Source organism: Amblyraja radiata, chromosome 25 (genome assembly GCF_010909765.2).
Source record: "Amblyraja radiata isolate CabotCenter1 chromosome 25, sAmbRad1.1.pri, whole genome shotgun sequence".
NCBI classification, from domain to species: domain Eukaryota; kingdom Metazoa; phylum Chordata; class Chondrichthyes; order Rajiformes; family Rajidae; genus Amblyraja; species Amblyraja radiata.
Genome location: NC_045980.1, coordinates 33,757,732 through 33,900,857, shown reverse-complemented (window position 1 = coordinate 33,900,857; position 143,126 = coordinate 33,757,732). Strand labels below are relative to the sequence as shown.

Sequence of the window (143,126 nt, the reverse complement as noted above, 5' to 3'; positions counted from 1 at the left end):
GTAAAAATCAAAGTTCTTTGGTAAAAATCTTCTCCTCGTTTTCAGAATTATAATTTATTAACACAAACTGTTCCCCCGCAACGTTGATTACACTGCGAGTCATAGAAACATAGAAACATAAAAAATAGGTGCAGGAGTAGGCCATTCGGCCCTTCGAGCCTGCACCGCCATTCAATATGATCATGGCTGATCATCCAACTCAGTATCCCGTACCTGCCTTCTCTCCATACCCTCTGATCCCTTTAGCCACAAGGGCCACATCTAACTCCCTCTTAAATATAGCCAATGAACTGTGGCCTCAACTACCTTCTGTGGCAGAGAGTTCCACAGATTCACCACTCTCTGTGTGAAAAATGTTTTTCTCATCTCGGTCCTAAAAGATTTCCCCCTTATCCTTAAACTGTGACCCCCTTGTTCTGGACTTCCCCAACATCGGGAACAATCTTCCTGCATCTAGCCTGTCCAGAGAGTTCCAGAGATTTACCACTCTCTGTGTGAAAAAAGTCGGGTCGGGTCGGGTCGGGTCGGGTTACTGAAATGGATGAAAAAAAGGCCCAGGTTCCGTTCCGTTGCGTACTACACGTCAGCCCATTGCATTTAGCAGGAGTGGTCTATCTTGCTCCGCTATAGGATCTTTGCTGTAAACTGGAGTGCTCCCAGCAGAGCCAGTCGTGGGGAAAGGTTTCATCTCCGACAGCAATTATGAATGAAGACAAGAGCGTTCGCTCGACTGGTCGTAGTCGCGCTTCAAGCCAGCGGATATTAAAACTGCCGCTGCCGAGACAGCTCTGGAGATCACACATCATCTCTTGTTCAAAAAAAAAAACAAGCGACATATTCCTCATAAGAGCTCGAGCTTGTCCCAGAGACATGTACCAGAGAATCACTTGTCCCAATTAAACTTGAAGCGTTGCAGGCGAGACTGAAATTTATGCCAACTACGCCTGTCGACATTACAAAAGGCAAAATTGCTTCCTCAGTCTCAGCGCTCACTGGGTTTTACACCCTGGCTGCGCTCTCCTTGTTACAACTTCTGCTGACTAATTCAAAACTGAGAAACTGGCCTGTGAAACAGAACAGACCATTATACACTAAGTTTTGTTCCCTCGCTGAGAGGCCAGTGTGATATTCTGCACCAATGCCCTTTTAGTTTTAATATGTTGCAGGGAACTGCAGATGCTGGTTTAAACCGAAGATAGGCGCAAAATGCTGGAGTAACTCAGCGAGACAGGCAGCAGCTCTGGAGAGAAGGAATGGGTGACGTTTCGAAGAAGGGTCTCGTCCCAGAACGTCACCCATTCATAGAAACATAGAAAATAGGTGCAGGAGGAGGCCTTTCGACTCTTCGAGCCAGCACAGCCATTCATTGTGATCGTGGCTGATCGTCCCCAATCAATAACCCGTGCCTGCCTTCTCCCCATATCCCTTGATTCCACTAGACCCTAGAGCTCTATCTAACTCTCTCTTAAATCCATCCATTGACTTGGCCTCCACTGCCCTCTGTGGCAGGGAATTCCACAAATTCACAACTCTCTGGGTGAAAACATTTTTTTTTTTTCTCACCTCAGTCTTAAATGGCCTCCCCTTTATTCTAAGACTGTGGCCCCTGGTTCTGGACCTTCCTGCCCTCCAGAGACGCTGCCTGGCCCGCTGAGTTACTCCAGCTCCTTTTAACTTTAGTTTAGCTTTGAGATACAGCGCAGAAACAGGCCCTTCGGACCACCCAGTCCGCGCCGACCAGCGATGCCCGCACATTAACACTGTCCTACGCACACACACGCACACACTAGGGACAATTTACATTTACACCAAGCCAAATCTGTGCGTCTTTGGAGCGTGGGGAGGAAACTAAAGATCTCGGAGAAAGCCCACGCAGGTCACGGGGAGAGCGTGCAAACTCCGTACAGACAGCACCCGTGGTCGGGGTCGAACCCGGGTCTCTGGCGCTGAGAGGCAGCAACTCTACCGCTGCAGGACAAAGGCCAGAGATAAAAGCAGAAGGCATGAGACAGGCTTGATTGATTTAAATGGAAATGAGGTGAGTCTTACCGTTAATATTCCCAAGGGCCCTTCAATCCTAAATTTCGGATCCTCTCGAAAATCAATAAGCAATTATACTGGACTAGAGCAAAGGAACTCGTTAGCGTTGATCAGCCTTCCTGCTAAATTGTAACGTTGGGTAACGACATCTCATAGCTTAATACCAAAGTGGGAAGGAACTGCAGACCAAAGAGGGGCACAAAACGCTGGAGTAACTCAGCGGGACGGGCGGCATCTCTGGAGAGAAGGAATGGGTGAGGTTTCGGGGGCCGAGACCCTTCATCAGACTGAGTGTCAGGGGAGAGGGGGGAATTAGAGGAGGTACAGAACAAAGCAGGGCCTGCATCGATGACTCAGGATAAGTCAGAGCCCACAATGCTCCATTGTTGGCTGGGGACCGGGTGATAGTGAAGGGATACAGTTGGTGAAATTAGCAAAATGGCGTGTGTATGGGAGGGGCGGAGAGAGAGGGGACGCAAGGGTTCCTGCGGGTGGCGCCGCGCGATGGAATCCTCGCCTACAGTCTGTCTCATCCTTTTCTTCTCTTGTTGATTAGGGTTTGTGGTTAAATGTATGTTTTAGTTAACTGTAGTTTTGCATTATGCATGGGGGGAGGGGGGGGGGAGGGGGGGGGAGAGAGGGAAACTTTTAAAATCTATTTCCTCTACGGAATCGCGACTTTTTTCCGTGTCGTATCTCCGTCCGCACTGCGGCCTAACGTCGTGGAGCTGGCGGCCTCTTGCTGGGGATCGGGATGGGCCTCGGGATCTCCAAGCCGCTGGAGCTTCGACACCCCCCCCCCCCCCCCCCCCCCCCCCCCCCCCCTCTGCGGAAGGCCCGACTGCCCCGAGGAAAGGAGAGACGAAGATAATTGATTAGCAGGACTGGATGTTACAATCCCTAAGGTTCTTCACTACAGTTGACATTTGATATTCTTGGGGGTGACCACTGGGTGATTTTGCTACCAATCAGACACATCTTCAGTTGTGTACCTCAACATCACTGGATGTTTCAGCCTATGATCACAAGACACCCACCCTCAGTCGCGGCAGGTCCACCGCAGGGTGATCAGACCTGGGTGTGTGTCTCATGGTTAGCCTCTAGATCAGTGGTTCCCAACCTTTTTTACCTCATGGCCTCCTTGGGATCTTTTAATTTTTCTGTGCCCCCCCCCCCCTGACATTATTAGCGGGGAAAAAAGTACTTCAATATTATAATACCTTCCATAATATCAGTGTCTATTAATTGCACACATATTCTCTTTTATTCTATTCCACAAACATCAAAAATATTTCAGCTACATAGATTTAAATTTATTAGAACTGAAATTTAGGAGGTGACAGGGTGCTAGCTCTGTGCCCCCCTTCATTGAACCTGTGGCCCCCTAAATCCCAACATTTTTCTTTGGCCCCCCTGAAATTTGCCATATGGCCCCAGGTTGGGAATCACTGCTCTAGATGTCCAAAGACAGGCAGCTCGATTTGTTACTAACACCTATGAGAGAGAAGCGAGTGTCACCAAACTTCTGAATTCTCTGGGGTGGAACCCTCTCCAAGACAGACACACGTGAAGCTCACCGTTTGACCTGTTTTTACAAAATGTTAAATGGTCAGCTCGACATAGACGACAAGACCTACACCAAACCCAAACCAATTAGGAGCAGACGAGGGCATTCGATCCAATTTGTGATCCCAGCTACAAAGACAGATGTGTACAGCAATTCGTTCTTCCCCTGCACAATTAAAGCATGGAATAATCTCCACCCAACTATAGTTACCCAACCAGATGCAACTACATTTAAAGTAGCACTTTCTTCCCAATAACCCTTTCTGGCTTAAGCCCTCCCTTCACCACCTCCAGTTTAAATTCCATTTGGAATATTTTGGAGGACCAAGAAACCAAGAACCAAGAACCAAGATGGTCTCGTGGCAGCCCAGACTGCATCGTTTCACTTCAGCCACAGCCAGTGACTGCTCCATTCGGCTTTTTTCCTTCCATCTTCCTCTCTATCGCTGTCTGTGGCTGGTTGGGCTCTGGACTCGTGTCCGTTGGTGGGACAGTACTTGGTTGAACTTCGCCTGGGGTGCTGATTCCCTGTGGACTGTGTGGTGGTTAGACTTTATTGCTTTCCATCACAGTGAGGAATGTGCTGGATGCTCATGTCAAACTTTATATAGCTTATATATAGTTTATATATATTTTATATATATTTTTATAAACTCGCTAGAATTTGGAAGATTGAGAGGGGATCTTATAGAAACTTACAAAATTCTTAAGGGGTTGGACAGGCTAGATGCAGGAAGATTGTTCCCGATGTTGGGGAAGTCCAGGATAAGGGGTCACAGCTTAATGATAAGAGAGGAAATCCTTTAGGACCGAGATGAGAAAAACATTTTTCACACAGAGAGTGGTGAATCTCTGGAACTCTCTGCCACAGAAGGTAATAATATTAATAATAAATTTTATTTATGGGCGCCTTTCAAGAGTCTCAAGGACACCTTACAAAAATTTAGCAGGTAGAGGAAAAACATGTAAGGGGAATGAAATAAATAGTAGAGACATGACTAGTACACAAAGTAAAGACAGAATTCAATACAAAACACAATATGAGGCAATTAATGCACAGATGAAAAGGGAGGGGGACGTGGGGCTAAGGATAGGCAGAGTTGAAGAGATGGGTCTTGAGGCGGGACTGGAAGATGGTGAGGAACACGGAATTGCGGATCAGTTGGGGGAGGGAGTTCCAGAGCCTGTGAGCTGCCCTGGAGAAGGCTCTGTCCCCAAAACTGCGGAGGTTGGACTTGTGGATGGAGAGGAGACCGGCTGATGTGGATCTGAGGGACCGTGAGGGTTGGTAGGGGGAGAGGAGGTCAGTGAGATATGGGGGGGGGGGGGGCAGATGGTGGAGGGCTTTGTAGGTGAGTTGAGGCCAGTTCATTGGCTATATTTAAGAGAGAGTTAGATGTGGCCCTTGTGGCTAAAGGGATCAGGGGGTATAGAGAGAAGGCAGGTACGGGCTACTGAGTTGGATGATCAGCCATGATCATACTGAATGGCGGTGCAGGCTGGAAGGGCCGAATGGCCTACTCCTGCACCTATTTGCTATGTTTCTATGTTTCTATGTTCTTGGTGCTTTTTTCTTGGTACAACTGTAAATGGCAAATCAAATTCTTTGTACGTCCTTCTTATATACTTGGCTAACGAATTTCCTTGTAATCCTGTAATCTTTGAAGTTAGAGAAATGAATACTCATACCGCTGGATTGTAAACTGCCCAAGCGAAATATCAGACGATCCATCGTCGCCCAAGACGAGCGGAGAGCACAGGAGACCGATACCAGGCACCCCCTGCACCTCCACCCCGACTGGAATCCAGAGCCAGTTTCTTGCAGACAGTCCCACCTCTCCAGACAACCAAAGAAACAGCAAGGACCAACATCTGGAAAGATGAATGGAACCAGCTCAACACACGAGCCCACGACTGGATGGAGAGAGGAATCACTCCGACTGAAAGCCTCGCCAGCGGGCACGACCTCCCATGGCCAACCTGGAAGACCCTCAACAGATTACGAGTGGAGCAGGGGAGGTGCAAAGCACTTACGAAAGCATGGAACTACCAGGCAGAAGACACATGCAGCTGTGGAGCAGTACAGACAATGTCCCACCTACTGGAGTGTGACGTCGCCCCCCAGTGCAGCCCCCAGGACCTGGCTGAACCGACCCGACCCGACCAGCTGTGACCTGCGCCAGATACTGGCAGAACGACATCTGAGATTGCAACGGACTCGAAGAAGGAAGCGAAATACGAAGATAGACAAAAAATGCTGGAGCAACTCAGCGGGACGGGCAGGCAGCGTCTCTGGAGAGAAGGAATGGGTGACGTTTCGGGTCGAGACCCTTCCTCAGACTTTTTGAGTCTATCAAGTCCAACCTCCGCAGTTTTGGGGACAGAGCCTTCTCCAGGGCAGCTCCCAGGCTCTGGAACTCCCTCCCCCAACTGATCCGCAATTCCGTGTCCCTCACCATCTTCCAGTCCCGCCTCAAGACCCATCTCTTCACCTCTGCCTATCCTTAGCCCCACGTCCCCGTCCCTTTTCATCTGTGCATTAATTGCCTCATACTGTGTTTTGTATTGAATTCTGTCTTTACTTTGTGTACTAGTCATGTCTCTACTATTTATTTCATTCCCCTTACATGTTTTTCCTCTACATGCTCAATTTTTGTAAGGTGTCCTTGAGACTCTTGAAAGGCGCCCATAAATAAAATTTATTATTATTATTATTAAACCAGCATCTGCCGTTCCAAGCAAAATATGAGGTGCTGTTCCTCCAATTTGTGCTGGGTCTCACTCTGAGGAGGCCCAGGACAGAAAGTTCAGCGTCCTGACCCGAAATGTCACCCATCCCTTCTCTCCAGAGATGCTGCCTGTCCGTCCCGCTGAGTTACTCCAGCACTTTGTGTTTATCTCCGGTTGTAAACCGGCATCTGCAGTTCCTTCTTCCAGCGACATCTGAGCCCACATTGGGGAAGCACTGCCCTCTGGTGGTGGGTTAGCAACGCCACAGACTTATGTCCCTGTCCCACTTAGGAAACCTGAACGGAAACCTCTGGAGACTTTGCCGCCCCGCCCAAGGTTTCCGTGCGGTTCCCGGAGGTTTTTGTCAGTCTCCCTACCTGCTTCCACTACCTGCAACCTCCGGCAACCACCTGCAACTCCGGCAACCACCTGCAACTTCAGGAACTGTAGATGCAGTGAACAGGACCAAGTTGGTGAGGAGCGCTGTGAGTCAGGCAGCATCTGTGGGCGTATATTATCCCTGCAACACAGTACTGGGAGAATACAGCAGGTGTAGTTCACTATAAAACATGTGACGATATTGAGTGAAGCCCTTCCGAAGCTTAAAGCCCCACCTGTCCCACTTTCACGACCTAATTGACCGAGTTTGCCCTCAACTCATACTCGCAACATGGTCGCCACGAGGTCGTAGGAGGTCTTCGTAACTCTTCCTCATGCTCTCGAGTGGTCTCCGCGCACTCGTGGCCTCAAGTAGGTTGCGGCGTTTTTTTCCAGCCTGATAAGAAAATGTCCACGAGTTTAAAAAAAGGTCGGCATGGAAAAATGTGATATTCTTGCTCGTAGGAAGGTGACTGGCCCGAGGAAAAAATGCGAACATGACATCATTTTATCGTGTGATCATTTTCCACTCGTAGCTGGTTGTAGTTGGTCTTAGGTGTGGAAGACTGAGGTCGATGGGGGTCAATAGACAATAGACAATAGGTGCAGGAGGAGGCCATTCGGCCCTTCGAGCCAGCACCGTCATTCAATGTGATCATGGCTGATCATCCCCAATCAGTACCCCGTTCCTGCCTTCTCCCCATATCCCCTGACTCCGCTATCCTTAAGAGCCCTATCTAGCTCTCTCTTGAAAGCATCCAGAGAACCTGCCTCTGAGGCAGAGAATTCCACAGACTCACCGCTCACTGTGAGAAAAAGTGTTTCCTCGTCTCCGTTCTAAATGGCTTACTCCTTATTCTTAAACTGTGGCCCCTGGTTCTGGGTCGTAGGAGGTCTTTTGCTTCGGCGAGTCAACATGACCTTGATATTTTTTTCAACTCTTCTAAACACATGGATTAGGTTGTCCAAGTGGGACAAGCCCTCACGTTAAGCCTATTTGTTATTTGTTATAAGTATCTACAAGTACCTTCATTTCAGGAGGATTATACGGCACCAATCTATATTTCAAACTCTCGTTTAGTTCACCACCACCGTGGTCCCTTTTCTGAATGGATTTAGCTGCCGATAGTCACGGTTTTCAACAACGTGCGCCCTTACCCACCAAGTTTAGTTTATTGTGTAAGGAAGAACTGCAGATGCTGGATTAAATCAAAGGTGGACACAAAATGCTGGAGTGACTCAGCGGGACAGGCAGCATCTCTGGAGAGAAGGAATGGGTGACGTTTCGGGTCGGCACCCTTCTTCAGTCGGGTTCAGAGATACAGCGCGGAAACAGGCTCTCCGGCCCACCGAGTCCGCGCCGACCAGCGATCCCCGCACATTAAAGGGGCCTGTCCCACCTAGGCGACTCATTAGGCGCCTGCCAGGACTGGTTTGAATGTAATTCACCTACCGTACCTGGCGACGGTCTACGACGAACCTACAACAGCAGAAATTGTCGCCACTGCCGCCGAAAAAGTTTTCAACTTGTTGAACAGTTTGCAGCAGTCGCCCAAAAAATCTCCTAGGTGGGACGGGCCCACAACACTCTCCTACACACACTCGGGACAAGGTGTGGGAGGAAACCGAAGATCTCGGTGAAAACCCCACGCAAGTCACGGGGAGAAGGAACAGACTCCGTACAGACAGCGCCCGTAGCCGGGATCGAACCCGGTCCCTGGCGTTGTAAGCGCTGTAGGGCGCCAACTCCACCGGCTGCGCCACCGTGCCGCCCTTTCGTAAACGTTTCGAGTAACACATATTGGCCGATCGCTCCAGGGTTTATTTATTCCATCGCTTTGATACAGATGAGCGGTTTGTGTAACAGGCCATGAAGGGGAAGTGAATCAGGTTTACTACGAACAAGGCCAGCAGCATAATCAAGGACCAGTCTCACCCCCGGTCATTCCCTCTTCTCCCCTCTCCCATCAGGCAAGAGGTACAGAAGTGTGAACACGCACACACCTCCAGATTCAGCGACAGTTTCTTCCCGGCTGTTATCAGGCAACTGAACCATCCTACCACAACCAGAGAGCGGTCCTGAACTACTATCTACCTCATTGGAGACCCTCGGGCTATCAATAGACAATAGACAATAGGTGCAGGAATAGGCCATTCGGCCCTTCATGCCAGCACCGCCTTTCAATGTGATCATGGTTGATCATCCACAATCAGGGTTTCGGCCCGAAACGTTGCCTATTTCCTTCACTCCATAGATGCTGCTGCACCCGCTGAGTTTCTCCAGCATGTTTGTGTACTCCCGTTCCTGTCTTCTCCCCGTATCCCTTAACTCCGCTATCCCGGTTCTCTGGATACTTTCAAGAGAGAGCTAGATAGGGTTCTTAAAGATAGTGGTCAGGAGAAGGCAGGAACGGGGTACTGATTGTGGATGATCAGCCATGGCCACATTGAATGGCAGTGCTGGTTCAAAGGGGCCGAATGGTCTACTCCTGCACCTATTGTCTATTGTCTATTGTCACCCGTAGTCAGGATTGAACCCGGGTCTCTGGCTCTGTGAGGCAGGTTGGGAGTTTGCACGTTCTCCCCGTGACCTGCGTGGGTTTTCTCCGGGCGCTCCGGTTTCCTCCCACACTCCAAAGAGGTGCCGGTTTGTAGGTTAATCGGCCCGCTGTAAATTGTCCCAAGTGTGTGGGATAGAACTAGTGTACGGGCGATCGCTGGTCAGCCCGGACCCGGTGGGCCGAAGGGCCAGATTCCGCGCTGTACCTATAAAATAAACATTGCTGCCATGAAGATAGAAAGCAGTTCTTCATTCCCAAGGTCTGTTGATGAGGTACGCTGAGAATTTCTTTGTTAAATTATTAATAATAGGAATCAAAGATACAATCAATATTTCAGGCTCCAGAACCAAACTGTTTAGCAGTGCTGTGTTAATTCTTATTTTGTTGGTAGCTCACAGCACATTGAGTCAATGTATTGATGTTTCCGAGTCCACCATCAATAATTCAGTACATTCTTCGCCAGAGAGAAACAAGACCACTCACTACATGTGTAGGAAGGAACTGCAGACGCTGGTTTAAATCGAAGGTAGACACGAAATGCTGGAGTAACTCAGCGGGTCAGGCAGCGCCTCTGGGGAGAAGGAATGGGCGACGTTTCGGGTATGAGGAAGGGTCTCGACCCGAAACGTCGCACATTCCTTGATGCTGCCTCACACAAACCACCCCCTTCCCGGATACTTTCCTCTGCAACCGCTGTACTGAGGGATAACAAAGTCTATCTTTCTTGGCTAACAACCTAACCTTCGGCCTCCAAGATGCAGGTACATTTTCGTGCCTTATTTTTGGGTAAAAAATAGCGTCTTCATTGCTGGGAAATACGGTATTTAACATCGAAACCTAGAAACATAGAAAATAGGTGCAGGAGTAGGCCATTCGGCCCTTCGAGCCTGCACCGCCATTCAATATGATCATGGCTGACCATCCAACTCAGTATCCTGTACCTGCCTTCTCTCCATACCCCCTGATCCCTTTAGCCACAAGGGCCACATCAAACTCCCTCTTAAATATAGCCAATGAACTGTGGCCTCAACTACCTTCTGTGGCAGAGAATTCCACAGATTCACCACTCTCTGTGTGAAAAATGTTTTTCTCATCTTGGTCCTAAAAGATTTCCCCCTTATCCTTAAACTGTGAGTTAAAAACATATAGTTCAAAGAAATCTACTAACCACATTATTGGTGCACAAACTCCATTCTTCTCTGTTCAAAAAGGAACTGCAGATGCTGGAAGATCGAAGGTACACAAAATTGCTGGAGAAACTCAGCGGGTGCAGCAGCATCTATGGAGCGAAGGAAATAGGCGACGTTTCGGGCCGAAACCTTTCTTCAGACTGATGGGGGGTGGGTCTGAAGAAGGGTTTCGGCCCGAAACGTCGCCTATTTCCTTCGCTCCATAGATGCTGCTGCACCCGCTGAGTTTCTCCAGCAATTTTGTGTACCTCCATTCTTCTCCCTTTGTTTCTGAAGATACTCGTAAGATAATGGCAATCCATGTTTGAAAAGCCCGCCAAGAAACAGGCGCTGCACATGCGCAGTACGCAGGGCACGGTGCAAAGGCAGAATTTCAGCTGCCTTCAGCTGCCCTTGTCTTTGCCGGCGTGAAGCAGCGTCTACGGCACGTGAGCTGGAGAGACTTTCATGTATTACACGTACTGCGGATGAAAGGCACGGAGAATCGATCTCTCAGGTAGGCATGATTCTCCCGTGCCTTTACCATTTATATTTAATAATTACCATTTTATAATTTTAGTCAGGGTCGGCAGTGCCTACCTTGCCTACGTGCCTGAGCCTCTTGCCCAGAGTAGGGGAATCGAGGGACCAGAGGACATCGGTTCAAGGTGAAGGGGAAAAGATTTAATAAGAATCTGAGAGGTAACATGTTCCCGATGTTGGGGGAGTCCAGAACCAGGGGCCACACACAGTTTAAGAATAAGGGGTAAGCCATTTAGAACGGAGACGAAGAAACACTTTTTCTCACAGAGAGTGGTGAGTCTGTGAAATTCTCTGCCTCAGAGGGCGGTGGAGGCAGGTTCTCTGGATACTTTCAAGAGAGAGCTAGATAGGGCCAGGGGGTACGGGGAGAAGGCAGGAACGGGGTACTGATTGGGGATGATCAGCCATGATCACATTGAAATGGCGGTGCTGGCTTGAAGGGCCGAATGGACTACTCCTGCGCCTACTGTCTATTGTAATTTTTTCACACAGAGGGTGTATGGAACTAGTTGTATGGAACTAGCTGCCAGAGGAGGTAGTTGAGGCTGGGACTATCCCTCCAAACCGATCCTATCCATGTACATGTCCAACTGTTTCTTAAACGTTGGGATAGTCCTGGGACTATCCCAACGTTTAAGAAACAGTTGGACAGGTACATGGATAGGACCGGTTTGGAGGGATGTGGACCAAGCGCAGGCAAGTGGGACTAGGGTAGCTGGGACATTGTTGGCCGGTGTGGGTGAGTTGGGACGAAGGGCCTGTTTACACAGTGTATTAATCCAATCTACGACTTAGATATACAGCGTGGGAACGGGCCCTTCGGCCCAACGGGTCCGCGCCGACCAGCGATCCCCGCTCACGAAGACTATCCGACACACAATTTTTTGTTACATTTACACCAAGCCAATTAACCTACAAACCTGCACGTCTTTGGAGTGCGGGAGGAAACCGAAGATCTCAGAGGAGACCCACGCAGGTCACGGGGAGAACCTGCGCACAGACTCCGTACGGACAGCAGATCCGCGGCGCTGCCAGCGAGCAACTCTACCGCTGCGCCACCGCGCACCTCGACAGTTGTACCAAGCGTGGAGAGAGAGCTGACAGTGATTTATGGGCCGCGGCACGGCAAAGGCACCGAAGGAGATGACCTCCCTCTAATGTCAACGCCTCTGGAGGGCCAACGGACCGAGGCAGCAGATGTTTTAAAAATAAGATTTCTTAAAGCAACACGACCGGTCTCTATAAAGCAAGACAGATTTGTGCTTAGTACGGGTGTCAGGGCTTATGGGGCGGATGTGGAGAGGATGTGTCCACTCGTGGGAGAGTCTAGGACTAGAGGTCACAGCCTCAGAATTAAAGGACGTTCCTTTAGGAAGGAGATGAGGAGGAATTTCTTTAGTCAGAAGGTGGTGAATCTGTGGAATTATTTGCCACAAAAGACTGTGGAGGCCACAAGTCAGTGGATATTTTTAAGTCAGAGATAGATAGATTCTTGTTCAAGAAGGAACTGCAGATGCTGGAAAATCGAAGGTAGACAAAAATGCTGGAGAAACTCAGCGGGTGCGGCAGCATCTATGGAGCGAAGGAAATAGGCAACGTTTCGGGCCGAAACCCTTCTTCAGACTTCAGTCTACCTTAGATAGATTCTTGATTCGTACGGGTGTCAGTGGTTATGGGGAGCAGGCAGGAGAATGGGGTTAGGGGGGAGAGATAGATCAACCAATGATTGAATGGCGGAGGAGGCTTGATGGGCCGAATGGCCCCATCCTGCTCCTACCACATATGAACATGAATTAAGAATGTCCCCCAACTAAGGATAGTTCAGCTGCAGACCCTTCGACCCGAAACCTCACCTGTGGATTTCCTGCTGCCTGGCCCGCTGAGTTACTCCAGCTTTTTGTGTTTGTGTCTATCTTCAGTTTAAACCAGAGTCTGCAGTTCCTTCGAGACCCGGGTTCGATCCCGACTACGGGCGCCGTCTGTCCGGAGTCTGTACGTTCTCCCCGTGACCTGCGTGGGTTTTCTCCGAGATCTTCGGTTTCCTCCCACACACTCCAAAGGCGAAGGGGTTTGTAGGTTAATTGGCTTAGTGGAAATGTAAATTGGCTCTGGTGCTGGGGTTCCCAACCTGTTTCGTCCCGTTTACCCCCGGCAACTTTAATAACACATAACGATGTTATCTCACTTATTGATGAACAACTATTGATGAACCAGATACCGGTATACCAGAACCAAACACAGTCAGTCAATGAGAACAGAAATATGTGAAAATCCAGAATCAACAAATGTACCCCCTGGGGAGGCGAAATTTACCCCCCAGGTTGGGAACCCTTGCTCTAGTGTGCGGTGATCGCTGGGCGGCGCGGACTTGGTGGGCCAAAGGGCCTTTTTACGCTCTGTATCTCGATAAACCTTCTCCGTGGATTGTCACCTTGTCGTGGTGGAGAAGCTTGTGTGGACCTGAGATCCTGAGAGCGATGCCGTCTGGAGCTATGCTCCTGGTAGGGCCACCCATGGCGGTAAGGTCGAGGGGGAGGTCTCTGACAAAGAACCAACCCAACCAAGACCTCAACGGTGGAACAGGCGGAGGACGATGGCTGACCTTAGTGGAGCGTCACAACGGGCTGGGAAGGCGGATGAAGGCTGCAGCAGAAAAGGGTCTCCGGTCGTCTTGGACTCCATGCCACTGGATCCCGACCCAGATCTGTCAAGGACCGTGGGGTGGCTGTCTGTGCACCAGTCTCCCCACGTTAAACAAAGTCCCGCACAGGCGTCCTCCATGAGGGAACAGTCATACTGCAGGAAAAATGTTCCCAATGTCGGGCGAGTCCAGAACCAGGGGCCACAATCTTAGAATAAATGGGAAGGCCATTTAAGACTGAGGTGAGAAAAAAAACGTTTTCACCCAGAGAGTTGTGAATTTGTGGAATTCCCTGCCACAGAGGGCAGTGGAGGCCAAGTCACTGGGTGGATTTAAGAGAGAGTTAGATAGAGCTCTAGGGGCTAGTGGAGTCAAGGGATATGGGGAGAAGGCAGGCAAGGGTTACTGATAGGGGAAGATCAGCCATGATCACAATGAATGGCGGTGCTGGCTCAAATGGGCCGAATGGACTCCTCCTGCACCTATTTTCTATGTTTCTATGTCACTCGTTTCCAGTGCCCGCCAATGATGACAATCTCTAAAACTAAAACTAAACTGAAAAAACCCAGGCAGAATCTATCTCTCCTTCTGCTGTTGGATTTGCTATTGGATCTTTGCCTACAAGTGTCTGATTTGTGCAAATGAGCCTTGATAAGACAGTTGGTTAGCAGCTGGTGTTTATGAATAGTGTTTGCAATCTATCGATTTGTTAAGGACTTTTTGTCTATTATTGTTTCACAGGGCTTATTATGTACTAATCCGCTTGTACATCTCTTATATGTTAAAGCTTCGATAACATTTCAATTAAAACTAATAAGGTGTCCCAGTTGAATTAATAACAGCAGCTTCAGTTGCGACAACTATAATGAAACTGGGTTGACGTAATCACTTCATAAAACTGCCTTACAGTTCCAGAGTCGCGGGTTCGATCCTGACTACGGGTGCTGTCTCTGCGGAGTTTTACGTTCTCCCCGTGACCTGCGCGGGTTTTCTCCGAGAACTTTGATTTCCTCCCGCACTTCAAAGGTGTGGAGATTTGTAGGTTAATTGGCTTGGAAAAGTGCAAATTGTCCCGATACTGTGTGTGTGTGTGTGTGTGTGTAGGATAGTGTTAGTGTGCGGGGATCGCTGGTCGGTGCGGACTCGGTGGGCCGAAGGGCCTGTTTCCGTGCTGTATCTCTAAATTTAAAAAAAAAATCTGTGATAAGTTAGGGGGGGATCAGGGTCATAAATTGACGGTCAGAGACTTCTACGCACCAGAGAGTTTTCACCCAGAGAGTTGTGAATCTGTGGAATTCTCTGCCACAGAAGGCAGTGGAGGCCAATTCACTGGGTGTTTTCAAGAGAGTTGGATATTGCTCTTGGGGCTAACGGAATCAAGGGATATGGGGAGAAGGCAGGAACGGGGTACTGATTGTGGATGATCAGCCGCGATCATATTGAATGGCAGGTGCTGGCTCGAAGGGCCGAATGGCCTGCTCCTGCACCTATTTTCGATGTTTCTCCACACATTACCACGGTATTATGCTGTATCAGTAATATTATCTAGCGAGATGATCAGTGCACAATGCATTCTTCTCCCTAGCCCCTCTGTTCATCACAAGCTGATGTGACATTACTGCAATGCTTTGATAGACACAGAATGCTGGAGTAACTCAGCGGGACAGGCAGCATCTCTGGAGAAAAGGAATGGGTGACGTTTCGGGTCGAGACCCTTCTTCAGACCTTCTCTCCAGAGACGCTGCCTGGCCCGCTGAGTTACTCCAGCTTTTTGTGTCTATCTTCGGTTTAAACCAGCATCTGCAGTTCCTTCCTCAATGCAGCGTCCAGTTCAGTTTAGTTTAGTTTAGAGATACAGCGTGGAAACAGGCCCATCAGCCCACCGAATCCGCGCTGACCAGCGATCTCCACACACTAACACAACCCTACACACACTAGGGACAATTTATATTTATACCAAGCCAATTAACCTACAACACATAATCCTCCGCCATTTCCGCCACCTCCAACGTGACCCCACCACTCGCCACATCTTCCCATCTCCCCCCATGGCTGCCTCCGCAAAGACCGCTCCCTCCGCAACTCCCTCGTCAATTCTTCCCTTCCCTCCCGCACCACCCCCTCCCCGGGCACTTTCCGTTGCAACCGCAAGAAATGCAACACCTGTCCCTTCACCTCCCCCCTCGACTCCATTCAAGGTCCCAAGCAGTCGTTCCAGGTGCGACAAAGGTTCACCTGTATCTCCTCCAACCTCATCCACTGCATCCGCTGCTCTAGATGTCAGCTGATTTACATCGGTGAGACCAAGCGTAGGTTGGGCGATCGTTTCGCTGAACACCTCCGCTCAGTCCGCAATAACCTACCTGACCTCCCGGTGGCTCAGCACTTCAACTCCCCCTCCCATTCCCAATCCGACCTCTCTGTCCTGGGTCTCCTCCATTGCCAGAGTGAGCAACAGCGGAAATTGGAGGAACAGCACCTCATATTCCGTCTGGGGTCCTTGCGTCCTTATGGCATCAACATTGAATTCCCCCAATTTGGCTAGCCTGTGCTGTCCCCTCCCCTTCCTTAACCCTCTAGCTGTCTCCTCCCACCCTCCCATCCGCCCGCCCTCAGGCTCCTCCTCCTCCCTTTCTCCTTCTTTCTTTCCCCACCCCCCATCAGTCTGAAGAAGGGTTTCGGCCCGAAACGTCGCCTATTTCCTTCGCTCCATAGATGCTGCTGCACCCGCTGAGTTTCTCCAGCAATTTTGTGAACCTACAAACCTGTACGCCTTTGGAGTGTGGGAGGAAACTGGAGCACCGGGAGAACGTACAAACACCGTACAGACAGCACCCGAGGTCGGGATCGAACCCGGGTCTCTGGCGCTGTGAGGCAGCAACTCTACCGCTGCGCCACCTCTGGAGAAAAGGGGCAGGTAACGTTTTGGGTCGGAACACTTCTTAAGACAATGCATCTCCTTGTATTGCACAACGCTAGTGTGAAGGTTTTTGCAAAGCAATAGACAACAGGTGCAGGAGTAGGCCATTCGGCCCTTTGAGCCAGCACCGCCATTCAATGTGATCATGGCTGATCATCCCCAATCAGTACCTCGTTCTTGCCTTCTCCCCATATCCCCTGACTCCGCTATCTTTAAGAGCCTTATCTAGCTCTCACTTGAAAGCATCCAGAGAACCGGCCTCCACCGCCCTCTGAGGCAGAGAATTCCACAGATTCACAACTCTCTGGGTGAAAAAGTTCTTCGGAGGGGGGGAGGGGGAGCTGACAATCCTGCAACACCTTCACCTCATTAGCAGTCAGACAATCTCATTCCTCCACCCAGTACCGTTGGCTGCAGCATCTAATAAGATGCTCTAATGTTGTCTGAGCTCCAGCCAGCCTTCACGAAACATTAGATAGCTCAGAGATAATGAGATCACATTGTCTAATGAGACCACACCTGGAGTATTATGTGCAGTTTTGGTCCCCTAATTTGAGGAAGGACATTCTTGCTATTGAGGGAGTGCAGCGTAGGTTTACAAGGTTAATTCCCGGGATGGCGGGACTGTCATATGCTGAGAGAGTGGAGCGGCTGGGCTTGTACACTCTGGAGTTTAGAAGGATGAGATGAGATCTTATTGAAACATATAAGATTATTCAGGGTTTGGACACGCTAGAGGCAGGAAACATGTTCCCGATGTTGGGGGAGTCCAGAACCAGGGGCCACACAGTTTAAGAATGAGTGGAAAGCCATTTAGAATGGAGATGAGGAAACACTTTTTCACACAGAGAGTTGTGAGCCTGTGGAATTCTCTGCCTCAGAGGGCGGTGGAGGCCGGTTCTCTGGATACTTTCAAGAGAGAGCTTGAAGATAGCGGAGTCAGGGGATATGGGAACCAAGCCAATTAACCTACAAACCTGCACGTCTTTGGAGTGTGGGAGGAAACCGGAGCACCCGGGAAAAACCCACGCAGTCACGGGGAGAACGTAGACACTCCGTACAGACAGCACGGTAGTCAGGATCGAACCCGGGTTTCTGGCCTAACTTGAAGGGCTGAATGGCCAATTCCTGCATCTATTTTCTATGTTTGTTTCTATGTCTCCTGGCCCGTAGTAGGGCAGAGGTTAAAACAGGCAGTTCATCGCCCCCACCCTCTCAAAGGGGCAACAGTGATGGCCCCAAATAAATGAAGTGTGTCCACATTTGTGTTCTCATTACTCCAATCGGCAAAGGGCCTGTCCCACATGGGTGTCATTTGCGCGTAATTTAAGTGACATAATTTACGCGTCACGATGCACGCGGTGACGTAGGCAGTGACACACGGTCGCGCGCGCCACCCCAGGATTTTGGGATGTACAAATCTTCACTCGCCATCTGCGTGACTCGCAAATGACGCCCAAGTGGAACAGGCCCGTAAAGAGCGGTGAGCCGCCATAATAAACAGGGGACCATAATGCGCACTTGCACTGTTAAATAATCTTGCATGACTGCTTTAGAATAGCATTGGAAGAATCTTAGACAGGGCCTAGTTGGGACTCGAGGTAATGAAAGCAATTTAAATCCCCAGTGTCAGGTTAACAGCCCTGGTAATGTTACCCTGACTCCATTGATCATTTTCTTTCAACTTCATTTGCAACAGAGGAACTCACTTGAACCCTGCACAAGGGATGAGAGCCAGATTTTTCCATTGAGTTAACACCCTGTAAAGACGCTGTGTGCATCTGAAATCATCCGTCTCAACTCAAGGAGATGATCTGCTTTATTTATGTCTCAGGTGTAGCATAATGAATTCTTCAGTGTCGTTCAGTTTTGGAGGGACGGAGCGGAGACAGGCCCCATAGGGCCCACCGGGTCCGCGCCGACCGGCCCTGTCCCACGCACACTGCGGGGCAAGTTACAATCTTTACCGAAGCCGATTAAGCAACAAACCGACACGACTTTGGAGTGTGGGAGGAAACCGGAGCACCCGGAGAAAACCCACGCAGGTCACGGGGAGAACATAGAAACTCCGTACAGATAGCACCCGTAGTCAGGATCGAACCCCCGGCCTCTGGCGCTGTGAGGCAACAACTCTACCGCTGCGCCACCGTGCCACCCCTAAAACTCTCCAAGTTACTGATCTATCTTATTATTAACTATCTCTATGAAGAAAGACTGGATAGACTCGGCTTGCACTCGCTAGAATTTAGAAGATTGAGGGGGGATCTTATAGAAACTTACAAAATTCTTAAGGGGTTGGACAGGCTAGATGCAGGAAGATTGTTCCCGATGTTGGGGAAGTCCAGAACTAGGGGTCACAGTTTAAGGATAAGAGGGAAGTCTTTTAGGACCGAGATGAGGAAATCATTTTTCACACAGAGAGTGGTGAATCTGTGGAATTCTCTGCCACAGAAGGTAGTCGAGGCCAGTTCATTGGCTATATTTAAGAGGGAGTTAGATGTGGCCCTTGTGGCTAAAGGGATCAGGGGGTATGGAGAGAAGGAAGGGATGGGATACTGAGTTGGATGATCAGCCATGATCATATTGAATGGCGGTGCAGGCTCGAAGGGCCGAATGGCCTACTCCTGCACCTATTTTCTATGTTTCTCTCTAATTGGAGAACTAAGACACAAAGTGCTGGAGTAACTCAGCGGGCCAGGCAGCATCTCTGGAGAGAAGGAATGGGTGACGTTTTTGGGTCGAGACCCTTCTTCAGACAGGTAGACCTGCTGTCCCACAGTGCCAGAGACCCGGTTCCGATCACTGTCTGTGTGGAGTTTGTACGTTCTCACCGTGACCTGCGTGGGTTTTCTCCGGGTGCTCTGGTTTCCTCCCACACTCCAAAGTCAGGAGGTGCAGGTTTGTAGGCCAATTGGCTTAGTTAAAATTGTAAATTGTCCCTAGTGTGTAGGATGGTGCTAACGTACGGGGCGATCGCTGGACGGCGCGGACTCGATGGGCCGAAGGGCCTGTTCCCATGCAGTATCTCTAAAGTCTAAAGTCCATGCCAACCACTGTTCACTCCAGTTCCATGTTATCCTGAACCACCCTCCCACAACCAAAGATGAAGTGCTGAACTACTATCTACCTCATTGGTGACCCTCAGGTTACCCTTGTTTAAGAAGGAACTGCAGATGCTGGAAAATCGAAGGTAGACAATAATGCTGGAGGAACTCAGCGGGTGCAGCTATTTCCTATTTCCTTCGCTCCATAGATGCTGTTGCACCCGCTGAGTTTCTCCAGCATTTTTGTCTACCTCAGACTATCCTTGATCGGACTTTGCTGGCTTTACCTTGCACTAAACGTTATTCCCTTATCATGTACCCTGTATCTGTAATAATAATAATAATGGATGGGATTTATATAGCGCCTTTCTAATACTCAAGGCGCTTTACATCGCATTATTCATTCACTCCTCAGTCACAATCGGTGGTGGTAAGCTACTTCTGTAGCCACAGCTGCCCTGAGGCAGACTGACGGAAGCGTGGCTGCCAATCTGCGCCTACGGCCCCTCCGACCACCACCAATCACTCACACACATTCACACACATTCACACACGGGCAAAGGTGAGTGAAGTGGCTTGCCCAAGGACACAACGACAGTATGCACTCCAAGCGGGATTCGAACCGGCTACCTTCCGGTTGCCAGCCGAACACTTAGCCCATTGTGCCATCTGTCGTCCCAAACCTTAGCCCATTGTCCCATCTGTACACTGTGAATGGCTCGATTGTAATCATGTATTGTCTTTGCGCTGACTGGACAGCACGCAACAAAAAGCTTAGTACACGTGACAATAAACTAAACTGACATGGTCTTAAGAAGGGTCCCGACCCGAAACCTACCCATTCCTTCTCTCCAGAGATCTTGCCTGAGTTACTCCAACATTTTGTGTCTGCCGCCTTCAAGATGCTACCTGACCCGTTGAGTTACAGCAGCATCTATGGAGCGAAGGAATTAGGCAACGTTTCGGGACGAAACCCGGAAGGGTTTCGTCCCGAAACGTTGCCTATTTCCAGAAGTGTTTCGTCCCGAAACATTGCCTATTTCCTTCGCTCCATAGATGCTGCTGCACCCGCTGAGTTTCTCCAGCATTTTTGTCCACCTTCGATTTTCCAGCATCTGCAGTTCCTTCTTAAACAGAAAGAAAACTGATGGTAGACAAAAATGCTGGAGAATCTCAGCGGGTCTATGGAGCGAAGGAGATAGGCGACGTTTCGGGCCGAAACCCTTAGAAACATAGAAACATAGAAAATAGGTGCAGGAGTAGAGGCCATTCGGCCCTTCGAGCCTGCACCGCCATTCAATATGATCATGGCTGATCATCCAACTCAGTATCCTGTACCTGCCTTCTCTCCATACCCCCTGATCCCTTTAGCCACAAGGGCCACATCTAACTCCCTCTTAAATATAGCCAATGAACTGTGGCCTCAACTACCTTCTGTGGCAGAGAATTCCAGAGATTCACCACTCTCTGTGTGTGAAAAATGTTTTTCTCATCTCGGTCCTAAAAGACTTCCCCCTTATCCTTAAACTGTGACCCCTTGTTCTGGACTTCCCCAACATCGGGAACAATCTTCCTGCATCTAGCCTGTCCAGCCCCTTAAGAATTTTGTAAGTAAACTGATGAGGTTTTTCATCTGACTGCTATTACTTTAATGAGATCTCACTCCAAGCCCAAATGTTGCGTGTCATGATAATGGAAATAGCTCCCTCTCTCTCCCTCTCTCCCTCTCTCTCTCCCTCTCTCTCTCTCTCTCTCTCTTGTGATTTATGGATCGTCGCGAGCCGCAGAGAACAGAGGGGGAGGGAAAAAAATGTGCGCAGATAATTAGATGGCATTTATTTTTAAATCGCATCCATTTATTCATCACGCAGGAATAAAGAATAGTTCTATCGCCTAACCCCCTCCTAACATACAGAGAGATGACAAATTCCCAATCAATTATCCTGGAAGATAGACACAGCTCAGTAAATCACAGATCTGGAACGGTTCTTTCTTATTAAATATTGCAAATCGGCCAATTTATAACGCCTAGGCTCGAATCCTGGGATCACAGACTGTCTTCAGAGATTACTGCTGAGAATTCATAAGGCGTCGGGATTTTGAGAGAGGCAGAGATGGGAGGAAAACATTTTTTTTTCCATAAGTGATAGGAGCAGAATTAGGCCATTTGGCCCATCGAATCTACCCCACTGTTCAATCGTGGTTGATCTACCTCTCCCTCCTGACCCCATTTTCCCGGTCGCGAGGGGGGTCCCTCCATGCAGGGATTCTCCCCCTCTACATCGGGGACCAGGGGTGGAGGGTCCTGCACGAGGAGTTCCCTGCAGCCTGTTTCTCTCGCGGTTCACAGACTCGCCAGCCGGCTGCCATTTTAGCGGGCTGGGAGAGTCTGTGTACCACCTGTACATGGAGTGTATGAGGCTGCAGCCCCCTGTTCCAATATCTAAAGGGGCTGCTCCTTGCCTTCTGGCTGCACTTCACACCCACCACCCTCATCTTTGGACACCCCTGTGCGTAGGGGAGAGGGGTTTGGGGCTGAGGATGTCCTGGTCGGGTTGCCCGTGGGCCTGGCCAAGCTGGCCATCCGCGAGTCACGGCGCCGGGCGGAATAGGGCTCTGCCCGCGCCGGCTGCCCGCCCCTTTTCCGGGGTTACGTCCGCGCGCGGGTGGTGTTAGAGACGGGACTACGCGCTGTCCACGGGCTCCCTGGGGGAGTTGCGGGACCGCTGGGCACCGCGGAGGGTGGAACGTATCCTCAATAAGGATTGTAACATAGCTGTATAGTAGATTATTATCGATATATGTGTGTATTGTATTATGGTGGTGGGTTCTGGCTTGTTTTATTGTAGTGTATATATTATTTTTTAATAATTGAATACATTTTTTTATTCAAAAAACCCCATTCTCCTGCCTTCTCCCCATTAACCCCTGACACCAATCATACGTTAGAACGTAGAACGTGGGGGTGGTTCAATGGCGCATAGTTAGAGTCGCTGCCTCACAGCGCCAGAGACCCTGGCTTCCACCCTGACCACGGGTACTGTCTGTGCGGAGTTCGCAAGTTCTCCCCCGTTTCTCCGAGATCTACAGGTTTTCCTCCCGCGCTCCAAAGACGTGCAGGTTTGCCAGGTTAATTGGCTTGGTGTAAATGTAAATTGTCCCTGGTGTGTGTGTAGGGGTGGTGCTAGTGTGCGGGGGTCGCTGGTCAGCGCGGACGGACCCGGTGGGGCCGAAGGGCCTGTTTCTACACTGTGTCTGAACTAAACTAATCTATAAACTAAACAGGACAAAACTAAACCAAACTGGTTTAGTGTTTAAGAAGGAACTGCAGATGCTGGAAAATCGAAGGTAGACAAAAATGCTGGAGAAACTCAGTGGGTGCAGCAGCATCTATGGAGCGAAGGAAATAGGCAACGTTTCGGCCCGAAACGTTGCCCATTTCCTTCGCTCCATAGATGCTGCTGCACCCGCTGAGTTTCTCCAGCATTTTTGTGTACCTTTGGGTAGCTTTATTGTCACATATTCCGAGGTACAGTGAAAAGCTGTTTGCTGCCTGCTAACCAGTCAGCGGAAAGACAACACCGTTCAAACCAAGCAGCGTTGTACCATACTAAACAAATAAAACAGCATCTGCAGTTCCTTTCTGCAGGACCAGGAGGGTGGATGATGTTCTCTCAAAGATGTTACAGACACCCGGCGATTCAAGCATGCAGGACAAGTGGTAATGATTCATTCACCCGAGGGCTTCAAACAGCTGCCTACTGACACCGTCGAATCTCCGAGATGATTTATCCTCTCTCATATTGCGTTTTTTGTTTTCATCAGACCCGTTATGTGTTGATTCACTGCGGTTATCAGGCAACTGAACCGTCCTCTCACCAACTAGAGAGCGGTCCTGACCTCCCATCGACCACATTGGAGACCCTCGGACTATCTTTACTGGGCTTTATCTTGTACTAAACGTTATTCCCTTTATCCTGTATCTGTACACTGTGGACGGCTCGATTGTGATCACGTGTAGTCTTTTCACCTCTGGATAGCACGCAACTAAAAAGGTTTTTAACAGTACCTCGTGACACGTTTAACAGTGACAATAATAAACAGAATTGAGCTTCATGGATGTAGGGAGACAAAAAAATGCTGGAGAAACTCAGCGGGTGAGGCAGCATCTATGGAGAGGAGAAATAGTCGGCGTTTCGGGTCGAGACCCTTCTTCAGACTGATCAAGGATAAGCTGATACGAGAGATATAGACGGTGATGAGGAGAGATAAAGAACAATGAATGAAAGATGTGCAAAAATGCCGCGATGAGAAAGGAAACAGGCCATTGTCGGCTGTTTGTTGGGTGAGAACGAGAAGCTGGTGTGACTTGGGTGGGGGAGGGATGGAGAGAGAGAGGGAATGCCGGGGCTACCTGAAGTGAGAGAAATCAATATTCATACCACTGGGCTGTAAGCTGCCCAAGCGAAATATGAGATGCTGTTCCTCCAATTTGCGTTTAGCCTCACTCTGACAATGGAGGAGGCCCAGGACAGGAAGGTCGGTGTGGGAATGGGAAGGGGAATTAAAGTGTTTGGCAACCGGGAGATCAGGTTGGTTCAGGCGGGCTGAGCGAAGGTGTCCGCGAAACGATCTCGCCGATGTATAATGCCCCTGTCCCGCTTAGGAAACCTGAACGGAAACCTCTGGGGACTTTGCGCCCCACCCAAGGTTTCCGTGCGGTTCCCGGAGGTTGCAGGTGGTTGCCGGAGGTTGCAGGTAGTGGAAGCAGGTAGGGAGACTGACAAAAACCTCCGGGAACCGCACGGAAACCTTGGGTGGGGCGCAAAGTCCCCAGAGGTTTCCGTTCAGGTTTCCTAAGTGGGACAGGGGCATAAGAGTCCAAAGCGAATCTACCCTGGGGCTAGGGCTCTGTGAGGCACAGTACAGCTACTGCACTGCAGACACAGCATAACGAATGAAAAATGATCTACTGTGTGGTACAGTGCTGGCTATTACCTTTATTACCTTCAGTCGGAATAAAGAATTAAAAATGATTTAATGAACTTTAATGCCAAATATAGTACATTCATTAGAAATAAGGAAGTAAAATGAGTTCAGAAAATTGTATAGTAATGGCAATTACATTAATGTCATCCGAGCTTGCTACGTGGTGTTTGAAGTGTTGAGGATAATGAACTTGTTACTGTGGGAGGTTTAGCCAGAACGGTGGCGCAGCGGTAGAGTTGCTGCCTCACGCTCGCCAGAGACCCGGGTTCGATCCTGACTACGGGTGCTGCCTGCACCAAGTTTGTACCTTCTCCCCGTGAACTGCGTGGGTTTTCTCCTGGTGCTCCGGTTTCCTCCCACGCTCCAGGTTTGTAGGTTAGATTGTAAATTGCCCCCAGTGCGTGTGTAGGACAGTGTTAGCCTGCGGGGATCGCTGGTCGGCGCGGACTCGGTGGGCTGAAGGGCCTGTTGCCGTGCTGTACCTCTAAACTAAACCGGTCCGTGAGAACAACCGATTAGCTTGCGGGGAAACAGCCGCGTACGACGTCAGTCGCGCATTGCTGCCGTAACGCAACTTTACGCGCAATTTAGGAATTCAGCGGTAAGTATTGTGCAAGTTTCTGTAAGTTCCATATTGCGTAATGGAAGAGTGTCTGTACTTCATGAACATCAACATGAACAGCAGCCTGCACCCCAGCGGTATGAACATTGACCTCTCACTTCAAGTAGCCCTTGCTTTCCCTCTCTCTCCATCCCAGTTCTCCCACCAATCTTAAGGGCCTGTCCCACATGGCGACTTTTTCGGCAACTGTCGGCATCATTGACTGACGTATCAGGTCACCGAAAAAGTTGCGGCGTGACGCGGCGTGATAACGTATTCACGCGCGGAGTTTTTTCAAGAGTCGCGACATTTTTTTGTCGCCGCTGGATTTTGAAACGTTCAAAATCTTGAGGCGACGCTGATATGATGCCAGCAGTCGCCGAAAAAATTATTTATTGTCTCAGACTACATTTCATCTCTGTCCCGCCCCTGACATCTGTCTCCTCACTCACCACCCACCCCCCCCCGCCCACACAGCCCTCCCCCCCACAAGCCCCCCTGCCGACACACACCCCCAGCCCCCACAACCCTCCCCCTCACCCCACCCACCCACACAGCCCTCCCCCCCACAAGCCCCCCTGCCGACACACACCCCCAGCCCCCACAACCCTCCCCCACCCCCACAATTGCTATCTACTCCGGGTCTTTGCAGAGGAGTTTTCTGGAATTGGACGACTAATGTTTGTAATAACGTGTTTAAACCCCTGTCTCACGGTGCGAGTCGACCCACGAGAGACCCCGAGCTTAAAACAAACGAAACTCGTGGTAATCACGCACAATTGACGTCGCGGGAACGTCGGAACTCGTGGACGCAACTTAGCGACTCGTGGCGCTAACGGCGGGCACCCGTGAAACTTGTTAACTCTTGAAAAAATGTCAAACATGTTTAAAGTTTTCCACGAGTCAAATTTACTCTTGAAGTTAAAAAATTGAAACATTTACAGAATCAAGCTCCAATCTGCGGTGATATTAATGGTCACAGCACAGACCAAAGGAAAATCCAGTCGATGCTTGGCCCAGTGTCTTGGACAGAACTTCAGACACTCCTATTCTCTCAACCCATCTGTCTCGGATCACAAAGGCTTGATAGAGAACACTTGCTCCTAAGAGGAACTCATCTCCCTTCCAACTAAGCTGGAAACGGGCCACATTGGATCGTACATAATGCAAACAGAAGGCCTCACAATGAGGGGGGTGGGTGTATCAAACAAACTGTCAGAGGAGGTAGTTCAGCCAAGTTCTAAAACAGCACTTAAAAGACAGAGAGATTAAGGAAAAGGAACTGCAGCTGCTGTTTTTCTTTTAAAGGCACAAAGTGCTGGAGTAACTCAGGGGGTCAACGAGCCACACACCGTGTTTACAGGCCCCTTCGGCCCAACTTGTCCATGCCGACCAATAGACAATAGACAATAGGTGCAGGAGTAGGCCATTCGGCCCCTTGAGCCAGCACCGCCATTCAATGTGATCATGGCTGATCATCCACAATAGACAATAGACAATAGGTGCAGGAGTAGAGGCCATTCGGCCCTTCGAGCCAGCACCGCCATTCAATGTGATCATGGCTGATCATCCCCAATCAGTACCCCGTTCCTGCCTTCTCCCCATATCCCCTGACTCTGCTATCTTTAAGAGCCCTATCTAGCTCTCTCTTGAAAGCATCCAGAGAACCGGCCTCCACCGCCCTCTGACTAACAAGCCCCTTCTACAACAGTCCCACCTGCCCGCGTTTGGCCCGTATCCCTCAAGACCTGTCCTATCCATGTACCTGTCCAAATGTTTCTTAAACATTGTGACAGTAGGTTTAAACTAAAGATAGGCACAAAAAGCTGGAGTAATTCAGCAGGTCAGACGACATCTCTGGAGAAAAGGATTAGGTAGGTGACCACTCTGTCTGAAGAAGGATCTCGACCCAAAATGTCTTCTATTCCTTTTCTCCAGAGATGCTGCCTGACCTGCTGAGTTACTCCAGCTTTTTGTATCTAGCTTAGAACCTCGTAGTTCCTTGTTCCTGCAGCTTCCCTTCTTTGAGGTGACTTCACTTAATTTGTGTGATATCTTTTGGTTCCTGTTCACCATATCATTAGAGTCACAGAGTGATCCAGCGTGGAAACAGGCCCTTCGGCCCAACTTGCCCAACTTGTCCCAGCTACACCAGTCCTACCTGCCTGCGCTAGGTCCATATCCCTCTAAACCTCTCCTATCCATGTACCTGTCTAACTGTTTCATAAACGTTGGGATAGTACCAGCCTCAACTACCTCCTCCGGCAGCTCGTTCCATACACCCACCACCCTTTGTGTGAAAAAGTTACCCCTCGGATTCCTATTAAATCTTTTCCCCTTCACCTTGAACCTATGTCCTCTGGTCCTCGATTCCCCTACTCTGGGCAAGGGACTCTGAGATCTATTCCTCTCATGATTTTAAACACCTCTATAAGATCACCCCTCATCCTGTGGCACTCCAGGGAATAGAGTCCCAGCCTGCTCAACCTCTCCCTGTAGCTCACACCCTCTAGTCCTGGCAACATCCATCGTAAACCTTCCCCTGTACCCGTTCCAGCTTGACAACATCTTTCCTGTAACATGGTGCCCAGAATCCGAACACAATAAGGTGATTAAGGTCATAAGGAATAGGAGGAGAATTAGGCCATTCGGCCCATCATGTCTACTCCGACATTCAATCAACAGCTAGGAAAGAACTGCAGATGCTGGAAAAAAATCCATGGTAGACAAAATGCTGGAGAAACTCAGCAGGTGAGGCAGCATCTATGGAGCGAAGGAATAGGTGACGTTCGGGTCTCGACCCGAAACGTCACCTATTCCTTCGTTCCATAGATGCTGCCTCACTCGCTGAGTTTCTCCAGCATTTTTGTCTATCTTCAATCAATGGCTGATCTGTCTCTCAGGGAGTCATAGTCATAGAGTGATACAGTGTGGAAACAGGTCCTTTGGCCCAACTTGCCCACACCGGCCAACCATGTCCCAGCTACACTAGTCCCACCTGCCTGTGCTTGGTCCATATCCCTCCAAACCTGTCCTATCCATGTGCCTGTCTAACTGTTGAGTCTGAAGAAGGGTTTCGGCCCGAAACGTCGCCTATTCCCTTCGCTCCATAGATGCTGCCGCACCCGCTGAGTTTCTCCTCCATTGCAACCCCATTCTCCTGCCCTCTCCCCATAACCCCCGTGACACCCGTATTAATAGACAATCGACAATAGGGTGCAGGGGTAGGCCGGCCATTCAGCCCTTCGAGCCAGCATCGCCATTCAACGATCAAGAAATGCGGACTCTTAAAATGCGGCCTCGCCGACATCGTCCACAACGGCAACATGACCTCCCGCCTTCTGTACTCGCTGTGGGGGCGAGCGGAAAATCCTCCGCGCGCGCGCTCGCGGGCGAAACGAATCGAGTCGATTTTCAACTAATTATCGCAGCACGCCAAACGCATTCATTAGCACTAATGTGTTATGACACTTGCATGCTTTCTGGTGTGACAAGTGTTTTTCTAACATGACGTTCACCTCTGCAATCTGCGATGATTGATCCCCGCTAATGCCTCCGCGTTCCCGCCGCACCTCCTGAATATTCATAAACCCACAATCGTCTGACGAAGAGAATTATCGTAATGGACTGGTGTTGGTGAAGAGTAAATCAGTATATTTATGCAATCATTTCCGAAAATAATTTCAAAGTGACTGTTGGAGCTGCCGTGAGATTAGACTGCAATTTGCTGTCCTTACAGCAGCTTATTAATAATTTTGAGTTTTCCGAAAATAATGACTCGAGCAATTCGAGGCAGGATATTAATCAGCGCGGTGTGGTTGTGAGAAGGAGCTTTTCATTAGCGCGATCTCCACACTTTCAGAGGCAATACAACACAATAATACTTTATTAGCCTTCTTTAAGAAGGAACTGCAGATGCTGGAATTGCTACACTTGTCGCTTTACCTCCCCCCCTTGACTCCAAGGACCTAAACAGTCTTTCCAGGTGAGGCAGAGGTTCACCTGCACCTCCCCCAACCTCATCTATTGCATGCGCTGCTCCAGGTGTCAGCTGATCAACATCGCTTCGCCCAACACCTCCGCTCAGTTCGCAAAAACCAACCTGATCTCCCAGCACTTCAACTCCCCCTCCCATTCCCAATCCAACCTTTCTGTCCTGGGCCTCCTCCATGGCCAGAGTGAGTCCCACCGCAAATTGGAGGAGCAGCACCTTATATTTCGCTTGGATAGTTTACACCCCAGCGGTATGAACATTGACTTCTCCAATTTCAGGTAGTCCCTGCTTTCTCCCTTTCCCCCTCCCCTCTCCCACAGCCCACTGTCTCCGCATCTTCCTTTCATTTCCCGCCCCCCCCCACCCCCCCACATCAGTCTGAAGACCTGAAACGTCACCTATTCCTTCGCTCCATAGATGCTGCCTCACCCGCTGAGTTTCTCCAGCATTTTTGTCTACCATATTTTATGAGCCAAGTATGTTTTGCAACCTACGAGGAATTTGATTTTGCCGTACAGTCATACCAATAAAACGCAACCAAAACACAACAAAATATAATTTTAACATAAACATCCACCACAGTTGACCTCTCACAGTCCTCACTAGATTCCTTCTTTGTTCTCCCAAGGTCGGGGGGCCTCGAGCCTTCTGTTGACGGGACGATCTTACTCCCGGAGCCGGCGGCGTTCGTGCCCTCTGCGTCGGGGCGATCAAGCTCCTGCATCGGGGGGGGTGGGGGGGGGGGGGAATCTCAGCTCACCCGCGCCGAGCGATCGGACCCCGGATCAGGGCCGGACGAACCTTCCGCATTGTTGGAGCTCCCGACGTCGCTCTCTCCCGAGACAGCGAGCCCTCGACGGTGAAATCCGCAGGCCGCGGTTGGAGTGTCGATCCCAGGCAAGGGATCGCAGGCTCGGATGGTAAGTCCACGTTCCCGCGTTGGGGTTCAAAGTCAGTCTCGAGCGAGGCCTCCAGCTCCACGATGCTAGGCCGCAGAGCGACCGGAGATACGACCCGGAAAACATTCCCATCTCCGGAATCAATTCCCCGCCTTCGACGTGAAATCAATTCCGTGTTTAATAATAATAATGGATGGGATTTATATAGCGCCTTTCTAATACTCAAGGCGCTTTACATCGCATTATTCATTCACTCCTCAGTCACACTCGGTGGTGGTAAGCTACTTCTGTAGCCACAGCTGCCCTGGGGCAGACTGACGGAAGCGTGGCTGCCAATCTGCGCCTACGGCCCCTCCGACCACCACCAATCACTCACAAACATTTACACACATGCAAAGGTGGTTGAAGTGTCTTGCCCAAGGACACAACGACAGTATGCACTCCAAGCGGGATTCGAACCGGCTACCTTCCGGTTGCCAGCCGAACACTTAGCCCATTGTGCCATCTGTCGTCCCGGCAACAACCTGCGGCTCATGAGTAGAGACAAGGAACTGCAGATGCTGCTTCACGGACACACAAAGTGCTGGAGTGACTCAGCGGGTCAGGCGGCACCTCTGGGGAGAAGTAGGACTGGTGACTTGAAGGGCGGCACGGTGGCGTAGCGACAGAGTTGCTGCCTCACAGCGCCAGAGGGCCCGGGTTTGATCCTGACTACGGGTGCTGTCTGTACGGAGTTTGCACGTTCTCCCCGTGACCTGCGTGGGTTTTCTCCGGGATCTCCGGTTTCCTCCCACACTCCAAAGACGTGCAGGTTTGTGGGTTCATTAGCTTGGTGTGAATGTAAATTGTACCTTGTGTCATAAGGAGAGAAGGAATGGGTGATGTTTCGGGTCAAGACCCTTCTTCAGACCGTGACCCACCGAGTTACTCCAGCGTTTTGTGTGGTCTGACGAAGGACCTCGACCTGAAATGTCACGTATTGAGGTCAGACTGAGAGTCAGGGGAGAGGGGAAGGAATGGGTGGCGGTTCTCGTCGAGACCCTCCTTTACAGTGAGAGGTCATAAGGACATAAGGGATAGGAGTAAAATTAGGCCATTCTGCCCATCAAGTCTACTCCGCCATTCAATCATGGCTGATCCATCTCTCCCTCCTAACCCCATTCTCCTGACTTCTCCCCATAACCTCTGACACCCGCACTAATCAAAAATCTATCCATCACCGCCATAAAAATATCCACTGACTTGGCCTCCACAGCCTTCCGTGGCAAGGAATTCCACAGATTCACCACCCTCTGACTAGTGTGTGTAGGATGTTGTAAGTGTGTGGGGATCGCTGGTCGGCACGGACTCGGTGGGCCGAAGGGCCTGTTTCCGCGCTGTGTCTCCAAGCTAAACTAAACTAAACGGATTCTATATCAAGAGTCATAATTGTCGCAGGAACCTACGACGAAGCAATTAAATTATTCCTGTGTCTCTAAACGAAACTAAACTAAACTAAACCCACTCACCGAAGTTAGACACAAAAAGCTGGAGTAACTCAGCGGGACAGGCAGCGTCTCTGGAGAGAAGGAATGGGTGACGTTTCGGCTCGAGACCCGAATAACTTAAACCAAATCACATGAAAGTAGAAACCTGCCATTTGCTTCCACCGCCCTGGTTTGGCAAGGGTGAGCCGTGGGTAAGGGCCTGTCCCACTTTCCCGAATTATTCACGAATTCTCCCGAGTTTTTAAACTCGCAGAATATTCGTAACGAGTCTGTAGGAGGCTGTGGATATATCGTAGCGGCTCGTTATGGCAGCCGTAGGTACTCCCTGCCTCAGAGGGCGGTGGAGGCAGGTTCTCTGGATGCTTTCAAGAGAGAGCTAGATAGAAACATAGAAAATAGGTGCAGGAGTAGGCCATTCGGCCCTTCGAGCCTGCACCGCCATTCAATATGATCATGGCTGATCATCCAACTCAGTATCCTGTACCTGCCTTCTCTCCATACCCCCTGATCCCCTTTAGCCACAAGGGCCACATCTAACTCCCTCTTAAATATAGCCAATGAACTGTGGCCTCAACTACCTTCTGTAGCAGAGAATTCCAGAGATTCACCACTCTCTGTGTGAAAAATGTTTTTCTCATCTCGGTCCTAAAAGATTTCCCCCTTATTCTTAAACTGTGACCCCTTGTCCTGCAACTGTGACCCCTTGTTCTGGAACAGATTGGGGATGATCAGCCATGATCACATTGAATGGCGGTGCTGGCTCGAAGGGCCGAATGGCCTACCCCTGCACCTATTGTCTATTGTCTATTGTAGGAGGCCGTACGAGTCCGTGGATATATCGTAGCGGCGCGTTATGCCAGCCGTGGGTACTCGGGGCTTCAGGTAAGTCGGGACGTTTTTTCAACATGATGAAAAATGTCCACGAGTAAAGAAATAGCCCCCAATTACCTATGGCAGGCGTAACGAGCCGCTACGATATCTCCACAGAGTCGTTACGAACATTCTGCGAGTTTGAAAACTCGGGAGGATTCGTGAATAACTTGTGGAAGTGGGACAGGTCCTTTACTGAGCAGGCTCAAAGCTGACATAAACATGGCATCTGGTGTTCAGTCACAGCTGAGCAATGCATGAACACAGGGCCTCGACGAGCGTCGAGCTGCGCCAGTTATCCGCAGACTGTCAGCGCTCAGCTATAATTAACTCAATAAAATGAATCATTTGGGCAGGTAATGTGGCGTGAAGAATCTGGAGTCGCGAGGGAGGGAGGATAATACTGTTGCAATCTTGAGGGCGAGCCTTTAAACGAGAGGCTTGGTCGCTGGTCCTACCATCGGTCACCCTGAAGGCTTGGGAACCATTTCAGAGCTGCCAGCAAGATCCCTCAGCTGCGTTGATCCATTATCGTTCAACTAGAGGAACCGAACACAGGAGCAAAGAGGTCCTTCTGCAGTTGTACAGGGCCCTAGTGAGACCACACCTGGAGTATTGTGTGCAGTTTTGGTCCCCTAATTTGAGGAAGGACATTCTTGCTATTGAGGGAGTGCAGCGTAGGTTTACAAGGTTAATTCCCGGGATGGCGGGACTGTCATATGGTGAGAGAATGGAGCGGCTGGGCTTGTATAATCTGGAGTTTAGAAGGATGAGAGGAGATCTCATTGAAACATATAAGATTGTTAAGGGTTTGGACACGCTGGAGGCAGGAAACATGTTCCCGATGTTGGGTCGAGTCCAGAACCAGGTGCCACAGTTTAAGAATAAGGAGTAAGCCATTTAGAACGGAGACGAGGAAACACTTTTTCTCACAGAGAGTGGTGAGTCTGTGGAATTCTCTGCCTCAGAGGGCGGTGGAGGCCGGTTCTCTGGATGCTTTCAAGAGAGAGCTAGATAGGGCTCTTAAAAATAGCGGAGTCAGGGGATATGGGGAGAAGGCAGGAACGGGATACTGATTGGGGATGATCAGCCATGATCACATTGAATGGCAGTGCTGGCTTGAAGGGCCGAATGGCCTACTCCTGCTCCTATTGTCTATTGTCTATTGTCTCTGTGTTATGATGCCTGCAATCCAATGTGCAAGAGAAGAAGGGTCTCGACCCGAAACGTCACCTATTCCTTTTCTCTAGAGATGCTGCTGCCTGTCCCGCTGAGTTACTCCAGCTTTTTGTGTCTCTCATCAGAAGTTCAGTTTCACTTAGTTTAAAGATACAGCAGTGGAAACAGGCCCTTCGGCCCATCGAGTCTGCGCCGACCAGCGATCACCCATTCACACTAGTTCTTTGTTATCCCACTTACTCATCCACTCCCTACACACGAGTTTAATTTTTAGTTTTAAGATACAGCAGCGGAAATAGGCCATTTCGGCCCACCGAGTCCACGTCAACCATCGATCAGCTCACACCAGTTCACACCCATTCACACCAGTTCTATTCACACTTAAGACAATTTGTAGAGTGGCCCAATTAACCTGCAAACCCGCACGTCTTTGGGATGTGGGAGGAAACCGGAGCACCTGGACTAGGAAACCCACGAGGGTCATAGAAAGATAGAAACATAGAAAATAGGTGCAGGAGGAGGCCATTCGGCCCTTCGAGCCAGCACCGCCATTCATTGTGATCGTGGCTGATGGTCCCCTATCAATAACCCGTGCCTGCCTTCTCCCCACATCCCTTGTATCCACTAGCCCCTAGAGCTCTATCTAATTCTCTCTTAAATCGCAGGGTCGCAGGGAGAACGTGCAAACTCCACGCGCGGGCAGACCCGAGGTGGGGATCGAACCGGGGTCCTCTGGCGCGGTGAGGCAGCGGCTCTACCAGCTGCGCCACGCTGCGGCGGTAAGAATTGAGCAAGTGTGGCTGAATGAATACACTTCCCACTTTCCTATTAAGATCGCTACCGATTGCCAGCCAAGGCAGAACTAACATCGAGCCTTTCCCTTCAACTAACAGAGACCCAGAATTAATTGGAAAACTCGGTTGGCTTGAGAATAAAGAACTCGTCATCTATTTCTCTTCCAAACCTGGCATCCATTCAACTCAAAGAGGCAGAACTTGGCAGAGAAAATACAACCCAGCCCCCGATCCTCTCATCGACCATCGTCAATGAAGTATGTCGGGATAATCAATTAATAGGCACTAATTATCATCAATTAATCTCCTCTCCAATTTCCAAATCAGTTCATTGAAAAGCTTTACATTTTTTGCTCCATTTCACTCATCTGATACATCTGATAGGTAGTGTCGTCTGGTCACACAAGGAACTGCAGACGCTGGTTAATAAATAAAAGAGACAGAGTGCTGGAGGGACTCAGCGGGTCAGGCAGCATCTCGGGAGGACAGGGATAGGTGGTATTTCGGATCGGGACGCTTCGTCAGACTGAAGAACGGTCCCAAACCAGCCTCCCTTCCATTGACTCCATCTACACCTCACGCTGCCTCGGCAAGGCCAGCAGCATCATCAAGGACCAGTCTCACCCCCGGCCACTCCCTCTTCTCCCCCCTCCCGTCGGGCAAGAGGTACAGAAGTGTGAAAATGCACACTTAGGTGGGAGAGGGATGGGGAGAGAGAGAGAGGGGGGGATGCGAGGGTTACTTGAAGTTAGAGAAATCAATAATCTTGGGGACCTTGCGTCCGGATGGCATTAACATTGAATTCTCCCAATTTTGCTAGCCCTTGCTGTCTCCTCCCCTTCCTTAACCCTCTAGCTGTCTCCTCCCACCCTCCCATCCGCCCGCCCTCGGGCTCCTCCTCCTCCTCCCCTTTTCCTTCCTTCTCCCCCCCCCCCCCCCCATCAGTCTGAAGAAGGGTTTCGGCCCGAAACGTCGCCTATTTCCTTCACTCCATAGATGCTGCTGCACCCGCTGAGTTTCTCCAGCAATTTTGTGTACCTTCAATAATCTTACCGCTGGGTTCTAAGCTGCCTAAGCAAACTTTTTCACACAGAAAGTGGTGAGTCTGTGGAATTCTCTGCCTCAGAGGGCGGTGGAGGCCGGTTCTCTGGATGCTTTCAAGAGAGAGCTAGATAGGGCTCTTAAAAATAGTGGAGTCAGGGGATATGGGGAGAAGGCAGGAACGGGGTACTGATTGGAGATGATCAGCCATGATCACATTGAATGGCGTTGCTGGCTCGAAGGGCCGAATGGCCTCCTCCTGCACCTATTGTCTATTGTCTAAAATATAAGCTGCTGTTCCAATTTATTTATTTATTTGGTCAGTTAATTAGACTAATTAATTATTTGTTTTGGGCCCAGCCATTTCACTTCTCTCCCTACTCACCATCTGACAGTGGCAGCCAAAGACAAACTCAACAAGATCGGTATTCTCATCGGAGACACAAAACGCTGGAATCTGAAGCAAGAAATGGGGCGGTCACGGAGGCGCAGCGGTAGAGTTGCTGCCTCACAGCGCCGGGGACCCGGGTTCGATCCTGACTACGGGTGCTGTCTGTACGGAGTTTGCACGTTCTCCAACGTGACCAACTTGGGTTTTCCCCGGGTGATCAAGTTTCCTCCCGCACTCCGAAGAAGTGCAGGTTTAATTGGTCAAAAGGGGCATGAGGTTATAAGGGATAGGAGTAGAATTAGGCCATTCGGCCCATCAGGTGTACTCTGCCATTCAATCATGGCTGATCTATCTCTCCCTCCTGACCCCATTCTCCTGCCTCTCCCCATAACCTCTGACACCCGTACTAATCAAAAATCTATCTATCTGCCTTAAAAATATCCTCCGACTTGGCCTCCACAACCTTCTGTGGCAAAGAATCCTACAGATTCACCACCTTCTGACTAAACCTTACTGGTGTGTGTGTGTGGGAAAGTGTAAGTGTGCAGAGATCGCTGGTTGGAGCGGACTCGGTGGGCCGAAGGGCCTGTTTCTGCGCTGTGTCTCTAGACTAAACTAAACTACCAAAATGGGAGGTAGAATCGGACTGCCAAAGCGAATGGCAATTTTAACAACTGACTAAGGTGGTTTGAGGGTGAATCTAACACAAAATTCCAGATCCGAGTATCCATTTTACTGAATGTTGTCAAGCTGGAAAGGGTACGGAGAAGATTTACGAGGATGTTGCCGGGACTTGAGGGCATGAGCTATACGGAGAGGTTGAGCAGGCTGGGACTCTATTCCTTGGAGCGCAGGAGGATGAGGGGCGATCTTATAGAGGTGTCCCAAATCATGAGAGGAATAGATCGGGTAGATGCACAGAGACTCTTGCCCAGAGTAGGGGAATCGAGGACCAGGGGACATAGGTTTAAGATGAGGGGAGGAGAAAGATTTGATAGGAACCAGAAGGGGTAACTTTTTCACACAAAAGGCGGTGAATGTATGGAACGAGCTGTGTGTGTGTGTGTGTGTGTGTGTGTGTGTGTGTGTGTGTGTGTGTGTGTGTGTGTGTGTGTGTGTGTGTGTGTGTGTGCGTGTAGGATACTGCTAGTGTACGGGGGGGGGCATCGCTGGTCGGCGCGGACTCGGTGGGTCGAAGGGGCCTGTTTCTTCGCTGTATCTCTAAAGTCCAAAGGTCCCTTTGAAAACCAACAGCATCTAATCATCCCCTCCATCAATGGCGATCAGGAACAACGCTGACAAATATTGAACTGGCTAATCATTTATTTTAGGTGGATTTCACAGCAAGAGTTAATGATTGCTAAGGGACTTCTGTACTCTTGAAGCTAACCCCGATCAATATCAGAGCTCATATCAACATCAATATCAACACCGATTAATATCTGCTTGCTTTTGGATTATTGTAATTTCTCAGTACAAACTATTTCGCTTGGGTAGTTTACACCCCAGCGGTACGAACATTGATATCTCTAATTTCAGGTAGTCCCTGCTTTCTCCCTCTTTCCCCTCCCCTTCCCAGCTCCCCCACAGCCCACTGTCTCCGACTCTTCCTTTCTACTTCCCCACTCCCTCATTAATCTGAAGTCGTGTCTCGACCCGAAAGGTCACCTATTCCTTCGCTCCATAGATGCAGCCTCACCCGCTGAGTTTCCCCAGCATTTTTGTCTACCCTCGATTGTTCCAGCATTTGCAGTTCCTTCTCAAAAAATACAAACTATTTAGTGTATTTTTTTTTAATTCTCAGCCGGTGTGGGGAGTCTTTGGCATTTTTACACGATGAACAAGAGGCAGTATAGTTTAGTTTCGAGACACAGCGTGGAAACAGTCCCTTCGGCCCCCCCGAGTCCGCACCGACCAGCGATCCCCGCACACTAACCCTATCCTACATACGGCTGGGGACAATTTTGTTTTCACATTTATACCAATCACCTACAAACCCGCACGCACGCACGCCTTTGGAGTGTGGGAGGAAACCGAAGATCTCGGAGACAGGTTATGGGGAGAACGTGCAAACTCCGCACAGACAGCACCCGTGGTCGGGATCGAACCGCGAGTCTCTGGCGCTGTGAGGCAGCAACTCTACCGCTGCGCCACCCTGCCGCCCGAGCATCTGCCCAAGGTAGCTGGCATTCAAATGCCACACAGACTACAGATGCCCATGGAGGCTGTGGGCTGCCCATTGCATCCTCATGGGCAATTAGGGAGAGGCGAAGCATGGAGATTGAGCCAGCGTTACTGAAGTAAATACAGGTTTATAACGACAGGAAGAGAAAGATCAAAACGCCACAGTTTCCTGCCCGTCTCCCATTATCTCGCCAATTGTTTGCTCGGCAAGGCTGCTGTCCGGTTGCCATGGAGACAGCGTCAGAGTGAACAAGCATTTCTTTCCCCAAAGACGGACACAAGAAGCCGGAGTATCTCAGCGGGACGGGCAGCATCTCTGGAGAGAAGGAATGGGTGATGAGCTAGATAGGGCTCTTAAAGATAGCGGAGTCGGGGGATATGGGGAGAAGGCAGGAACGGGGTACTGATTGGGGATGATCAGCCATGATCACATTGAATGGCTCGACGGGCCGAATGGCCTACTCCTGCACCTATTGTCTATTGTCTATTGATTCCAATCGAGCCGTCCACACTGATGAAGGGAATAGGGGCTAAAAACATATGTTTCGCTCAGAACTGCTGTTTGAAAAGCACTGGAACATAAAAGGCTTCATATTACCCAAGTGTTTCACACATAAATCACAATTATTTTTTATAAAACAGGTTGCATTTAATGAGGTGATCTGCAACCAAGTTCTGACACTAATTGTATCGATGAGGCATGTTCCTCAAACCTTTGCACTGGAAAGAAATTGTTAATATGATTAGAACATTAGTCCAAGCTCAGCTGTACACATTCAGCGTGTTATTCAAGTAACCTTCATGTTAAGTCTATAAATGTTTAATGTTTTATGTGTCATTCCGAACTGTCACTGTATGTCACGTTGTGGGCGGAGCAGCAAGGCAAATTCCTTGTATGTGAATACTTGTTCATTCATTCATTCAAGTGGAGTTTAATAGGTGCAGGAGTAGGCCATTCGGCCCTTCGAGCCAGCACTGCCATTCAATGTGATCATGGCTGATCATCCACAATCAGTACCCCATTCCTGCCTTCTCCACATATCTTCTGACTCCGCTATCTTTAAGAGCCCTATCTAGCTCTCTCTTGAAAGTATCCAGAGAACCGGCCTCCACCGCCCTCTGAGGCAGGGAATTCCACAGACTCACAACTCTCTGTGTGAAAAAGTGTTTCCTCGTCTCCGTTCTAAATGGCTTACCCCTTATTCTTAATCTGTCTGTACGGAGTTTGTGCGTTCTCCCCGTGACCTGCGTGGGTTTTCTCCGGGTGCGATGGTTTCCTCCCGCGCTCCAGAGACGCCCAGGTTTCTCAGCTAATTGGCTTCAGTAAACATTGTAAATTGTCCCTAGAGTGTGTAGGATAGTGTTAGTGTGCGGGGGGGGGGGGGTCACTGGTCGGCACGAACACGGTGGGCCGAAGGGCCTTTTTCCACGTGGAACCCCTAAACCAAACTGCTCTGCAGACAGGCTAGATGCAGGAAGATGTTGGGGAAGTCCAGAACAAGGGGTCACAGTTTAAGGATAAGGGGGAAGTCTTTTAGGACCGAGATGAGAAAAACATTTTCCACACAGAGAGTGGAATTCTCTGCCACAGAAAGTAGTTGAGGCCACAGTTCATTGGTTATATTTAAGAGGGAGTTAGATGTGGCCCTTGTGGCTAAAGGGATCAGGGGGTATGGAGAGAAGGCAGGTACAGGATACTGAGTTGGATGATCAGCCATGATCATATTGAATGGCGGTGCAGGCTCGAAGGGCCGAATGGCCTACTCCTGCACCTATTTTCTATGTTTCTATGTAACTCGGCTGGTCAGGCAGCGTCTCCAGAGACTAGGAATAGATGGTGAAGTGTGGGCTCGAGTCCCTTCTATCCCGCTGAGTTACTCCAGCTTTTTGTGGCTGTCTAAAGCAGCATCTGCAGTTCCTTCCAACACGACTCTGCAAGTCACGCACACTTCTCCAGACCACCCGCCCGACCTGACGGCATATTTTTCCACCGTTGATTTTTCCTTTCCCACATTTTTATTTATCTCCTCCACACGCCACAGACCCCTCGCTGTGAACGCCACATGCAGAGACTAACGATCAAACACAAACCTAACGGTCCTTTCCGTGCATTCTGCAGGTGGATACACTCGCTCGGAATGGACACCATTTATCACCATGGATTCATTTTCAGGAGCAGCACAGCAGTAGGAATGTGCCCCCTCGCTCACAAGGGCCACTGAACTCCCTATATATGTTTCTGCATCGCAGTTGAAGAAGGTCGGTACGTTGGGATGTCAGGACTTTCATCTGAAGAAAGACTGGATAGACTCGGCTTGTACTCGCTAGAATTTAGGCGATTGAGGGGGGATCTTATAGAAGCTTACAAAATTCTTAATGGGTTGGACAGGCTAGATGCAGGAAGATTGTTCCCGATGTTGGGGAAGTCCAGGACAAGGGGTCATAGCTTAAGGATAAGGGGGAAATCCTTTTGGACCGAGATGAGAAAAACATTTTTCACACAGAGAGTGGTGAATCTCTGGAACTCTCTGCCACAGAGGGTAGTTGAGGCCACAGTTCATTGGCTATATTTAAGAGGGAGTTAGATGTGACCCTTGTGGCTGGGGGGGATCAGGGTAGGTACGTACCTGGAGAGAAGGCAGGTACGGGATACTGAGTTGGACGATCAGCCATGATCATATTGAATGGCGGTGCAGGCTCGAAGGGCCGAATGGCCTACTCCTGCACCTATTTCTATGTTTCTATGTTTCTATGTTGGCGCAGCGGTAGAGTTGCTGCCTCACAGCGCCAGAGACTCCAGGTTCGATCCCGACTACGGGCGCTGTCTGTATGGAGTTTGCACCTTCTCCCCGTGACCCGCCTGGGTTTGCTCTGGTTACCACCCACACCCCAAAGACGTACAGGTTTGTAGGTTAGTTGATTTCGATAAACATTGTAAATAGTCCCTAGTGTGTGTAGGATAGACAATAAAATATAATGTTGTATGTGTCATTCCTAACTGTCATTGTATGTCGTGTTGTTACTTGCGGGCGGAGCACCAAGGCAAATTCCTTGTATGTGAATACTTGGCCAATAAACGAATTCATTCATTCATAGACAATAGACAGCAGGTTCAGGAGTAGGCCATTCGGCCCTCTGAACCAGCACCGCCATTCACTGTGACCATGGCTGATCATCCCCAATCAGTACCCCGTTCCTGCCTTCTCCCCATATCCCCTGACTCCGCTATCTTTACGAGCCCTATCTAGCTCTCTCTTGAAAGCATCCAGAAAATTGGCCTACACTGCCCTCTGAGGCAGAGAATTCCACAGATTCACAACTCTCTGGGTGAAAACGTTTTTCCTCATCTCAGTCCTAAATGGCTTACCCCTTATTCTTAAACTGTTGGACCCCTGGTTCTCGACTCCCCCAACATGGGGAACATTGTTCATGCATCTAGCCTGTCCAATCCCTTAAGAATTTTATATTTTTTCTATAAGATACCCTCTCATCCTTCTAAATTCCAGTGTATACAAGCCCAGTCGACCCATTCTTTCATCATATGTCAAGCCCGCCATCCCGGGAACTAACCTGGTGAACCTACGCTGCACTTCCCTCAATAGCAAGAACGTCCTTCCTCAAATTAGGAGACCAAAACTGCACACAATACTCTAGGTGCGTTCTCACCAGAGCCCTGTACAACTGCAGTGGTACCTCCTTGCTCCTAAACTCAAATTATCAAAGAGGAGGGTAAATAACAGAGGCTGTAGGAGAATGGTGTACACGCAGGGATTGGTTCAGAATGGGTTTAGGATTTTTTCCGTATTTTAGTTTTTGGAGATACAACGCAGGAACAGGCCCATCGGCCCACCGAGTCCGCACCCCATATATAATCCAAGAACAATACAGCGAATGCAGCGCCGGAGACCCGGGTTCCATAGAAACATAGAAACATAGACAATAGGTGCAGGAGTAGGCCATTCGGCCCTTCGAGCCTGCACCGCCATTCAATATGATCATGGCTGATCATCCAACTCAGTATCCTGTACCTGCCTTCTCTCCATACCCTCTGATCCCCTTAGCTACAAGGGCCACATCTAACTCCCTCTTAAATATAGCCAATTAACTGGCCTCAACTACCTTCTGTGGCAGAGAGTTCCAGAGATTCACCACTCTCTGTGTGAAAAATGTTTTTCTCATCTCGGTCCTAAAAGACTTTCCCCTTATCCTTAAACTGTGACCCCTAGTCCTGGACTTCCCCAACATCGGGAACAATCTTCCTGCATCTAGCCTGTCCAACTCCTTGAGAATTTTGTAAGTTTCTATAAGATCCCCCCTCAATCTTCGATCCCGACCACGAGTGCCGTCTGCACGGAGTTTGCACGTTCTGCCCGCGACCAGCGCGGGTTTTCTCCGAGGTCTTCGGGTTCCTCCCGCACCCCAAAGACGTGCAGGTTTGTGGGTTAACTGGCTAGGTAAATGTAAAAATTATCCCTAGTGGGTGTTAGTGTTGCGGGGATCGCTGGTCGGCGCGGACCAGGTGGTCCGAAGGGCCTGTTTCTGCGCTGTATCTCTCAGCTAAACTGAACTAAACTTATACCGATGGAAGATCACTGCGTTAGCTACGAGTGCACTCATAGACAGACGCTTAACGCAGCACGATTGGCTTGTTCATTATATATTAATCCGATTTCTTTTTTTTTTTTTTTTTTTTTTTCTTTCAAATTTAATCCGATTCATTGTCACCATTTGCAAAATTCTCTCTCCCTTTCACCCTCTCTGTTTCTTAGCTCTGCACAGCTCCCCGCCCAATTAAGTGAACTCAGGAATAGAGACAAGAAGTGGGTAAATAATGACATGGTATTAACAAGAGCACAAGAACTAGTCCATGTGTAGATATAATTATCATTAGGAAGAAGGCAGGTTTGACAAGATGAGGGTTGTTAGCGCTCTGGTGTGAAAATGCCAACGCAGCCTTCGACAAGAGTCATCCTTTGATATTGTCTTTAAATACCATGGAGATTTATGTGTTTAAGAAGGAACTGCAGATGCTGGAAAATCGAAGGTAGACAAAAAAGCTGGAGAAACTCAGCGGGTGCAGCAGCATCTATGGGAAACTCGCTGAGTTTCCCATAGATGCTGCTGCACCCGCTGAGTTTCTCCAGCTTTTTTGTGTACCTATGGAGATTTAGGTGTTGGTTTCATTAGGTGAACTGCGTGGGTTTTCTCCGGGTGCTCCGGTTTCCTCCCACGCGCCAAAGACGTGCAGGTTTGTAGGTTAATTGGCTTCGGTAAAAATTGTAAATGGTCCTCAGTGTACGGGGATCGCTGGCCGGCACGGACTCGGTGGGCCGAAGGGCCTGTTTCCACACTGTATCTCTAGGTTAATTGGTCCCTGTAAAATGCAAAAGTGGATGCAAAAGTGGGATAATGTAGGATAGAACCAGTGTATGGGGTCATCGCTGGTCAGCATGGACTCGGTGGGCCGAAGGGCCTGTGTCCACACTGTATCTCTAAACCAAACTATACAGAGGTTAGTTTAACCTGGCATAGGGTTGCCAACTGTCCCGTATTAGCCGGGACATCCCGTATATTGGGCTAAATTGGTTTGCCCCGTACGGGACCGCCCTTGTCCCGTATTTGACTGCTGCTACTCGGGTCGAGGGGACTGTCGGGTCGTCCAGCCCCCGCCTCACCCGTCCCGACGTAGTGCAGCCCATGGAGTGCAGCAGCAGCACCTCGCCTGTGGCCCCGTGGGTCGACCGGCTCTATCTCTCTCTCTCTATCTCTCTCCCCCTCCCATCTCTCTCTTCCCCCCCCCTCTCTCCCTCTCTCCCTCGTTCCCTCTGGGAAGTTGAATGCAAACCATTTCTTCCCCCAGGTTTAATGTCCTTTGTTGGCAGGCAGCTTGGGTCTGATTTATCTGGAGTAAAGGCTGCAGACAGCGTTGGCTTTTCAGCGAGAGGCCATTCTCAGCGGGAGATGTGGCTGCGAATGATCAAATTCACTGGTTTAATGGGCAGAGAAGGACAATTATCCTGCCCTCAGGCTTGTCAACGCACGTGCGTCTGGGGATCCGGTGGCGCAGCGGTAGAGTTGCTGCCTCACAGCGCCAGAGACCCGGGTTCGATCCCGACTACGGGTGCTGTCTGTGCGGAGTTTGTACCTTCTCCCCGTGGCCCGCGTGGGATTTCTCCGGGTGCTCCGGTTTCCTCCCACACTCCAAAGACGTGCGGGCTATAAGACTGATAAACGGACTTTGCCCCCTGCCAAAGTATCGCGCACCAACCACCAACCTGGACACACTGCAGCAGCTGTCGATCGGAACGCCTGTTGATGTTCAGTAGAGAGTAGAGCGTTTAATTTGTTCATGATATATGTATTTTTATTTCTATTTATTTTTTTACTGCACACTGAATGGACACTGGTTGAGCAAGGTTTTTTTGTTCCCTCTGGGTATGTGAGTACTCAGGAAAATGACAATAAAGATATACTATACCATACTATACCTGTAATGAGAATGTGTAGAGAGGAACTGCAGATGCTGGTTTAAACCAAAGGTAGACGCAAACTGCTGGAGTAACTCAGCGGGACGGGCAGCGTCTCTGGAGGTGAGGTTTCGGGTCGAGACCCTTCTTCAGACTGATGTCAGGGGAGTGGGGAGTGCAGAGAAAGTCGGAGACAGTGAGACTGGTGGGAGAACTGGGAAGGGGGAGGGGATGGAGAGAGAGGGAGAGCAAGGGCTATTTGAAGTTAGGGAAGTCAATGTTCATACCGCTGGGGTGTAAGCGGCCCATGATGAGAAGGGGTCCATCTGAAGTGGGTGGCACGGTGGCGCAGCGGTAGAGTTGCTGCCTTACAGCGCCGGGGACCCGGGTTCGATCCCGACTACAGTCTCTGTCTGCATGGTTTTTCTCCGAGATCTTCCGTCTCCTCCCACACTCCAAAGACGTACAGGTTTATAGGTTGATTGACTGGATATGAGTGTAAATTGTCCCCAGTGTGTGTGGGATAGCATTAGTGTGTGCGGGGTGATCGCTGGTCGGCACGGGCTCGGTGGGCCGAAGGGCCTGTTTCCGCGCTGTATCTCTACAGTTTAATGCCTAAACGCAAACCTTTCGAACAGCATGGAAATGGAATTGTAACACTCTACAGACTCTACAGAGTTTTAATGAAGAGTTAAACACAAAGTGATGGGGTAACTCTGTGGGTCAGGCAGCATCTCTGGAGAACATAGATAGGCCACGTTACCAGTTGGGACCTTTCTTCATACATAGAAACATAGAAACATAGAAACATAGAAATTAGGTGCAGGAGTAGGCCATTCGGCCCTTCGAGCCTGCACCGCCATTCAATATGATCATGGCTGATCATCCAACTCAGTATCCTGTACCTGCTTTCTCTCCATACCCCCTGATCCCTTTAGCCACAAGGGCCACATCTAACTCCCTCTTAAATATAGCCAATGAACTGTGGCCTCAACTACATTCTGTGGCAGAGAATTCCAGAGATTCACCACTCTCTGTGTAAAAAATGTTTTTCTCATCTCAGTCCTAAAAGATTTCCCCTTTATCCTTAAACTGTGACCCCTTGTCCTGGACTTCCCCAACATCGGGAACAATCTTCCTGTATCTAGCCTGTCCAACCCCTTAAGAATTTTGTAAGTTTCTATAAGATCCCCCCCTCAATCTTCTAAATTCTAGCGAGTACAAGCCGAGTCTATCCAGTCTTTCTTCATATGAAAGTCCTGACATCCCAGGAATCAGTCTGGTGAACCTTCTCTGTACTCCCTCTACGGCAAGAATGTCTTTCTTCAGATAAGGAGACCAAAACTGTACGCAATACTCCAGGTGTGGTCTCACCAAGACCCTGTACAACTGCAGTAGAACCCAAAATGTCACCCATCTAATATCCACCAAAAATGTTGCCTGAACCGCTGAGTTACTCCAGCACTTTGTATCTCTCTTTGAGATAAACCAGCATCTGCATTTTCTTCTTATCACATTTAAAAACACAGAACACTGAAACATTGGGATTATCTGCATTGTTTGCTTGAACCTAACCCTGGCTGCTAAATTGGTTTCCCAATAAGACATCGCCATCTCATGGAGAAACAAGGAACCGCAGATGCTAGATAATTCAGCAGAGGACACAAATGCCCCTGTCCCACTTAGGAAACCTGAACGGAAACCTCTGGAGACTTTGCTCCCCACCCAAGGTTTCCATGCGGTTCCCGGAGGTTTTTGTCAGTCTCCCTACCTGCTACCACTACCTGCAACCTCCGGCAACCACCTGCAACCTCCGGTTGAAAGGGTCAAGAACTTCAAATTCCTGGGCGTGCACATCTCTGAAGATCTCTCCTGGTCCGAGAACACTAACGCAATTATCAAAAAAGCTCATCAGCGCCTCTACTTCCTGAGAAGATTGCGGAGAGTCGGTTTGTCAAGGAAGACTCTCTCTAACTTCTACAGGTGCACAGTAGAGAGCATGCTGACCGGTTGCATCGTGGCTTGGTTCGGCAATTTGAGCGCCCTGGAGAGGAAAAGACTACAAAAAGTAGTAAACACTGCCCAATCCATCATCGGCTCTGACCTTCCTTCCATCGAGGGGATTTATCGCAGTCGCTGCCTCAAAAAGGTTGGCAGTATCATCAAAGACCCACACCATCCTGGCCACACACTGATCTCCCTGCTACCTTCAGGTAGAAGGTACAGGAGCCTGAAGACTGCAACAACCAGGTTCAGGAATAGCTACTTCCCCTCAGCCATCAGGCTATTAAACCTGGCTCGGACAAAACTCTGATTATTAATAACCACTTTCTGCTATTTGCACTTTATCAGTTTATTTATTCATGTGTGTATATATTTATATCATGGTATATGGACACATTTATCTGTTTTGTAGTCAATGCCTACTATGTTCTGTGTGCTTAAGCAAAGCAAGAATTTCATTGTCTTATACAGGGACACATGACAATAAACTCACTTGAACTTGAACTTGAACTTGGAACCGCACGGAAACCTTGGGTGGGGCGCAAAGTCTCCAGAGGTTTCCATTCAGGTTTCCTAAGTGGGACAAGGGCAAAACTCAGCGGGTCAGGCAGCATCTCTGGAGAACGTGTCTAGTGTCTGTGGACAAAAGTGCTGGGTTTAAACCGAAGATCGACACAAAATGCTGGCGTAACTCAGCGGGTGAGGCAGCAACTACGGAGCGAAGGAACTAGGCAACGTTTCAGGCCGAAACACTTCTTCAGACTGATGTGAGGGTGGGGGGGGGGGGGGGGGGGGGGGGGGGGGCGGGCGGGAAGAAGAAGAAAGGAAGAGGTGGAGTATTGTGTCTAATGGGCCTGTTCCACTTGGCGATTCTGCCTGCATCATATCAGGGTCGGTAAAAGGTTTTTGACCATTTCAAAATACTGTCGTTGTGTCCTTGGGCAAGACACTTCACCCACCTTTGCCTGTGTGTGAATGTGTGTGAGTGATTGGTGGTGGTCGGAGGGGCCGTAGGCGCAGATTGGCAGCCACGCTTCCGTCAGTCTGCCCCAGGGCAGTTGTGGCTACAGATGTAGCTTACCACCACCGAGTGTGACTGAGGAGTGAATGAATAATGCGATGTAAAGCGCCTTGAGTATTAGAAAGGCGCTATATAAATCCCATCCATTATTATTAAAATCCAGCTGCGATACAAAAAAAATGTTGCCACACTCGATAAAAAACCTCGCCGCGCCATACGTCATCACGCCGCATCACGCCGCGTATTTTTCGGTGACCTGATACGTCAGTTCAAAATTTCAGCGACACTAATAATTAGTCTCGCTGAAATAATCGCCAAGTGGGACAGGCCCTTTAGTTTGCGGGATCGCTGGTCGGCGCGGACTCGTTGGGCCGAAGGGCCTGTTTCCGCGCTGTATCTCGAAACTAAACTAAACTAAGCTCGAACTAAGGCCCCGATGACCCAATCTGGGTTTTTGCGGAGTGATTCAATGGCAGTGCGTTCAGAGGGGGGAAGATTAGAGTGAGACAGGGGAGTGGAGAAGTTGAGGCGGTCGACGTCGCGGCGGCAGTTCTGGATAAAGAGTTCCAGAGCCGGGACTTTATGAGAGGGGTTCCACGAGGAGGGGGTGCGTTGGAGACGGGAAAAGGGGTCATCATTGGGGGGCGAGGACTCCTTCCCATGGAAGTGCGCTGTGAGGCGGAGGCGACGGTAGAAGCGCTCCAAGTCATGGTGGGCGCGGAACTCATTGAGATGGGGACGGAGGGGGACAAAGGTAAGACCTCTGCTGAGGACAGACCGTTGGGTGAAGAAGGGTTTCGGCCCGAGACCAGTCTGACGAAGGGTTTCGGCCCGAAACGTCGCCTATTTCCTTCGCTCCATAGATGCTGCTGCACCCGCTGAGTTTCTCCAGCATTTTTGTGTACCTAAGCTCGAACTAATTTTGTTTTTGAAAAAGAATGGAAATCGAGGCTCAAGCACCTCCTCACGGCTTCAAAGGACTAATCCATTTGATGCAATTATTCAAGTTTTCACACTTCACTGTACAGTGCAGAATTTAAATTGTTCCCTAAACTCACTGTACTTTGTACAAACGGTTATCGGCATCCCCAATGCTGCATTCAGTCAGTGTATCCTGTTACACTCCTGTCTGTGATGGATGAGAATAATACTTCTTTGTAGCAGCCTGCCATGAATTTGCATTGGACTGGAATAGAACACAGGACACGGAACATGACTGAATACTGAGTAGGTTATTACCACATGTGACAAGCCGCAGTGGTGTTTTTTGTTTCACACACGCAAGGTATGCAAAGAGTGGCCACAGAAAGGGCGCCGACACAAAGTTACATAGCGAGCGCAGGAAGGAACGGCAGATGCTGGGTTTAAACCGAAGATGGACACAAAATGCTGGCGTAACTCAGCGGGACAGGCAGCATCTCTGGAGAGAAGGAATGGGTGATGTTTCGGGTCGAGACCCTTCTTCAGACTGAGAGTCTGGGGAGAGGGAAACAAGAAATATAGAAACATAGAAAATAGGTGCAGGAGTAGGCCATTTGGCCTTTCGAGCCAGCACCGCCATTCAATATGATCATGGCTGATCATCCACAATCAGTACCCCGTTCCTACTTTCTCCCCATATCCCTTGATTCCATTAGCCCTAAGAGCTAAATCTAACTTGAAAACATCCAGTGAATAGGCCTCCACTGCCTTCTGTGGCAGAGAATTCCACAGATTCACAACTCACAACATTTTTTTTTTCTCATCTCAGTCCTAAATGGCCTACCCATCATTCTTAAACTGTGACCCCCCTGGTTCTGGACTCCCCCAACATGGGGAACTTTATTCCTACATCTAGCCTGTCCAATCCCTTTAGAATTTTAAGGTCCATTGTCGAAACTAGTTCAAGATGTAGACTCTTGTACATCAGCGAGATCAAACGCAGACTGGGCGATCGTTTTGAGGAACGCCTTCGCTCAGCCCACCCTGAACCAACCTGATCTCCCGGTTGCCAAACACTTTAATTCTCCTTCCCATTCCTACACAGACCTTCCTGTCCTGGGTCTCCTCCATTGTCAGTGAGGCTAAACGCAAATTGGAGGAACAGCATCTCATATTTCGCTTGGGCAGCTTACAGCCCAGTGGTATGAATATTGATTTCTCTAACATCAGGTAGCCCCGGCATTCCCTCTCTCTCCATCCCTCCCCCACCCAAGTCGCACCAGCTTCTCGTTCTCACCCAACAAACAGCCAACAATGGCCTGTTTCATTTATCATTGTTACTATTTTGCATATCTTTCATTCATTATTCTTTATCTCTCCACATCACCGTCCATATCTCTCGTTTCCCTTCAGACCAGTCTCGACCCGAAACGTCACCCATTCCTTCTCTCTAGAGATGCTGCTTGACGGGTGAGTTATAGCCCTATCAGGGCAAACTCAGGAGAACTCCTGGAATGAACTCGTACAGTGGGACAGGGGTTTTACTCCAGCTTTTTGTGCCTATCTTCGGTTTAAAGCAGCATCTGCAGTTCCTTCTTACACAGCGAAACTGGCATAACGATTAAGGTGGGGGGGGGGGGGGGGATGGAGAGAGAAAGAGAAGGTGGGGGTGGGGGAGGGAATGCAAGGATTACTTGGAGTTAGATAATTCCATATTCATACGCTGGTCTGTGTAACAACATTGAGGCTGTGGGAGTGTCAGGAACACTAGACACTACCAATAGAGACGGATAAACCGAGCCACAGTGCCAACAAGAACTTGTCCAGTTCTGTGATAGAGGCAAAAAGAAAATGTTTTTTTACACTTCATTGTTGACTCCTGCAGGCTAGAACCTGCCCAGATGGAAGATAAGGTATCCTGCCACAACCTTACATTGACCCACGCTCTATGACTCGTGGAGGAAGACTGACGCTGGTGCCTTCCAACACAGTGGGAAACTTTGATTCTGCTGTTGGGGATGTTTTATGTTAAATTCTATAGTGTGTTGTGTTCTTTCTTTTTATTGTATGGCTGTATGGGAATTTCATTTCACAGTGCCCATCTGGCACATGTGACAATTAAATGTATCTTGAATTTTGAATCTTGACTAAATAAATGCAAAATTGCCAGAATATTTCTTACTTACAATGGCCCGTTTCCTTTATCATTACTACTTTTCTACACATCTTTCATTCATTTGTTCCACATCTCTCCACATCATCGTCTCTATCGCTCGTTTCCCTCTACCCTGTAAGAGCCACATCCAACTCTCTGTGGCAGAGAATTCCACAGAAGGGTCGGGACCCTTCTTCAGAGTTTTTAGCCGGTCGCTGAGAATGTTAGCTTTTTAGACAGCGTGTGGAAAGGAACTGCAGGTGCTGGTTTAAAAGCTGGAGTAACTCAGCGGGTCAGCGCTCTTTTGGGTCTCTCCAGAGATGCTGCCTGTCCCGCTGAGTTTAGACGAGGAAACACTTTTTCACACGGAGAGTTGTGAGTCTGTGGAATTCTCTGCCTCAGAGGCCGGTTCTCTGGATACTTTCAAGAGAGAGCTAGATAGGGCTCTTGAAGATAGCGGAGTCAGGGGATATGGGGAGAAGGCAGAAACGGGGTACTGATTGGGGATGATCAACCCCATGATCACATTGAATGGCGGTGCTGGCTCGAAGGGCCGAATGGCCTACTCCTGCACCTATTGTCTATTGAGTTACTCCAGCTATTTTGTGCCCATCCTCCCTCCACCACCTCCAGTTTAAATTCCATTTGGAATATTTTGGAGGACCAAGAACCAAGAATCCAGCGTTTGATAGTGTTTAAGAAGGAACTGCAGATGCTGGAAAATCGAAGGTAGACAAAAAATGCTGGAGAAACTCAGCGGGTGCAGCAGCATCTATGGAGCGAAGGAAATAGGCAACGTTTCGGGACGAAACCCGGAAGGGTTTCGGCCCGAAACGTTGCCTATTTCCAGAAGGGTTTCGTCCCGAAACGTTGCCTATTTCCAGAAGGGTTTCATCCTGAAACGTTGCCTATTTCCAGAAGGGTTTCATCCTGAAACGTTGCCTATTTCCAGAAGGGGTTTCATCCTGAAACGTTGCCTATCCCCTTCGCTCCATAGATGCTGCTGCACCCGCTGCAGTTTCTCCAGCACTTCTGTCTACCAGCGTTTGATAGTGTCTGCTCTCCGCGGCGTGGTCTATGTGTGTGTGTGTGTGTGTTAGTTTCAGCGACGCGCTACAACCTTTGATACATTTCAGCTGATACATTACATGTTGCAAGTTGCGCGGCGGCCCTGGGGAGCGGAGTGGGTCTGTCGCCGAGAGACTATCTTCCCCCCCTGACCCATGGCTTCTCGGCTCCCTCTGCGGGTCTACTACGACCTTCTATCCCAGCCCTGCAGGGCCGTCCTTCTGTTCCTGAAATGCACCGGCATCCCTCACGTCGAGAAGTCGGTCGCTCTGCGGAATGGTGAGCAATTTTTACCGGGCCCCTTGTTTGCCCCGGTGCTATTACTAATTCGCAGTTTGACACCTTGCACTTTCTTCCCCCTTTAGTGTAGAGAGAGAGAGAGACACAGCGCGGAAACAGGCCCTTCGGCCCACCGATCACCCCGCACACTTACACTATCCTACACACACACACTAGGGACAGTTTTACAGGAGAAACTCAGCGGGTGCAGCAGCATCTCTGGAGCGAAGGGTGTGGGGATCCCTGGTCGGTGCGGACTCGGTGGGCCGAAGGGCCTGTTTTTCTTCGCCCCATAGATGCTGCTGCACCCGCTGAGTTTCTCCAGCATTTTTGTCTACCTTGGATTTTCCAGCATCTGCAGTTCCTTCTTAAACACAGGGGCCAGTTTTACATTTGCGCCAAGTCAATGAACCTACAAACCTGTACGTCTTGTGGGAGAAAAGCGGAAATCTCGGAGATAACTCAAGCAGGTCAACCTTACAAACTCCATACGGGCAGCACCCGTGGTCAGGATCGAACCTGGGCCTCCGGCGCTGTGAGGCAGCAACTCCACCGTGCCGCCCCCTAAATCTTTGCTTGTTCTTTTGCACTCTTCAGAAGGAGGGGGTGGAGAGGGAGGAGGGAGAGAGAGGGGGGGGGGGGGGGGGGGGGGGGGGGAGGGGAGTGCAAGTGAAGAGTGACCAGGACTATGAGAGTTGCAGAGAGGGGAAAGGGGAGGAGAACGAGAGAACAGAGCGAGACAACATGGAAATATGTAGGAAGGAACTGCAGATGCTGGTTTAAACCGAAGATGCTGCCCGTCCCACTGAGTTACTCCAGATTTTTATGTCTATCTACTGCATGGAAATAGGCCCTTCAGCCCATATCGTCTGTCTTCAGCAGAAAGACTATACGTGAGGCGTAGACAGAGTGGATGTGGAGAGGATGTTTCCACTGGTGGGAGAGTCTAGGACCAGAGGTCACAGCCTCACAATTAAAGGGCGCTCTTTTAGAAAGGAGGTGAGGAGGAACTTCTTTAGCCAGAGGGTGGTGAATCTGTGGAATTCATTGCCACAGAGGGCTGTGGAGGCCAAGTCAGTGGATATTTTTAAGGCCGAGTTTGACAAATTCTTGATTAGAACGGGTGTCAAGGGTTATGAGGAGAATGGGATTTCAGAGATCATCCATGATTGATTGGCGGAGTAGACTCGATGGGCCGAAGGACCTAATTCTACTATAACTTGTGAGTGAGGCATCCGATCTCTGACTTCATCGGGCCGATCAGCAGGTCGAATTTGCCCCCTGCAGCCGGGGCTGTGGAACTCCGGCCTGGCCAGAGCAGGTAGATCCGCTCCCATAGCTGACTTCCGTGGCCGGTTTTTCGGGTCTCCACAGATGCTGCCTGACCCGCTGAGCTCTTAGGGTCACAGAGTGATACAGGGCCCAAACTTGTCCACACCGGCCAACATGTCCCAGCTACACTAGTCCCGTCCCGTCCCACCCTCACACCCCCCCCCCCCCCCCCTCACCATAAACCTAAGCCCTCTGGTTCTCGATTCCCCTACTCTGGGCAAAAGACTCTGTGAATTTACCTTCATGTTTTTGTTTAACTTGACCAGGTGAGCAAACTAGTGTGGAGTTTACCAAACTGAATCCGATGCAGAAAGTGCCGGTGATTGTGGACAATGGGTTTGTTCTGACAGAGAGGTGAGTTGCCATTTGCATCTTTCATTCATTTGTAGTCAAAGTCAAGTCTCGTTGGTGTTCCCAATTGCCGGTTCCATGGAGCCTTGACCTGGGGTGCTGTCTGTGCGGAGTTTGCACGTTATGCTTGTGACCTCGTGGGTCTTTCTCCCCCTTCATCTTTCTCCCCCCTCACCTTAAATCAATGTCCTCTGGTTCTCGATACCCCCCTTACTCTGGGCAAGGGTCTCGGGGTGCCGGTCTCATAAATGATAGATAGGCCATTCGGCCCATCAAGTCTACTCTGCTGTTCAATCGCGGCCGATCTATCTTTCCCTACCACGACCCGAAGACGCGCGGGTTTGGAGGTTAATTGGCCCTCTGTAAAAATGACCCCTAATGTGGGATAAGATGGAACTAGTGTGAACGGGCCATCGCTGGTCGGCATGGACTGGTCTGTTTTCACGCTGGGTCACTCTAAGCGAAACGTGAAAATGTAGGACAGGCACAACATGCAGTGAGAATAAGGAGGCGACACAGTGGGGCAGCGGTAGAGTTGCTGCCTCACAGCACCAGAGACCTGGGTTCAATCCTGACTACGGGTGCCGTTCTCCCAGTGACCGCATGGGTTTTCTCCGGGTGCTCCGGTTTTCTCCCGCACTCCACAGGTTTGTAGGTTAATTGACTTTGGTATTAAAAAAATTGCAAATTGTCCCTAGTGTGTAGGATAGTGTTAGTGGACAAGTTGATCGCTGGTCGGCACAGAGTCGGTGGGCCGAAGGGCCTCGTTTCCACGCTGCGTCTCCAAACTAAACTATATATTCAATAAAAGACAAAGTCTTCCAGCGTGGAAACAGGCCCTTCGGCCCAACTCACCCCATCACTGGCCAACATGTCCCATCTACACCAGTCCCACCTGCCTGCTTCTGGCCCATGTCCCACCAATCCGAGTCCTATCCCTGTACCTGTCGAAATGTTTCTTAAGTGTTGCGATGGTCCCTACCCCAACTACCTCCTCTGGCAACTGGTTCCATACACCCACCACCCTTTGCGTGGAAAAAGTCACCCCTCGGGTTCCCTGTTAAATCTTTCGCCACTTCACCTTAAACCCATGCCCTCTGGTTCTCGAGTCCCTTCCTCTGGGCGTCTCCCCGATCTATTCCTCCCGTGATTTGTACACGATACGAAAGTAAAATTACACGGTATATTTACATGGACATCGGAGTAGTTGTGGTCTTGTTAATAGGGTCGAGTTTAAATGCAGTAAGAAACCTCTCTTTCCTTCACTGGACATAAGGTCATAGGTGATAGGTAGAATTAGGCCATTAGGCCCATCAAGTGTACTCCGCCATTCAATCATGGCAGATCTATCACTCCCTCCTAACCCCATTATCCTGCTTTCTCCCCATAACCCGACAACCATTCTAATCAACAATCTATCTCTGCCATTAAAATATCCATTGACTTGGCCTCCACGGCCTTCTGCAGCAATAAATTCCACACATTTTCCACCCTCCGACCAAATAAATCTCACCTCATAGCCTTCGGAAAAGAATGTCCTTTAATTCTGAGGCTATGACCTCTAGTCCTAGACTCTCCCACTGGTGGAAACACCCTCTACACATCCACTCTATCCGAGCCTTTCACTATTCTGTACGTTTCAATGAGGTTCTTCTAAACTCCAGCGAGTACAGGCCCAGTGCCGACAAACGCTCATCATAGGTTAACTCACTCATTCCTGGGATCATTTCCTTCCACGGATATGGTGCTCACAATGTTCCAAATGCAGCCTTTACCAGTGCCTTATTCTCTGCCTCCGAGGGCGGTGGAGGCCGGTTCTCTGGATGCGTTCAAGAGAGAGCTAGATAGGGCTCTTAAAGATAGCGGAGTCAGGGGATATGGGGAGAAGACCACCCGGTGAGAACGGCCAGGGACATCGGGCCTCCGTAGAGGCAACTGCGGTGGCCTCAATAGGCCTGACTTTGGGGTGAACATGGGGTGGGGACTGGACATTGTGCCTTCCTCCAGAGTGCTATCCATTGTGGGGGGATGATTTTTTTTGTCTAATTGTAGTCCTGTAGGTCTGTGTCCAAGATGGCTGCCGTGAAGTGAGAGTGAACGCTGGCGCGCTTTGGCTGCCGCTGCTCTCTCTTCACACTGTGTTTTTGATTTTCTGTTTTTGGATTGAATTCTGTTTTTAATTTGTGTCTCTGTGATGTCTTTATTACTTGTTATATTCCGATTATATGTTATTCCGATTACTATGTAAGGTGTCCTTGAGATGTCTGAAAGGCGCCCATTAAATAAAATTTATTATTATTATTATTAAGGCAGGAACGGGGTACTGATTGGGGATGATCAGCCATGATCACATTGAATGGCGGTGCTGGCTCGAAGGGCCGAATGGCCTACTCCTGCACCTATTGTCTAGTGTCTTATAGAGCCTCGGCAATACATCCCTGTGTTTTTGTGTACACAAGCCCTCTTGAAATAAATGCTGGCAGTGAGTGAGGATTTCTGTTTGCAGTGTGGCCATCTTGAAGTACCTGGCGACTAAGTACGATGTCCCTCAATTCTGGTACCCGCCTGACCTACATCATCGGGCAAAGGTTGACGAGTACATGGCCTGGCAGCATGCCAACGTGAGATTCCACACAGCCAAAGTCTTCATCCTGGAGGTCTGTATTAAAATAGCAAGATGGCTTTCATTTGTAAGGCAACCTTTCCTTCATTCATATGACCAGCGGGCACACCAAGGTGAGGGCACTTTTATTTTTTTAAAGAGAGAAATCCATTGCGGAAACAGGCCCTTCGGCCCACCGCGCGCGCGCGCACACACACACACACACACACACACAGACAGACAGACAGACAGACAGACAGACACACACACACACAGTACAAATTCCGTACAGACAGCACCCGTAGTGTCCAGCGCTGTCAGGCAGCAACTGTACTGTTGCGCCGGATCTTATTGAAACATATGACATTATTAAGGGTTTGGACACGCTAGAGGCAGGAAACATGTTCCCGATGTTGGGGGAGTCCAGAACCAGGGGCCACACACAGTTTAAGAATAAGGGGTCAGCCATTTAGAACGGAGATGAGGAAACACTTTTTCACACAGACAGTGGTGAGTCTGTGGAATTCTCTGCCTCAGAGGGCGGTGGAGGCCGGTTCCCTGGATGCTTTCAAGAGAGAGCTAGATAGGGGTCTTAAAGATAGCGGAGTCAGGGGATATAGGGAGAAGGCAGGAACGGGGTACTGATTGGGGATGATCAGCCATGATCACATTGAATGGCGGTGCTGGCTCGAAGGGCCGAATGGCACCTTCCTGCACCTATTGTCTATTGTCTCTCTCCATCGCCATCTATTTCTCCAGTTTCCCTTCCCTGCGACTCTGTCTGGTGAAAGGGTCTCGACCCGAAACGTCGCCCATTCCCTCTCTCCGGAGATGCTGCCTGTCCCGCTGAGTTACTCCAGCGTTTTCTGTCTTATCCCCGGTTTAAACCAGCACCTGCAGTTCCTTCCTGTACATGGAACTGGGACTCGATGGGGTCAAGGGGCCAACAAAAATAATCGCAGTGACTTTCGTAACTTTTTGCGTAACATTGTCGTGCAGGTTCTGATACCCAACATGTCCGGACAGCCGGTGGATACGGACAAGTTGGACAAAGCCCTGCGGGAACTAAGCGTCACCCTGGATAAATTGGAATGCATGTACCTGAAGAACCAGCCCTTCCTTTGCGGTGAGGAGATCACACTGGGGGATATATTGGCCATCTGCGAACTGATGCAGGTATGGTGTTTAAATACAGATGCATAAATGTTCGATCAACGTACGACATACTCTCATCCAATTCAAAACATTACATAGACTATATTATTCAAAAACTAAAATAAATAAACTCTTCCCTAATGTTTCACCCATCTGTGATAAATGTCTGTGTCAAGAAGCTACCATAGCGCATTCTTTCGTTTTTTGTACAAAAATACAAAAATTCTGGAATGAAATATTTGACATCTTTACAAAATTAATTAAAATAAAACTGGTACCAAAACCAGAATGGATTATTTTTGGAATATCGGAAGGTAACCCTGAACTAAACGTGTTTCAGAAGAATTTACTCAATTACGGGCTAATAATGGGGAAAAAAGCTTATTCTTAAATTCTGGAAAAATGCGCCCACACCAACAATAAAAATGTGGATATCAGATATGTTTGAAACACTACATCTGGAAGAGATGAGATTCCTCTTAGCAGGCAAAGTAGACCATTTCCAAAAGGCGTGGTCTACGTTTTTGGAACTATTACAAGCATGAGGTGCAATAGCAATCTAAAAAATAAATAAATAAATAAATAAATGGTGCCAGGATCTTGTAAAACAACAAAAACAGACTTGGTTGGTAGTCCCCTTTCTGCGGAGTTTAATGTTATAATAGAGCGATTGTTTCTCCTTTCTTTTTCCTTCTTTTCTAGGGTCTACTTTCTTTCTTTACTTCCTTCTCTAACTTCTTTTCTAAGGGGCTTTCTTTTCTCAACACTCTCTTGCACCTTCACGACACTTGCGCACTTTCCTTACTTCCTTTACTTCTATCTTTTTCTTAAAGCTTAAAAAATGAAGCGGTACAAAAAATGTATTAAGACATACGTGTTGTGTATTATTGTAACTTACCGTACTTCTAATAAAAATAATTCTTTTTAAAAAAAAATAATAAATAAATAAATAAATAAAAAATTTTAAAAATAAAAATAAATAAATACAGGTCATCGAGTGATAACACCATTGAAACAGGCTCCCCTCTGGCCCAGCTTGCCCACACCGGCCAACACGTCCCACCTACTCTAGAAACATGAAAACATAGACAATAGGTGCAGGAGTAGGCCATTCGGCCCTTCGAGCCTGCACCGCCATTCAATATGATCATGGCTGATCATCCAACTCAGTATCCCATACCTGCCTTCTCTCCATACCCCTGATCCCTTTAGCCACAAGGGCCACATCTAACTCCCTCTTAAATATAGCCAATGAACTGTGGCCTCAACTACCTTCTGTGGCAGAGAATTCCAGAGATTCACCACTCTGTGTAAAAAATGATTTTCTCATCTCGGTCCTAAAAGACTTCCCTCTTATCCTTAAACTGTGACCTCTAGTTCTGGACTTCCCCAACATCGGGAATAATCTTCCTGCATCTAGCCTGTCCAACCCCTTAAGAATTTTGTAAGTTTCTATAAGATCCCCCCTCAATCTTCTAAATTCCAGCGTGTACAAGCCGAGTCCATCCAGTCTTTCTTCATATGAAAGTCCTGACATCCCAGCAATCAGTCTAGTCTAGTCCCACCTGCCTGCGTTTGGTCCATATCCCTCCAAACTTGTCCCATCCATTTGTTTAAGAAGGAACTGCAGATGCTGGAAAATCGAAGGTTGACAAAAAAACTCCACCATTCAATCATGGCTGATCTATCTCTCCCTCCTAACCCAATTCTCCTGCCTTCTCCCCATAACCCCTGATGCCCGTACTAATCAAGATAGGCTTCCGTAAATTGTAGATTGTCCCTAGTGTGTGTGTGTGTGTGTGTGTGTGTGCGTGTGTGTGCGTGTGTGTGTGTGTGCGTGTAGGATACTGCTAGTGTACGGGAGGCATCGCTGGTCGGCGCGGGTTCGGTGGGTCGAAGGGGCCTGTTTCTTCGCTGTATATCTAAAGTCCAAAGGTCCCTTTGAAAACCAACAGCATCTAATCATCCCCTCCATCAATGGCGATCAGGAACAACGCTGACAAATATTGAACTCGCTAATTATTTATTTAAGGTGGATTTCACAGCAAGAGTTAATGATTGCTAAGGGACTTCTGTACTCTTGAAGCTAACCCCGATCAATATCAGAGCTCATATCAACATCAATATCAACACCAATTAATATCTGCTTGCTTTTGGGTTACTGTAATTTCTCAGTACAAACTATTTCGCTTGGGTAGTTTACACCCCAGCGGTACGAACATTGACTTCTCCAATTTCAGGTAGTCCCTGCTTTCTCCCTCTTTCCCCTCCCCTTCCCAGCTCCCCCACAGCCCACTGTCTCCGCCTCTTCCTTTGTTCTTTCCGCCCCACCCCCCCTTAATCCCTCCCTTCACCAGCTCCAGTTTAAATTCCATTTGGAATATTTTAGAGGACCAAGAAACCCCCCCCACCCCCTCATCAGTCTGAAGAAGGGTCTCGACCCGAAACGTCGCCCATTCCTTCACTCCATAGATGCTGCCTCACCCGTTGAGTTTCTCCAGCATTTTTGTCCTATCCATGTGCCTGTCTTAACTGTTTCTTAAATGTTGGGATAGTCCCAGCCTCAACTACCTCCTCTGGCAGCTCGTTCCATACACCCAGCACCCTTTGTGTGAAAAATGTTACCCCTCAGGTTCCTAGTAAATCTTTTCCCTTTCACCTTGAACCAATGTCCTCTTGTCCTCGATTCCCCTACTCTGGGCAAGAGACTCTGTGCATCTACCGGTCCACCACCGATTTGCCAGCACCCTTGGATCTTGTAGGTTAATTGGCATGGTATCATTGTAAATTGTACCTGGTGTCATAAGGTCATGTGATAGGAGAAGAAATAGGCCATTCGGCCCATCGACTACACCATTCAATCATGTCTAACTCTGATCCTTCTCTCTCTCCTAACCCCATTCTTCTGCCTTCTCCCCATAACCTCTGTCACCCGCACTAATCAAAAATCTATCCATCTCTGCCTTAAAAATATCCACCGACTTGGCCTCCACAGCATTCTGTGGCAAAGAATTCCACAGATTCACCACCCTCTGACTAAAGAAATTCCTCCTCATCTCCTCACCTCGGACTCCGTTTCGGGTCGAGACCCTTCAATCTCAATTCCGGAAGGGTCTCGACCCCAGAAACGTCACCTGTTCCTTCGCTCCGTAGATGCTGCCTCACCCGCTGAGTTTCTCCAGCATTTTTGTCTACCTTGGCTAATAAAGTAAGCATGAGTAAAGTTGTATTGTATCGCAAAAAGCACCGTCGACTGAAGACTTGACACTTTTAACAATTTGTGCGCATTGTGCTTTAATTCCAGCCTCTGGGAGCAAATCGTGACATCCTGAAAGACCGGCCAAAGCTGGTCGCCTGGAAGGACAGAGTGAAGACATTTGTCGGCCAGCCCTTTGACGAGGTGCATTCTTTCGTTTACAAACTGAGGGATAAAGCCAAACTTTAAAACCAAATTACCTCGAAAACCCAGCCAATTTTGTCTGGACTCCTGTGCTACTAATCCTTTGTTTTGAAAATACGTGCCTTATTAAAATCAGTTAAATGAGTCAAATGTACCAGCATATTATTATTTAGTAGCGTTAAGCAGCCTGTTTCAGCAAACTTGGTGCGCTGGTCACCCAGTTACCCAGGTAGAATTAACTCTTAATGCCCCTGTCCCACTTAGGAAACCTGAAAGGAAACCTCTGGAGACTTTGCGCCCCACCCAAGGTTTCCGTGCGGTTCCCGGAGGTTGCAGGTATTGGGAGATCCGGTTTCTTCCCAAATCCCAAGGACGTGCGGGTTTGTCAGTCAATTAGCCTCTAAAATGGCCCCTAGTGTGTAGCAGGTGGATGAGAAAGTGGGGTAACATAGAACTAGATCGATAGATAGCATGGTCTCAGTGGGCCAAAGGGCCTGTTTCCATCATGTGTCTTTAGATGTCAACTTAAAAGGCCAGAGCAGAACAGATTCCCCCCCGCATCAGCTTAGCTCCCAACCTGTACGACTGATTTGTTGCATCTGAGTATTAAGGCAAGCATACCATGCATTGAGTCACTGTGTTAGAAGCAATAGCAATATTTGCAATTGAATTGAGAGACAATGAATCCCCCACCATTGTGCCCAGAGGGAATTACCAGGAGGCAACAATAAAACCTTCGACACTTTAACAAAAAATTTATTTTGCCCAAAGACAATACAATTTCTTGATTTGTACAAAATTTGCAATAGCTTTGCATTATAAAACAACCTTTCAGGTAAGCAATCTTCTGCAAGAATGCTCCAAGTGCAACCTAAAAGGCATAAAACACCAACGGTAGTTAGAAGCACTCCTTACTTGTCAATTAGGATTCGACAAAGCAAGGTCGTGAGGTTGTGGTGGCTGGAATTACTTTCATTCAAATGATTCACTGCAGCTTGGAACACAATGTACTGGGAGTCGGCATGTCATTTTAAGCAACTCTTGGATCCAAATCATCCAATACCTTCTGCCATGAGGTGCTTGTGTAAATGGGGCCACGGACAATCCTTATACAATTACGCTAAAAGTTGACTTGCTTCACCCAATTTGGTTTCAGTGTATCAATCTTGTTGGTTGTATCCCTGTTACCGCAGCTCACTTCTACAGTTTAAGCAATTTAGGCACATCTTCTTCAACACTGATTGTGGATAGTACCGATTGGAAAAAGGAACGTGTAGGAAGGAACTGCAGATGCTGGTTTAAACCGAAGATGGACACAAAAAGCTGGAGTAACTCAGCAGGTACGGGCAGCATCGCTGGAGAAAAGGAATAGGTGACGTTTCGGGTCAGGACCCTTCCTCAGACTCTGGAAGGAATCTCCGTACCACATCTCAGACTCTGAGGAAGGGTCTCGACTCAAAACGTCACCCATTCCTTTTCTCCAGAGGTGCTACCTGACCCACTGAGTTACTCCAGATTTTTGTGTCCATCTTCAGAGAAAGGAATGGTGACCTTCGAGGATAATGAATCTCTTCTTTATCCATCCGTGACTGTGGCAGCTGGAAGGCCAGCGAGCAGTTATCAGCTTTTAAATCAGAGTAAAACTGGAAAGGCAGCAAGGTTTGAGGGGATACATTAAACGTTTTTCCAAAATGGAGGACAAAAATGCAAGAAGTTTACATTTTCAGTTCACGTTAACTCGCTCCGGATTTGCCACCTTGATTCATCATTACGCTGGGATGACAAGGAAACAAATAATAGCACAAGCCAAACTACCCCGACTTTAAAAAAAAAAAACATAAACCAACACTCAGTTCATCACCAAAACCACACAGCAAAACGAAAAGTCACATTAATGGTTCCAAAAAACAATAAAATGCCCAAATTAAATGGAACGCAAAAAAACGGCAAGTTTGAACTTCCAAAAGTAGTTTAACTGCAACAGAAAGAGGAATCACAAAACTGAATAACAAAAAAAAAACAAAGCTCAAAAATGCATAGTGCTTGGAATGTATAGGTGCAGATATTAAATATCCCTGATAACGTCCACAGTATTACTTAGTCGGCACCAAAGCAAACGAGAACATTATGGACACAGACACGGTATCCAAACAAAAAGAGTGCCACGCACGATAACACAGCAGGTGGAAATCCCAACGGCACAATCTCAGATATGTACAGTGAATATTCGCAAAGCTGCCCCTGAGATTAGGTTTCAGTCATACTGCATGTGCGTCATTTTCAAAAATCAACTTTTAACATAGATTGTCCTTGGTTCTCTGCCAGCTTACAAAGCAGATTTACGGGTAAAGCCATCAAATAACACACGCCACTTAAATCAGAAGGAACAGCAAACCAAAAAAAAAGGATGTTCAAAAATCATTGCCGATTAATACAATCTTGAACAGAAAGCTTTGCAACCAACCTAACAGGATGCATTACCATCAGTTACAGTCAAAGGGTGAGTGAACGAACACACACACACACAAAGCTATGGGTATACATCATGGATACAAAAAAGGTATGAGAATCAAAAGCTTTGAGGAGATCTGCTATTCCATTTGGAAGGTCCTAGTGCAAGGGGAGTTTTGCTTTTTTCCGAGAAGCAGACCCTTCGGCCCACTGAGTCCGTGCTGGCCAGGGATCCCCTGCACATTAACACTATCCTGCACGCACCAGGGACAATTCACATTTATACCAACCCAGTTAACCTACCAACGTGTACGTCTTTTGGAGTGTGGGAGGAAACCGGAGATAACCCACGCAGGTCACGGGGGGAGAACGTACAAACTCCGTACAGACAGCACCCGGGACTCTGGCGCTGTAAAGCAGCAACTCTACCACTGTGCCACACATTCAATCAATCTGTCGCAGCGCCTACAATGATTGCACAAGTTTATCTCGTTTGGCACACGCGCGCTTGATACAACACACGTTGCCACAGGGTTAAAATGATTATTAACAGAAGTATCGAAGGAAGCGAATGGCTTTCGTGAACACGTGGCCTCAGAATGGTCCACAGCTTAAAGTGACAGACATTTGCATGATTAAACACCGGGATATGCCTCCGACATAAAAGCAAATAAGTCAAACAAAATGCCTCCAGCAGCGTCATTTTGGCACAAGCAATAGAATCTACAACGTCGAATGTAATTTGCAAATATTGCATTGAAATTTCCAAACAAATGGATTCATAATTTCTCTCTCCATACCCACTTTTGCCTTCCCCTGCCGATCTATCGATACTTCAGCAAGCACTGTAGGCTCGCATCCGCAGCAGCACAGCACGTGCCAGGCCGGTGGAGAAGAGAGCAGGATGCTTCGAGCATGGCCAAAGCTGCACTTACACACTCCGGCAGAAGTTAATCCTTAAGCATTCGGTGGCCCAAGGCAAGAGTTGTGTGGAGCCGCAGGTGATGGCTAATACACAAGAGGGCTGGAGTAACCCAGTCGGACAGGCAGCATCTCTGGGGAACGTGGACAGGTGACATTTCAGGTCGTGGGACCTTCGTTCAGACTGATTGAAAGGAAGGGGGGAGATGGGAAGAGAATAAGGAAGGTGGAAAGGAGAAGTGTAGCAGATAATAGGTCAACACAGGGGAGGGGGGGGGGTGGGGTGGGGGTGGGGGGGGGGGGGGGTTGATGTGTAGAAACAAAGCATGAAGAAGGGTCCCGACCCGAAACATCACCTATCCTTGTACTCCCGGCCTGCTCAGTTACTCCAGCCCTTGGCGCCCATCCTTCTGCTGCCAACCTTCCTGAACTGTTGAACATGGACCGAGGGATTTCACATTGGGACCCCTCATGTTTTATACAGCTCGGAACAATAAATGGTGGGGGCGCCTTTTCCAAAACACTGGGGTGCCAGCAGAAGAAAAAAAAAAACTCTCATTACATGGGCAACCTCTCGCTTACAAAAATGGCAATAGAGTTAAAATGGCAGTTCAGTCGGACAAAGAAAAGCTGAAGGAAGCCTCCAGCTCTCGCCCTATTATAAAGTGCCTCAGCCTTCACCACGTCGGGCCAAAGGCATTGTTTGAACATCGCGGGATCCAGCCCACGCGGTCAAATGACAGCTCAAACGTCAACTATTACCAGCAGCAGTGATTAAAGTGGTCACTTTACCCTAACGTCACAAAATCTCATTGGCTTTCTCACCTCTACCTGTGAGCAGTGGTGTGAAAGTGAGCATTATGTTTAAATCTCACAGATTCTCTCTCCCCCCCCCCACCACCTATTCAGAATCACAACTTTTCATCAGTGTAAGGGTAGCACTTTTTTTTTAGAATGTGGTCATTGCACCAAATTTGATCCCACCCGACAATTTTTTTTAAATTTTTTTTTTAGCACATAAAACATTCTTCTCGGTTAGGCCTGTAATTTATCATCTTCCATTACAGGGTCCAGAGAGCATGGTGATGAAACCAGCTGGAGATACTTTAATCTCAAACATGACTGTTATGTGTATAGATTTCTATTATACTTGATGCAATAAACCAATATTTTCCAAAGCAAAAAAGAAAAAGAAAAAAAAGTTCACTTAAATGGACTTGAGACGTCCCCAGAGTCGGTCGTGCAGAATCAGTTGCTTGGTCCCATACACCAGCGCTAGGTAAACGGTATGCTGCACCCACTGTCGTTTACCTACTCGCGGGCCACCTTGTTGTTCGGAGCAGGGTAGGTGGGCCGTTTAGCAGTTGAGGGCCAGTCTTCTTCATGTGATCTCTTTCTGCTGGTTGACGGCTGAAAAATAAAAAAAAGATCCTTGGTTAATCAAGCCCCTCCTGTCCTGGACCTCCTCCACTGTCAGAGTGAGGCCCAGCGCAAATTGGAGGAACAGCACCTCGTATTTCACTTGGGCTGCTTACAGCCCAGCGATACGAACACCGACTTCTCTAACTTGTAACCCCCGCTCTCTCTCCCCACATCCCTCCCTCTTCCCAGTTCTCCGACAGGTCTGACTGTTCGATTACATTTTATTTCTGTTTGCTTTGTTGTCACCTTCCCGTCGCGAACAGTGATCTATTCTATATTTTCCTTGATCTCCACCCCCTTTGATCTCTCGTTCTCACAATAGACAATAGGTGCAGGAGGAGGCCATTCGGCCCTTCGAGCCAGCACCGCCATTCAATGTGATCATGGCTGATCACCCCCAATCAGTACCCCATTCCTGCCTTCTCCCCATATCCCCTGACTCCACTATCTTTAAGAGCCCTATCCAGCTCTCTCTTGAAAGCATCCAGAGAACCTGCCTCCACCACCCTCTGAGGCAGAGAATTCCAGACTCACCACTCTCTGTGAGTTTCCTCGTCTCCGTCTAAATGGCTTACCCCTTATTCTTAAACTGTGGCCCCTGGTTCTGGACTCCCTTATCTCTGTATCTCCCCCCTCCCGACTCTCAGTCTGAAGAAGGGTCTCGACCCAAAACGTCGATTTGTGAAGGGAATTGTTGGTGCAAATGAAAGCATTTCCTACCTGTTCACCTGCGCCAGGTGGCAACATCAATTCACTTTGTGGATACATCAACTGCTTCACTTTTCTCTTCATGTCTTCATCCTGGATTGAAACATTATTGGAAAGCATTTGCCACAAGTTTCCAAAGCCCACTCACAAAATTCATACAGTAGACACAGGGCGGCACAGTAGGGCGTCGGTACAGTTGCTGCCTCACAGCGCCAGCGACCTGGGTTCGATCCTGACCTCGGGTGCTGTCTGTGTGGAGTTTCTACGTTCATTCCCCCCCCCCCCACCCCCATGGGTTTTCTCTAGGTGCTCCGGTTTCCTCCCACACTCCAAAGACGTGCAGGTTAATTCTGTAAATTGTCCCTGGTGTATAGGATAATGCTAGTGTATGGGGTGATCGCTGGTTGGCGCAGGCTCGGAGGGCCTGAAGGGCCTGTTTCCACGCCGTATCTCTGAAGGCTACAAATTATCTAAAATGGTCTTTGAGGTTGAGGCAGCAGCACCACCCGCTGAGCCGCAGTGTGACCCCCCCCCCCCCCCCCCCCCCTCCTCCCACCGTGAACGAGGCAGCTTCTACCTGCATCCACGGGTGATTAAGTGCATCTTCTGTCGAGAGCCTTTTCACTGGGTCCACAATAAGTAACTTCTTCACCAAGTCCTTGGCTGAAATAAAAGAAGGGACATTCAGCTAGGCTTTGGTGGGAGCAAACGGAAGAAATACAACTGGCTTTAAGACAGGAAATAGACAAAAATGTTGGAGAAACTCAGCGGGTGCGGCAGCATCTATGGAGCGAAGGAAATAGGCAACGTTTCGGGTCGAGACCCTTCTTCAGACTCCGTTTCGGGTCGAGACCAAAGGGTCTCGACCTGAAACTGAGTCTGAAGAAGGGTCTCGACCTGAAACTGAGTCTGAAGAAGAGTTGCCTATTTCTTTCGCTCCATAGATGCTGCCGCACCCGCTGAGTTTCTCCAGCACTTTTGTCTACCTTCGATTTTCCAGCATCTGCAGTTCCTTCTCAAACATGGCTTTAAGACAGCATGGTTCAAATCACGTGGCCATAAGGAACAGTCGATGGTAGTTCACCAAAAAAAGACACAATGTGCTGGAGTAACTCAACAGGTCAGGCAGTATCAATGGAGAACGTGGATAGGTGATGTAAATTGGCCCATGTGTTGAGGATGCAAAAGTGGGATAACATGGAATTAAGTGTATGGGTGATCGCTGGCCGGCATGGACTCGAAGGGCCCGTTCCCACGCTGTATTTTTAAAACTACAAACTACCAGAAGACTAAATTCTCACAGGGAAAAGGCAACGCCTGAAGGACTGAAATAAAATTAAATTAAAATTAAATTTCTTTATTTATATAGCACATTTTTAGTCAACTTGCATTGACCCCAAAGTGCTTCACATAATTACATTCACACACACAGGCAAAGATGGGTGAAGTGTCTTGCCCAAGGACACACACAGGCAAAGGTGGGTGAAGTGTCTTGCCCAAGGACACAACGACAGTATGCACTCCAAGCGGGATTCGAACCAGCTACCTTCCGGTTGCCAGCCGAACACTTAGCCCATTGTGCCATCTGTCGTCCCAGATTAAAAACTTAAATCATACCCAATTTGTTGAATTTGCCACATCTATTAGGCAAAACACCAACTACTTTTTAAGATAGTGGTTCAACGTTGCCTTTCAAAACTGCTAGCTCTTCAGGAGCACTCATTTGCCGTAAAGGATTTAAAAAGAAAGACTTTGGAAAATTTGCCCTTACCCGTTTCAGAGACATTCACCCAGTAGTCACGGATGAATCTGTAGTGGCCTTTAATGATTTGATCCCTCAGTGCCATTTCCTTGTTTTGGTCACTGAAAGGTGGATACCCAGCCAAGCTAGAGGGGGAAAAAAGAAAAAAAAAGTCATAGAGTTTGGCTTTTACCGAGATATCAACTTTCCTAATTCTTAAAAAGTGCTGCAAGTCAAGTCAAGTCACTTTTATTTCTATAGCACATTTAAAAACAACGTTGACCAAAGTTGGTGGAGGTTGGTGGAGGTACTAACGTTGGTGGAGGTACTAACGTTATACAACAGTGGTTCATAGTTTAAGTACATACATAAATACATACATATAGCCCTCACTCAGAGGATTGCTGGGGGCTGCAGCGTTCATCAGCAGCCTGCATGTGTGTGTGGAGCAGACCAGCAAACAGCACAGCAGCAGCACGGCATTTTCGACTGCGCTGTCCTCCGCCCCCCCCCCCCCCCCGGTGGAGGGGTAGACCTCACGGCCCTCGACAACAGCACATTGAACTGGCTACAGCGCCTGGAGGCCGTTACATAACTGCTGCTGCCTCAAACGCAAGAAGAAGTTTAGACTGAAGAAGGGTCACGACATGAAACGTCACCCAATCCTTCTCTCCAGAGATGCTGCCTCTCCTGCCGAGTTACTCCAGCATTTTGTGTCCAGCTCGGTCTAAATACTACAGTCACACAGCATGGGAAAAGGTCCTCATGCCCACACCGACCAACATGCCCCATCTACACTGGTCCCACCTGCATTCGGCACATATCCCTGCAAACCTAACCAAGTACTTGTCAAAAAGTGTCTCTTTTGTTAAATTACATTTTCAATCTAAAAAGTTGTAAATTGCTTGACAATTCAGAACACAATCTTTCATCGTGCTTGGATGCAGAGCAAGATATTGTCAAGGAAAATTGAATTAAAAATTAAGCATCAAATATTTTAAAACATACTGTACCTACTTGGCTGAGATTTTCTCAAAGGTTCAATATAAATAACACGCAACAGAAAATGTTCTATGGGTTAATAAAATACCATGTAATAGAGTCAGGTCCTGATAATGATTTTGAACAAAAAAGAAACTGCTGACACAGGATGAATAGATTGGCACTGTAGTTAAAAGATACTAATTTTTAACAATCCAATCTAAAATTTTATGGACTCTCAATTATCCACCAAATTCCACGATCCATTTGGGAAGAAGGTGGTGGTAGATTGCTCCAATATGATGAATGTGAAGAGTTATATATTACTTCACAATGCCAATTATATCCTGAAAGTCGTTTTAGTTTAGATTAGAGATCCAGCGTGGAAACAGGCCCTTCGACCTACCGAACCCATGCTCGCATAAGTAAGTAAGTTTATTGGCCAAGTATTCACATACAAGGAATTTGCCTTGGTGCTCCGCCCACAAGTAACACTATCCTACACACACTAGGGACAATTTGACCAAGCCAATTAACCTACAAACCTGTACGTCTTTGGAGTGTGGGAGGAAATTGAAACTCCCGGGGAAAATCCATACTGGTCACGGGGAGAACGTACAGACGGCACTCGCAGTCAGGATCGAACCCGGGTCCCCTGGCGCTGCAAGGCAGCGGTTCTACTGCTGCGCCACCGAGCCGCCCCATTTTATGCTGATAAATCGTTATAAAAGTTAAGCGACCTTCCATGCAGATAGTTATGAACGTTAAGTAGCGTACCAAATGAAGAGTATTACACCAAGGCTCCAGCAGTCCACTGCTTTAGAATAGGACCCTGCTCCAGCCCCCAACAACACCTCTGGAGCTAGATAGGTGGGCGTCCCGCACAAAGTCTTCATCAGTGAGGCTTCTCCTACAATCTTCGACAGACCAAAGTCTGTAATCTTAAAAAGGGAGAGAGAGAGAAAAAATGTCATTCTAAAAATTAAACTCAATGTAGCAACAAGAGTAAAAGTCTCCCAAACATTTGTTTCGTTTAGTTTAGAGATACAGCGCAGGAACAGGCCCTTCGGCCCACCGTGTCCATGCCGACCAGCGATTAACCCGTACACTAGCGCCATCCTACATACACACATGGGACAATTTACAATCTTTACCGCGGCCAAATTAACCTACAAACGCGTGTGTATGGAGGAAACTGGACCAACCGGAGAAAACCCACGCAGGTCACGTTAACCACGTACAAACTCTGTGCAGACAGCGCCCGTTGTCAGGATCGAACCCAGGTCTCTGGCGCTGTGAGGCAGCAACTCTGCCGCTGCTCCACTGAGCCTATCCGCGCCACCTTCCACAAACTTCAATGCAACCTCTTAAAATAAGATGATCTCTTAATATTCATAACCTTGGTTGAACCAGCAGTTGATAAAATACATCCCAATCCTTACCTTAAGAAGGCAGTTCTCCTCGTTGCTTTGGAGCAACACGTTTTCAGGTTTGAGATCTCGGTGCGTGATATTGTTGTCATGAAGATACTGCAAGAAGAGACATCCACAAATGAAAATACTTTCCACCACCCCAATTTGCTTTATAAAAAATAAATTAAAAAAAATCACTCAATCCCTCCTCCACAGCACTCTTATTCCCTTCACCCCATATCTTTGCTTTGCACTTGAAAGAAGGACGAGCCCTTGTAGAATTATAAACCATGACCACGTGGGTTTTCTCCAGGTGCTCCGGTTTCCTCCGACATTCCAAAGACGTGCAGGTTTGTCAGTTAATTGGCTTTGGTAAGAATCGCAAATTGTCCCTCACGTGTGTAGGATAGTGTTAGTGTACGGGGATGGCTGGTTGGCGTGGACCAGGTGGGCCAAAGGGCTCGTTTCCCTGCTGTATCTCTAAACTGAACAAAAACTAAATATGACTGCACTGGAGCGTATTAGGAAAAGCTGATTGAGGAAGTTGGCATCATCTTCGGCAAGGATATGGTGGGCCGAAGGGCCTGCTCCTGTGCTGTGCCTTTACACGGTAGAGGGAGTTTACTTGGATGCAAGGTTAACCTCGATTGTAGTTCTCTTTTCTTTGGAACAGAAGCAACTAAGGGGAAATCCATGGTGTAGAAAAGACGAATAGGGCCTATTTGCGTGCTGTATCTCTAAACTAAACTAAACTTGATCACCCCGTTCATATCTTCTAATGCAATGGGAGTGGATGGAGGAAAACATGGCCAGCTTTCAACAAAACAAAAAAAAAAAAAAAAAACTGCATCCAAACTCAGCAACTAGTGTGGTTAAAAAGCAATTAAAATAGAAATTATTGTTGCATACCTGGACTGCGAGAAGCATCTGATAGAACAGCAGCTTGGCCGTTTGTTCTTTCAGTCCTTTTGAGCAAGCCACTCGATCAAAAAGCTCCCCACCTTCCATCCTTAAAGAAGAAAGCATCTTGCTTAGGAAAGAACTGCCAATGCTGGTTTAAAATCGAAGGCAGACATAAAAAGCTGGAGTAACTCAGCGGGACAGGCAGCATCTCTGGAGGGAAAGAATGGGTGACGTGTCGAGACCCTTCTTCCGCATCTTGTTTAGTTTAGTTTAGACAATAGGTGCAGGAGTAGGCCATTCGGCCCTTCGAGCCAGCACCACCATTCAATGTGACCATGGCTGATCATCCCCAATCAGTACCCCGTTCCTGCCTTCTATCTTTAAGAGCCATCAAGCTCTCTCTTGAAAGTATCCAGAGAACCGGCCTCCACCACCCTCTGAGGCAGAGAATTCCACAGACTCACAACTCTGTGTGAAAAAGTGTTCCCTCGTCTCCGTTCTAAATGGCTTACCCCTTATTCTTAAGCTGTGGCCCCTGGTTCTGGACTCCCCCAGTTTAGTTAAGTGATGCACCGCGGAAACAGGCCCTTTGGCCCATCGAGTCCGCGCCGACCAGCGATCACCCCGCACATTAACACTACCCGACACACACAAGGGACAATTTTACATTTTTACACCAAGCCAATTAACCTGCAAACCTGGACGTCTTTGGAGTGTGGGAGGAAACCGAAGATCTCGGAGTAAACCCACGCAGGTCACGGGGAGAACGTGCAAACTCCATACAGACAAGCATCGAGGTCAGGATCGAACCCGGGTCGCTGGCGCTGTGAGGCAGTAACTCTACTACTGCGCCAACGTGGCTCCCTAACTCAAATCGTGCTCCCTTGTTTTTGACAGGACTTGATAACCCACTACTCACAATGTAATCACCTCACTGCAGTAACAGTGCTTGGAATGCAAAAGCAGTTGAAAATATAATGATGGTTTTGCGATTTAACTACTGTTGTTATGACATACTGTTGTCAAACTCAACTGAGCTGTAAATGGGAATACATTTATTTTTAACCATGTGCATTTCAAATCCAGAAGTGGCTGACCAAAATAACTCAAACAAAGGAGCAGTCGGGCAACAAGAGTGGCTACCTTACCGCGCCAGAGACCCGGGTTCGATCCCAACCTCGGGTGTGTCAGAGCGGTGACTCTTTGCACACCTCGGGTGTGTACAACAAATAACCCTACTGTGACATGTCACATGTGATTGTAAAGGGTTTGGACACGCTAGAGGCAGGAAACATGTTCCCGATGTTGGCGGAGTCCAGAACCAGGTGCCACAGTTTAAGAATAAGGGGTAAGCCATTTAGAAGGGAGACGAGGAAACACTTTTTCTCACAGAGAGTGGCGAGTCTGTGGAGTTCTCTGCCTCAGAGGGCGGTGGAGGCAGGTTCTCTGGATGCTTTCAAGAGAGAGCTAGATAGGGCTCTTAAAAATAGCGGAGTCAGGGGATATGGGGAGAAGGCAGGAACGGGGTACTGATTGTGGATGATCAGCCATGATCACATTGAATGGCTGTGCTGGCTCGAAGGGCCGAATGGCCTACTCCTGCACCTATTGTCTATTGTGATAATAAAATATCATTCATTCATATCATGTCATTCTCGGACCGTCAAAGCCGCCACAGCCGGACATAAAAACAGCTAACCAAAAGTCTGTAGCCTCCTTTTGCTCTGGTATTTTATTTCATTCACATATTTAAACGATAAATGTTTTATTCTTAATGTTTTATTCTTAATTATTACTGCGTGCCGTATTGTTACTTGCGAGCGGAGCACCAAGGCAAATTCCTTGTATGTGTACGTACTTGGCCAATAAACTTATCCATTCATTCATTCCCTCGGCAAAGAAGTGAAATAAAAGCACTTACAAATCCAACACAATGTAGAAAGAGTCGTCAAAATCAAACACCTCCTCAATCCTGATGATGCAAGGCTTCAATAAGAACAAGAAAAATCATTAGCCAGCCAGCAGCATCTTTCAGCGGCGGTATTAGTACAAGTGTCAGGGGTTACGGAGAGAAGTCAGTAGAATGGGGTTAGGAGGGGGATAGCTCAGGCATGATTAAGTGGCCTACATCTACTCCTACTCCTTATGACCTTACAACAACAAAAATGGGCTGGCTTTAAAACTTACATGGTCCAATTTCTTTAGAATTTCAATTTCCGTGGCAACATTTGAAGCACTGCATTTGGAAGATGGATCCTGCAGGAAACAAGATTAAGAAGCTGCAATAAAAACAGCTCATGGCGGATAAATCTGGTCGGCGTGCGGTTTAATAGGATTTGTGTAGCTGGGCAGCTGCGAACTTGAGGCGAGATGCCGAGCACAAACCAGATTCAATGGCAGGGAGCAAAAAATAAAGAGAGAACTGCTGGAAAACATCAGTGGGTCAGGTAGCACCTTGGTTTAGGTTAGTTTAGAGATACAGTGCGGAAACAGGCCCTTCGGCCCACAGTGTCCGCACCCTCTTGGGAATCCCCGCATCCGTGGGGGGAGGGGAAATAGATAGTCAACGTTTTGGCTCTGCACACTCACAATGATGGATCTCTCCCCTAAATATAGATTTTTTCCCCCCTTCCACACAGATGCTGCCTGACCTGCCGATTTTATTAGTTCCAGGCTTCAGCATCTGCAAGCCTCGTGCTTCTTCAAAGTAAAGCCCTCACTAAAATCAAGAACCTGCCAATATCCGCTTTAAAAATATCCAATGGCAGCCTCCACAGCCATCTGCGGCAATAGATTCCACGTATTCACCACCCACGGGCTAAAGACATTCCTCCTCATCTCTAGTCTAAAGTAGTGGTAGTGTCCTTCTCTTCTGAGGCTGTGTGTGCTCTCTGGTCCCAGACTCTCCCACTAATGGAAACATCCTCTCCACATCCACTCGATCCAGGCCTTTTCACTAATCAGTAAGTTTTAGTGAGACCCCCCCCCCCCTCGTCCTTCGGGACGTGACCGATTGCACTTACTCGCTCAGTGACAAGCTTCGCAAATTTTGGTTTATACACGATCTTCACGGCCACCTTCTTGCAGTTTGCCTTTTCAAACGCCAGTTTAACTTCCCCGCACACACCGCTGCAGAGTAACAAATGTGTTAGAAATTAACCAACAAGATAAAAATACCAATCACACTCGGGTAGAACATACGCAAGGGAATTGATTTACACAGACTGTGAAGGAAATATCTGTCGTCGTAGAATTATACAGCGTGGAAACAGGCCCTTCGGCCCATCTCGCCCACACCGGCCAACACCTCCCAGCTACACTAGTCCCACCTGCCTGCATTTGGTCCACATCCCTCCAAACCTGTCCTATCCACGTACCTGTCTAACTATTTCTTAAACGCTGGAATAGTCCCAGCCTCAACTACCTCCTCTAGCAGCTCGTTCCATACACCCACCGCCCTTTGTATGAAAAAGTTACCCCTCAGATTCCTATTAAATCTTTTCCCCTTCACCTTATACCCATGTCCTCTGGTCCTCGATTCGCTTACTCTGGGCAAGAGACTCTGTGCACCTACCCGATCTATTCCTCTCCTGATTTTATACAGGATACAGTAATTACAGTACAGTAATTCACTTGGACAAATTCTGATTTGGGCATTTTAAAAATCGGCAGCAGTGGTAGAGCTACTGCCACACAGCGCCAGGGACCCTTGTTTGATCTCGACTGCGGGTGCTTGTCCGCATAGAGTTTGTACATTCTCCCTATGACCTGCGTGGGTTTTCTCCCAGATCTTCCATTTCCTCCCACACTCCAAAGGCGTACAGGTTTGTAGGTTAATTGGCTTGGTATAAATGTAAAATTGCCCCTCGTGTGTGTAGGGTAGTGTTAGTGTGTGGGGAGTCACGGGTCGGTGCGGACTCGGTGGGCCCAAGGGCCTGTTTACGCGCTGTGTCTCTGAACTACACTGAAATGGAGGTTTACAATTGGGAAATGCTGCACTTTCACACACGGATAACTAAACTGGAGCAAGAACGGACACAAAGTGCTGGAGTAACTCGGCAGGTCAGGCAGCGTTTCTGGAGAACACGAAGAGGTGACGTTTCCAGTCTGAAGAAGGGTCTTGGTCCAAAACGTCACCTACCTTAGAAGCTAATTGCAGTTTGTACTTACGAGCCAAGAGCTTTTGAGATGATGTATTTCTCTCGAAACGCTTTCGGTAAGTTCAGCTGGTCATCCGTCATGAGATCAGAGAAAACAAAAACTGGAAAACAGCAAGGTAGGTGAACAATCTCAGTCACATGTGGAGGGAGGAACTGCAGATGCTGCTTTAAACCCAAGATAAGACACAAAATGCTGGAGTAACTCAGCGGGACAGGCAGCATCCCCAGAGATGTCAGTTGCATCATCTATAAAGCTAGAACGACAGTAATATTGCTCAACTTTTGCACGGTAGACCAACAGCAATGTTTATGGTTAACAAAGATAGACACAGAGTGCTGGAGTAACTCAGCGGGCCAGGCGGCATCTCTGGAGAAAAAGGATGGGTGACGTTTCGGGTCGGCCCGGACGCTTCTTCAGACCCAGTGGGTCAAGCAGCATCTCTGGAGAAAAAGGATAGGTGACGTTTCGGGTCGGGACCCTTCTTCAGACTGATGAAGGGTATAAACCAACATCTGGAATTCCTTTCTACACAATGTATATGATTAGTTTGGGGAGGGCACAATACTATCAATACAGTGATGCAGCGGTAGAGTTACTGCCTCACAGCGCAACAGACCCTGGTTCGATCCTGACTATGGGTGCTGTCTGTATGTTCTCCCCGTGACCACGTGGGCTTTCTCCGGGTGCTCCGGTTTCTTCCCACACTCCAAAGACGAGCAGGTTTGTAGGTTAATTAGCTTCCGTAATCTGTCCCAGCGTATAGGATAGCGCTACCGCACAGGGTGATCGGAATGGGCGACGTTTCAGGTCGAGACCCTTCTTCAGTCTGAAGAAGGGTCTCAACCCAAAACGTCGCCCATTCCTTCTCTCCAGAGATGCTGCCTCACCCGCTGAGTTACTCCAGCATTTTGTGTCTACCTTCGAGGGGAAAGGGCTACTTGAAGTTAGAGTTCATGTGATAGGAGCAGAATTAGGCCATTCAGCCCATCGACTGCGCCATTCAATCATGACTGATCTATGTTTCCCTCTTAGCCCCATCTAACTTCATCTAAATAGACAAACTGTCTTAAATTTGATGCATTCAATTGCAGTTTCTTGCTGTTTGAGTCAATTAGGTACATAGGTTACATGCTTCGAATGTTACAAAACACCCACACAACTGAAAATTCAGAAAGTGCAGAATAAGTTAACCCACATTGTTCATTCACTAGTTAACATAAGCATTTAGTTGTCTATTCAGCTGGATTCACTCAGCTAGCCTGAAGACTGGCAAGCCTCACACTAGTTCAAAAGCAAGATGATAAAACCAGAGTTTAAATACATATTAATAAGTAAAAACAACATTAAACATTTACAAGGATGTTGCCAGGACTGGAAGGCCTGAGATAAGGGGAGAGGGTGAGCAAGCTAGGACTCTATTCATCATAGCGCTGGAGGATGAGGGGTGATCTTATAGAGGGGTATAAAATCATGAGGAATCGATCAGGTAGACTCACACTGTAGGGGAATTGAGAACCAGAGGACACAGGTTTAAGGTGGGGGGGGGGGAGATTTAATAAGAGTCAGGGGTAACTTTTCCAGGCAGAGGGTGTATGGAATGAGCTGCTAGAGGAGGTAGTCGAGGCAGGTACCATTGCAACATTTATGAAACATTTAGACGGGTACATGGATAGGACAGGTTTAGAGGGATATGGGCCAAATGCAGGTAGGTGGGACTAGTATAGATGGGACACGTTGGCCGTTGTGGGCTAGTTGGGCCGACGGGCCTATTTCCATGCTACAAGACTCCATGACTAATTCAAATCTTTATCGAAGAAGTAGTAGAGATAGACACCTTACAAATTTCCAAATTAGATCTTAAAAGCCCTGTCCCACGGTACGAGTTCATTCCAAGAGCTCTCCCGAGTTTGCCCTGATTCGAACTCGGAGATTTACGGTAATGGCCGCTCGTCGGTACTCGGGGCTCTTGTGGACATTTTTCAACATGTTGAAAAATCTTCACGAGTCTTCCCGTGCTTACCTGCCGTTAACGAGTCTTCCCCGAGTATCTGCCGTTAGCGTTACGAGCCGCTAAGAGACGTCCCCGAGCTCCGACGTACCCGCTACGTTCATTCTCCGTGCTTACCACGAGTTTGATTTTTTTTTAAACTCGGGAGAGCTCTTGGAATGAACCCGTACCGTGGGACAGGGCTATTAATCTGTACTACCAGAGAGCTGAACTATACTGGATCAACCAAAGTGTTCAAGAATACATTCTTACCTTTGTGCAATTCATGATTAATTGCTATTTCTGCATTATTGTACAATGGTAATCTCCGATCCTTTCCTATTATCTGCCCGTTCAGGAAGGTCCCATTCGAACTGTGATCTTCAATGAAGACTACAAATGAATTTCCAGGGCCCTGCTCCTGTTTGAGGCAAAACATTAAAACAAAACTGAGTTGTGCATCTTATTCAACATTGTAGGAAAACAGAATTGCCCAGGTTCACAAGTGATAGGAGAAGAATTAGGCCACTCGGCCCATCAAGTCTACTCTGCCATTCAATCATGGCTGGTCTATCTCTCCTTCCCAACCCCGTTCTCCTGCCTTCTTCCCATAACCCCCCCCGACACCCATACTATTCAAGAATCACACAGTCTCCATCTTATAACAATCCAATGACATGGCCTCCACAGCCGTCTGTGGCAATGAATGATCTGTGGCAGATTCACCAACCTCATCTCTAAAGACTAAAGAAATTCCTCCTCATCTCCTCTCTAAATTTCTTAATCTCAAAGAAATATCTACTGAAATTCATTCAAGAACAACATTCTTGTAAGCCTGTGTAGCCCATAACACAACAGTATGAGCATGGAATTTTCCATTAGGTCACCTCTAACAAACACCCCTCCCCCTCCACTTTCTCCCCCCCACACCCCACCCCCCTTCGACCTGTACCTCACCTGGACTCGCACCCCTGCCCCCTCCATTCCCTCCTCTGGCTTTACATCACCATACATGCTTTTTCAGATACACGACTCCTACACATTTTATGAGGATATGGAGAAAACCTGTACCAGTTAATAATTTTTATGTAGACACGAAATGCTGGAGTAACTCAGCGGGTGAGGCAGCATCTCTGGAGAGAAGGAATGGGCAACGTTTCGGGTCTCTCGACCCGAAACATCGCCCATTTCTTCTCTCCAGAGATGCTGCCACACCCGCTGAGTTACTCCAGCATTTTGTGTCTACCTTCGATTCTAATCAGCATCTGCAGTTCTTTCTTACACACTTAATAACTAGTATGTATTTAGTTTAGTTTAGAGGTAGAGGGTGGAAACAGGCCCTTCGGTCCAGCGAGTCCACATTGACCAACAATCATCCTTACGCTGGTTCGATCGTACAAACTCGGGACAATTTACCGAAGCCAATTAACCTGCAAGCCTGCTTGTCTTTGGAATGCGGGAGAAAACCGGAGCTCCCGATGAAACGTCAGACAGAGGGAGAAAGTGCAACCTGGGTAACATACAGACAGGATCTGTAGTCAGGATCGAACCTGGGTCTCTGGCGCTGTAAGGCAGCAACTCTACTGCTACACCACTGTGTCAGTCCCATGCAGCTAGATTGCACGTAACGACTACTACACAGGACAGGGCAGAACACAATCAGACTTTTCTTTTCAGCAGTGTGCTCACTTGAAAAATTCTAGTCCATTTTTCTAACATTTTCCCCTTTCGTGGCTGATGACAAATGGTGGATTACGTGGGCACAACTGGCAAAACCCAAGGACATCATGATCTTGAGACGCAAAGTGCTGGAGTAGCTCAACCGGTCAGCCAGCATCTGTGGAGAACTTGGGATAGGTGACGTTTCGGGTCAAGACCTTTCTTCAGTCTGAAGAAGGGTCCCGATCCAAAACATCACCTATCCACGTTCTCCCGAGATGCTGCCTAACACGTTGAGTTACTCCAGCACTTTGTGTTCGAACTCAAGATTCCAGCATCTGCATGCGTATGAAGGAACTGCAGATGCTGGCTTAAACCAAAGATAGACACAACATGCTGGAGTTACTCAGCAGGACAGGCAGCATGTCTGGAGAGGAGTGGATGACATTTCAGGTCAAGACCCTTCTCCAGTCTGAAGAAGGGTCTTGACCGAAAACGTAACCCATTCCTTCTCTCCAGACATGCTGCCAGAGACTGAGTTACTCTAGCGGGTAAGATTTTGTTTCCAGCATCTGCAGTTCCTGGAGTCTCCACCATGATCTTAACACAGACTACTACTCACTCTGACTATCCTGAAATGCTTCTTACTGTAGGACTTGAAATGTTCCTTCTTCTTCAACATTGGATGATCAAAACTATAGTGGCAGGATTTATCCCTCCCAAACCAATATTCATTATGAATGCAATCTGTGACCAAAGAGAAAAAAAAGAGACATTGTTAGATGTCTTAAAATACATCTAATGATATTTTAGTTTAAATGTGTTATCTCTTTCACTGGTATCTACCACATCAGAAAATACTATTATTACATGTTTAAGAAGGAACTGCAGATGCTGGAAAATCGAAGGTAGACAAAAATGCTGGAGAAACTCAGCGGGTGCAGCAGCATCTATGGAGCGAAGGAAATAGGCAACGTTTTGGGCCAAAACTCTTCTTTAGGTCTGAGGAAGTGTTTCGGCCCGAAACGTTGCCCATTTCCTTCGCTCCATAGATGCTGCTGCACCCGCTGAGTTTCTCCAGCATTTTTGTCTAATACTATTATCACCCCTTCAGCAAGTCAGAAAGAATCAATGGAAAGAGAAATGATCAACACATTTTCATCCTGTTTATTAAAAAGGGAAGAATATGCTATTATTATACAACTGCTGAGTGCTCCAAAGTGCCCAAAGCCGATCAAATACCTTCAATTGGTTGTGAATATCGTAATGTTTTACAGAGCAGCACGGTGGCGCAGCAGTAGAGTTGCTGCCTCACAGCATCACAGACCCGGGTTCGATCCAGACTACGTGGGTGCTGTCTGTAAGGAGTTTGTACGTTCTCCCTGTGACCTTGTGGGGTTTCTCCGGGTGCTCCGGGTTCCTCCCACATTCAAGGCGTGCAGGTTTGCAGGTTAATTGGCTCCTGCAAATCGCCCCTAGTGTGTAGGATGCAAAAGTGGTTGAACATACATCTAGTGTACGGGTGATCGGTGGTCAGTGTGGACTCAGTGGGCCGAAGGATCTGTTTCCATGCTGTGTCTCTAAACTAAAACTAAAGATTTGATTAAGGTAGATACAAATCAAGGATCTTAAGAGGAAGGAAATTTAAAAAAATAGCTGAGATTCTAAAATTAAAGAGGACAGATTATAAAATAATTCCTAAATTTAATCCACAGGAATTCAGTGAAACCTTGACAGCTGGAGTAGGGTTGAGATTGAACTGGGTAGGTGGTAGGAGGTTAGATGCAGAACTAACTTTAGGCGGCACAGCGGTGAAGTTGCTGCCTTACAGCAAATGCCGCACCAGAGACCCGGGTTCGATCCTGACTACGGGTGCTGTCTATACGGAGTTTGTACGCTCTCCCCGTGACCTGCGTGGGTTTTCTTCGAGATCTTCAGTTACCTCCCACACTCCAAAGGCGTACAAGGTTGTAGGTTAATTGGCTTGGTAAATGGATAAATTGGCCCTAATGGGTGTAGGATAGTGTTAACGTGCGGGGATCGCTGGTCGGCCGAAGGGCCTGTTTTCCGCGCTGTATCTCTAAACTAAACTAAACACAAGAGATAATATCTCCACTGAGCATTGACTTGAAGACACGATCGCACTAAAACCATAACGCGCACACAGCCTCTGTTAGAAACAGAAGGAAGTAACTGTGAGACTTTCTATTTTTAGGCTGCCCTTTAATGGCAGATGGCCATCAAATAAGTGCACAAGAAATTAAAACGGAAACGGCTTCATAAAATCATGATTTCTCTGGTTATGGCATAAAGAAATCAATGTTTTTAATCTAAAGAGTCCATTTATGAAAAAAGTCACTAGGTTTATAAACATTAACTTGAGAAAGCTTTCGCTGTCTATTGGGACCACATAGAATAGTACAGAAGAGGTGTAAGAAGAAACTGCAGATGCTAGTTTACACCGAAGATAGATAAAATGCCAGAGTAAAGGGCCTGTCCCACTATACGAGGTAATTCAAGAGTTCTCCCGAGTTCTCCCCTGATTCGAGCTCGTGTAATGTACGTAGCGGGTGTGCAGGAGCTCGTGGATTTCACGTAGCGGCTCGTACGAGTAACGGTAGGTACTCGGGAAATCCGGTAAACTCGTGACGTTTTTTCAACACTGTGAAAAATGTCCGCGAGTAAAAAAATACTCGCGATGAAAAACTTTTTTACTTTTTACTCGTACGAGCCGCTACGTACATTACACGAGCTCGAATCAGGGGAGAACTCGGGAGAACTCTTGAACTACCTCGAACAGCGGGACAGGCCCTTAACTCAGCGGGTGAGGCAGCATCTCTGGAGCAAAGGAATAGGTGACGTTTCGGGTCGAGACCCTTCAGACTTCGTCGGTCTGATGAAGGGTCTCGATCAGAAACATCACCTACTCCATTTCTCCAGAGATGCTGCCTCATCCGCTGAGTTACTCGGGCATTGTGTGTCTATCTTTAGAGTACAGAAGAGCACAGGAACAGGCCATACAGCGCACAATACCCGTGCCGAACGTGATGCCATGATAAACTAATCTTGTGTGCCTGCGCACAATCCGTATGCCCCCATATCCATGCGCTATCTAAATGCTTCTTAAACACAACTATCGTATCTATGGAGATAGGAAATGAATTCAGTTCCTAACAAACTATTTATCCCAGGTAGACAAAAGTGCTGGAGAAACTCAGCGGGTGCAGCAGCATCTATGGAGCGAAGGAAATAGGCAACATTTCGGGCCGAAACGTTGCCTATTTCCTTCGCTCCATAGATGCTGCTGCATCCGCTGAGTTTCTCCAGCACTTTTGTCTACCTTCGATTTTCCAGCATCTGCAGTTCCTTCTTGAACAACTATCTATCCCAGGTACTTACTAGGCACTCGATACATCTTTTCCCTTTCCTCCCTCTTTAGCAGTTTGGCAATCCAACCGCAAGTTCTATTTGATGAGAGCATTAGGCAAACAAAAACATTGTGGAAAGTTTACATGCCTTTGCTGACCTGATAGCTCTACAAACAACCAAAGATTTAAAGGATCAATCATTTGGAATTCAGAATCCATCTTTTAAAATCAGAAACATACATGCAACAAAAGTTTCAAGTGCAGGGCGACATAGTGACACAGTGGTAAAGCTGCTGCCCTACAGCACCAGTGTATAGACACTCGATCCCGACTGCGAGTGCTGTCTCTGCAGAGTTTGTACGTTATTCCCGGTACCTGCGTGGGTTTTCTCCGGGATCTCCGGTTTCCTCCCACACTCCAAAGACGTGCAGGTTTGTAGGGTTAATTGGCTTCTGCAAATTGTAAATTGTCCTTAGTGTGTAGGATAGTGCTAGTGTGCGGGGTGAATGCTGGTCGCTGGGCTGAATGGCCAGTTTCCACACTGTATCTCTCTCTCTCTTGTCTAAAGTTTGAAGAAGGGTCCCGAATTGAAATGTCACCTATCCATGTTCTCCAGAGATGCTGTCTGACCCGCTGAGTTACTGCAGCACATCGAGTCCTGTTTTTGTAAACCAGCATCTGCAGTTACTTGTTGCTACCATGTACGGTTTGATTACTTCTCCAGTTTCCTAATCTGAAATCAATATAGTATGTTTTTCTTCCTCCGCCCATGTTCAATACGAAGCACATTGTGCAGGTCTATTCTATTTCTGACCCCTGGCAGCCATTCAAAGATAACTGCAAACCAAAACTACCATTTCATACCATGATGCCTATAAGAAAGATAGACACAAACTGCTGGAGTAACTCAGCGGGTCAGAAGTAGCATCTCTGGAGAAAATGGACAGGTGACGTTTCGGGTTGGGACCTTTCTTCAGACTGATTGAGGGGGTGAACTGGAAGCAAGAAGAGACAGGGAAAAATCAGGGCTGGCAGCAGATTATTTCAGGCAGGGTGGTAGAAACCCGAGGTGCAAATTTTACCACCAAGGGTGGGGGGTGTACGAGCTGCCAGAGGGGGGAGTTGAATCAGGTACTATAACAACATTCAAAAGACATTTGGACAGGTACGTGTATAGGAAAGGTTTAGATGGCTATGTGCCAAACTTGGGCAAGTGAGAAAAGTGTAGATGGGGCATGTTGGTCGGCATGGACAAATTGGACTGAACCACCCGTTTCCTTCCTGAATTACTAAAATTTTACGACAAGCTATTACTAAAGGTACTGGCTCACTTATCATCATTGATGATACAACTGCTGATGGTAGTAGCATAATGAATTTTAAAAACTAATTGATTGAATTTTAAAAAAAACTAGTTGAATTCTGAAGTGTATAGACACATCCTATCTGCTCAAGTTCAAAAAATGCCTCAAAACTCATTGGCCGGCAGTTCATTCCACAGCAAGACAATGCTCCCAAACATACTGCTAAAGCAACAAAGGAGTTTTTCAAAGCTAAAAAATGGACAATTCTTGAGTGGCCAAGTCAATTGAGCATGCCTTTTATATGCTGAAGAGAACACTGAAGGGGACTAGCCCCCAAAACAAGCAGAAGCTAAAGATGGCTGCAATACAGGCCTGGCAAAGCATCATCAGAGAAGACACCCAGCAACTGGTGACGTCCATGAATCGCAGACTTCAAGCAGTCATTGTATGCAAAGGATATGCAACAAAATACTAAACATGACTACTTTCATTTACATGACATTGCTCTGTCCCAAACATTATGGATCAATTCAAACTCAAGTACGATAGAGCAATGGGGAAGATACAGAGTGCAGCTATATTTGTTGGTAGAAGAGGTACAGATGAGTGCATGCTCAAACATGCTGAATATTATAGGAGTTTGAAATGCTTCAAATTTCCCTAGTTAATGTAAGAGAGTATTCCCTTTATCCTGAATCTATACACTGTGGACGGCTTGATTGTAATCATGTAGTCTTTCAGCTGACTGGATAGCACGCAACAAAAAATCTTTTTGCTCGACCTTGGTACACTTGACAATAAGTTAAACTACAATTAGGAGCAGGCACAAAATGCTGGAGTAACTCAGCGAGACAGGCAGCATCTCAGGGGAGATGGAATGGGTGACTTTTCAGGTCGAGTGTCTCGACCCAAAACGTCACCCATTCCTTCTCGCCAGAGATGCTGCCTGTCCCGCTGAGTTACTCCAGCATTTTCAAGAGTCAAAATAGTGTTTTATTGTCAAGAGTCAAGAGTGTTTTTGTGTCTACCTTCGATTTAAACCAGCATCTGCAGCTCTTTCCTGCACAAACTATAAATAGGAGGAATCACCTTAGCAAATTGCAGATCCAGAACGAGAAATTGTTAAATTAAATGGTTTACCCAGATTCCAAAAGCCCCTTTCCAGGGCCCAGAGCCGTCCCCAAGGCTTCGGTGGTTCCTCCTCGGGGATGGGAGCGAGATCCTGGGAAGGCGCTGAATCCAAAATGACAGTGGCGCTGCCTGCCGAGGAGAGGCAGCTGGATCCAGTGGCACTGGAAGACGAGGCGCTCTGGGACTGTGATTGGGACTGCGATTGGGACTGGGACGTCACGGTAACGCTCTCTTTCGACATTCTTGGCTGATAATCGATCCCTAAAACACATACATATAGATATTATATATATAAAACCAGTGCTGACTCCAAGTGGGGTGGTATCCCAGCCCCTAGTCAGCCTTGGAGGGGAGAGGCAGTAAAACTCAACCACTGAACTCCTACCCAATGTTAAACCAATGCCCATACCACTTACTTTTATCAAACCAGCACACTTTAACCATTATACAGAGGCGGGTAGAGAGAGATGACAGAAAGGCAGAGAGAGGCCAAAGGCGGGTAGAGGGAGAACAGAAAGGCAGACAGAGTGAGGACAGAGATAAGAGAGAAAGATGGACAGAGAGACAATCGGGTCTCGACCCTAAACGTCACCCATTCCTTCTCTCCAGGGATGCTGCCTGTCCCGCTGAGTTACTCCATCCAGCATTCTGTGTCTCCCTTCAATAGATAGATGGACTGAGATGGTGATAGAGAGATAAAGATGAAGGAAGTTACTAGAAAAACAGGAAACTGCAGCCCACTAAACCAAGTATTAAAAAAAGACACCCACTTTAAAAAAAAGAAATCCCTGCTTTGCAAGCAAAGAACAAATTCTCACCCTTCACTCTTTTGGCGAGTCTTTTTTTTCTTCTTCCCCTCACTTTAGGCAGAGGTCGGTGGGGTCAGTGTGGACTCAACCCATTGCTGGCTGTGGCAGGAGATGGAGGGGGGTTGTGGAGGGGCTAGGGAAGGAGGGAGAGCAACTCTGAGCCGAGACCCCGCTGAAGGAGAAAGGGGAGCAACATGTAGGAGCCCTGGGGAGGGGAGGGAAGGGAAGAGACAGACTCTGTGTGTGTGTGTGTGTGTATGTATGTGTGTGTGTATGTATGTGTGTGTGTGTGTGTGTGTGTGTGTGTGTATATGTGTGTGTGTGTGTATGTGTATGTGTGTGTGTGTATGTATGTATGTGTGTGTGTATGTGTGTGTATATGTATGTGTGTGTGTGTGTGGGCCAGGGGACTAACTTGACTCTAAGCTACAAGGCGGCTCTCTGCCCCTTGTGCGGGCCTTGGCAGCGAACCTCCACAAGCCCGACCCCCGCCCAACGCCGAATCCACGCCAACACCGTCCACTTTGGTCAAAACAAACGCGCTTTGGCCCGGGGATTCCGCCATGAACCCATTTAATCCCCGCACATGGCGCCACCTCTTCACCCTCGACCTCTCCCCTCTCCCTCCCTCGCTGCAAATGATTTTACAAATTTGTTGTTGTTTTTTTTTTCACAATAGCGCACAGAACCGACGTCAGTCTGACTCCAGAGTCCTAAATATGCGCTTTAAAAAATAATGAACGTGTTTGTTGTTAGCCCGCCTTGTGGCAGTGAGTGTGGGCAGGTGGACTAGGCCTCAGCCCTCCCTGCACGCTTTTGTCGGCCTTTTCCTCGAATAACTTGCCATTTGAAGGGGGTTTTCGGGGGGGGCATACGCTTCTGGGCAGGTGGGACCGCTTTGTTCGTGGCCAGGTGTGAACTAAAGTGTGAGTTTGAGCGGGTTTTTGGCGGCGGTGGGAGCCGCGGCCGTGGGTTATTTGCTCGGTTGCCATGGCGACGGGGTCAACCTAACCTGCTGGGCGGGCGGGGACACGCCCCCCGCGCTCTCCCATTGGCGGAGAGGCTCCCGGGGCCGCCCATCACAGCCCGGCTATTGGTCGGTTCCAGTGTCCGTCAGCGGAGGTAGTCGCGGTAGGTTGAGGCGCGGGTAAGGAGGCTGTTGAAGCAACACCTCTCCCTCTTCATCCTTATATCTCCTTTTACATCCTATATCTCCTTATACATCCTATATCTTCTTATACATCCCTATATCTTATACATCCTAATATCTCCTTATACATCCTATATCTTATACATCCTAATATCTCCTTATACATCCTATATCTCCTTATACATCCTATATCTTCTTATACATCCCTATATCTTATACATCCTAATATCTCCTTATACATCCTATATCTTATACATCCTAATATCTCCTTATACATCCTATATCTCCTTATACATCCTATATCTTCTTATACATCCCTATATCTGCCTTTCTATCCTTGTGGGGGGACGTTTGTGTCGAACTCTATAATGTGTTGTGTCCATTTTATTCTTTTTTTTTTAACCTTTTTCTATGGTTTATAATGGAACTTATTATTTAATTTATGTAAAGCACTTTGGTGTCAAAATGCGAGTTGAATTAAAACGTGCTATATAAATAAAACTTACTTACTTACTTACTTACTTACTTACTTACTTACTTACTTACTTACTTACTTACTTGAAGAAGAAGAGTCTCGACCTGAAACGTTGCCTATTTCCTTCGCTCCATAGATGCTGCCTCACCCGCTGAGTTTCTCCAGCATTTTTGTCTACCTTCGATTTTCCAGCATCTGCAGTTCTTTCTTAAACAAACTTTCTATCCTTATACATCCCTATATCTCCTTATATATCCTTATTGACCACCGGGTGGCGCTTTGTTGGCAGCCTCGCCTACAGTCTGTCCTTTTCGTCTATTTTTTGGTTATTTTTAGTGTGTTAGCACACAAAAGAAGGTGTTACTGTTCTCTGGTTTGTTTTATGTGGAGGGGTCGGGTGGGAACTTTTTTTCAATCTCTTACCTTGCCGGAGATGCGAATGTTTTGCTGATCGTATCTCCAGTCGCTCTGCGGCCTAACATCATGGAGCTGGAGGCCTCGATCGGGACTGACTTTGAGCCCCACCATGGGAACTTACCATCGGAGCCGATTCCTTGCCTGGGATCGACGCTCCAACCTTTAACATCAAGGAGTTCGCAGTCTCGTGTTGAGACCGACGTCGGGAGGCTCCAAAACCGCACGACGTTCGACTAGCCCCGACCCGGGTTAGATCGCCTGGCGCGGGGGAGCTGAGATTCCCCCCCAATGTAGGAGCTTGATCGCCCCGACGAGGGGGCCCACCGCCAGCTATGGGAGTAAGATCGTCCCGTCAACGGAAGGTTAGAGGCCCCCGATCGCTTGAGGACAAAGAAGGGAGAGATTGAACTTTCTATCGCCTTCCATCACAGTGAGGAATGCGGAGGGGTCACAGTGGTGGATGTTTATGTTAAAATGTGTTTTGTGTGTTCTGTTGCTTTTTATTGGGATGACTATGGCAAATCAAATTCCTCGTATGTTGCAAAACATACTTGGCTAATAAAGTATGATTATTATGGTTATGATACACCCTTATACATCCCAATATCTCCGTATACATAACTATATCTCCTTTTACATCCCTATATCTCCTTTAACATCCCTATATCTCCGTTATACATCCTTATACATCCCTTTATCTCCTTATACACCCCAAAATATTTTAATCCCACCTTGTCCCTCTTTTTACCTCCGTATACCTTCTTATGCATCCCTATACCTTTCCCTCCCTATACCCCCTGCTGCCATAGAGCAGTGCTGAACTACTATCTACCTCTTTAGACTATCCTTGATCGGATTTTGCTGGCTTTACCTTGCACTAAACGTTATTCCCTTATCATGTATCTATACACTAAATGGATCGATTGTAATCAGTTGTAAGTCTTTCTTGTGACTGGTTAGCACACAACAAAAGCTTTTCACTGTACCTCGGTACACGTGACAATAAACTAAACTATACCTCTTTATCCCTCCTTATATCTCCTTATGCCTCATTAAAATTCCTCGTATATTGCAAAACTTACTTGGCGAATAAAACCTGATTCTGATTATACCTTACATTCCCTCTCTCTCCGTCCCTCCCCCACCCTAGTTCTCCGATCAGTTTCACTGTCATCCTGATTAATTTTACTGTTTGTACGCCTCGTTGTCAACTTCCCCTCGGCTAACAGTGATCCATTCTTCATTCCCTTTCTCATTGTCTGCTTTGATCTGTCGTTTTCACACCTTGCCCATCCAAATATCTCCAGTTTCCCTCTCCCCTGACTCTCAGTCTGAAGAAGGTTCTTGACCCGAAACATCACCCGTTCCTTCTCTCCAGAGATGCTGCCTGTCCGCTGAGTTACTCTCGCATTTTGTGTTTATCTTTGGTATAAACCAGTATCAGCAGTTCCTTCCTACACTTTCTTTAAATTACTTTCACTGTACTGTAAATACCTCCGTTAACTCAAACAGGAGGAAAGCAATTAAATCAACATGTTTCTCGAGGACTGTTAATGCTCCTAATTTTGCCATAACTCACTTATCATTAGTTTAATTATCTCAAAATTGTGGCAAATTCCTTCTCTATTGCTGTGCATAATAAAGGCTCTTGAAACATAGAAACATAGAAAATAGGTGCAGGAGTAGGCCATTCGGCCCTTCGAGCCTGCACGCCATTCAATATGATCATGGCTGAACCGAAACGTCGCCCATTCCTTCTCTCCAGAGATGCCGCCTGTCCCGCTGAGTTACTCCAGCATTTTGCGTCTATTTTCGGTTTAAACCAGCATCTGCAGTTCCTTCCCACACAAGTTACTTACTCCGGAGTTTTGTGTCCACCCAGGCATCCCCCCTCGCCGATCACCGTCGCCATGGCGCTGAGCAAGGAGCAGCGGCAGACGGGGAGCGCGTCAGGGACTGTGACCACGACTGCGACCGCTGCCTCGTCCGTTCTGGCCCAGGAGACGATCCTGTCTACCGTGGATTCGGAAGCCATGGGCGATTTGAGTCTCGGTGGCGTCGGCAGCCGCATGCCCAACAGGCCGGGCAACCCCCGCAGCAGAGGCAGCGTGGACGACAGAGTGAGTCCAGCACCAACACTACCATGTCGTCTTCTTCTTGCGTATGGCGTGCACAGCCTAAAGTTGTAGGACAACTTGTTCTATTTGATCTTACTTGATTGTGCACACCAGGTTGATTGCATTCGTCGAAACAGGGTGGACCACATGAAGGTTGCAATCTCCCACCCCTGCCATATAGTCATAAGGTCATAAGGAATAGGAGTAGAGCAACTGGTACGGACTTGTTGGGCAGTAGGGCCTGTTTTCGTGCTGTATGGCTCTGAAACTATCTGCTCCTCTTGCTCTATCTCTTGCTCTCTCTCTTCTCTCTCTCTCTCTTGCTCTCTATCTATTTCTCTCTCTCTCTCTCTCTCTCTCTCTCTCTCTGGAAGAAGCTGTTCCTGAACCTAGACATAGTTTTCAGGCTCCTATACCTAATTAAGTTACAAACTACCAGAGGAATTCAGTGGGTCAGGCAAGCTCTCCTGCACCCAAGGAATGAAGTCCTGGTGGCAAACCTGTTGCTTGTACTGCGAGTCCTGGCAAAATTCTTATCCATCTTCCCTGAATTGCTTCCAGATTAATGGCATCTGTCCTATAGCAGGATGGCCAAAACTGAACACAATGCTCCAAGTGCCATCTTGCCAACTGCAACATGAAACTCCACTATCAATGTGGATGCAAGGAACTGCAGACGCTGCTTTGCAAAAAATAGACACAGTGCTGGAGTTAGGGAATAGCTCAGGCAGCATCTCTGGAGAACATAGAAACATAGAAAATAGGTGCAGGAGTAGGCCATTCGAGCCATTCAATATGATCATGGCTGATCATCCAACTCAGTATCCTGTACCTGCCTTCTCTCCATACCCCCTGATCCCTTTAGCCACAAGGGCCACATCTAACTCCCTCTTAAATATAGCCAATGAACTGGCCTCAACTACCTTCTGGGCAGAGAATTCCACAGATTCACCACTCTCTGTGTGAAAAATGTTTTTCTCATCTCGGTCCTAAAAGACTTCCCCCCCCTTATCCTTAAACTGTGACCCCTTGTTCTGGACTTCCCCAACATCCGTAACAATCTTCCTGCATCTAGTTGTCCAACCCCTTGGATAGGTGACGTTTCATGCCAGGACCCTTTTTCAGATGGATGAAGAAGTGTCCTGACCTGAAACGTCACCTATCCATGTCTTCCAGCGACGCTGCCTGACCTGCTGGGCTACTCCACGACTTGGTGTCCTTTTGTCCCAACATCTGCACTCAGTTGTGTAGGAAGGAACTGAAGATGCTGCTTTACACCAAAGATAGACACAAAATGCTGGAGAAAACAGCCCGACGAAGGGTCTCGGCCCAAAACCTCATCTATTCTTTCTCTCCAGAAATGCTGCCTGTCCCGCTGAGTTACTCCAGCATTTTGTGTCCATCCTCTATGCACAGTTCACTGACTGGTGAAAGTCAACAAGCCAAAGGTCTTGTTGACCACCCTAACCATTTGTGACGCCACGTCCAGGAAACTATCACCCTGTACTCGTAGATCCCTCTTTGCACAAACACTCTCCAGGGCCCTGTGAAGATGAAAGTCAACATTCAAGAGAGAGTTAGGTTTAGCTCTTAGGGCTAAAGGAATCAAGGGATATGGGGGGAAAAGCAGGAACAGTGTGCTGATTTTCTCCGGTGGGGAGGCACTGATTCAGGACTTACCTGGACTTACCTTGTCTGTACATTGGGACGCCCGCAGCGGCGACTGCGGAGGGTTGAGGACCCGACCACGGGGGGAATTGGAGGAGAACTGACCAAATTTTGTGCCTTCCACCGCAGTGATGAATGCTGTGGTGGATGTTTGTGTTAAATTTTTATTGTGTATTGTGTGTTCTTTTTTATTGTACCGCTGCTGGCAAATTCATTTCACTGCACTTTATGTGCAAGTGATGAATAAAACTTGATTGATTGATTGATTGATTTTAGATGATCAGCCGTGATCAAATTGAATGGCTCAAAGGGCCAAATGGCCTACTCCTCCACCTATTTTTCTATGTTTCTAAGATCCTGCCCTGGCATTGACTATCCAAAATGCAACACTTCACATTTATTCTTATTTTAAACTATCCAGTTAATATCTCGAAAACTAGCCATGGAAATTCCATGGATGGGTCAACGAGAAGTCTGCAAAATGTTGCGATCTTCAAGCAGTTCCTCTGAGGAGTCGAGTGAAGAAATTTCTGATGATGATATGCAGGCTGAGCAACGAGAGGCAGATCTGATTGGTAAGTCAAACATACTATGTCATTAGATAGACACAAAAAACTGGAGTACCTCAGCGGGATAGTCGGCATCTCTGGAGAGAAGGAATGGGTGACGTTTTGGGTCGAGACCTTTCTTCATACTGCGTCAGTCTGACAGTTTGAAGAAGGGTCTCGACCCGAAACGTCACTCATTCCTTGTGTCCTGCTAAGTTACTCCAGTTTTCTGTGTCTATCTTGTGTTTAAACCAGCATCCGCAGTTCCTTCCTACACATTATGCCATGTCATTAGATTCCTTTGGCTTCCAACCTCCATTTGATTTTTATTTACTGCAATAAATCCCTGAAACAAAGCAACCAACTCTTTAGAGTTTAGAGATAGAGGAAACGGGCCATTCGGCCCACCGAGTCTGCTCCAACCAGCGACCCCTGCTTTTACCAAGAAAATTAGCCTACAAACCTACACGTCTTTGGAGTGGGAGGAAACCAAAGATCTTGGAGAAAATCCACGTAGGTCACAGGGAGAACACACAAACTCCGTACAGACATGCACCAGTAGTCAGGATCGTACACGTGCGTGGCGCTGTAAAGCAGCGTCGTTTATATAAGATCGGAACACACTTCAATGTGTAGGAAGGAACTGCAGATGCTGGTTTACACCGAAGGTAGACACAACATGCTGACTCTTCAGCGGTCAGAAGAGGCTGAAGAAAGGTCCTGATCCACAACGTCGCCTATTCCTTTTCTCCAGAGATGCTGCCTGACCCGCTGGGTTACTCCAGCATTTTGTGTCATTCAGTGTTGTTTATCAAAGTTGCTAATCTGATATTGTTTTCTTCCAGCAACTGCAAATGTCTATGATTCTACAGGAAAGGCTACCTATAAACAGGCATGTGAAATGTATGGAGTGGTACCAATCTCCTATTTTGTACGAAACATGGCCAATCCAGAACTGTCTTTAATGCATTATGGACTTGGACCTCAGGTTAGAACAACATCTACTCAGTACTTTTATTTGAAGGACCTTTTCTCGCTGTTCTTATTGGCAATGAAGAAGTTTACCACTTAATTTTGTTGTTGTTGTCATTGTTGTTTTCAGGGGGCCAAAGCTATTGCCGTGTCTCTGATAACCAACACCACTGTCCTGAAGATGAATCTGAAGGATAACTGGATGGAGGCAGGGGGAGCCAAAGCAATTGCCGAGATGCTGAAGGAAAACTGTTACATTACAGGTTTAACCACCTTTACATTTTGCCTTCAATCTGCAGGGTGGCGTGGTGGCGCAGCGGGTAGAGTCGCTGCCTCACAGCGCAAGGGACCCGGGTTCGATCCTGTCTACGGGCGCTGTCTGTACGGAATTTGAACGTTCCCCCCGTAACCTGCGTGGGTTTCCTCCCACACTCCAAAGTCGTACATTTGTAGGTTAATTGCCTTGGTAAAAAATGTGAAATTGTCCCCTAGTGTTTGTAGGATGGTGTTAATGTGCGGGGATCGCTGGTCGGCGCGGACTCGGTGGGCCGAAGGGCCTGTTTCCGCGCTGTATCTCTAAACTAAATTAAACTAAACTAAATTTATAACTGGGACTTGAAAATGGTGCCAAATTGGCGACTCCGTTTTCTGTCTCAGTGTACTACTGTTATGCACTTATACTGTATCTGAGATGCTTATCTAAGATGTATCTAAGTGCTTATGTATAGTGATGCTTGTACTGAACTGTATACAGAAGTGAATTTCACTGTACCTCGGTACAGGTGCCAAATAAAGTACCATACCGCACAAATGAACCATACCGTACAATAGCGTTGGTGTCTTTCGTCGCCAGAGACCCGGCTATCTCGTGACCTTTACTGAGAGGTTTAGGTTTACTATTGTCACCTGTACCGAGGTACAGTGAAAAGCTTTGTTTTGCATGCAATCCAATGATCACATGATCAAACCAAACTCAAGCACAATAGGTAGAGCAAAGGGGAAAGGTATCAAAGGTACTTTATTAGTCACATACACACTAGGTGTAGTGAAATGCTTATTGCCATTTTGCAGCACATAAAAAAAGAACAGACATAACATTAATAAGAGTTTTAGAACATAAAAAACATCCCCCCACAATGGTTCCCATTATGAGGGAAGGCACAAAGTCCAGTCCCCAACCCCAGTTCACCCATAGTCGGGCCTATTGAGGCCTCCACAGTTGCCTCTACGGAGGCCCGATGTTCCAGGCCGTTCTCGCCGGGTGATGGTGCTCCGGCGTCGGGAGAGTCCTCTCCGCGGCTTGGGACACCTGGAACGGCCGCTTCTGTACTGGAAGATACAGAGTGCAGAATATAGTTCTCAGCATTGTGGTGCACCGGTTCCTTAGACAAAGTCCAATGTCCGCGATGGGTTAGAGGTGAATTGGACACCTCGAGCTTATGGATAATCTGTTCCAAAGCCTAATAACAGAGGGGAAGAAACAGTTCCTGAGTTTGGTGGTGCACGCTTACAAGCTTCTGCGTCTTCTGCCCAATGGAATGAATGAATGAATAAGTTTATTGGCCAAATATATTCACAAACAAGGAATTTGCCTTGGTGCACCGCCCGCAAGTGACAACATGACATACAGTGACGTTTAGGAATGACACATAAAACATTAAATATTAATAATAAAACATTATCGATTAAACATGTGAATTAAATAAAATACCAGAGCAAAAGGAGTCTACAGAATTTTGGTTATTGAGTAGAGCTACTGCTCGTGGGGAAAAAAAGCTGTTTTTATGTCTGGCTGTGGCAGCTTTGACAGTCTGGAGTCGCCTTCCAGAGGGAAGCGATTCAAAGAGTTTGTGGCCAGGGTGAGAGGGGTCAGAGATGATCTTACCCGAAGCGGGAAGAAGGAATGACCGAGGTGGGACAAGTCTTTGATTGTAGACGGGAGTAACCTATAGGGTCGGGCAGTATCTCTGGAGAAAAGGAGCAGGTGATGTTTCGGGTCGAGACCCTTCTTATGCCGGCTGCTTTCCCGAGGCAGCATTAAGTACTCTTGCACAGGTGTCTCTGGATGGGAGATGGACACAAAATGCTGGAGTAACTCAGCGTGATGGGCAGCGTCTCTGGAGGGAAGGAATGTGTGGCGTTTCGGGTCGAGACCCTTTGTCTGAAGAAGTGTCTCGACCCGAAACATCACCCAACTTCTCTCCAGCGATGCTGCCTGTCCCGGTTAGTTACTCTAACATTTTGTGTCAAATTCCAGTGTAAATCAGCATCTGCAGTTCCTTCCTACACATTTATCCAGATGGGGCAAGATTTACATCTCTAAACTTAGCAGGATTGTGCTAAATGCATTTCGTTGTCTCTGTACTGTACACTGACAATGACAATTAAAATTGAATCGGAATCGGAATCGTTTGTCGTATGCACTGGATATGAACCGATTACGAAGGTTTTGCCTTTTAAATATTAAAACATAAAATACATTATTAACACAGAAAGATTATTAATAGTTGAGTCGATTATATAATAATCGAGTCTGAAGAAGGGTCTTGACCGGAAACGTCACCCATTCTTCTCTCCAGGGATGCTGCTCGTCCCGCTGAGTTACTCCAACTTTTTGTGTCTATTTAAGATTATTAATTCACCATCGAGCCTTTTTTTGAGCAAATCAAATAACAAAATGCCTTTCTTTCTATTAATGTAGAAGTTGACTTATCCGACAATCAACTGGGAACTGATGGGGCTCGAGCAATCAGCACCATGCTCATAGAGAACACAATTCTGGTCAGGATTGCCCTCTCTGGAAATAATTTTGATGACCATGCTGCTGCATACCTGGCTGAAGCTATAAGCAACTCGCTCAAGTTGCAGTTCTTAGACCTGAGCCACAACAAAATCAGCAATACTCTAGGTAGGGCTGTGCGACATATGCCTAACAGCTTTTATTTTCAGCAATCCTGTCTTCTTGTTCATACGATCTAGGAGCAGAATAAGGCCATTCGGCCCATCAAGCCCACTCCGCCATTCAATCATGGTTGATCTATCTTTCCCTCTCAACCCCGTTCTCTGGCCATTGCCGACCAGCGATCCCCGTACACTAGCGCTATCCTGAACACTAGGGACAATTTACAATCTTTTATCGAAGCCAATGAACCTACAAACAGGTATGTCATCGGAGTCTGGGAGGAACCCGGAGACCCGGAGAAAACCCACGCTGTAAAACTGGTAACAAATAAATAGACAATAATAGTGCAAAGTCAAGAATATTGCCCCCAAGATCGAAAACTCTTCCCTTTGTTTCTGTGCATTGCATGACTTCTCGGCCCATACTAATGTATAGTTCATAAGCTCATGAGTTTTAGGAGCAGAATTAGGCCCATCAAGTCTACTCCGCCATTCAATCATGGCTGATCAATCTTTCCCTCTCAATTCCATTCTCCTGCCTTCGCCCCATAACCCCAGACACCCTTGCTAATCAAGAATCTGTCAATCTCCACCTTAAAAATATCTATTAATAATAATAATAATAAATTTTATTTAATGGGCGCCTTTCAGACGTCTCAAGGACACCTTACATAGTAATCGGAATAACATATGATCGGAATATAACAAGTAATAAAGACATCACAGAGACACAAATTAAAAACAGAATTCAATCCAAAAACAGAAAATCAAAAACACAATGTGAAGAGAGAGCAGCGGCAGCCAAAGCGCGCCAGCGTCCACTCTCTCTTCACGGCAGCCATCTTGGACACAGACTTACAGGACTACAATTAAACAAAAAAATCATCCCCCCACAGTGGATAGCACTGTGGAGGAAGGCACAATGTCCAGTCCCCATATCTATTGACTTGGCCTCCACAGTCTTCTGTGGCAGTGGAACTCCATAGATTCACACCCTCTGTCTAAATAAATTCCTTCTTATCTCCTTTCTAAAGGTACGTCCTATTATTCTGTGGCTGTGCCCTCTGGTCCCAGACTCTCCCACTTGTCTTCATTAAACTGGACTTCTTCTTCCCTATGGCGTGCACAGCCTAAAGTTGTAGGACAACTTTTTTCTATTTGATTGTGCACGCCGGATTGATTGCATTCTCCGAAACAGGGCGAACCACGTGAAGATTGCAATCTTCCACCCGAAACTGGACTAAAAGAACTAAGACAGACACAAAGTGCTGGAGTTACTCAGCGGGTCGGGCAGCATCTCTGGGGGAAAAGAATGCGAGACCTTTTGGGTCGGAATCCTTATTCAGACCTGAGAACTAAGAACGTAAAGGGGCGGCACAGTGGCGCGGCGGTAGAGTTGCTGCCTCACAGCGCCAGAGTCCTACGTTTGATCCTGACTACGGGTGCTGCCCCTACGGAGTTTGCACGTTCTCCCTGTGACCACGTGGGTTGCCTCCGGGTGCTCCGGTTTCTTCCCACACCCCGAAGCCGTACAGGTTTGTAGGTTAATTGGCTGCTGTTAATTGTAAATTGTCGCTGGTGTGTGTAGGATAGTGCTAGTGTACAGGGTGACCGCTGGTCGGCGTGGACTTGGTGGGACGGAGGGGTCTGTTTCCACGCTGTATCTCTAAAGTCTAAACACACTTCAGGGAGGACCATCCTCTTCAATCTCTTCTTAATCATCCAAAGCCTCTGGAAACTAATGAAGAGGGACAAGAATGGCTCCAGCATTATATGTACGTACATATCCCAGAGAAGCAGTTTATTAGGTTTTATTAAGTTGTTTTGGTTTACTAATTCATTTGTTACTTTCCAAGGAAATGAGCTGGGAATGGCGATTGGAGAAAATACTGGGCTGCAGGAACTAAACCTGAGTTGGAACTGTATACGTGGCAAGGGATGCATAGGAATAGCAGAAGGCCTCAAGGTAGGTACTGCAAGGCAGCAGACAATTAGCCTTTAACTATGTTGAAGAGAGGGGTTGATACATTTAGTTTAGTTTAGAGATACAGCACGGAAACAGTCCCTCACTCCGCGCCGACCAGCGATCCCTGCACCATCCTACACACACTGGGGAAGACATTTAATACCAAGCCAATTGAGCTACAAGCCTGTAGGTCTTTGGAGTGTGGGAGGAAACCGAGGATCTCGGAGAAAACCCAACGCGGGTCACGGGGAGAACGTACAAAGCCCCGTACAGACGAGCAACTGTAGTCAGGATCGAACCCGGGTCTCTGCCGCTGAGAGGCAGCAACTCCACCGCGCCCACCAGCGATCCCCGCACACTTGCACTATCCTACACACACACACACACGGGACAATTTACAATTATACCGATCCAATTAACCTACAAACCTGGACGTGTTTGGAGTGTGGGGGGAAACCGGAGATCCTGGAGAAAACCCACGCAGGTCACGGGGAGAACGTGAATTATTTCGCTTCGGCAATTTACAGCCCAGTGGTATGAATTTTGTTTTCTCTAACTTCAGGTAGCCCCGGCATTCCCTCTCTCTCTTCCCTTCCCCCACCCATGTCACCTAACAAAACAGCTAACAATGGCCTGTTTCCTTTATCATCATTACTTTTTTGCATATCTTTCATTCATTGTTCTTTATCTCTCTACAACATCGCCTATATTTCTCGTCTCCCTTATCCCTAACCAGTCTGAAGAAGGATCTCAACCCGAAACTCCACCCATTCTTTCACTCCAGAGATGCTGCCTGTCCCGGTGACTTACTCCAGCTTTTTGTGTCGATCTTCAGTGTAAACCAGCATCTGCAGTTCCTTCCTACACGAGTCATAGAGACATACGGCGTGGAAACAGGCCCTTCGGACCAACTTGCCCACACCGACCAACATGTCCCAGCTACACTAGTCCCACCTGCCTGTGTTTGGACCATATCCCTCCAAACCTGTCCTATCCATGTATCTATACAACAATTTCTTAAACATTGGGATAGTCCCAGCCTCAGCTATCTCCTCTGGCAGCTTGTTCCATACCCTTTGTGTGAAAAAGTTACCCATCAGACTCCTGTTAAAAGTTTTCCCCTTCACCTCAAACCTCTGTTCTCTGGCCCTCGATTCCTCTACTCTGGGCGAGAGACTCTGTGCATTTACCTGATCTATTCCTCTCGTGATTTTATACACCTCCCTCATCCTCATGCGCTCCAAGGAATAGAGTCCCAGTCTCCCTTTAGCTTAGACCAGTGGTTCCCAACGTGGGGCGTACGCCCCACAGGGGGGCAATTTGATTTTTAAGGAGGGCATCAGGTAAACATATGTAATTTATGTTTCAGATGCTATTTTAAGTAAATTCCATTTTCTGAGAATTATTTCTTTGTCTGCTCGTGCTAAAATATGGGGGGGGGGGGGCATCAGGATTTTAGAGGTGATTAGGTGGGGCATGGCCAAAAAAAGGTTGGGAACCACTGGCTTAGACCCTCTAGCCCTTGTAGTTGGTTATTTTCTTTCCTATTTTCTCTCCTGCAGGATAACATTTATCTCAGAGTGCTGGATTTGTCCTATAACGGATTTGGGAATGAAGGGGCGAAAGCTCTTGGAGAAGCACTTAAAGTCAACAATGTTCTAGAGTATCTCAATATCAGGTGCACCGATGTTTCCATTCTTTTCCTTTTTTTGACGTGGTAAAGTTGTCCGGGTGTAGAATGTAGATGTGGGAATCGTGAACGAAGCACAAAGTGCCGGAGTAGCTCAGCAGGTCGGGCAACATCTGGGCAGGGAATAGAGTTGGGGACCCTTTCTCAATCGGAAGAAGAGCCCTAATCCAAAACGTTACCTATCCGTTCCTTTCCCGTGGCTGCCTGACCCACTGAGTTCCTCCAGTACTTAGAGTCTTGCTCATGATTCCATCACCCGCAGTCTCTTGTGCCTCCATTATGATTTCAAAGCCTGGTTTAGGGTTGCTTTGGTGGATGTACGCTTCCTTGAGTCAGACGTCTGGCAGTTATTTTGGTGGGTTTTAGGTGTTCCTTTGGTCTTATTCAGAGTGGAAGCAGTCCTCCAGGCCTCTGGTGTGAAATTCTCCTTCAATCAACAGCGGCAAAAACAAACAATAATAATAATATCTTTTATTGTCATTGCACATAAGCGCAACGAGATTCGCAACAAAACTGTGTAGGAAGCAACTGCAGATGCTGGTTTACATCGAAGATAGACGCAAAGTGCTGGAGTAACTCAGCGGGGCTGTCAGCATCTCCGGGGAGAAGGAATGGGTGGCGTTTCGGGTCGAGACCCTTCTTGGCCTGACCCGAAACGTCACCCATTCCTTCTCGCCAGAGATGCTGACTGCCCTGCTAAGTTACTCCAGCATTTTGTGTTTGCCAGCAAAAGCAAACTGGTTATTCATCCTAAAGATAGACACAAAGTGCTGGAGGAACTTAACCTACCTGATCTCCCGGTGGCTCAGCACTTCAACTCCCCTACACACTAGGGACAATTCCCATTCCCAATCTGACCTTTCTGTCCTGGGCCTCCTCCATTGTCAGAGTGAGCAAATTGGAGGAACAGCGCCTCATATTTCGCTTGGGTAGTTTACACCCCAACGGTATGAACATTGACTTCTCTAATTTCAGATAATCCTTGCTTTCTCTCTCCATCCCCTTCCCCTTCCCAGTTGTCCCACTAGTCTCACTGTCTCCGCCTACATTCTATCTTTGTCCCGCCCCCTCCCCTGACATCAGTCTGAAGAAGGGTCTCGCCCATTCCTTCTCTCCAGAGATGCTGCCTCACCCGTTGAGTTTCTCCAGCATTTTTGTCTGCCACCGAATGATACTTCAGTCACATGTGACAAATCACATGCCAGTCTTTGTTTTGCGTACCCACGGTATGCAAAGAGTGGCCACACAAAGGGCGCCGACAATGTCACGAGTATCCCTATTTCAACACAACCCCATTTTTAACACGTTTTTATATCCGTGGTCCCCCTCAATTCTCGGCAGTCCCTCCACGACGTTAACTTACAGGTTTGATCCACAAAACATGCGAAACTCTTCTACGTACCAACGTGCTGGTCTGAGATCAAAGGTTCAAAAAAAGGTTCAAAGGTTATTTATTGGTCACATACACCTAGGTGTAGTGAAATGCTTCTTGCCAATGCAGCACATAAAGAAAGAATACAGACATAACATTAATAAGAGATTTAAACATAAAGAACATCCCCCCACAATGGCTCCCACCATGAGGGAAGGCACAAAGTCCAGTCCCCAACCCCAGTTCACCCATAGTTGGGCCAATTGAGGCCTCCACAGTTGCATCTACGGAGGCCCGATGTTCCTGGCCGTTCTCGCCGGGTGATGGTGCTCCGGCGTCGGGAGAGTCCTCACAGCGGCTTGGGACACCTGGAACGGCCGCTTCCGTACTGGAGGCCGCGGTTTCCGAAGCCGACAAGGCCGCGCCGGTTGGAGCTCCACCACTGGCGATCTCGTCGCGAGATCCCAGGCTCCCGGTGTAAAGTCAGCGCTGCTGCCCGCGGCCGGCCGCTCCTCAGACCCGCAGGCTCCGCGATGTTGTTCCCGGCGGTCTTCAGCTCCAGCGCGGCTACCCGGGCAAGGCATCGCCCGCTCCACGATAGCGCTCCAGCGCTGTGCCGCTGCCGAAGCCGTGGTTCTGGGCGGTCCCCGACAGGAAACGCCGCTCCAGGCCCGCTGGTAGGCCGCGAGGACGGGTCGAAACTGCAGCCCGGAGAAAAGCTGCCTCTCCGACCAGGTAGGGACCCTGAAAGGTAGTTTCCCCCTTCCCCCACCCCCCTCCACAAAAAAAGTCTAGAACTCCAGAAACAAAAACACTTTAACTAACTAAAATTAAAAAAAAAGATGAAAAGACGGACAGCTGCTGGCTGGGCAGCCGCGCACAGGTCAGCGCCAACATTTTGAGTTTGATTTTGTTTTGCAGTAATAATCGTATTTCTGTGGAAGGAGCTGTGTTGTTATCCTTGGGATTGAGGAGCAATGCCACTCTCATTGACCTGAATGTAAGTGTGCTGATGAGCAGGTATGGTAATCGAATGACTCTTTATAATGCGGCAGAAGGTAGACAGAAATGCTGGAGGAACTCAGCGGGTGAGGCAGTATCTATGTAGAGAAGTGATAGGCGACATTTCAGGTCGAGTCCCTTCTTCGGACTGATGGCGGGGGGGGGGGGGGGGATAAAGAAAGGAAGAGGCGGAGACAGTGGGCTGTGGGAGAGCTGGAAAGGGGGAGGGGAAGGAGGGAGAAAGCAAGGACTATCTGAAATTAGAGAAGTCAATGTTCATACCGCTGGGGTGTAAACTACCCAAGCTCCTCCAATTTGCGCCGGCATCACTCTGGCCATGGAGGAGGCCCTGGACAGAAAGGTCAGATTTGGAATGGGAGGGGGAGTTGAAGTGCTGAGCCACCGGGAGATCAGGTTGGTTAGTGCGAAGTGAGCGGAGGTGCTGGGCGAAGCGATCGCCGAGCCTGCGCTTGGTCTTGCCGATGTAGAGAAGTTGACACCTGGAACAGCAGATGTAATAGATGAGGTTGGAGGAGGTGCAGGTGAACTTCTGCCTCACCTGGAAAGACTGCTTGGGTCCGTGGATGGAGTCGAGGGTGGAGGAAAAGCGACAAGTGTCGCTTCACCTCCATCTTTATAATGCCTCCGTCTATATAATGCGACTATGCCATTCACTATATCAAATAATTAGTTTAAGATGAAGATAGACACAAAATCCTGGAGTACCTCTGCGGGACAGGCCGCATCTCTGGAGAGAAGGAATGCGTGGCGTTTCAGATCGAGACTTTTTTTAGTTTCGTTTAGTTTATTGTCACGTGTCCCGAGGTACAGTGAAAAGCTTTTAGTTGCGTGCTAACCAGTCAGCAGAAAGACAATACATGATTACTACTGAGCCATCCACAACATACAGATACATGGTGAAGGGAATAACATTTAGTGCAAGATAAAGTCAAGATAAAGTATTGTCTGATTAAAGATAATAATAATAATAATAATAATGGATGGGATTTATATAGCGCCTTTCTAATACTCAAGGCGCTTTACATCGCATTATTCATTCACTCCTCAGTCACACTCGGTGGTGGTAAGCTACTTCTGTAGCCACAGCTGCCCTGGGGCAGACTGACGGAAGCGTGGCTGCCAATCTGCGCCTACGGCCCCTCCGACCACCACCAATCATTCACACACATTCACACACAGGCAAAGGTGGGTGAAGTGTCTTGCCCAAGGACACAACGACAGTATGCACTCCAAGCGAGATTCGAACCGGCTACCTTCCGGTTGCCAGCCGAACACTTAGCCCATTGTGCCATCTGTCGTCCCTAAAGATAGTCTGAGGGTCTCCAATGAAGTACAGTAGATAGTAGCTCAGGACTGCTTTCCAGCTGGTGATAGGATGGCTCGGTTGCCTGATAGCAGCCGGGAAGAAACTGTATGTTTAAAGTTTATCGATGTTCATAGATGGCCCGGAATCCAATGCAGAGCGCTGGATGTTACGCGATATTGAAAGCTGTCAAAGACAACGCTAAAAGTGCCATAAAGTCATTGGACTTCTCTGTAAGTATTGTGGTGTTCTTTGAGAAGTTCCTGATATCGAAGGTAGACAAAAGTGGTGGAGAAACTCAGCGGGTGCAGCAGCATCTATGTAGCGAAGGAAATAGGCAACGTTTCGGGACGAAACCCTTCTGGAAATAGGCAACGTTTCGGGCCGAAACCCTTCCGGGTTTCGTCCCGAAACGTTGCCTATTTCCTTCGCTCCATAGATGCTGCTGCACCCGCTGAGTTTCTCCACCACTTTTGTCTACCTTCGATTTTCCAGCATCTGCAGTTCCCTCCTAAACATCAAAATAGAACTGTTAGCTAGAAAGCCTGTTGCATGTGTTTACATTGGGAATACATCTACTGTGAAATGATGCATCTAATCTGAGTGTGCAGTAGTGGTGATAATTGTTTTGCAAAATGCATTTGGATGTAATCCCATTGTTTCAGCTATAATGCATGCATCGGCGCTTCATAAGGAATAGGTGCAGAATTAGGCCATTCGGCCCATCAAGTCTACTCCACCATTCAACAGACAATAGGTGCAGGAGTAGGCCATTCGGCCCTTCGAGCCAGCACCGTCATTCAATGTGATCATGGCTGATCATCCCCAATCAGTACCCCGTTCCTGACTTCTCCCCATATCCCCTGACTCCGCTATTTTTAAGAGCCCTATCTAGCTCTCTCTTGAAAGCTGGCTGATCTATCTCTCCCTCGTAACCCCATTCTCCTGCCTTCTCCCCATAACCCCTGACACCCGAACTAATCAAGAATCTCTGCCTTAAAAATATCCATTGACTTGGCCTCCACAGCCTTCTGTGGTAATGACTGCCACCGATTCACCACCCTCTGATGAAAGAAATTCCTCCCCATCTCCTTCCTAACGGAATGTCCGAGGCTCTGACCTCTGGCCCTAGACTCTCCCACTATGTAGAAGTGGAAAGAATAAAGCGTTTCTAGTGTCCATGAGAAATTCGATACTGAAGATAGACAATAGAGAGTAGGTGCAGGAGTAGGCCATTCTGCCCTTCGAGCCAGCACCGCCATTCAAGATCTTTTGTAATGGTCCCAATGTTGGAAATTTGGCGTGGGATCAGATCAGTGTCTAGCACCTACTTCCACTGTATCCCATTATCCATTGGAGACGCATGTAACCCACCCATAGAGTCACACAGCACGGAAACAGGCCCTTCGGCCCAACTTCTCCATGCCAGCCAAGGAGCTCCATCTCCTCTAGTCCACCTACCTGCATTTCCCATACCCCTCTAAACCCTCTGTATCCGATTTTTATCTGGGAGTTCCCACACTCCAAAGACGTACAGGTTTGCAGGTAAATTTGCTTTGGTAAAATTGTAAATTGTCCCTAGTGTGTAGGGTGGTACCAATGTACGGGGTGATGGCTGGACTTGGGGGGGGGGGGGGGGGACGAAGGTTCTGTTTCCGCGCTGTATCTCTAAAGTAACTGTGTTCCACTTGAAACTGTCTTTAAGTGTCTGCTGAGTAAGGTGACACTGATCCCCTCTATTTCTTTCAGGATATCACAGTTAATAACGATTTTGCGGACTTGTTCAATAGCGTAAAAGAACAGGTTCCAAATCTGGAAGTGAAACATGAGAGGAATTTGGATCAGTTTAAAAAACCAAGATCTAAGGTAAAAAGGTACACACAATTGCTGGGGAAACTCAGCGGGTGCAGCAGCATCTATGGAGCGAAGGAAATAGGCGACGTTTCGGGCCGAAACCCTTCTTCAGACTGATGGCGGGTGGGGAAAGAAAGAAGGAAAAGGGGAGGAGGAGGAGGAGCCCGAGGGCGGGCGGATGGGAGGGTGGGAGGAGACAGCTAGAGGGTGAAGGAAGGGGAGGAGACAGCACGGGCTAGCCAAATTGGGAGAATTCAATGTTAATGCCATAAGGACGCAAGGACCCCAGACGGAATATGAGGTGCTGTTCCTCCAATTTCCGCTGTTGCTCACTCTGGCAATGGAGGAGACCCAGGACAGAGAGGTCGGATTGGGAATGGGAGGGGGAGTTGAAGTGAAAAATTTGCTCTTGTTTTGTTACCGATAGAAATGTTTAGGGATCAATGAAATGACATTACCTATTAGACAATAGACAATAGGTGCAGGAGTAGGCCATTCAGCCCTTCAAGCTAGCAGGAGTAGGCCATTCAGGCCCTTCAAGCATGGCTGATAATCCCCAATCAGTACCCCGTTCCCGCCTTCTCCCCATATCCCCTGACTCTGCTATACTTAGGAGCCCAATCTAGCTCTCTCTTGAAAGCATCCAGAGAACTGGCCTCCACCACCCTCTGAGGCAGAGAATTCCACAGACTCACAACTCTCTGTGTGAAAATCTCAAGCATCTCGAAGGAACTGCGGATGCTGGTTTAAACCGAAGATAGACACAAAAAGCTGGAGTAACTCAGCGGGACAGGCAGCCCGATGAAGGGTCTCGGCCCGAAATGTCACCCATTCCTTTTCTCCAGAGATGCTGCCTGGCCCGCTGAGTTACTCCAGTTTTTCATGTCCACCATCAATTATTGTCATACCGTGTCTCTGTATTCATGCCTCTGAATCAGTGATCCCGAACACTGGCTTCCACGCATCTACCACATCTAATCAAAGTTATAAAGTAAGAAATTCAAATTGCACTAAAATGTAATAGACAATAGGTGCAGGAGTAGGCCATTCGGGCCTTCGAGCCAGCACCGCCATTCAATCCCCTGACTCCGCTATCTTTAAGAGCCCTATCTAGCTCTCTCTTGAAAGCATCCAGAGAACCTGCCTCCACCGCCCTCTGAGGCAGAGAATTCCACAGGCTCACAACTCTCAGGTGCAGGGGAATAAAATATTGTAAGAAAAAATATCATAATCAAAAAAAAGAACTGCAGATGCTACGCTATACAAAGATAGACATGTTATTTTTAGTTCAGTTTAGTTTATTGTCACATGTACCGAGGTACAGTGAAATACTTTTTCTACCATCCAGTCAGCGGAAAGACAATACATGATTACAATCGAGCCGTTTACAGTGTATGGATACATGATAACGTTTAGTGCAAGGTGAAGCCAGCAAAGTCCGATCATGGATCGTCCGAGGGTCATCATTGAGGTAGATCAACGGTTCCCAACCTGGGGTAAATTTCCCTCAACACCCACCGTGCTGCCTGCTGTGGGCATTGAGGGAATAGAGCACTCTCCTGCTGACGCTGATGACCACGTTTCTTGTCACAGGCTGATCCGCTTACTAAACTGAAGGAATTCATGAAGGAGAACCAGCTGCAGGCAGAGCATTTCTTGGACGCATTCGATCTCGTGGAGAACAGGCCCATCAAGCTGCGTAAATTCCAAGAGGGACTGAAGGTCAGTATGTCACTGCATCCGGCACAAACCAGAATACAGTGAAGCAGTCTTCCTCAGAAACTCCATCAGTGTTTAGTGTCTGTAATGTTTGTGAGACAATTAGACAGACATATGAAAGGATACAGATACACCGAGCATCAGTCCAGTTTATGGTCACGTGTACCGAGGTACAGCAAAAAGCTTTTGTGGTATGCTGTCCAGTCAGGGGAAAGACAATTTAGGGACAAATAGGGCGGTCACGATGGCGCAGCGGTAGAGTTGCTGCCTTACAGCGAATGCAGCGCGGACACCCGGGTTCAATCCCGACTATGGATGCTGTCTGTACGGAGTTTGTACGTTCCCTCCGTGGCCTGCGTGGGTTTTCTCCGATATCTTCGGTTTCCTCCCACACTCCAAAGACGTGCAGGTTTGTAGGTTAATTGGCTTGGTGAGTGTCCCTAGTGGGTGTAGGATAGCGTTAGTGTGCGGGGATCGCTGGTGGGCCAAAGGGCCTGTTTCCACACTGTATTTCGGAACTAAACTAAACTAAACAATACATGATTACAATCGAGCCATTCAGGGTTTAGATACATGATAAGGGACACGCAGGGAGATAGGATGAAACAGGCCATTCGGCCCAGCGAGTCTGCGCCGACCAGCGATCACACCGTGCACTAGCACTATACTACGCACTAGTGCCAATGCACAATTTTACCAAAGCCAATTAGCCTACAAACCTGCACGTCTTAATAATAATAATAATAATAATAATAATAATAATAATAAATACTTTATTGATCCCCTCAGGGAAATTCAGATGTCCAGAAGCCCCCAACCAACAAACCCACAGATTCAAAACGAACGCAGACAGAAAATACATAGAATACAATGTGGACACTACCTGAGAGCAATAAATACTTAAAAAGACCAATAATTAACAATTAAAAATTAAAAATTGCAAAATGCATCCCCCTACAGCCTAGCGGGCCGAATTATAAAATCTAATGGCTGCAGGGGTGAAGGATCTCCTGAACCGCTCCGTTCTACAGGGCAGGGAGAGGAGCCGGTTGTTGTTCCGAGTGCTCTTTTGACTCTCCAGAATTACATGGAGGGGATGCCCGGGGTTTTTCAGGATGACCTGCACCTTGTGCCTCATACGCCTCTCAAGCACATCCATCCCAGAGTCTACTCTCCCCTCCAGCACTGAGCTAGCTCGTTTAACCAGTTTGACCAGCTTCTTGTTGTTTTTTGCACTAATGCTGTTGCCCCAGCAGACAACAGCGTAGAAAATAACACTTGCAACCACTGTGTTGTAAAACATGTGCAGCATATCATTACACACATTGAAGGATTTGAGCCTTCTGAGGAAAAAGAGTCTGCTCTGGCCTTTTTTGTAGAGGGAGTCAGAGTTGACAGACCAGTCCAATTTGTTATCAAGGTGCACTCCAAGGTATTTATATGTCTGCACCACCTCAATGTCAGCCCCTGCAGCGTTGACCGGCTGAAGGGGGAGCTTGGACCTGCCAAAGTTAACCACCATCTCTTTAGTCTTTGTTGTGTTCAGGGTGAGACAGTTCTCTTCACTCCAGGCACAAAAGGAACTGGTCAAGTTCCTGTATTCCTCCTCCTGCCCGTTCCTTACACATGCCACAATCGCTGTCTTTGGAGTGAGGGAGGGGACCAGAGCACCTGGAGAAAACCCACACGGTCACAGGGAGAGCGTACAAACTCTGTATACATCGGCTGTTCCAGTGCTCTGTTATCCTAGCAAGGGTTCTGACCCGATACGTCGCCTATCCATGTTCTCCAGTAATTCTGCCTGACCCTCTGAGTTACTCCAGCGCTTTGTGTCCTTTCTAGTTGAAGGACTATAGAACCAAAAAAAAACACAACAATTTGCACAGAGATATGATGAGAAGGCAGGAACGGGGTACTGATTGTGGATGATCAGCCATGATCACATTAAATGGCGGTGCTGGCTCGAAGGGCCAAATGGCCTCCTCCTGCACCTACTGTCTATTGTCTAACTCATATCCTCCTTTCCCTGCATATCCATATGCCTTACCTTCAGCATCATTAAGGGGTGGGAGATTGCAACCTTCACGTGGTCCGCCCTGTTTCGACGAATGCAATCAACCCGGCGTGCACAATCAAGTAAGATCAAATAGAACAAGTTGTCCAACAACTTTAGGCTGTGCACGCCATAAGCAAGAAGAAGCATCATTAAAAGCCTTGACATGAGAAATCGCAGCCGTGCAGAATGAAATCTTGTTTGGCGGAAGGAATGAGGCTGAACCAGACTTAATGTCTTAACGATATCATGATTAAAATTGTTCTGTTTCAGAATGCCAGAGTCCCCTTAAATGACATGGAACAGCAAAAGCTGAGTGAGTTATTGGACAAGGAGAAAGACGGAGAAATTGATCTCAGGTAAAAAACAAAATTAACTTCTTAAGATTCCTAAAATTCATGAGTAGCAGGAAGCTAATTAGCCGCGAGGCACAACAATGCTACAGTCATAGCCATTAAAGCATGTAATCCCTGTTACATGCTGACTTTCAGTGACGTTTTGCATGATGTTACGAACAGTGACTTTTGCACGGGTCTCTAATCAATATTGTGAAACCTGCTATCATTCATCTTCATTCAAACATAAACTCTCTGGAAATGAGAAAAACTGGAGGGTATTTTTCCTGAAGGGTGCAATATTCTGAGGGGCTTGACAGCACGGTGGTGCAGCGGTAAAGTTGCCGCCTCACGGCGCCAGGGACCCGGGCTCGACCCTGGCTACGGGTGCTGGCTGGGCGGGGTTTGTCCATTCTCCCCGCGACCGCGTGGGTTTTCTTCGGGTGCTCTGGTTTCCCCCCCACGCTCCAAGGTTTGTACGTTAAATGGCTCCCGTAAAATAGAATTGTAAATTGTCCCACGTGCGTGTAGGATAGTGCTAGTGTACGGGGTGTTTGCTGGTTGGCGTGGACTCGGCGGGCCGAAGGGCCTGTTTCCGTGCTGTATCTCCAAAGTTTAAACCAAAGACGAGAGAACATGCTGTGAAGATGTTTCTCCTGCAGAGGGAGTCCGAGTCTGGGGAACATCAGCTCAGGATAATGAGAACACAAAGTGCTGGAGTAACAGGGCACACAGTGGGACAGGCAGCATCTCTGGAGAAAAGGAGCAAGACCTTCTTCAGACCAAAGATCCTATCGCGGAGCAAGAGAGACCACTCCTGCTAAATGCAATGGGCTGACGTGTAGTACGCAACGGAGCGGAACGGGGGCCTTTTTTTCATCCATTTCCGTAACCGGACCCGACTTGCAGTGTAATCAACGTTGCGGGGGAACAGTTCCTGTTAATAAATTATAATTCTGAAAATGAGGAGAAGATTTTTACCAAAGAACTTTGATTTTTACGAGGATGTTTCCGTAACCGGCTTCCGTCTCCGCGCTAGTATCTTTGCACCGCTACGGGATCTTTGGTGCGGAGACGGAAGCCGGTTACGGAAATGGGGCCGAAAATTACCCGTGAATCTGCCCATGACCGTACTACGTCTTTTTCCTCGAGTGGACCATCTTGCTCGCTGTAGGATCTTTGCTTCAGAACGGGAGTCAGGGGAGAGGGAGATATAGAAGGGTAAGGTGTGAAAGCGACAGATCACATTTCTTTCAGACTGCATCAGTTCTCTGACCAGGCTGACTGACCCAGATTACATTTTATCTCTGTTTGCTTTGTTGTCACCTTCTCCGAGCTAACAATGATCTATTCTACATTTTCCTTGATCCCTATCCCCTTTGATGTCTCGTTCTCACACCTTGCCCTTCCTTATCTCTTTGTCTCCCTCTCCCCTGACTCTCAGTCCGAAGAAGGGTCTCGACCCAAAATGTCACCCATTCCTTCTCTCCAGAGATGCTGCATGTCCCGCTGAGTTACTCTGGCATTTTGTGTCTATCTTTGGTTTAAACCAGCATCTGCAGTTCCTTCCTGCAGATGACATTTCCTTATCAGCATCCACTGTGTTCTGTCATTTTCACACCTTACCCTTCTATATCTCGAGGCTCCCTGTCCCCTGAGTTACTCCGGTATTTTCTGTCTATCTTCTGAGCAAAATAAATACTGCTGTCCAAATAATCTACTGGCAAACACTGTCTGAGCAAACACCAGAAAATGGCACATGAGATGAAAATCTCCTGGTTTACTCAGCAGGTCAATGGAGAGGTGAACTCGTGGCACAGTGGCGCAGCGGTAGAGTTGCTGCCTCACAGCGCCGGAGACCTGGGTTGTACAGGGCCCTAGTGAGACCCCACCTGGAGTATTGTGTGCAGTTTTGGTCTCCAAATTTGAGGAAGGACATTCATGCTATTGAGGGAGTGCAGCGTAGGTTCACCAGGTTAATTCCCGGGATGGCAGGACTGTCGTATGCTGAGAGAATGGAGCGGCTGGGCTTGTAGACTCTGGAATTTGGAAGGATGAGAGGGAATCTTATAGAAACATATAAGATTATTAAGGGTTTGGACACATTAGAAGCAGGAAACATGTTCCCGATGTTGGGGGAGTCCAGAACCAGGGACCACAGTTTAAGAATAAGGGGTAAGCCATTCAGAACAGAGATGAGGAAAAACTTTTTCACACAGAAAGTTGTGAGTCTGTGGAATTCTCTGGAGAGAAGAAATAGTTGACATTTCGGGACGAGACCCTTCTTCAGACTGAGTTTGAGTGAAGCTAGTCTGAAGAATGCGTAAGAAGGAACTACAGATGCTGGTTTAAACCGAAGTTGGACACAAAAAGCTGGAGTAGCTCAGTGGGATGGGCAGCATCTAGTTTAGCTTAGTTTAGTTTAGTTTAGTTTAGAGATACAGTGCGAAAACACTATCCTACACCCACTAGGGACAATTTTTACATCTACCAAGCCAAGTAACCTACAAACCTGCACGTCTTTGGAGTTGGGATATGTAACCGAAGATCTCGGAGAAAATCCACGCAGGTCATGCGGAGAACGGACAAACTCCGTACAGACAGCTCCCGTAGTCGGGATCGAAACCGGGTCTATGGCGCTGCAATCGCTGTAAGGCAGCAACTCTACCGCTGCGCCACCGTGATCTCTGGAATATTGTAAAATCCTTGTAATATCATATTAATATTATTGCTGGGGTGACCCGTTGTCTTGTCAAAAACATTTCATTGTAGCGTTGACCCTGTGTCAACCTACATATGACAAATAAAACTGAACTGAGAAAAGGAATGGGTGATGTTTCGGGTCAGAGTGGTTACTATGATCAGCAAAGTTAACATTCTCCCTTGTTTTTATTTCAGTGCATTGAATGAAATGCTCCTCAGCGACTAATCTCACTCCGAGTAAAGGCCAGTTTTAAGAAGATGCCAAAATGAATTCCGTTATAAGCAGAGTGGAGCCTTTATGAATTTGCCTGTACGGACATGGAGCATTAGCTCTGCAGTGCTCCAGTCTTTTCTCAGCGCTAGACCTAACACTACTGATGTTTACCAATGACTTTTGCTCTTCCCCCCCACTGTACACGAAACTACTTCAGATCCGTAGGTGTTTAAATTGACTGAAATAAATAGTATTTTTAATATTGTCCACATATGATGTTTTGTCCTTCAGTGATCTTGTATCAAAATGTCCCATCTTAGTTTAGTTTAGAGATACAGTGCGGACACAGGCCCTTCGGCCCACCGAGTCTGCACCGACCAGGTAGATGGATAGGACAGAAGAGAGACACAAAAAGGTGGAGTAACTCAGCGGGACAGGCAGCATCTCTGGAGAGAAGGAATGGGTGACGTATCGGGTCTCCCATTCCTTCTCTCCAGAGATGCTGCCTGTCCCGCTGAGTTACTCCACCTTTTTGTGTTACTCCAGCTTTTTGTGTCTCTCTTCGGTTTAAACCAGCATCTGCAGTTCATTCTTACACATGGATAGGACAGGTTTGGAGGAAGATGGACCAAACGTACGCAGGTGGGACCAAAGATACTAGAGCGGATCTTTTTGGGTGGGACTAGTGTGGATGGGACATGTTGGCTGGTGTGGGCAAGTTGGCCTGAAGGCTGTTCTCAATGATTCATCGAGGCATTCGGATTGGAAACAGGCCCCTTTGGGCCAACTTGCCCACAACAACCAACATGTCCCATCTACACTAGTCCCACCGGCCTGTGTTTGGCCCAAATGTTTATGCTAAATTAACTTGATGCTGTGATGCCACAATTTAGACCTGTTAGCAAGTCATTAGATCTCTTGATGAATTGCTATTGATGTTAGTTCTTTTCTAGATAGGTTCGGCAGAATTCTTTATACCAATAACCAGAGGCTGCAAAAGCTGACTGAGGTTAAAAGTTGAAGTCATAACATAGTCAGAGTGGGCGGCACGATGGCGCGGCGGTGGATTTGTTGCCTTAGGAGGCGCTGTCCTGAACGGCTGCCTGTCCTGCAGCTGTCCGTTTTTTCCCCTTCTTTTTTATTATTTTTAGTTCGTTAAGTGTACAGTCAGGGGGTCTAAATCTTTTATGTGTAGGGGGGTGGTGGGGGGGAAGGGGGAAACTGCTTTTCTAAGTCCCTACCTGGTCGGAGGGGTTGCCTTCCTCCGAGCAGCGTCTTCGACCTGTCCTCGCGGCCTACCAGCGGGTCCTGGAGCGACGTTTCCCTGAGGGGACCTGGCCAGAACATCGGCGTTGGCGGCGGCGCAGAACGTCGGCATTGGCAGCGGCGCAGCGCTGGAGCGCTATTGCGGAGCGGGCGATGCCTTTCCTGGGTCGCCGCACTGGGACTCCAGTATGCTTGGTACCGCCGAGGAAAACATCGTGGTGCCGCGGTTCTGCGGAGCGGCCAGCTGCGACGTTGAACTTACATCTCGCCGAGATCACCAGTGTGCGGAGCTCCGTCCGGCGCGGTCTGTTGGCTTGGAAGCCGCAGGCTTCGGTGGGAAGGCGGCCGTTCCTGGCACCCCAAGCTGCTGGGGGTTCTCCCGACGCCGGAGTACCATCACCCGGCGAGAACATCGGGCGCCGTGGTGGCGACTGTGGAAGCCTCAATAGGCCCGACTATGGGTGGACAAGAGGATGGGGACTGGACTTTGTGCCTTCCCCCACAGTGGGAATCACTGTGGGGGGATGTTTTGGTGTTGAATTTCTTTATGAATACTGTGTTGTATTTTTATTAGTGTGCTGCAAGGACATCAGAATTTCCCCTGAATAAGGGGATTAATAAAGTAATCAATCAATCAATCAATAACAGCGCCAGAGACCCGGGTTCAATCCTGGCTACTGGTGCTTGTCTGTATGGAGTTTGTATGTTCTCCCCGTGACCCGCGTGTGTCTTCAGATTCCTCCCACACTCCACAGACGTACAGGTTTGTAGGTTAATTAGCCTGGTATAAATGTAAAAATTGTCCCTCGGATGTGCGGGTAGCGCTGGTCGGTGCAGACTCAGTGGGCCGAAGGGCCTGTTTCTGCATTGTATATCTAAACTAAGCATCGAGTCATACTTCTTCAGTCTGAAGAAGGGTTTCGGCCCGAAACGTTGCCTATTTCCTTCGCTCCATAGATGCTGCCGCACCTGCTGAGTTTCTCCAGCACTTTTGTCTACACTAGAGTCATACAGTGAGGAAACAGGCCCTTCGGCTCAACTTACCCACAGCGACCAACATGTCCCATCTATAGTCCCACCTGCCTGCGTTTGGCCTCTATCCCGCTCCATATTCTATCCATGTACCTGTCGAAATGTTTCTTAAACGTTGCGATAGCAATTCATTTGAACGACAGGAAGATGAAAGCAGGTTTGCTGTTCTCTGCACAAACTTTCACAAACAGATGTCACGGCATTCATCTCTTCATGGCTTGCATTTTAAATAATTGCTGCAGGAAATTAAAGTGAGCTTAAATGTGAATTCTTTTGCATGAAATTTGCACCATAGATGCAGATTTTCATGTATGCAAAATTTTCTTCAGCTGCTAGCGACAGTCACCGCACGGAAGATGCCCTTCGGCCCAATAAGCTCATACTAACCATCTGGATCTGTGTTCATTTTGTATTGTTCCTTTAGTAAGCATGTAAACATGCAGGTACAGCAGGCGGTGAAGGAAGCAAGTGGCATGTTGGTCTTCATAACAAGAGGATTGAGTATAGGAGCAAAGAGGTCCTTCTGCAGTTGTACAGGGCCCTAGTGAGACCCCACCTGGAGTATTGTGTGCAGTTTTGGTCTCCAAATTTGAGGAAGGACATTCTTGCTCTTGAGGAAGTGCAGCGTAGGTTCACCAGGTTAATTCCCAGGATGACGGGACTGTCATATTTTGATAGAATGGAGCGGCTGGGCTTGTATACTCTGGAATTTAGAAGGATATCTTATTGAAACATATAAGATTATTAAGGGTTTGGACACACTAGAGGCAGGAAACATGTTCCCGATGTTGGGGGAGTCCAGAACCAGGGGCCACAGTTTAAGAATAAGGGATAAGCCATTTAGAATGGAGATGAGGAAAAACGTTTTCACACAGAAAGTTGTGAGTGTGGAATTCTCTGCCTCAGAGGGCGGTGGAGGCCGGTTTTCTGGATGCTTTCAAGAGAGAGCTAGATAGGGCTCTTAAAGATAGCGGAGTCAGGGGATATGGGGAGAAGGCAATACCCGTAGTCAGGATCGAACCCGGGCCTCCGGCGCTGTAAGGCAGCAGCTCTACCGCTGCGCAACGCTGCCGCCCCAAACATGGCGAGGCGAAGAGGCACCCAAAGTGCTGGAGTAACTCGGGGGTTAGGCAGCATCGCTGGAGAACATGGATCAGTGACGTTTTGAGTCACAGCAGTTGTACGGGGCCCTAGTGAGACCCCACCTGGAGTATTGTGTGCAGTTTTGGTCTCCCAATTTGAGGATGAAAGGTACCGACCCGCAACGTCACCTCTCCACCTTCTGCAGAGAGGCTGCCTGACCCGCTGAGTTATTCCAGCATTTTGTGTCTCTCATCGCCTCTCCACGTTCTCCAGAGATGCTGCCCGACTGGAGTTCATCGCCACAGAGGCCTGTGGGGTCCAAGTCAATGGATATTTGTAAGGCAGAGATAGATAGATCAGATTCTTGATTACTATGGGTGTCAGAGGTTGTGGGGAGAAGGCAGGAGAATGGGGTTAGGAGGGAGAGATAGATCAGCCATGATTGAATGGTGGAGTAGACTTGATGGGCCGAATGGCCTAATTCTACTCCTATTCCTCATGACATTATGTTCTTATGACCTTATGGCCACCTCAGTATTGACTAAGCTCCAAGGTGAAGATCTATGGCAAATTAATCCCGAGTGTGTGCTTACATAAGAGACTCTTATGAGGCAGCGACTCCGGCAAATCCCTTCGATGGTGGGGAGGTGAGAAGCCGTGATGGACCGGGGCAGTGTCGGTCACTTTTCAGCAGCCTTGCAGAACTAGGCCTTGATGCAACCGGTCGATGTACTCTCTGCTGTACACCTTCACTCTAACAGCAAGGATCGAGTCTCATCAATACCCGTGGATCCAGGGCCCCGAATTACAAGTTCATTTGCTTACCTCTTTGCACAGCACTTGCCTCCTTGCAAACTCTTATCATGGGAATCAATACGCTGGGACGCAAGCCAACTTGCACTGTCCTAATTGCTTTCAAGGTTAATATTTAGTTTCACCTACAAACAAAAATACAATGGTATTATGCGTCTTGCTGGACCATATAGGGCTGTGTTTCGTTCCAATGGGTCAGCATGGGCATAACATAGAAAGATAGAAACATAGAAAATAGGTGCAGGAGTAGGCCATTCGGCCCTTCGAGCCTGCACCGCCATTCAATATGATCATGGCTGATCATCCAACTCAGTATCCTGTACCTGCCTTCTCTCCATACCCCCTGATCCCTTTAGCCACAAGCAGGGCCGGATTAAGACCCATAGAGGCCCTGAGCACTTAAAAGATTTTGGTGCCCCCATATATATGTAAATCAAAATATAAACAATAATAAACCATAAAATAAAATTTTATTTTTCAAAATGAAACAAAACTAACAGTAAGATGGAAAATAATGTTTAGTTTTGTATACTTCCGATCATATAAACCAATTCGAATATTATTTTAGCAAGTTTAAAGTGATTTCTTTTGTGCCGTAAACCATTTACCATTTCTGTGGTACCCCCCTTCCCTTGATGCCCTAAGCATGTGCTTATTTTGCTTAATGGTTAATCCAGCCCTGGCCACAAGGGCCACATCTAACTCCCTCTTAAATATAGCCAATGAACTGGCCTCAACTACCCTCTATGGCAGAGAATTCCAGAGATTCATCACTCTCTGTGTGAAAAATATTTTCCTCATCTCGGTCCTAAAAGATTTCCCCCTTATCCTTAAACTGTGACCCCTTGTCCTGGACTTCCCCAACATCGGGAACAATCTTCCTGCATCCAGCCTGTCCAACCCCTTAAGAATTTTGTAAGTTTCTATAAGAACGTAGGGGCCGCCCAGAACTAAAATTGACCCAGCGGGGGGAGGGAGGGGCGGGGTTCACCGCGGTGAGAAGATAAAACTATACGAAGAACTTTAGAATCTTTGTGGGCACCAGAAACGTGGGCACGGCCTTACCGAGGTCTGCGGTGTGGTTTGACAGGATTGCCTGCAAAAAACATTTCACTGCACCTCGGCACAGGTGTCAATAAAGTGGCAGTGAATTACCGAGTCGTGCATCATGAGGCGCCACAGAGGCGCGGCGGTACGGCGCTTACAGCACCGTTAACTGTGCAAGCCCTGGTCGTTCTGCCAACTGGATAGCGCGCAACAAAAGCTTTTCACTGTACCGAGGTACACGCAACAATAAACTAAACTGAACAGACAGCGCCCGTAGTCGGGATCGAACTCGTGTCCGTGGAGCTGTAAGGCAGCGACTCTACTGCTCCGCCGCCCTGCCGCCCAGATAGTTGCTAAGTACATATGTCATAGAAGTGAAATGAGGCCATTTGGCCCATTGAGTCCCCTCTGTCACAGCTGATCTATTCTTCCCTCTCAACCCCATTCTCCCGCCTTCTTCCCATAACTCTTGGCACCCGCACTAATCGAGAGCCTGTCAATCTCCGCTTTAAAAATAACCAATGGCCTGGCCTCCACCCCAGTCTTTGGCAGTGGAGATCGCTGGTCGGCAAGGACTTGGTGGGCCAAAGGGCCCGTTACCATGCTGTATCTCTAAAGTCTACAGCTAAAGCCTAGACTAAATAGACCATAGACAATAGGTGCAGGAGTAGGCCATTCGGCCCTTCGAGCCAGCACCGCCATTCAATGTGATCATGGCTGATCTTCCCCAATCAGTACCCCGTTCCTGCCTTCTCCTCATATCCCCTGACTCCGCTATCTTTAAGAGCCCTATCTAGCTCTCTCTTGACAGCATCCAGAGGACCGGCCTGAGGCAGAGAATTCCACAGACTCACAACTCTCAGGGGCAGGGGAATAAAACTTTGTAATAAATACATTTTTGTGATAAATGAATTTCACTGAAATAGTTCAAGAAGCACCGCTCTAAACTAAGCTAAACTAATATTGGCATTTAAGAAAGGTACATGTGGATGTGGATTGCAAGTATGTTGGACACCGCTCATCTTGAGGAAATGCGATTCCTCCTAATGGATAAATCAGACCAATTCATAACGAGTTGGTCTCCATTCGTCGTTTTTTTGGAATCATATGGTGCAACACAATTGTAAAAAATAACTGTTTCAGGACTGGACGAGGGTTGGTCAAGATTATAAATAATGATCTCCTTTTCTTTTTTTATTTTCTTTTCTTTTCTCTATTCTCTCTCTCAACTTTCTTCATTTACTCGTTTTCTTTTTTCACACACTATATATTTCACATCTTTCTATCCTTTACTATCTAACTTCTTTTTCTTATTCTAATCTTTTTTCAGTGTAATAAAAAAAAAAAGAAGTTGTACATAAAATGTATTATGAAAATATATATTAGGCACTTTGGTGCCATATGACTGTACTTACTTCTAATAAAATAAAATATTAAAAAAAAAAAAAAAAAAGAAAGGTACATGGATATGCAGAGAATGGAGGGACATAGTCTATGTGCAGACAGACAAAGTTAGTATATCTTGGCATCATGGTTGGCACAGACATCTTGTTCCCCGGGCTGTTCTTTTATGTGTTCTCTGAAGTGCAGTCAATGCCGTGACGCAGGTGATAACAGTAGCTCATTTGTATCGGTCAAGTTACCATGCACTAAATTGGAAATTGGCCAGATAATCAATTTTTAGAGTCATGGAGTCATACTGCGTGCAAACAGGCCCTTCGGCCCAACTTGCCCATACTGGCCTAAAATGTCTCAGCTACACTGTCCGCGTTTAGCCCATATCCCGCCAAACCTGTCCTATGCATGTACCCGTCTAACTGTTTCTTAAACGTTGGGATAGTCCCAGCCTCAACTACCTCCTCTGGCAGCTCATTCCATACATCCACCACCCTTTGTGTGAAAAAGTTACCCCTCAGATTCCTATTAAGTTTTTTCCCCTTTCATAGAAACATAGAAACATAGAAAATAGGTGCAGGAGTAGGCCATTCGGCCCTTCGAGCCTGCACCGCCATTCAATATGATCATGGCTGATCATCCAACTCAGTATCCTGTACCTGCCATCTCTCCATACCCCCTGATCCCTTTAGCCACAAGGGCCACATCTAACTCCCTCTTAAATATAGCCAATGAACTGGCCTCAACTACCTTCTGTGGCAGAGAGTTCCAGAGATTCACCACTCTCTGTGTGAAAAATGTTTTTCTCATCTCGGTTCACCTTATGCCTATGTCCTCTGGTCCTCGATTCCCGTACGCTGGGCAAGAGACTCTGTGCGTCTATCCGATCTATTCCTCTCATGATTTTATACCCCTCTATAAGATCCCCACTCATCCTCCTGCGCTCCAGGGAATAGAGTCCCAGCCTGCCCGCGTTTGGCCCATTTCCCTCCAAACCTGTCCTATCCATGTACCTGTCTAACTGTTTCTTAAACGTTGGGATAGTCCCAGCCTCAACTACCTCCTCTGGCAGCTCGTTCCATACACCCACCACCCTTTGTGCGAAAAAGTTACCCCTCAGATTCCTATTCATTTTTTTCTCCCCTTTCACCTTTAAACCTATGTCCTCTGGTCCTCGATTCCCCTACTCTGGGCAAGAGACTCTGTGCGTCTGTCTACCCGATCTATTCCTCTCATGATTTTGTACACATTTATATAATGATTGGGGCAGACAAATCTTCCACATAAAATCAGTTCAGGGACAGAACATGCTGACTACAGATGCTATCTGTATAGAATATGTACGTTCTCTCCGTGACCTGCGTGGTTTTTTTCCCCCCCGAGATCTTCGGTTTCCTCCCACTCTCCAAAGACGTACAGGTTTATAGGTTATTTGGCTTCGGTATAAATATAAAATTTGTCGCTAGTGTGGGATAGTGTTATGGTGCGGGGATTGCTGGCTGGTGCAGGCTGTGTGGGCCGAAGGGTCTGTTTCCCTGCTGTATCTCTAAACTAAACTACACTATTAAGACTGTAAAATGGGGCCACAATGATGCCTCTTGTATATGGACTCGGTGGACTGATCTGTGCGTACTGCTCTAACTGCGGGGCAGTTGTGTTGATGTACAGGGATAGTCTAGCTGAGCTGTAGGAAAACATGTATTCCACTGAACCTGGTACACATCACAATAAATAAACCATTGACTATTGACCATGCAGAGGGCAGGGGAGCCTGCAGTCTTACAAACATAATTTGGACAATGTGTGGATGGCAGGCAGTGAAGGAGTTAATCAAACTGTGCTCCCTGCCTCCCCGCATTAATGTTTCACGACTGTACCATCTGTCTGCCGAGACCATTTTACTCCGTTAATCCACCGGGTTATTTTCCATCCCTGGGGAATAACTCCTCCTGGAAAAGGGGCACAGTCACGCCCTACAATCCCTCACACATCCTGGCATTCGCAGAGACCCTTCGCACTATCCTCGACCGGGCTTTGCTGGCTTTGCCTTGAGCTAAACGTTATTCCCTTTATCATGTATCTGCACACAGTGAATGGCTCGATTGCAATCATGCTTTGTCTTTCCGCTGACTGGTTAGCACGCAACAAAAGCTGTTCACTGCACCTCGGTACACGTGATGACAAACTGAACTGAACTGAAAGAAGGACTGGGATAAGGACAGATTCCCTCTCTCCTCAGACCTTAGATTTCCGGCACGGTGGCGCAGCGGTAGAGTTGCAGCCTTACACCGCTTGCAGCGCCGGAGACCCGGGATTCCATCCTGACTACGGGCGCTGTCTGTGCGGAGTTTGTACGTTCTCCCCGTGACCTGCGTGGGTTTTCTCCGAGATCTTCAGTCTCCTCCCACACTCCAAAGACGTGCAGGTTTGTAGGTTAATTGGCTTGGTATAAATGTAAAAATTGTCCCCAGGGTGTGTAGGATAGTGTTAGTGTGCGGGGATCGCTGGTCGGCGTGGACCCGGTGGGCCGAAGGGCCTGTTTCCGCGCTGTATCTCTAAATATAAACTAAAAACTAAATTGCCTCTAAATATGATGCTCAGATATTCACATAATCCAATCTATTTTAATAACTGATTGGCTCCATTCCCACTACCATCTCCTTTCATCTTTGAGAACAGTTAGAGTCAAAGAGTGATCCAGCGTGGAAACAGGCCCTTCAGCCCAACTTGCCCACACTTGCCAACATGTCCCATCCACACTGGTCCCATCTGCCTGCGTTTGGTCCATATCCCTCCAAACCTGTCCTATCCATGTGTCAGAAGGAACTGCAGATGCTGGTCGACACAGCCAGCGGCGATCGCTGGTCGGAGCGGACTCGGTGGGCTGAAGGGCCTGTTTCCACGCTGCATCTCTAAACCTCTTCTTCTTATCGAGTCCACACACACACACACAAGATGTGAAGTTGTTCAGCCAGAGCTGAGCACACATTCTCCGCATCTGCACACGACGGTGTCTGTCTTGTCGCTTCTTGTGCGCGTGCTGGTGGAAAGATCGGTGGAATCAGGGCCGCAACGTGAATGCTCTTTCCTTGACCCCCATCTCTAAACCAAATGACTCTGCTACATGCTGGCTATTTCAGTGTAAATATCCCCCACGTGATATGTGCCGCCTGACCAGATTCCACAGCATGACGTTACAATTATTTTACTAATTGGGGGAAAAAAACGTCAGGCAGAGGCAAAACAGGGTAGACTTGACCATGGAGATTGGTCATGCACAGTGCCTCTGCTGGCTTATATAATGTCAGCTGAATTAAATGATGTTCCGCTTGATGCTTCATCTTCTCCATGCAACGGAAACAGCGAGAATGCAACAAGATCAATGTTTCAAATTGCAATCGGCCTTTAACTTGATCGGAAGGATTGATTTTTAATCTCCAGCATCTGCCGAATCCAGAGGCTGTAACAGGCGTAGCAATCTGTCAAAGCTTTTTCCAGAGATACTGCCTGCCCTGCTGAGTTACTCCAGCACTTTGTGTCCGTTTAGTTTAGAGATACTAAAGGGCCTGTTCCACTTTCACGACCTAATTCACGACCTCTGCCGAGCTTGCCATTGAATTATACTCGCAGCATGGTCGTCACGAGGTCGTAGGTAGGTCGTAGCAGGCCGTGGCGCTAGTCGTAGGTACTCGAGGCATCAATTAGGTAGGGGCGTTTTTTCTAGCCTGATGAAAAATGTCCACGAGTAAAAAAGGTCATGAATTAGGTCTTGGAAGTGGGACAAGCCCTTAAGGCACGTATGTTCATCGGTAGACCACAATTGGCTTCTGTAAATTGCTCCACAATTGTGAAGGGGGCGGATGGAAGAGTGGGATAGCGGAGTCAGGGGATGTGGGGAGAAGGCAGGAACAGGGTACTGATTTTGGATGATCAGCCATGATCACATTGAAGGGATCTGGCTCGAAAGGCCGAATGACCTACTCCTGCACCTATTGTCTATTGCAATCACAGCGCCAGAGACCCGGGTTCGATCCCGACTACGGGTGCTGTCTGTACAGATTTTGTACGTTCTCCCCGTGACCTGCGTGGGTTTTCTGCAGGTGCTCTGGTTTCCTCCCACGCTCCAAAGACGTACAAGTTTGTAGGTTAATTGGCTTGGTGTAAATTTCAAATTGTCACTAGTGTGTGTAGGATAGTGTTAGTGTGCGGGGATCGCTGGTCGGCGCGGACTCGGTGGGCCGACGGGTCTGTTTCCGCGCTGTGTCTCCAGACTAAGGTTCGATTCTGACCCTGGGGCGCTGTCTGTGCGTTGAATCTGCGCGTTCTCCCGGTGACCACATGGGTTTTCTCCGGGCGTTCCGGTTTCATAGAAACATAGAAATTAGGTGCAGGAGTAGGCTATTCGGCCTTTCGAGCCTGCACCGCCATTCAATATGATCATGGCTGATCATCCAACTCAGCATCCCGTACCTGCCTTCTCTCCATACCCCCTGATCCCTTTAGCCACAAGGGCCACATCTAACTCCCTCTTAAATATAGCCAATGAACTGGCCTCAACTACCATCTGTGGCAGGGAGTTCCAGAGATTCACCACTCTCTGCGTGAAAAATGTTTTTCTCATCTCGGTTCTAAAGGATTTCCCCCTTATCCTTAAACCGTGACCCCTTGTCCTGGACATCCCCAACATCGGGAACAATCTTCCTGCATCTAGCCTGTCCAATCCCTTAAGAATTTTGTAAGTTTCTATAAGATCCCCCCTCAATCTCCTAAATTCTAGCGAGTACAATCCAAGTCTATCCAGTCTTTCTGCATAAGAAAGTCCTGACATCCCAGGAATCAGTCTGGTGAACCTTCTCTGTACTCCCTCTATGGCAATAATGTCCTTCCTCAGATTTGGAGACCAAAACTGAACGCAATACTCCAGGTGTGGTCTCCCACATCCCAAAGACGTGCAGGTTTGTCGGTTGACTGTAAATTGCCCCCTAGGGAATTGGATGTGAAAATGGGATAACATAGAACTGGTGTGAACGGGTGATCGATGGTCGGCGCGGACTCGATGGGCCGAAGGGCCCCTTCCCATGCCGTGTCCTTCAGTCAAAATCAAGAGGCGGGATGAGGATAATGAAATCAAAGAGCCAATAATGTTGTTAGCTTGCCTCAGAACATTTATTCATCATATTTGAAATATATCCACAAAATAAATACAACATTGACAAAAATTGCGTTAGAAGTCGAGATTACGTTCTTGCGAAGAATAACATTTATAAGAGTGCAGTGCAGAACACTTCCTTTATTTAAAAAAAATTCCTATGCTACAAAAATATAAATACCTGTTTGTCAGCTGTTTGTCGAATAGTGAAAGGCCTGGACAGAGTGGATGTGGAGAGGATGTTTCCACTGGTGGGAGAGTCTCGGACCAGAGGAGGCAGCCCCAGAATTAAAGGACGTTCCTTTAGGAAGGAGATGAGGAGGAACTTCTTTAGTCAGAGGGTGGTGAATCTGTGGAACTCTTTGCCACAGAAGGCTGTGGAGGCCAAGTCAATGGATATTTTTTTTTAAGGCAGAGATAGATTCTTCATTAGTACGGGTGTCAGGGGTTATGGGGAGAGGGCAGGAGAATGGGGTTGAGGGGGATTGATCAGCCATGATTGAATGGGCCGAATAGCCTAATTCTGCTCCTGATGAACTTAAGGACGGGAGAGAACTGGATTGGCCTCTCCCCCCTCCCTTCTTACGGTGAGGGGAAGTGCTTACACTATTACAGAGTAGAGATTTAATGGAGGTTTCACTTTGAAACTCAATCCACCTCGAATTGGGACAGTGAAATATCTTCATGAGGACTATTTTTATAGAAGGATTTTCGGATTTTCCTTGAGAGTTTGTAGCCATGTCTTGGTTTAGTTTATCTTATTGTCAGGTGTACCGAGGTACAGTGAAAAGCTTTTTTGTTGCGTGCTAACCGGTCAGCGTGAAGACTATACAGGTACAAGATAGACCGGTCTTTGGAGCGTGGGAGGAGACTGAAGAAAACCCACGCAGGTCACGGGGAGAACCTACAGGCAGCACCCGCAGTCAGGATCGAACCCGGGTCCCTGGCGCTGTGAGGCAGCAACTCTACCGCTGCGCCACTGTGACGCCTAAAAGGACTGATTGTGGATGATCAGCCATGATCACATTGAATGGGCCGAATGGCCTACTCCTGCACCTAATGTCTATTGGCAGGTTTAGAGGGATATGGGCAAAGTGCAGGCGGGTGGGACAAGTGTAGATGGGGCGTGTGTAGGAAAGAAATGCAGATGCTGGTTTAAACCAAAGAAAGACACAAGATGCTGGAGTAACTCCGGGGGACGGGCAGCATCTCTGGAGAGAAGTAATGGGTGACTTTTCGGGTTGTGACCGTTTTGCAGATTTCATCTTTCAGTCTGAAGAAGGGTCTCGACCCGAAACGTCACCCATTCCTTCTCTCCAGAGATGCTGCCTGACCCACTGAGTTACTCCAGCATCTTGTGTCTATCTTTGGTTTAAACCAGCATCTACAGTCCCTTCCTACACGAACAGTGATGTTGGGCGGTGTGTGGACAAGTTGGGTTTGCTTTGAGTCTGCGAAAGGGACTCAGAGGGTTAAGGTAATCTGAAACTGTTTGAATGCGGAACTCATTCAGCCTTGAATGTGAATAACTATTTCAGGGAACACTGATGCTGATCATGGGAATTTGTTCAGCCCTTAGGCATTGCTACAATCAGCTGGAAGACAGACACAAAATGCTGGAGTCACTCAGCGGGACAGGCAGCAACTCTGGAGAGAAGGAATGGGTGACGTTTCAGGTCGAGACCCTTCTTCAGAGTCTGAAGTCCCGCTGAGTTACTCCAGCATTTTGTGTCTATCTTCGGTGTAAACCAGCATCTGCAGTTCCATCCCTGTGAGGCAGCAACTCTACCGCTGAGCCACCGTGATGCCTATTAGGACTGATTGTGGATGATCAGCTAGATAGTTAGATAGAGCTCTAGGGGCTAGTGGAGTCAAGGGATATGGGGAGAAGGCAGGCACGGGTTATTGATAGGGGACGATCAGCCATGATCACGATGAATGGCGGTGCTGGCTCGAAGGGCCGAATGGCCTCCTCCTGCACCTATTTTCTATGTTTCCTGCACGCTCTAATCAGCTTGCCTTCAGACATGAGTCTGAAGAAGGGTTTCGGCCCGAAACGTCGCCTATTTCCTTCGCTCCATAGATGCTGCTGCACCCGCTGAGTTTCCCCAGCAATTTTTGTCTACCTGCCTTCAGAACTCCATCCAAGACCGCAAGAAATTGCAGAGTTGTGGACGCAGCCCAGACCATCGCACAAGCCGACCTCCCTTCCATCGACTCCATCTACACCTCACGCTGCCTCGGCAAGGCTAGCAGCACAATCGAGGACCAGTCACTCCCTCTTCTCCCCTCTCCCATGTGGCAAGAGGTACAGAAGTGTGAAAATGAACGCACACACCTCCAGATTCAGGGACAGTTTCTTCCCGGCTGTTATCAGGCAACTGAACCGTCCTCTCACCAACTGGAGGGCAGTCCTGACCTCCCATCTACCTCATTGGAGACCTTTGAACAAATCATTAATCGGACTCTATCAGGCTTCATCTTGCACTAAACATTGTCCCCTTTATATTTAGTGTTTAAGAAGGAACTGCAGATGCTGGAAAATCGAAGGTACACAAAAAAAGCTGGAGAAACTCAGCGGGTGCAGCAGCATCTGTGGAGCAAAGGAAAAAGGCAACGTTTCGAAACGAAACCCTTTGGAGCCTTTTTCCTTTGCTCCATAGATGCTGCTGCACCCGCTGAGTTTCTCCAGCTTTTTTGTGTACCCCCTTTATATTTATCTGAGCGTGTAGACTGTTTGATTGTAATCATGTACAGTCTTTTCTTTGCATAGGGCGTGAACAGACGGGTTCCACTGTCCCAGGGACATGATAATAATAAACTAACCTGAACTAAAAAGGGGGTCTGTTGTTCTGAGCAGCCTCAAGGAAGATAGATCCATTTGTAATTGCCAATACCTATGTGCTGGATAAATCCCGGGCTAAACATCGGCGCAGTGACGCAGCCGTAGATTTGCCGCCTCACAGCGCCAGAGAGAAGGCAGGAACGGGGTACCGATTGGGGATGATCAGCCATTCATACGAAGAAAGACTGGATAGACTCGGCTTGTACTCGCTAGAATTTACAAGATCGAGGGGGGATCTTATAGAAACTTACAAAATTCTTAAGGGGTTGGACAGGCTAGATGCAGGAAGATTGTTCCCGATGTTGGGGAAGTCCAGGACAAGGGGTCACAGTTTAAGGATAAAGGGGGAAATCTTTTAGGACCGAGATGAGGAAAACATTTTTCACACAGAGAGTGGTGAATCTCTGGAATTCTCTGCCACAGAAGGTAGTTGAGGCCACAGTTCGTTGGCTATATTTAAGAGGGAGTTAGATGTGGCCCTTGTGGCTAAAGGGATCAGGGGGTATGGAGAGAAGGCAGGTACAGGATACTGAGTTGGATGATCAGCCATGATCATATTGAATGGCGGTGCTGTCTCGAAGGGCCGAATGGCCTCCTCCTGCACCTATTGTCTATTGCCTATTGAGACCCGGGTTCAATCCTGCTGTCTGTACGGAGTTTGTACGTTCTCCCCGTGACCTGACCTGCGTGGGTTTTCTCCGGGTGCTCCGGTTTCCTCCAACACTCCAAAGACTGTGTAGGACGGTGTTAATGTGCGGGGATCGCTAGTTGGGTTGGCCCGGACTCAGTGGGCCGAAGGGCCTGTTTCCACGCTGTATCTCTAAACTAAATGACACTAAACTCTTGGCCAAGTCTGCAGGAAGGTAGATAGGTGCATGACTGTTGCAAAGGGATGCTATGTTGCCTCTTTCCAGGACTTTGGTAAGGCTGCATTTGGAGTAATGCGTGCGGTTCTGCTTGATCCCATAACAGGAAGGATGTGCAGGGCTTGGAAAGGGTGCAGAGGTGGTTTGCCAGGATTATGAAGAAGGGTCTCGATCTGAAACGTCACCCATTCCTTCTCTCCAGAGATGCTGCCTGTCCCGCTGAGTTACTCCAGCGTTTTGCGTCCATCTTATGAAAACAAGGAACTGCAGGCGCTGGTTTGCCAAGGGAAAGTGCTGGAGTAACTCAGCAGGAATTCTTCTTGATATATAAAACATATAAGATTATTAAGGGCTTGGACACGCTAGAGGCAGGAAACATGTTCCCGATGTTGGGGGAGTCCAGAACCTTGGGCCACAGTTTAAGAATAAGGGGTAAGCCATTTAGAACGGAGACGAGGAAACACTTTTTCTCCCAGAGAGTGGTGAATCTGTGGAATTCTCTGCCTCAGGTGGAGGCCGGTTCTGTGGATGCTTTCAAGAGAGCTAGATAGGGCTCTTAAAAATAGCGGAGTCAGGGGATATGGGGAGAAGGCAGGAACGGGGTACTGATTGTGGATGATCAGTCATGATCACATTGAATGGCGGTGCTGGCTCAAAGGGGCAAATGGACTACTCCTGCACCTATTGTCTATTGTCTATTGTCAGGCAGCATCTGTGGAGAACATGGTTAGGTTACATTTCTGGTCGGGACCCTTCTTCAGACTGGGATGTCACCCGCTGAGTTACCAGAATGATGCCTGGAATAGATGGAGAGGGTGGACAGACATGGACTGTTTTTCTTAGGAAGGCGAGAGGAGGCGGGGGGGAATAGAAGTAAATAAAACTATGACATGTAGAGATAGGGTAGACAGTCAGAACCTTTATCCCAGAGTGGAAATAACAAAAATAAACGGGGAAAGCTTTTAGATGAGAGGAGCGAAGTTTGAAGGAGATGTACGTTTAGTTTAGTTTAGTTTAGAGATACAGCGCGGAAACGGGCCCTGCGGCCCATCGAGTGCGTGCCGACCAGTTACACTATCCTACACACACACACACACACACACACACACGAGGGACAATTTACACTTACACCAAGCCAATTAACTTACAAACCTGAAAGTCTTTAGAGTGTGGGAGGAAACCGGAGATCTCGGAGAAAACCCACGCAGGTCACGGGGAGAACGTGCAAACTCCGTACAGACAGCAGTACTCCCATAGTCGGGATCGAACCCGGGTCTCCTACCCGCTGCGCCACCAGTGATCGCAACGTCGAGCAGCTCCTGAATTTCGGTTCTCCTCTTAATCCTTTTCCCAAATCATGTTCCGCACGCCATCTCTCCCACATGTTTAACCCTTTATCGGGCTTTCACTAGACCTCTTGATCTTCAAAGGAGATGCACAGGGCAAGTTTACTACACAGAGGGTGGTGGAGGCAGATACGAAATATCCTTGGGCAGCTTACACCCCAGCGGTTTGACTATTGACCTCTCTAACTTCAAGCAACCCTTGCTTTCCCTCTCTCTCCATCTCTCCTCCTACCCAGTTTTCCGACCAGTCTGACTGTTTTATCTCTGTTTGCTTTGTTGTCAACTTCTCCTAACTAACAATGATCTATAATGGATGGGATTTATATAGCGCCTTTCTAATACTCAAGGCGCTTTACATCGCATTATTCATTCACTCCTCAGTCACACTCGGTGGTGGTAAGCTACTTCTGTAGCCACAGCTGCCCTGGGGCAGACTGACGGAAGCGTGGCTGCCAATCTGCGCCTACGGCCCCTCCTACCACCACCAATCACTCACACACATTCACACACATTCACACACAGGCAAAGGTGGGTGAAGTGTCTTGCCCAAGGACACAACGACAGTATGCACTCCAAGCGGGATTCGAACTGGCTACCTTCCGGTTGCCAGCCGAACACTTAGCCCATTGTGCCATCTGTCGTCCCACATCTACTCGACATATTTCTTTATCCTCATCTCTTTTGATGTTTCGTTTTCACACCTCTAACCCTTCCTTGTCCCTGTGTCTCCCTCTCCCCCGACTCTCAGTCTGAAGAAGGGTCCCGAACCCCGAAACGTCACCCATTCCTTCTCTCCGGAGACGCTGCCTGTCCCGCTGAGTTACTCCAGCACGTTGTGTCTATCTTCGGTGTAAACCAGCATCTGCAGTTCCTTCCTACTACGCGCTATCAGGGAACCACCTTGCCTGAGGTCATCTTTTGTGGACCCTCATTTGTCCTGGTCTTATCTCACCAGCCAGATCTTTCACCCTCCCCCCCCCCCACCTCCCACCTCCTCCCCCCACCCCCACCACTTTCAGACTGAAGAAGGGTCCTGATCCGACACTTCAACAATTCGTGTTCTCCAGACCTGACCTGTTGAGTTATTCCAGTGGTTTGTCACAGAATGATACAGCATGGAATCAGGCCCTTCGGCCCACACCGGCCAACATGTCCCAGCCACACTAGTCCCACCTGCCCGCGTTTGGCCCATATCCCTCCAAACCTGTCCTATCCATGTACCTGTCTAACTGTCTCTTAAACATTGGGATAGTCCCTGCCTCAACTACCCCCCTCCGGCAACTCGTTCCATACACCCATCACCCTCTGTGTGAAAAAAGCCACCCCTCAGATTCCGATTAAATCTTCTCCCCTTCACCTTAAACCTGTGTTCTCTGGTCCTCGATTCCCCTAGTTAGGCAAGGGACTCTACCCGATCTATTCCTCTCATGATCTTATACACCTCTGTAAGATCAGAAGTGTCTATCTTTGTTGCGATCTTTGTCTGAATTGTCCCCGTCTGCCCCAGGCTGTGTACTAGGAATCCACTCTGTGTCTCAGGGGGTTAGGTCACCGCAAGACCTCATGAATAATATATCAACTCAATGGGTTCATATATATTTCAGTCGTCACCACTGAATCTCTGATCCACATGATCCACTTCCAAGGATTAGAAATCGTCTGATCATAGCATGGCCTGGTCATTATTTCTATCTTCGCTGTTCGTTCCGTACCATGGCCTTGCCAAGCCAACCCATCTACCCAGGCAATGTTGGCATTGGCTTCTGCGCTCTACCTTGCCCCGTTGGAGTTAATAACGAAGCAATCATTTGGGTGGCGCAGCGGTAGAGTCGCTGCCTTCCAGAGACCCGGGTTCGATCCTGACGGTCCTGCTCTCTTTACGGAGTTTGCACGTTCTCCCCGTTTTCTCCGGGTGCTTCCCCGGGGTTTCCGCCCACCCTCCAAAGACGCGCAGGTCTGTAGGTTGATTGGCTTCGATAAAATTGTGAATTGTCCCTGGTGTGTGTGTGTTTGTGTGTGTGTGTGTGTGTGTGTGTGTGTGTGTGTGTGTGTGTGTGTGTGTGTGTGTGTGTGTGTGTGTGTGTGTGTGTGTGTGTGTGTGTGTGTGTGTGTGTCGGTGCGGACTCAGTGGGCTAAATGGCTTGTTCCTGCGCTGCACCTCTAACGTCTAAAGTAAACGAACAGGTGAGCCAATTCCAGCTTCACCTCCTGAAGTCTCAAAGGGAATGACCTCGTTTAGTTTTACTTCGGGGATGCAGCACGGAAACAGGCCCTTCGGCCCACCGAGTCCATGCCAACCCACTTTCCCCATCCACTCCCCTACACACTTGGGGGCAATTTACAGAGGAGGGTTAACCTGCAAACCTCGCTGTATCTGTTAACTAAACTAAACAGCCAGGGAGACGTCAGGGCGGGTGGTGGTGGTTGGTGGTGGTGGTTGGTGGTGGTGGTTGGTGGTGGTGGTTGGTGGCGGTGGTTGGTGGTAGTGGTTGGTGGTGGTGGTTGGTGGCGGTGGTTGGTGGTGGTGGTTGGTGGCGGTGGTTGGTGGTGGTGGTTGGTGGTGGTGGTTGGTGGCGGTGGTTGGTGGTGGTGGTTGGTGGCGGTGGTTGGTGGCGGTGGTTGGTGGTGGTGGTTGGTGGTGTGCGGTGGTTGGTGGTGGTGGTTGTGGTGGTGGTTGGTTGGCGGGTGGTTGGTGGTGGTGGTTGGTGGCGGGTGGTGGTGGTGGTGGATGGTGGCGGTGGTGGTGGCGGTGGTTGGTGGCGGTGGTGGTGGTGGTGGTTGGTGGCGGTGGTTGGTGGTGTGGTTGGTGGTGGTGGTTGGTGGTGGTGGTTGGTGGTGGTGGTGGTGGTGGTGGTTGGTGGTGGGTGGTGGTGGTGGATGGTGGTGGTGGTTGGTGGCGGTGGTTGGTGGCGGTGGTTGGTGGTGGTGGTTGGTGGTGGTGGATGGTGGCGGGTGGTTGGTGGTGGTGGTTTGGTGCTGCGGTGGTGGGTTGGCTGGAGGGTTGGTGGTTGGTGGTGCGTCGGTTTGGTGGTGGTGGATGGTGGTGTGTGGTTGGTGGACGGTGGTTGTGGACGGGTGGTTGGTGGTGGTGGTTGGTGGTGGTGGATGGTGGCGGTGGTTGGTGGTGGTGGTTGGTGGCGGTGGTTGGTGGCGGTGGTTGGTGGTTGGTGGCGGTGGTTGGTGGAGGTGGTTGGTGGTGGTGGTTGGTGGCGGTGGTTGGTGGCGGTGGTTGGTGGTGGTGGTTGGTGGCGGTGGTTGGTGGCGGTGGTTGGTGGCAAACACTGAAGTGGGGCATCTCATTGGGTCCGCCCTCGTCACTATCTCCCCTCCTCCTCTCCAGTCGCCTCCACGATGCCGGCCGCCCCTCGAGACTCCGGCTGTACCGTCTGCACCGTCTCCACCAGGCCGCCGCTCGGCAGCACCACGTAGCGGGCGGAGATGTCCCTGGGCTTGGGCTCCCGTAGGTTTTCCTTGCTGTGCCATATCCCGTAGCTAAAGTAGATGAGGAAACCTTTTCAAAGAGACGAGAGGCCGTTAGTCAAGATCCAAGTGTCAAGGACAGTTTATTTATTGTCAGTCGCTCCGAAACGCAACAGTTATGCCCCTGTCCCACTTAGGAAACCTGAACGGAAACCTCTGGAGACTTTGCGCCCCACCCAAGGTTTCCGTGCGGTTCCCGGAGGTTGCAGGTGGTTGCCGGAGGTTGCAGGTAGTGGAAGCGGGTAGGGAGACTGACAAAAACCTCCGGGAACCGCACGGAATCCTTGTGTGGGGCGCAAAGTCTCCAGAGGTTTCCGTTCAGGTTTCCTAAGTGGGACAGCGAGTGAGGCAGCATCTATGGAGCGAAGGAAATAGGCATGAAGGATGAAACCCTTCTGGAAATAGGCAACGTTTCGGGCCGAAACCCTTCCGGGTTTCGTCCCGAAACGTTGCCTATTTCCTTCGCTCCATAGATGCGGCCTCACCCGCTGAGTTTCTCCAGCATTTTTGTCTACCTTCGATTTTCCAGCATCTGCAGTTCCTTCTTAAACAGTTTCATTAGTTCAGCTTAGTTTAATTTAGTTTAATTAGTTTCGGGCACCCGAAAAAAGGGACCACATCACCCCGATCCCGGCCTCTCGCCACCGGCTGCCTGTGCGGTACCGAATCAATTTCAAGCTCGTTCTTTTTGTTTACAAAGCCCTTAACCTACCTCAAAAATCAGCGTTCCCACCACACCACTTCCAGGTCCCTCAGATCGGCCGACTTGGGGTTACTGACCATCCCGCGGTCTAGGCATAAGCTCAGGGGCGACCACGCTTTTGCGGTTGCAGCCCCCTAGACTGTGGAACAGCACCCCTCTTCCCATCAGAACTGCCCTCTCCATCGACTCCTTTAAGTCTAGACTTAAAACTTATTTCTACTCACAAGCCTTTCTTGAGGTCCTCTGAGGGAGCGTTGTATGTATGTATTTATGTATGTATTGTATGTATTGTTAGATCTTAGATTGTTAGAAGGGCCGAATGGCCTACTCCTGCACCTAATTTCTATGTTTCTATGTCTATGTTTCTATCTATGTACCACTGCATGTAGCATGTTAGTACCTGCACTGATGTAAAGCACTATGGTCAACGAGAGTTGTGGTATAGAAATAAAAGTGACTTGAATTGAGTTGAATTAATTCAGCTTAGTTTAATTTAATTCAATAGAGTTTACTTTTGTTTAGCTGAGAAACATAGACATAGAAACATAGAAAATAGGTGCAGGAGTAGACCATTCGGCCCTTCGAGCCTGCACCGCCATTCCATATGATCATGGCTGATCATCCAACTCAGTATCCTGTACCTGCCTTCTCTCCATACCCCCTGATCCCTTTAGCCACATCTAACTCCCTCTTAAATATAGCCAATGAACTGTGGCCTCAACTACCTTCTGTGGCAGAGAATTCCACAGATTCACCGCTCTCTGTGTGAAAAATGTTTTTCTCATCTCGGTCCTAAAAGATTTCCCCCTTATCCTTACACAGTGACCCCTTGTTCTGGACTTCCCCAACATCGGGAACAATCTTCCTGCATCTAGCCTGTCCAACCCCTTAAGAATTTTGTACGTTTCTATAAGATCCCCCCTAAATTCTAGCGAGTACAAGCCGAGTCTATCCAGTCTTTCTTCATATGAAAGTCCTGACATCCCAGGAATCAGTCTGGTGAACCTTCTCTGCACTCCCTCTATGGCAAGAATGGCTTTCCTCAGATTAGGAGACCAAAACTGTACGCAATACTCCAGGTGTGGTCTCACCAAGACCCTGTACAACTGCAGTAGAACCTCCCTGCTCCCAGCTTAATTTAGTTTAGTTTAGTTTAGTTTAGTTTAGTTTAGTTTAGTTTAGTTTAGTTTAGTTTAGTTTAGTGATACAGCACAGAAACAGACCCTTCGGCCCATCGAGTCGGCACCGACCAGCGACCCCCGCACATTAACATTATCCTAGGGACAATTTTACATTTACACCAAGCCAATTAACCAACAAACCTGTACGTCTTTGAAGTGTGGGAGGAAACCGAAGATCTAGGAGAGCAGCCACGGGGAGAACGCACAAACTCCGTACAGGCAAGCGCCCGTAGCCAGGATCGAACCCGGGCCTCAGGCGCTGTAAAGCAGCAACTCTACCGCTGCGCCACCGTGACCTCCCAATGTATCTGCGCACTGTGGACGGCTCGATTGTAATCACGCATTGTCTTTCCGCTGACTGGTTAGCACGCAGCAAAAAGCTTTTCACCGGACCTCGACACACCGACCTCAACGTTACGATCGTATAAACCGAACGCTACACAACCTCGCCGATCAAAAACAGGTGCACAAACACAGAAGCTCGATTGGAAAAAAAAGGAAGGAACTTTCGAAGATGTTTGTCATACCTATTGCGAGCCAAACGAAAAATCTCAACCAGGTCATCAAACTTAGCTTCAACATCAGGTACACGTTCAGTAAGATACTCAGAGCGGGAATCAAAGGCACCAGCGGAACCTGTGGAGATACAAATAGTCTGAGCAGTGATACATCTTGGTGCGGTAATTTGTTTGTCACAAGTAGCAAGGTACAATGGAGTCACAGAGTGATACAGCGTGGAAACAGGCCCTTTGGCCCAACTTGCCCACACCGGCCAACATGTCCCAGCTACACTAGCTCCACCTGGTAGACACAAAATGGTAGTCCCACTTAGGAAACTTGAACGGAAACCTCTGGAGACTTTGCTGCCCCACCCAAGGTTTCCGTGCGGTTCCCGGAGGTTGCAGGTGGTTGCCGGAGGTTGCAGGTGGTGGAAGCGGGTAGGGAGACTGACAAAAACCTCCGGGAACCGCACGGAAACCTTGGGTGGGGCGCAAAGTCTCCAGAGGTTTCCGTTCAGGTTTCCTAAGTGGGACAGCGGCATAACTCAGCGGGTGAGGCAGCATCTATGGAGAGAAGGAATGGACGATGTTTCGGGTCGAGACCCTACCTCAGATTGATGTCTGGGGAGGGGGCGGGACAGGGATAGAATGTAGGCGGAGACAGTAAGACTGGTGGGAGAGCTGGGAAGGGGGAGGGGATGGAGAGAGAGGGAAAGCAAGGGCTATCTGAAGTTAGAGAAGTCAATGTTCATACCGCTGGGGTGAAAACTACCCAAGCAAAATATGAGGTGCTGCTCCTCCAATTTGCGCTGGGCCTCACTCTGACAATGGAGGAGGCCCAGGACAGAAAGGTCAGATTGGGAATGGGAGGGGGAGTCGAAGTGCTGAGCCACTGGGAGATCAGGTTGGTTAAGGCAGACTGAGCAGAGGGGGTTCAGCGAAACGATCGCCTCCGCTTGGTCTCACCGATGTAGAGAATTGACACCTGGAACAATGGATACAGTGAGGTTGGATGGAGTCGAGGGGGGGAGGTAAAGGGACAGGTGTTGCATCTCCTGCGGTTGCAGGGGAAAGTACCTGGGGAGGGGGTGGTTTGAGTGGGAAGGGACGAGTTGTCCAGGGAGTTGCGGAGTGAGTGGTCTCTGCGGAAAGCAGAAAGGGGTGGAGACGGGAAGATGTGGCCAGTGGTGGGATCCTGCTGGAGGTGGTGAAAATGTCGGAGGATTATATGTTGTATGCGGCGGCTGATAGGTGCCGGAGTAGGTGCAGGAGTAGGCCATTTGGCCCTTCGAGCCAGTACTGCCATTCAATGTGATCATGGCTGATCACCCACAATCAGTACCCTGTTCCTGCCTTCTCCCCATATCCCCTGACTCCGCTATTTTTAAGAGCCCTATCTAGCTCTCTCTTGAAAGCGTCCAGAGAACCGGCCTCCACCGCCCTCTGAGGCAGAGAATTCCACAGACTCACCACTCTCTGTGAGAAAAAGTATTTCCTCATCTCCGTTCTAAATGGCTTACTCCTTATTTTGTCTACCTTCGATTTTCCAGCATCTGCAGTTCCTTCTTAAACACTCATAGCTTTCTTCATTAAGTATTATGTTTATTGTTAGAATTGTTATTGTTAAGGCCTACCCCTTATTCTTAAACTGTGGTCCCTGGTTCTGGACTCCCCCAACATCGGGAACATGTTTCCTGCCTCTCGCATGTCCAAGCCCTTTCCAATCTTATATGTTTCAATAAGATGCCCTCTCATCCTTCTAAACTCCAGAGTGTCCAAGCCCAGCTGCTCCATTCTCTCAGCGTATGACAGTCCCGTGGATATGGAAGGGAATCCAAACACTGACGGGGTACAAGGCAAGGTAGCAGGTAACTGACACGGACACTTCTCTCCCAGATGAACTGAACAACTTCCTTGCACGTTTTGATGCTGCAAACACCACACCCAAGGGGAGAGCCAGCCCCTGCTTACAAACCGACCAGCCAGTCCTGACCATAGACTCAATGGACACACGGAGAACCCTGTCCAAGGTCAACCCGTGGAAAGCAGTCGGACCCAACATCCCAGGACGTGTGCTCAAGGAATGTGCTGAGGAGTTAGCAGATGTGCTAACAGACATCTTTAACATCTGCCTTAGTCAAGCCATTGTCCCCGCATGCCTCAAAACTTCCACGATAATCCCCATAGCGAAGGTTGCCTGCCTAAATGACTACCGCCCTGTCGCCCTGACCCCAATAATAATGAAGTGTTTTGAACGCCTGGTGAAACCCCACATTACTGCCAGCCTCCCCTCATCGTTAGACCCCCTCCAGTTTGCCTATCGCCCCAAACGTTCTACAGAGGATGCCATCTCTACCACGCTACACACAGTACTCACGCATCTGGAAAACAAAAACACCTACGCCAGAATCCTGTACATTGACTTCAGCTCAGCGTTTAACACCATCATCCCGCAGAGACTTGTGGAGAAACTAACCCTGCTGGGCCTCAACACCACCCTGTGTCACTGGATCTTGGACTTTCTGACAGAGAGACCGCAGTCAGTCCGTGTTGGCAAGAACACTTCAGGCTCGATCACGCTGAGCACCGGCTCCCCTCAAGGCTGTGTGCTCAGCCCGCTGTTGTTCACATTGCTCACACATGACTGTGCTGCCAGATTCAGGGACAATAAGATCATCAAATTCGCAGATGACACAACAGTGGTGGGACTCATCAGCGGAGACGACGAATCAATGTACAGGGAGGAAGTAAAACAACTAGTGGACCGGTGCGGCAAAAATAATCTAGAATTAAATGTCGACAAAACAAAGGAGATGGTTGTCGACTTCAGGAGGGCGCAGCCAAAGCATACACCCCTCAACATCAGTGGCACCACAGTGGAGAGAGTGGAGAGCATAAAGTTCCTCGGTGTGCAAATTACAGACAGCCTCACCTGGTCCAGGAACACCACTGGGATTGTCAAACGGGCCCATCAGCGACTGCACTTCCTGAGGAAACTAAAACAGGCCTCACTCCCCACCAACATCCTCAGGACTTTCTACAGGGGTACGGTGGAGTCTGTACTCACATACGGCATAAACACGTGGTACTCCACCTGCAACTGCTCGGACAGGAAGGCTCTGCAGAGGGTAGTGAGGGGAGCAGAGAGGATCATTGGCGTCTCCCTACCCTCGGTACAAGAACTGTTCCAGAGCCGCTGTCTGAAAAAAGCTAAGCTGAGAATTGCTAAGGACAAACTGCACCCCCTCCACATACACCTGGATCTCCTGCCATCAGGCAAGAGATATCGCAGCATCAAAGCCCGGACTACCAGACTGCTAAACAGCTTCCTGCCACAGGCTGTGAGGCTGCTAAACAGTCACTCTGTACTCACAGTCACCTGATTCTGAGGCTTGGTACTGGCCACTTTAATAACTGGTACTGGCCACTCAAATCAGCTGCCCCGGACATTTTTATGATTGGTTTTACTATATTTTAACGTTGTGTTTTACCTGCTTTTAACTATTTATACTGTTCCATCAGGGACTGGATTGTTTTGAGTGTTATTATGTGTGAAATGTTTTAAATTTCATGTGCGATGCTCCGGTATTCCCTGGGAAACGTCTTTTCATTTTGCACTGTACAACTGTTGCTTGTAAGTTGACAATAAAGGTTGATTGATTGATTGATTGATTGAAACATAGACATAGACAATAGGTGCAGGAGTAGGCCATTCGGCCCTTCGAGCCTGCACCGCCATTCAATATGATCATGGCTGATCATCCAACTCAGTATCCCGTACCTGCCTTCTCTCCATACCCTCTGATCCCCTTAGCCACAAGGGCCACATCTAACTCCCTCTTAAATATAGCCAATGAACTGGCCTCGACTACCCTCTGTGGCAGAGAGTTCCAGAGATTCACCACTCTCTGTGTGAAAAAAGTTCTTGTCATCTCGGTTTTAAAGGATTTCCCCCTTATCCTTAAGCTGTGACCCCTTGTCCTGGACTTCCCCAACATCGGGAGGAATCTTCCTGCATCTAGCCTGTCCAACCCCTTAAGAATTTTGTAAGTTTCTATAAGATCCCCTCTCAATCTCCTAAATTCTAGAGAGTATAAACCAAGTCTATCCAGTCTTTCTTCATAAGACAGTCCTGACATCCCAGTCTGGTGAACCTTCTCTGCACTCCCTCTATGGCAATAATGTCCTTCCTCAGATTTGATCACGGCTGATCATCCAACTCAGTATCCTGTACCTGCCTTCTCTCCATACCCGCTGATCTCCTTTAGCCACAAGGGCCACATCTAACTCCCTCTTAAATATATCCCGGGAATTAACCTTGTAAACCTACGCTGCACTCCCTCAATAGCAAGAATAAGGGTGACCTTAAACAGGGAGCTGCAAACTGAAGGGCTCACCTGGAAAGTGCTGAGTTTCTCCTGTTGTTCGTGAATCCAGATGAGGAGCAGGCTGAGGAGGAAGCCGGCGGCGAAGAGCGTGGCGAACAAAATGAAGGCCCAGTGGGGAAGCTGAAGATAACTTGTGCCAAAGATCAGGACGCAGCTCAGGCAGACGGAGCAGGTCACCATGGCAACCACCGCCATCGTCACTAGTTCACCCGGGGCAAAGTCGACCAGGAAGGGCAAGTAAGGCTCGAAGGCTGACCTGAGTTGGCCCGGCCCCCTCTTCTCCTTGGTCGACCGCTCCCTCTCCACCAGCTGGAGTTTGTCGGAGAACGACTCGTATTCCTTCAGTCCTCCTCCTCCTCCTCCTCCGTCCGACGGTTGTGGGCTGGCGGCGGTTGCCGCGGGCGACGCCGGCCCCTCGCCCCGGCTGCCCCGGTAGCGGAGCACGACGATGCTGGCCGCCACGAAGGTGTAGGCCAGCAGCGTGCCGATGGAGAGGAACTGCACCAGCGACTCCAGGTCGAACACCAGGGCCAGGACGGCCATCAGCCCGCCGAACACCACGATGCCGATCACCGGGACCTTGGTGACCGGGTTGAGCCGGGAGAACACCCTGAAGAGCAGCCCGTCCTCGGCCATGGCGTAGGCCACCCGCGGCAGGGAGAAGAGGTTGCTCAGGAGGACCGTGTTCATCGCTGGAGAAGACGGGGAGAGAGAGACAAAGGGAGATCAGACATCGAAGAGTAATCTTATAGACGGGTTCAAAATCATGAGAGGTAAACCAGAGCAATTTTCGAAGACATGGACTCCATTCATTGATTCATTACAAGGATAATATGGTGCAACACAACTTCGGAATTAAACCGACTTACAGGTTATGTGATGGGTGGGGAGAAATACAAAGCACATTTTATTTTTCTTTCAGTTTTTCTCTTTTTATTTATTTACGTTTTTCTCATTTCGTTTACTTACTCATTACTCGGCTATGCCAATCTGGTAGTCTAGGGGTTCTATTCTTGCACATCCACTTTATCTTTCACTTTCTCTCTATCTTGGGACGACAGATGGCACAATGGGCTAAGTGTTCGGCTGGCGACCGGAAGGTGGCCGGTTCGAATCCCGCTTGGAGTGCATACTGTCGTTGTGTCCTTGGGCAAGACACTTCACCCACCTTTGCCTGTGTGTGAATGTGTGTGAGTGATTGGTGGTGGTCGGAGGGGCCGTAGGCGCAGATTGGCAGCCACGCTTCCGTCAGTCTGCCCCAGGGCAGCTGTGGCTACAGAAGTAGCTTACCACCACCGAGTGTGACTGAGGAGTGAATGAATAATGCGATGTAAAGCGCCTTGAGTATTAGAAAGGCGCTATATAAATCCCATCCATTATTATTATTATTATTATCTTGTTTTTTCTCTCTTTTTCTTTTTCATCTTAGCTAAAAATTAAAATTGAAGCTGTACCATAAATGTATTATGTCATATGCGTCAGTTTATACTTTTGTACACTGCTTCTAATATTAATAAATTTAAAAAATATATATATAACAATCTTATATGTTTCAATGAGATACCCTCTCATCCTTCTAAACTCCAGAGTGTACAAGCCCAGCCGCTCCATTCTCTCAGCATATGACAGTCCCGCCATCCCGGGAATTAGCCTACGCTGCACTCCCTCAATAGCAAGAATTCCCTTCCTCAAATTAGGGGACCAAAACTGCACACAATACTCCAGATGTGGTCTCACTAGGGCCCTGTACAACTGCAGAAGGACCTCTTTGCTCCTATATTCGCAGCGATTTCTTGCTGTTTTGGACGGAGCTGACCCCGAACTGGGCTGCGATGCATCCTGATTAAAACGCGCATCTGCGGGAGTTGGCGAGAGGGGTGGGGGGGGACTGAGTCACTTCCCTCTGGAAGGCGACTCCGGACTGTCAAAGCTGCCACAGCCAGACATAAAAACAGTTTTTATCCACGAGTAGTTGCTCTACTCAACAGCCAAAAATCTGTAGCCTCCCCTTGATCTGGTATTTTGTTGGTTCACATGCTTGATCAATGGTGTTTTATCATTAATGTTTTATTATTATTAATGTTTAGTGTTTTCTGAGTCATTCGTAACTGTCACTGTATGTCATGTTGTTACTTGTGGGCGGAGCACCAAGGCAAATTCCTTGTATGTGAATACTTGGCCAATAAATTTACTTACTTACTTACTTAGTTACTTACCGCAGATGGACCCCACGGCCACGATGAATCCAGCCCAGGAATACCCCCGTCGGTAGAAGGCATCGGCCAGGGCCGAGTCGGGGTCGAGGGTGTGCCAGGGCACCATGAGGGTGAGGACAGCCGACACCAAGGTGTAGACCACGGTGACCAGGCCCAGGGAGATGCCGGTCGCTATGGGGACCGACCTCTGGGGGTTTCGGGCCTCCTCGCTGGAGGCGGCGATCACGTCGAAGCCCACGAAGGCGAAGAAGCATGTGGCGGTGCCGGCCATGATGCCCGAGAAGCCGAAGGGGGCGAAGCCGCCCTGCGCGGCGCCGTAGTTGGCGGGATCGGCCAGGATGAAGCCGAAGACCAGGATGAAGAGGATGATGCCCAGACTGACGGCGGCAAACAGGTGGTTCAGCCAGGAGGACACTCTGGCGCCGCAGGTGATGAAGGCGGTGGCCAGCAGCAATATCCCCGCGGCCAGGAAGTCGGGGTTGGGCGCCAGGAAGGGCACGTCCCACGAGGCGACGTGGGTCTCGGTGAAGTTGCGGATCCGGTGGCTGAAGATGGCGTCTAGGTATCCGCTCCAGGCCCGGGCCACGGCCGCCCCCCCGATCATGTACTCCAGGATGATGTTCCAGCCGATGAGGAAGGCCCAGAACTCGCCCACGGAGATGTAGGTGAACATGTAGGCCGAGCCCGTCTTCGGCACGCGCGAGCCGAACTCGGCGTAGCAGAAGGCGGCCAGCAGCGAGGCGAAGCCGGCGATGAGGAAGGAGACGATGACGGCGGGGCCGGCCACGTTCTTGGCCACCGTGCCGGTCAGCACGTAGAGGCCGGAGCCCACCATGCCACCGATGCCCAGCATGGTCAGGTCGAAGGTGGACAGGCAACGGTTCAGAGCCGTCTCCATCAGGTTCTCCTCCAAGGTCTTCACCCTGGTCAGCTTCTGGCAAAAGCGCGCCAGCGAGTGGCGGCTGAGCAACCGGCTCACCATCTTTGCCGCTCGGGCTCTCTCCCCGACTAAACAGAGGGCTGGTCAACGGAGGCGGTGGAGCCTTTGCCTATCTGCGTTTCATCTTGTCGACCAGGTATCTCATCCCTGGTACATGCGCGTTGGGCCAGATCTACGAACCAAAGGAGAAAACAAGCAGGTCAACAAACGATCATCTTCGTGTAACTGGATATCTTCAAGAGCTCGTTCCATACACCCACCACCCTTTGTGTGAATCTGTGTGAATCTTTCCTAATCTGAGGAAAGACATTCTTGCCATAGAGGGAGTACAGAGAAGGTTCACCAGACTGATCCTGGGATGGCAGGACTTTCATATGAAGAAAGACTGGATAGACTCGGCTTGTACTCGCTAGAATTTAGAAGATTGAGGGGGGATCTTATAGAAACTTACAAATTCTTAAGGGGTTGGACAGGCTAGATGCAGGAAGATTGTTCCCGATGTTGGGGAAGTCCAGAACGAGGGGTCACAGTTTAAGGATAAGGGGGAAGCCTTTTAGGACCGAGATGAGAACATTTTTTTTCACTCCTGTTGAATCTGTGGAATTCTCTGCCACAGAAAGTAGTTGAGGCCAGTTCATTGGCTATATTTAAGAGGGAGTTAG

General features: G+C 48.3%; 4 protein-coding genes across 6 annotated transcripts; 2 read left to right on the top strand and 2 right to left on the bottom strand.

The window, feature by feature from the left end:
• The first annotated feature begins 27,494 nt into the window (after positions 1-27,494).
• LOC116987627 (glutathione S-transferase theta-1-like) lies at positions 27,495-60,921 on the top strand. Of its 2 annotated transcripts, XM_033043817.1 has the most exons (7): positions 27,495-27,513; positions 34,199-34,205; positions 51,805-51,936; positions 53,535-53,622; positions 56,126-56,276; positions 57,221-57,397; positions 60,681-60,921. In XM_033043817.1, the coding sequence occupies exons 3-7, from the start codon at positions 51,813-51,815 to the stop codon at positions 60,819-60,821; spliced, it is 681 nt and encodes a 226-aa protein (XP_032899708.1). In that variant the 5' UTR covers positions 27,495-27,513; positions 34,199-34,205; positions 51,805-51,812; the 3' UTR covers positions 60,822-60,921. The 2 variants fall into 2 exon arrangements, with proteins under 2 accessions (XP_032899708.1, XP_032899707.1); XM_033043816.1 differs by lacking the exons at positions 27,495-27,513; positions 34,199-34,205 and having other exon boundaries at positions 51,664-51,936.
• Positions 60,922-65,154: 4,233 nt separating this feature from the next.
• On the bottom strand, positions 65,155-86,737 carry chek2 (checkpoint kinase 2). 2 transcript variants are annotated; one of them, XM_033043814.1, is made up of 15 exons: positions 85,744-86,737; positions 84,935-85,186; positions 79,745-79,869; positions 77,737-77,884; positions 75,486-75,576; positions 74,339-74,444; positions 73,503-73,571; positions 73,237-73,301; positions 71,322-71,421; positions 70,443-70,529; positions 69,778-69,941; positions 68,050-68,165; positions 66,856-66,941; positions 66,291-66,371; positions 65,155-65,558 (listed from the first exon to the last, which is right to left on the bottom strand). In XM_033043814.1, exons 2-15 carry the CDS (start codon positions 85,164-85,166, stop codon positions 65,460-65,462), a joined length of 1,569 nt encoding a protein of 522 aa, XP_032899705.1. In that variant the 5' UTR covers positions 85,167-85,186; positions 85,744-86,737; the 3' UTR covers positions 65,155-65,459. The 2 variants fall into 2 exon arrangements, with proteins under 2 accessions (XP_032899705.1, XP_032899706.1); XM_033043815.1 differs by lacking the exons at positions 79,745-79,869; positions 85,744-86,737 and having other exon boundaries at positions 84,935-85,013.
• A 125-nt stretch (positions 86,738-86,862) lies between these two features.
• lrrc74b (leucine rich repeat containing 74B) lies at positions 86,863-112,485 on the top strand. The gene is made up of 14 exons (XM_033043812.1): positions 86,863-86,881; positions 89,659-89,896; positions 91,983-92,136; positions 92,955-93,097; positions 93,212-93,344; positions 95,783-95,989; positions 97,839-97,948; positions 99,511-99,626; positions 101,932-102,010; positions 103,474-103,569; positions 105,086-105,202; positions 106,784-106,912; positions 109,236-109,321; positions 112,196-112,485. The coding sequence occupies exons 2-14, from the start codon at positions 89,687-89,689 to the stop codon at positions 112,224-112,226; spliced, it is 1,611 nt and encodes a 536-aa protein (XP_032899703.1). The 5' UTR covers positions 86,863-86,881; positions 89,659-89,686; the 3' UTR covers positions 112,227-112,485.
• Positions 112,486-132,258: 19,773 nt separating this feature from the next.
• On the bottom strand, positions 132,259-142,636 carry slc7a4 (solute carrier family 7 member 4). The gene is made up of 4 exons (XM_033043811.1): positions 141,525-142,636; positions 139,318-140,000; positions 134,948-135,056; positions 132,259-132,567 (listed from the first exon to the last, which is right to left on the bottom strand). The coding sequence occupies exons 1-4, from the start codon at positions 142,504-142,506 to the stop codon at positions 132,374-132,376; spliced, it is 1,968 nt and encodes a 655-aa protein (XP_032899702.1). The 5' UTR covers positions 142,507-142,636; the 3' UTR covers positions 132,259-132,373.
• Positions 142,637-143,126: the final 490 nt, after the last annotated feature.

Bases quoted from the DNA above. Each gene is read 5' to 3' on its own strand.
- LOC116987627 (XM_033043817.1), top strand. From the start codon at position 51,813: ATGGCTTCTCGGCTCCCTCTGCGGGTCTACTACGACCTTCTATCCCAG. The intron at 53,623-56,125 runs GTGAGTTGCCAT...TTCTGTTTGCAG, and splicing joins GGGTTTGTTCTGACAGAGAG to TGTGGCCATCTTGAAGTACC. The intron at 56,277-57,220 runs GTCTGTATTAAA...ATTGTCGTGCAG, and splicing joins CCAAAGTCTTCATCCTGGAG to GTTCTGATACCCAACATGTC.
- chek2 (XM_033043814.1), bottom strand. From the start codon at position 85,166: ATGTCGAAAGAGAGCGTTACCGTGACGTCCCAGTCCCAATCGCAGTCC. The intron at 73,302-73,502 runs GTAAGTTTTAAA...TTCTTATTGAAG, and splicing joins TTCTAAAGAAATTGGACCAT to CCTTGCATCATCAGGATTGA. The intron at 65,559-66,290 runs GTAGGAAATGCT...TTTATTTTTCAG, and splicing joins CACCTGGCGCAGGTGAACAG to CCGTCAACCAGCAGAAAGAG.
- lrrc74b (XM_033043812.1), top strand. From the start codon at position 89,687: ATGGCGCTGAGCAAGGAGCAGCGGCAGACGGGGAGCGCGTCAGGGACT. The intron at 92,137-92,954 runs GTAAGTCAAACA...GTTTTCTTCCAG, and splicing joins ACGAGAGGCAGATCTGATTG to CAACTGCAAATGTCTATGAT. The intron at 103,570-105,085 runs GTAAGTATTGTG...TATTTCTTTCAG, and splicing joins TAAAGTCATTGGACTTCTCT to GATATCACAGTTAATAACGA.
- slc7a4 (XM_033043811.1), bottom strand. From the start codon at position 142,506: ATGGTGAGCCGGTTGCTCAGCCGCCACTCGCTGGCGCGCTTTTGCCAG. The intron at 140,001-141,524 runs GTAAGTAACTAA...CGTCTTCTCCAG, and splicing joins GGCCGTGGGGTCCATCTGCG to CGATGAACACGGTCCTCCTG. The intron at 132,568-134,947 runs GTATGACAAACA...CTCTTTGAAAAG, and splicing joins TTTCGTTTGGCTCGCAATAG to GTTTCCTCATCTACTTTAGC.